General features: G+C 41.8%; 4 protein-coding genes across 6 annotated transcripts; 1 reads left to right on the forward strand and 3 right to left on the reverse strand.

The window, feature by feature from the left end:
• Positions 1-59301: 59301 nt before the first annotated feature.
• On the reverse strand, positions 59302-83164 carry arhgef37 (Rho guanine nucleotide exchange factor (GEF) 37). Of its 2 annotated transcripts, none has more exons than XM_084010147.1 (16): positions 83050-83164; positions 79432-79630; positions 78978-79069; positions 76121-76641; positions 74209-74338; positions 73573-73720; positions 73230-73429; positions 72944-73074; positions 72076-72180; positions 71126-71239; positions 70734-70903; positions 70420-70567; positions 70197-70325; positions 68508-68703; positions 67474-67643; positions 59302-63473 (listed from the first exon to the last, which is right to left on the reverse strand). In XM_084010147.1, the coding sequence occupies exons 4-16, from the start codon at positions 76628-76630 to the stop codon at positions 63270-63272; spliced, it is 2355 nt and encodes a 784-aa protein (XP_083866273.1). In that variant the 5' UTR covers positions 76631-76641; positions 78978-79069; positions 79432-79630; positions 83050-83164; the 3' UTR covers positions 59302-63269. The 2 variants fall into 2 exon arrangements, with proteins under 2 accessions (XP_083866273.1, XP_083866272.1); XM_084010146.1 differs by having other exon boundaries at positions 78978-79072.
• Positions 83165-84200: 1036 nt separating this feature from the next.
• On the forward strand, positions 84201-97251 carry elp1 (elongator acetyltransferase complex subunit 1). Of its 2 annotated transcripts, none has more exons than XM_084010144.1 (36): positions 84201-84287; positions 85204-85410; positions 85650-85802; positions 85974-86055; positions 86484-86564; positions 86725-86810; positions 86921-87111; positions 87308-87431; positions 87532-87625; positions 88239-88469; positions 88559-88729; positions 88963-89041; positions 89300-89455; positions 89602-89708; positions 90012-90115; positions 90215-90268; positions 90361-90466; positions 90629-90744; positions 90892-90965; positions 91622-91700; positions 91855-91934; positions 92027-92164; positions 92297-92382; positions 93033-93181; positions 93567-93690; positions 93927-94024; positions 94387-94588; positions 94715-94776; positions 94879-94941; positions 95027-95087; positions 95280-95393; positions 95663-95762; positions 95894-96021; positions 96284-96435; positions 96776-96857; positions 97108-97251. In XM_084010144.1, exons 2-36 carry the CDS (start codon positions 85261-85263, stop codon positions 97173-97175), a joined length of 3945 nt encoding a protein of 1314 aa, XP_083866270.1. In that variant the 5' UTR covers positions 84201-84287; positions 85204-85260; the 3' UTR covers positions 97176-97251. The 2 variants fall into 2 exon arrangements, with proteins under 2 accessions (XP_083866270.1, XP_083866271.1); XM_084010145.1 differs by having other exon boundaries at positions 84243-84258.
• On the reverse strand, positions 97246-112851 carry LOC311013874 (putative carboxypeptidase X1). Its single transcript, XM_084010148.1, has 14 exons — positions 112476-112851; positions 106082-106191; positions 105855-105994; positions 105381-105465; positions 104243-104402; positions 104076-104167; positions 103296-103419; positions 100951-101147; positions 100676-100855; positions 99946-100143; positions 99760-99856; positions 99240-99379; positions 98994-99096; positions 97246-98450 (listed from the first exon to the last, which is right to left on the reverse strand). The coding sequence occupies exons 1-14, from the start codon at positions 112807-112809 to the stop codon at positions 98140-98142; spliced, it is 2271 nt and encodes a 756-aa protein (XP_083866274.1). The 5' UTR covers positions 112810-112851; the 3' UTR covers positions 97246-98139.
• Positions 112852-113933: 1082 nt separating this feature from the next.
• On the reverse strand, positions 113934-121038 carry smu1a (SMU1 DNA replication regulator and spliceosomal factor a). Its single transcript, XM_084010380.1, has 12 exons — positions 120933-121038; positions 120153-120363; positions 119610-119762; positions 119374-119484; positions 119078-119206; positions 118785-118904; positions 118561-118677; positions 117189-117316; positions 116962-117088; positions 116694-116861; positions 116265-116417; positions 113934-115386 (listed from the first exon to the last, which is right to left on the reverse strand). The coding sequence occupies exons 1-12, from the start codon at positions 120956-120958 to the stop codon at positions 115288-115290; spliced, it is 1542 nt and encodes a 513-aa protein (XP_083866506.1). The 5' UTR covers positions 120959-121038; the 3' UTR covers positions 113934-115287.
• Between the last annotated feature and the right edge of the window lie 23141 nt (positions 121039-144179).

Here is a 144179-nt window from a genome sequence, read left to right on the forward strand (position 1 = left end):
TGGGCATAAATACTTTTTCTACAGTGGTTTGAAGTAAAAGTAATGTTGAGCACTTTAAAGTGAAAATTCTATTAGTTTACAACTCTGGTTTTATTGTTCAATATTTTATTGTTGTAGACAGTAGTCAATGATTCATGTAGTTTTGTTTTAAATTTGATTGATTTATGACTGCATCTACTGCAGCAAAGAATCATAAGCATCAGATAAACCAGTATCAACGTAATATGTACTGTAATTGTGTAGTAAAATATAGTGTTTATTGCATGGCAGGGCTAATTGCTGGTTCCACTTTGAATTCCTGTGCGAATATACATGCAGAGCTTCAGTGTGTGATCCTGCAATCACATGGCCTACTTCCTGTCTCAGATTTATACAGAAACGGATTGATCCTGAACACTCACCATGTTTTTTACAGATTAATTGGATAGGAAGACCGATGAGAGCCATAAGGTAAATGATGTGTTTGAAAGAGCTGTCCAATATCAACTCTACAGCTACCTCAAATTATTATTATTATTATAGTCTCAAGCTGACTCTATGACCTCACCTTACCTCAATTGAAAATAATGGGGCTAATGTCGGTCAACCACAATTACCTTAAACTTCAGTCTTAATAATTTATTTCACTATCTGGCAGATTATTATCAGCATATACTGGACAACTTATTTTTTACAACAAACTGAGAGAACCACTAGGCATCATAATGCATATTTCTGTCTGTGTTATGTATTTCTTTCTTTAATCACTGTAAAACAGTATGAAGTTTGCTTCTTCACAACCTTTAATGTAAAGTGGGTCAGCGGTTTCTGGGGATGAGGAAATACATTCGCAATTTTCATAAACCAGTTGCAAATAATTTACATGTTTTAAAGGGCTCAAAGACACCATCATCACTAAAGTATATATCATGCAAGAGAGCCAAAAAAGGTAAAAAAAGAAAAAAGAAAAAAGGAAAGTAGTACGGTCAAAGTTGACATGATTCACAATGTCAACTATTGCACTGAGTAATATGCATGAAAAAATTCCTCCTCATTTCTTACCGCGCTGCAACTTTTCCTCAGAATTAATGTTTCGAGAGTGACTTCATCTGCTCAGCCCACCAAGCACCTCTCCTATATGCAGATGATGTGGTACTGTAAGAGTGTGAAGCGGTTGTGTTGAGAGTCAGTACCTCCACAGCTGACTACATGGTTCCCTGCCACCAACCTGGGATTACACTCTCCACTTATATTACTTAGTGCCACACTAATTACACCCTACTACATCCTTGGTATCACCCAGTGCTACTAAACTAGATGTCTGGCTGACTGCCGCATTCTATTCTAAACATCTTGAAATTATTCATGAAGTCCACATTTGATCATGTGGTCAGTTATAGTTGACTACTGTGCTTTGCAATCCTGACCTAAAAAAGTTGACTTCCTTTCATAATATCTCAATTTTGACCTCCTCACTGAAAGAGTTACATTGACAGTGACTAAATTTGTGACATCAAATCTTCAACTGTGACTTATCTGGTTCCAGAAAATAAAAGTAGTGCAGTGTTTTTCTGTTTGAATTTCATTCTCGTCAGTATGGAAAAATCCTGTGAAGCAACATTTAGTCTTTCCCAGTACAACTCTCCCCTGAAACCCAGAATGATGAAATACTTCTAGGTGGTTGTCTGCTCCTTGCAGAAGGGTGAGGCACGTTTCATCACAGGTTTTACAAAATGACTCCCCTGAAGCAGTGAAGTTAAATCTTCCCACACCAGAGTGATTTCTCTGTTATGCTAGGAGATCAGAGAGAAAAGTTTGTCGCATCACCTTACTGCTGGTGGAACAGAATCACCAACACAATGCTCTTCCTCCTAACAATTATCGTAATCGGGGTCTAACATTTTGTATCCCTCTTCTGGAGATTGTTGGTGGATAAGAGCCACATCATTCATCAAGTCTTGCTGCTGTTTTGCTTTTACATTCTTGCCGTACTACACAATTACACTGACTTGTGACCATGTCTGGCTATCTTGTCCTTCACCAACTTGCACCTGGAATGGGATGCTCTTTTGTGATGCTTCCCCTGATATATTTTATTCAATACCATCAGAGCTTATTTTTCTTGCCAGCTTGAGGACTGTTTCCTTCTTCCATAGGGGTCAGTACATTTCAAACAAAGGTCTAGTCAAATTAATGCCCAGCGTCCACCCCATACCTTTCCATGGCTCCACACTGCATTCATACGCCGGTTACAGGTGACTATCGATTCCCCTTTAGGTAAACACTGTTAAGCTCTGTGCTGTTAGCTGCAAGCCATTGGCTCAGCTGTTGCCATGTTGAGGGCCATTGAGAGGCAATAGGATTTCCCTATCTCTTATATGGCACCTTTAGAAATACTTTTGCCAATAGATATGGTCAAATACATTTGAAAAACTAAACTAGTACATTTTTATTATACGCCAGCCTAAAAGCTGTTCAATGACGTATCCAGTCATGGCTTTGCTTGGCACAGAGAAGGGCTCTAGCAACTGCAATGCACAAGGTCATCTAGCATCACAGTCCTCTGACCAGTTAACAATGTCCAAGCCTGTAAATAATGTGGAATACCTTGTCATATGGGATGCTATTTCTACTGTTAACTGCTTTTCAAAGTGACAACTTTCAGGAGTTGTAAAATCTTATCTCAAAGGAGTACCCTGCAACATTTCTCATTGAAGCATTAGCCTAATATCAGCTTAATATTTTGCACTCTCCATATTATCTCGGGTGTGTATTTTTTTCTTGTCAAAACCTGACAGCAAGACAATTTCCGTGTCTAATCTTCCTCCTACTTACAGCGGTGGTCTTGGCGTTTAGGCCTGTGTGTGGTTTAGCTCTTGAGACGGACACATTGTCACCTCACAAATGTTAAGCAAAGTTGTTTTTTGTCGCCATATACCCTGTTTACATTATCAGAGCACCTTCAGCTGACATGTCAGACCTTGGCCTCTGATAAGCTATCAGTCTGTCATCTCACTGCTCAGTGAATTACAACAGGCTCAAGAAGCGCCCTTCGGCAAGGCATTCAACATAAGAAGCTGACGTATCCCTCTCCCTTTGCTGTGTGCAGGCTATAAAAGGTAAAACAAACTTTGGTGTGGAGTAGTAAATGAGTCCATACTGAATTAGAGTGTGTTTACTCTACCTTCATGTTATCTGGAAATGAATGACCCAAGGAGGGACACACACGACAAAAGTTGGTCATATTTCGATTTGAATACTTCCAGTCCAGGCCAGTTGGTGTAAGCAGGAGTTAAATTCATACAGCTGATGCTGTCAAGTTGTTTTCCTCCTGGTAAATTTATTTTTTTAATCGACAAGGCTGAGGTCACATGTTTCAATGGAACAAATAGTTAAATAAATAGCTATAAGCCAAATGTAAATGGAAAAAAATGTGTGGTGTGCCATGGTTGTGGGTATATAGCCTACTTTGATAATGAATACATTTTTGTCTGAAGTTTGCTTTCCTCTTAACACAGTTACAACATGAGCTCACAGAAAGGACCACAGCCTCTTAACAGATGGTGGCACATGGTACCACTTTTTATCAGACTACAAATATTTGAATTTCAATACTTACCGAGTACTGCTACTTAATAATACCATTAGGCTACAGTTCTAACAATAACTTTGAAAACATTTAACTTTGTGTTTTCTTGATATAAACAGAGCAGTGTTTGCAGTGGAGATAGTAACAATTAACTGTTTAACCTACTCTCAGTTACACAGTGTATTGATAGTTCCATCTCTTTTTTTGCGTTAATGCGTTAAAAAAAATGAGACATGCATTATCGCGTTAATTTTGACAGCCCGAGTAAAATTAAGTGCTGCAACCATGGAACCAATTTACATTTTGGCAACAAAAACACATTAAATGCCACAATCACGTAATAGTTGTTAAGAGGTCGAGGCTGTTTTTTTCTTCTCTCTCCTGCATTTCTTCTCTCAGTTAACATTGTGTTGCCCCCGTCCTCTTGCTCTCATTAACAGCATTAATTAGGAGCAGGGTAGGTTGTTTGTTGATGGTGATGTGCTTTTCTGGTCAATCACATTTAATGGTGCACTTTGGCATTGCTTTATTACAGCAACACTGACTTGTGTTGATGCAGCCAAACAAGCAATGCAATTTAAGTTGTAATAATCAACTTATGCAAACTCACCTTACAATTTATTGCAAAATGTGTTCACCCATGTCTTTGTATCAACTTTACTTGCAATCAAGCAGCCTCAAAAATGTATGCGATGTTTGTTTTCGCAGGATTTGGGTGGTTGCCAAGTGGCAGGATTCTAATCAATGGACAAGTGTCTATCCGACACTCTCACAGACACAAACACCACCATATCCTCAAACAACGCTTTGTATGATATGTTACTCAACTTTTTTTGTGCATTTTCCTACAAATGTACCAGCAACACAAGTGATTATTGAAACTGCCCAGGCTCCTGTGGTGTTTAGGCAAATTAGGCATCATTCGGGTTAAAATAACTACAGAAGTGGTGCTCCTTAAAAACGGAACTTACATGACCAAAGTTAACGCTGCGATCTAGTTTTACTCAGGACACAGCCCAGTCTCATGGCAGGTCATGAAATAGTCACGGATGTATTGTATGTATGTATTGGTTTCATACAGGGACACAAATTGCCCATTTCCTCCTGTTGGTCAGCACTAAAACAATACTGGAAAGTTAATAAGGATGTTGTTTTGTAGTCCAGAGCTGGTGATATAGTAGTAAATATTGAGAAAGACTAGTTATGGTAGGCAGGTAGGGAGGTGGATGGGTCCAACAACACAGGACTTTCAACTGGAGTGTACCTTTGTTACCCGGGTCCTATGTTCCCCGCTTTGTATGTGACCGGGAAACATAGGACCCTTTTAAAAAAAAACTAAGTAACTAAGTGGTTTTGTTACCTAAACCGATCCGTCAGTTGTTATTTTAAGACCAATGATGTTTTTCTTAAACCTAACTAATGTATTTTTGTAGATGTCCCTGCTGTGGGACTAAGACAGGACTCTCTTATTTTCAGTAATTTGTTGGCAAAATGTAAATTTCATTTGTAGTGTGTATCATTCTGACTTCAATTGATTAAGTTTCACAAACTACTGTGAGACTGTGTTGGAACAGTGGTCTCCTGGGTGAAGGTCTGGGGTTTTGAACCAACCCTTGCACTACAGCCTCTTACCTTTGTCGACTTTATGACCCTTCGTACTACATCACATGTCTTGACTCATAGTAATATGAATTCAATTCAAATTGAATTCATGGGTTATTAATGAATTAAAGTGCATTACTTCCTGCAAACAAATGTAGAAAACCTGTCTGTAGTTGAAAGAGCTTGTAAAGCTATAAAACGTTATTTATTTATGTCTATTATCATTCAACTGCTGCAAACCAAAGGTCCTGTTCAGAGGAAATTACAACAGTAAGCACACAGATAAGAGAGAGAGAGAGAGAGAGAGAGAGAGAGAGAGAGGGGAGAGAGAGTCCTGTGTTGTAAATTGTATTGATTTGTGAGCCTCTTGTGAATTTACATGGAGCTAATTAACATTGTAAGTAAAACTGAAAGTACACAGGGTTTAGAGCCCATAAACGAACAGGAAGCAACACACACACACACACACACACACACACACACACACACACACACACACACACACACACTCTGACGTTAGTTTGGATCTGCCCCATTGACTCGGTTCATTAGATTGGATCCACTCCATGTTAACTAAACCTGATTGGTGATTTTATTCCAATACATTTGATTTTATTCTATGTGGACGAGACAAAGGAGGTTAGACTTGTCAATAAAGAGCAGGACCGGTGTCAAAAGAAGGAAAGAGGAGGAGAGGAGATGGAGAAAGAGGGGTGGAGGAAGGAATTACCATAGGAGGAGGGAGAAGGAGGAGGGGTAGAGTGGGGAAAGAGATGGGAAAGGAAGGCGAAGGGGATGATGAAGGATGAAGTGGAGGAGGGGGAGATTGGAGATGGAGTGTTTAAGAAGAGAGGCAGGGGTAGAAAGGGCTGTTCAAGGGAGAGAAAAAAATGAGATGGGGTGAAAAGAGGTAAAGCGGAGATTAATAGTGGTGGAGGAAGGACAAGCTGGAGATGATGTCGAAGGGAAAGGCAGAGGAAGGACTCTATCTCGTCCATCCCTCCATGAAGCTTTAATCTCTCTGGGCTGAGGGGATCAGAGGTCAACCAGAGGACTTTTAGTGAACGGTGGGAAAAGGATCTGTCAGCGCACACACATAGAGAGAGAGCCCACACTTACCATTCACTCCCAATCACCAGGTACACACCCGTGTTCATACAACCCCCACTCACATACACACACATGCTGGAAGTGGCAGGGAAACACACGGAGCCTGCAACAATATAGAGTTCATCATAATTAAAAACCGCTAACATCAGCCTTTCATCTACATTTACCATCAACTGGCATGAAAACAGGGAGGAAGTGGTAAAGTAGTAAGCCTCTCGCTCGATTTGATTGGCTGCAACGACACGCCTGGTGCTGAAAAGTTGGGAATATTTTAACTTTTATGTAAAAATGAGACTTCATAAAAAAACAGCTATTTACACACACACACACACACACACACAGTTAAGGGAACTTACATGACGGACAATATATATAGACACTTGTTCATTACGTTATATATTATATATTATATTTGCAGCATGGCAATGCAGGGCAGTTATGCATTCACACATGCACTTGCACACACACACATCCACACGCACAAACACACACACACACAGAGCAGCGTGTACCCCCTCTCATGTGACTCAAGGACAAGTATCAGTGGCCGAAGGTCAGCTGGTTCCACATGAGTGGCCGACATTCCAGTGGTGTCACACTCAGCTGTGTGTGTGTGTGTGTGTGTGTGTTTTAACACAGCAGGATCATGATTGTGACTTTGAAGATGCCACGCTCTTTCACTCTCACTCTTCAGTTACATTGCATTCAAAAGTGTGTGTGTGCGTGTGTGTGTGTGTGTGTGTGTGTGTGTGTTTTGGTTCGGGTCCTGTGGCTTGTTGCAAGTTCCCATTAGGGTTGCTATTGATCAGTGGTCGGTATTACACGTGACTGTGTGCGTGTGTGTGTGTGTGTGCGTGTGTGCGTGTGTGTGTGTGTGTGTGACAGTGTACTTCAGTACATAGTTGTGTGTTTATATGTCTGTGTAGCTGATTGTGAGCCTGCTTAGGTTTCATTGTCCATTGGTATGCATGTTGGACGGCCCGAGTGTGTGTGTGAGTGTGTGTGTGTGTGTGTGTGTGTGTGTGTGAGAGAGAAAGGTGATGATAATAAGCCTCCATCTAATTCTGCCAAGGCCATCTCAAGGCCACATCAGCTTCCTGCGGAGTGTTTTCTTCTGGATCGATGCTCTCACACAGAGGAGGAGTATCAGGCTGTGGTCACAGTGACAGAGGAGAGCTCCGGTTAGCGTTGTTCACTTTCATGTCGTTCGCTTTAATGTCGTTCAGTGACGTTTTGCTTAAAGTGGGGGAGATCAATTGAGTTATTGCCTTCTTTTAAGATCGAGATTTCTGTTTCTAAATTGGCTATTCAGATAGAACACTGTAGGTCCATGAAAGAAGGACCTTGACACAACTCACATTACATTGAGCTTTTAGGCTCTCTGTTTCTGGCTCCTGCTGCACCAATAAAGAGAGGATTTACTCGTACTCACCACACTCTGATATGAAACATAACTGGCCGTTAAGCTAACTGGTCTGGATATCCTTTAACACGCAACCAGTGGATAGATGTTAATAACATTTTGTCGAAGACGAGCCAAAACAAGTCTATGGAGGATGGTCTCGGCTTGGCTCGCCTGCACTTGACCTCCGGAGGTTTGTTTGCAGTCTGATCACAAGCAACTCTACAGTCCCAAACAATTAGCTTATTAAGATAATCTAACCTTGAAGAAGACTTATCTAGACTTTTTAAATCCTTTTATGCAACGTGGCTACAAGTGTGTGACTATTTTCCTTCACACATCCATCAAAGCAAATTCTACACAGTAAAAGTCCCCATTATTGCTGCTGTTTACTCCACCTCCCTGCAGTATTATTAGTCTTGTTTTATTGAAGAATTGCTGCTCACAAAGCTCGACTGATTCAGTGATAAAGGTTTTTTCACACAAAAGCTTGACACTAAAAGCTATATAAAAGCTTTTATTTTGAAGCAGCAACATCGGTTAATTTTGTTGCATCAGCAGTAACTTAACAGACTCAGACAGCAGGTCTCGGCTGGGCTCTAGTCCCACTTCCCTTTGCTCTCCTCAGGTGTGGAACTCCCTAGTCGGGGGGGAGATGACGAATTCCCTACTTCTGATAAATCGTCTGGATTGTGTCCACATGCTGTACACGCCTCATTGAGATCACAACTCAATGCAATAAAGAGCCGATCTAGTGTCATACAAACTTGACAGTTAATGGCCTGATCGGATGACGAAAGAGAACAGGACTCAAAGGATGGAAATGCAAGTCACTCATTGAGTTCACATTAGTTTATTTGAGTGTGAGGAGCGTTACTGCCTTTAGGTGCTGCTAGCAGGGTTCTTCCATTATTGGTTTTGACCTTTTGACCTCAAGTTTATTTTAATTAATTTTCTTCTTTGTGATGTTGCATAAAGCCTTTATGGTGCAGCTGTCTTGTCAGATCAAAATGAAAACTCACACGTTATGCGCAGCCACGATGCGTAATGAATACAAATGATTCTGATTTCATAGCTCCCAGTGTTGCACAAGCTGTCGGCCCTCCAACGCTGTGGCCTGACTCATGAAACCACCGCTGACCTCCCTCCAAATAGCAGAAACACCTCGGTTTACTTCTCGTTGACCTTTCACAACCTCATCACATGTGATTTCGTCTGAACTGATGCAGGGGTTCTTGTTTTTACCACATTGTGCCTAATGAGGGTCAGTGGGGGGCCGCTGCCACCCTCCGAGGCTTCCTCTGATGAGTTAATATGCATATCCACAGTCAGGAGGGTGTTTACTGATGGGAAAAATAATAATGGATAATATTCAGCATGTCATTTTGGAGGGCAGGACAGGGAGCGTGAGTATCATTCCCTATCGCCGTCGTGTTCATTTCTGCAGCATTAGGTGATCCATACATCTAATAATACATCGACTCTTATCTGCCGAGTGATTTTTAAGGGCATGAAGATGACTGCAAATGATCAGACAGATCTACTTCGTATCATGCAAGAGAGAAAGTAAAACAAATATGGAAGTGCATAAGCATTCATAATGTATTTTCCAGAGGCTTTTCTGTCTGACATTAAACCATGTAGACCCCCAGATTAATGGGTGGTACTGTCGATCTAAACTCCTGGGATTTCTGCCTCAAGAAGGTTGTTTTCATTCATCAACATCAAACTAAAATAGGTAATTTCTGATGTAAATGTAAACATTACAGATGTGTCCCAAGTTTATTTCCTTAAGGCAACAAAACTACTTAATTATAGTAAACATTGTTGTAGATTGTTTGGCTTGTAATCTGTAAACTATAAACATAATGGCATGTGACTAATTGGCTCAGTGTCACTTTATAAAATGTTGACACTCAATTTTGGTTTCACTAAAGTCAATATAGGGTTCATCTTCTGGGGAGCATGAATGTCCATTTCACAACAATTCACACAGTCAACTCTTTTTATTGGTCCTTTCTGCTGAAGGATTAGGATGTATTGCCTTTGACAATGGGGACTCTTTTTCTCTGAAAGAAAAGTAAACACCTAAACTATTTGCACTTGAGATTCACAAGAACATTTATTTTCTTTGTTTCTTTTCGAATTTAGGTGAACTGCACCTTTAATAACATGTCTATTTCACAGTATAAGGGTAACATAAATCATTTCCAAATCCACGGACATGAGGAGGTTGTCATGTCGGCCCGGTAGTTTTCCTCTCGTCCTTTCTCAGACTAGACGAGTATTGCTCCCATACAACTCTATTGTGACAGTTGGCTTGGAGGAATTCAAAACAAGCAGGCCTCCAGTCTTCCCCATGGGCAGGCAACCTCCATAACACACACACACACACACACACACACACACACGTAACGGTCACACAGACATGCAAAATAATTGACACACACACTGCTCTCTACAGCCCCCACCTCTTGTGTTATCACAACGCGGTGTAAAGGTTGAGGTTGGCTTTGCTTGTTTAACGTGCACACACATGGCGGCAGCAGTGAAGAAAAACAAAAAGTCCTAACGCCTCCCTTAACCTCTGGCAGGTGTAGGGGCGGGGCTGTGGGTGGATGTATGGATGTAGGGGCCGATAGGCTGCACAGCAGGCTGGAGCCCTCAGGCGAGGGGCTGACATACAGAGGGCCGGGGGAACATTAAGGGTATGAAAGTTAAACAGTGCCTTCAATCAAAAATATGTAAAAGAAACACACAAAAAAACATTCATGGGTACGTACGTTTGGAGATCGTCTGCTGGAAAGGCTTTTGCCGCTGCATACAGTGGAGGTGAATGGTGTTGGGGGTGCTCAAAGCATTTCAAACTTTCATCTGAAAGAGTCAACAGTAATGTGATTTTTCAAGAGAGTTTAAAGGAGAAATCCGATCATTTTTGACCCCATTTTCATTGTCCCCAGGGTCATCGCGACTTATTCGAAGCAAAAAATCCGACAAAAATAATTAGCATATGAATAGCAGCGAAACCGCGCCTGGCCAGAGATGGCTTGAATATCCTCACTCAGGATTGGATGAAACCACTAGTTTTAAACAAGTATAATCGCTCGTGATTGGTTGGCAGATCTGGTCATTATAAATGTAAAGCCAACCCACGTTGGCAGATCTGTCACTATTGGTCAACCTGATGAGTCATTATAAATGTAAACCCCACCCCCGTTGGCAGATGTGTTACTATTGGTCACACTGGGTCTTTTAAACAAGAATAATCACTAGTGATTGGTTAGCAGATCTATCACTATATATATATATATATACACACATATATATATATATACATATATATATATATATTTATACATATATATACACACACATATATTTATTTTTATTTATTTATATATTTATAAATATAAATATGAATGAATTTATTGAGGAAAGGAAAAATTGCCAGGAGGAAGTATTCAAAGAAAGATCTTTATTGACAACACAACACACAACTGTACAAATTTGCCCACACAACAAACAAATGAACTGGCGACATTCTGTCCGAATTTGGTCAATTTTACAGCCGCCTGCGGTGCGTGGCCCTGTACTTGGGAGTCTTCTCTAATCGCGACTGTAGAGTCGCACAGAGCTCGGTGAGCTCCTGGCTACGAGAGGATGGAGGTCGCACAATCCATCCAGACACCCCGCCAACGACGCCGTCCTCCTCATCAGACATCATGTCTGTGGTGGCGCACTTCCACTATCAGCGTCATAGAAATCCGGACTTGCGGACAAAGCTCCGAGCAAGTAAGAGATCACAGCTTCGTTATGAGGCGAGGTTCATCTGTGAAAACAAAATGAACAGTTAAGATCGGTATCTACTGTTAACGCATCTATTTCCTTATACAGCAGAATGAAAGCATATTCTTTAAATCTTACCCTTGCTCCGGTTCGTAGCGCCTACAATTCGTCTCCGAGTTGTGAAGACGGCGTACTGCTTCCTGTAAAAGACCAACAACATACACTTAACAAAGCAACTTAACGTTACACTGGTTCCTCTCTCTTGTTCTTTTACAAGGCTACTATGCTACTTTTAGCTTGGACTATTAGCTTTTAAGCTACTTTTAGCTTGGGCTTGCTTTGCTAATTTTAGCTTAGCTAGCAGTCACCGAACATATTCTTACCGCAATCTTGGGATTGTTCACCCGTCTTGTCTTCTTCGAGTTAACGTTAGTCTCTTTAAGGAAGGACTTCTGTCTTTCAAGGCGTTCCACGGAGAACCTCGTCCACTGCTTACTAACAGAACAGATGGGTTCCATGTCCATAGTTCCACAGTGGTGATGGGGGTGACAGCGACGAAGCCCAGCCACTCCAGCAGTCCTGGGACATCCTCAGAGGGCAACAGCAGTCCTGGATATAAGAATTATAACATTTAAACCACATTTTCTTAAGTGAAGCTTCTCAGAGCAGCATTCCTCCTGCCGGTGAACTTCTCCTCATCGTTCCCTCCCCTTAATGAGGCGCCCGGTGTCTGCATCCGTCCCTTTAACGGACAACGGTGCACGGCGTTATTAATCACCGTTAGTAAATATATAACCACGGTTTAACATAAGCACTATATTATTAGTTAACGTCGGTAAAAACGGCACATTTTCCGCTTTGCTTGCGCTCGCTAACCCCTATGGTAAATTACCGTCAGTAGGCTAGCCGGCTAGCAGGACCTTCGATTCGTAACGTTAACGTACAATGCCAACAACAATAAAGTAACGTTCATTATCAATACGATTTAAAAGTCAGCTGGAAACATAAAAGTCATGTTACATTATACTTACATGTGTTCGCGGTTTGTGTCGGGCTGTCGCCAGAATCACCGCAGTCGTCCGCCATTATCCAAAACTTTTCAGAAGTCAGACGAGCCGCAATGCATTTTGGGGAAGTTGAGTAGATTTAGCAAGGTCCGCTGTATACTTTCTGTATAATTCTTGCCAATGCAGTATACATCCGGGCATTTCTCGCGTACACAAATTCACATACTATTGTATGTGAACACACTACGTACTCAAATTTACGTCACAATTAAGTATGAGTAGGACGTTAGTATGGCATTTCGAACACAGCCGAGATCTATGATCTATGAACCCATCCTTGACCCTCTAGCAGAATTACGACCAGCCATTATAAAGCAGTTTATAGTTGTTAATGTTGTGTCAAAAGGTACTGCATTTAAACATGTTATTGCGCAAGTTTCCTGGCTTCATCCCCATCCGGACAGACATTTTTATGGAAAGCCAATAGAAGTTTGGAGCTTGCAGGGAACAGACACGTCATACCCAGCATCATTTCTGCCTGTTGAGTGCATTGCTGGGAGATGTGTGGTTAACACATCCACTGTGCATTTAAGCAAGACCAAAGAAAGGGTCACTGTAGTCATGCCACTATGCACAGGGGTTGAGCTCTAGGAGACTGTGATGTTGTTTGCATGAATGTACATTTTACCTTTGTGGCAAAGCCTGATTAAAAGTAATTGTTGAAGCAAATTGTTTTGTGTATCTTTGAATGAAGATGAAATGAAGTTATATCTTTGAATGAAGATGAAATGAAGTTAACACCTTTCAGAAAAATGTCACCTGGGGTAAAACTCCCCCTGCTACCCTGATTTGCATTTGTATAGCTCACAGCATTTTCATTTACATGTTAAAGCCTCCCCTAGGATTACGGGGAGGGGGGTCATGGGGGGACAACTGCCAAGCAAGGCCCACGTCAATTCCCGGCAATTCACGTCAGTTTTCGGTGTTTCCTGCAAATTGCCGTGTGCAGTCGTAAACCTGAACTTCCACGGCAATTTACAGGGCCGCTAACTGACGAAAATCCCACTTTTCATGCAGTGAGACTCGCTCCAATGCTAACCTATTGGGGCACGTGGGCCTCAGAAAACAATTACAAGACCTATGCAACACAGGTTGGGTCCGTACGAGACACCACGGCGCTCGTTTAGCTCAAATAGTGTTGCAAAACGACATAAATATGTGTGTTTTTGCATGGAGTTACTCACCTCAAATCACCCTGTAGACATTAGCAGTAGATAGCCGAGCGCCTGTCGTCCCTCCCAGTCACCGCAGAAACGAAAACGTTTTCCACGTAGTTTTGATTTTGTATCCATAAAGAAACGATCGAGCTGAGCAGTCGTCATGTCCCTAATAAATCCATGAAGCTGTTATGTCCATATGTATAAACATAGCAACGATAGCTTCAGCTAGTAACGTGCCGGGCACTCGTCCATCCCAGTCACCGCAGAAACGAAAACGTTTTCCTCGTAGATTTTGTATCCATAAAGAAACGACCGAGCTGTGCAGTCGTCATGTCCGTAATAAATCCATGAAGCCGTTATGTCCATATGTATGACTATGTTACAACATAGCAACGACTGCTTACAGCTAAACAGTAGCCGGGAGCCAAAACAATGCAAGTCTCGCGCAAGTTCCCGTCTGCCGTCCTCACTCTGGAGCTGTTTTCAAGCCAGTACAGTGAAAAATCTTGGACAGTCGCGCGAGGGTCACTTTGATCTCACTCTGTTGATGAGAGACTGCAGTCTGCACACGCGACACGCGACTCCAACTCGTGCTGTCAACACAACTAGCCTACTGAGACTGCGCGAGGTTTGTTGTCTTTGTAGCAGGTTCAACTGTCACACAGGCTAAGCAATCTTACTATGTAGGCTAGCGCTAGTTACACTGTCATATGGACATGACGGCACTGCTCGATGGAAAGAAGTTTGTCACTGAATTGGCTTGAAAACAGCTCCAGAGTGAGGACGTCGGGAGACGGGAACTTGCGCGAGACTTGCATTGTTTTGGCTCCCGGCTACTGTTTAGCTGTAAGCAGTCGTTGCTATGTTGTAACATAGTCATACATATGGACATAACGGCTTCATGGATTTATTACGGACATGACGACTGCACACCTCGGTCGTTTCTTTATGGATACAAAATCAAAACTACGAGGAAAACGTTTTCGTTTCTGCAGTGACTGGGACGGACGAGCGCCCGGCACGTTACTAGCTGAAGCTATCGTTGCTATGTTGTAAAATAGTCATACATATGGACATAACAGCTTCATGGATTTATTACGGACATAACGACTGCACAGCTCGGTCGTTTCTTTATGGATACAAAATCAATACTACGAGGAAAACGTTTCGTTTCTGAGGTGACTGGGAGGGACGACAGGCGCTCGGCTATCTACTGCTAATGTCTACGGGGTGATTTGAGGTGAGTAACTTCATGCTAAAACACACATATTTATGTCGTTTTGCCACACTATTTGAGCTAAACGAGCGCCGTGGTGTCTCGTACGGACCCAACCTGTGTTGCATAGGTCTTGGAATTGTTTTCTGAGGCCCAGGAAAGCAGATAAAACGTGCCCCAATGGGTTAGCATTGGAGCGAGTCTGGAAGGCTGCCAGGCAGGTACAGATCTCGGGCTAGGCAACGTCAATTTTTGTCGGGTTTTTTGCTTCGAATAGTTGGGATGACCCTGGGGACGATGAAAATGGGGTAAAAAATGACCGGATTTCTCCTTTAAGGTATTATGGTAAAAAAGAAAGAAAGAAGAAAGTAATAGATATCCCACTGAAACTTCCCCTGTTGATATACTTACATTAAGACAATAGTTTTGTTGTCTAAATATGCAAATGAGGCATTATTTAATGGTAACTTTTGGTGAATTTGGGAGAAATCTACGGACGAATATTCACAAAGTAGAACAACAAACAGCTTAATGTGTATTTGGGATGTTTTCTATCCATTGGTCTGAACAGTCATGTTATAGAAGTGAAATAGCCCGACACGGGTGTCCCTCAAGGCTCAGTATTAGGACCGCTTCTGTTCTCACTATACACCAGATCACTAGGTTCTGTTATCACATCGCATGGATTCTCCTACCATTGCTACGCTGATGACACCCAGCTGTTCCTCTCTTTTCCCCCGTCCTCTGACGCTCACATTGCAACTCGCATCTCGGACTGTCTGGCTGACATCTCTGTCTGGACAACTGCACATCACCTCAAGCTTAACCTGAATAAAACCGAACTCCTCTTCATCCCAGGGAAAGACTGCCCTCGCATGGACCTGTCGGTCACTGTTGAGGGCATCACAGTATTTCCTTGATACTGAAGGTACTGAATCCTCGATGACCAACTATCCTGCACCCCCAACATCACTGCTGTGGCCCGATCCTGCAGATTTGCCCTCTACAATATCCGCAGGATTCGGACCTTCCTCACAAAGGATGCAACGCAGCTCTTGGTCCAAGCACTGGTCATCTCCCGCCTTGACTACTGCAACTCTCTCCTGGCCGGACTCCCGGCCTCTGCGATTAAACCATTGCAGCGTATCCAGAAAGCTGCAGCACGCCTTATCTTCAATCTACCCAAATTCTCCCACGTGACCCCCCTCCTCCGTGACCTCCACTGGCTCCCTGTTGCAGCACGCATCCAATTCAAGACGATGACACTGGCCTTCAGGGCCATCAATGGAACGGCACCCATCTACCTTCAAACACTGGTCAAACCTCATGCCCCGAAGCGAGCACTCCGCTCCTCTACTTCAGCTGGCCGGCTGGTACCACCATCGCTGAAATCAAACAAATGTCGCTCAGCAAAGTCCAGACTCTTCTCTGTTCTGGTGCCTCAGTGGTGGAACGAACTCCCGACTAATGTCAGGACAGCAGAGTCATTTGCCATCTTCCGAAAAATGTAAATGTAAATGTAAATTGACCAGTGCATGAAATCCTTACTGGGTACATTACTGCAGTACATATCACGTTTATTGACATATTACTAAAGAATAGTAGCTATAATAATAGATTAGAGAAAATGATCCTCGTGGTGATGATCACCCAAATCTAAATAAATCTGTAGTAAATCTGGCTTTTCCTTTGACATTCTGCGTGCTTGGAACGAGACGCCGAGCTTATTAAACTTGAAATATTTACCTTCCCCTGACATGTTTTATACCTTAAAAGAGGCATTATTTACCAGCATTCTTTTAGCCTCTGTCTTTGTTGCACCTGTTAATGTGTTTTTAGTGTGTGGTGTTTGAACAGAACACCCTAGCAGAGCAGATATTGTACAAGGTTTTTGTCTCTCACAGCATGTGTTTAGGACAGCTGTCGTCCCTTCAGAGGAAGGCCTGAAGCCAACTCTAGGTAACACACTCACACCTGTAGACCCAGACAGAGCGACTGCAGCCATCAAGGAGCCTGGAGATGAGTCACGAGTGTGAGAGCACTTTAATATGCACCACTACTAGACTGCAATGCACACATACTGTATTCGGTGTAAAAAAAGATTTGCACATCATCATACAGTGCAACATTAATGTGTGTCACACACACACACACACACACACACACACACACACACACACACACACACACACACACACACTGACATTGAGGTACCTCAGATAAGGTCACAAGAACAGATGGGTGGAGAGATTTACGTTCCAGGTTCACTCCCTGAAAACCAGTTCTCAATGTAATCAATGATGTAGTCAATGTATGGAACTAAACGCATTATCACAAAGTTATTTTTTGCTTTGTCTTTGATGTAAATTTTGTGAAAATGTCAGAGAAATAGAATAGAATAGAATAGAATGAGTGGGTCCCACAGGAGAAGCGGCTGTATTGCATGATGGTGGCATTTCTTTATGCTTTAAACAGCAGCACCCTGTGTGTGCGTGTGTATGTGTGCATGTGTGTGTGTGTGTGTTACCAAAGGAGAATTGTGAGAGTATGCATGTGTGTGAAGGTCACTGTGTGAGTGTGTGTGTGTGTGTGTTTGTCATTGTGCTCATATGATACACTCTGCAAATAGCAGTGGGCCACGAAAGAGAGCGGCTGCTCCCTGTGGTATGAGAGAATTACAACACACACAGTTATTCCCTGGCTGAGAATGATAATGCTCTGCCAGACGAAGGGAGCTGACAAGTGAGTGAAGATAGTGATGGTGATCCAACAAAAAGGTAGGAGAATAAAAGATGAGGAACAAAATGAGAAAGAAGGGAAAAAAAAGAAATATTCTGTTGTAGCTTGAGGAGTATCAGTGATACATAGGTTTTTTGTTTTAACGTAATGCATATGTTTGCAAGCCAAGTAATCAGTAATTCAGTTATACTTTGAAATAAGCAATCTTATATTAGTATCTGTCAGCTGTGAGGAGCTCTACTTCCAATTGGAAGAAGCACCTACATATGTACCGCTCCACAACGCTGCATCGAGGAGGAGAACCACGGCTACAGCTTGGAAACTGTAACAGCTTTCACCTGTCACTCCAAGGGAAATCAACAAGCTTTCCTTGAGATCATTAATAATATATAATAATAAAACATGTTCTAGCTACCTAGTATAATAAAGAGCTCTCTGTCATTCCTGCCTGCAGAATTAAGGCCTTTACATTGTGGACATTCTCTCATGCAATCAATCTGACATGTTGTTTTTGTCATGAATAGTATAGTTTTGCACACAACATGAAAAACCAACATGTTTTTTCCAAGGTTGTTGGACACTCTTGTGTCCAATGTGAGGACACAAGAGTGTCCAAGGACACGGAGGCTCCATCGTGCCAAACGATTCGGCAAACTTAAAATACCAGATCCACTCCTTCCATTCTTACCTTCACTAGAGGAAACTCAAATTCACTCAGACCATTCTGATAAAATGAAATGCAATACAATAGCTTTAAGTGGCTTAGACAATACAACGATTTACCTCAGGCAGACTGGGGGTTTAACCACAATCAAGTTCAGTCAACCAAACCTTAACCATAGCGTTGCCACATCATTGATTGATTCACACACCCATTCATACACTGATGGCAGAGGAGCTGCCTTGAGCTGCACATTCACTTTGGAAAGAGCAGGTGCCAACAAGGTGATGGTGGGGATTGGCCGTTATAAATGCCGGTGTGACCAGGCCCTGCTAACAATCCTAAATTGATTCCACGTTCAGCTGTGTCTGCGTTTCTGTGCTCTATTATATAGTATGCTAATTGCTCTACCCTGACCATGATCCCTGCTAGCTGCAAACTTCTGCTAACTGGCTGCTGGTCTACCTGTGTGCAGGCTCTGAATGGTGTATATGAACTCATTTCTCGACTTGTATACTTGCAGTGTTTTCATTGTTTCAGAGGTTGCCTATTGACGCACTAGCTTGAGTGTTTAGCAGAGGGTAACAATGCACATTGACTTCAGGGTCATTAATAAAACTCTTGTCTTGCACTCAGCCCATTCACATTCTGCATTTCCCTTCATGGGAAACCCAACACGGCATAAAAGCAGGAAGTCACATTCGCTGTCATCTAGTTTCTTGTAGCCTTTAGAATCAGCGTTAACGTTTTACTGCTCGCCTTGGCTCCCTCCAACACTTCTGACCTTCTCCTTCCTGACATTCCTGTCACACTGAGGTCTGCTGTCCAGTTGTTGCTGACTGTTCACAGGGCCTGGCTGGACACAGATAGCAGGAGGCCTCCAAAGATCTGGAATAGCCTCTCAAGGCCTCTCTCAAATCTCTATTAAAGACTTTTCAATTGGCTTTGAACTTGTGCTGTGTGTGTATGTGCTAGCAGGTGGCACAGCCTGAAAGGTCAGACACTCCAGCGATCTTAAAAATGAAACACACCATGTGCTTCGCTAGTTGTGACAGTACTTTTAGCACCTTGTCACGCACACACACACACACACACGCGTGCGCGCACGCGCACACGCACACGCACACGCACACGCACACGCACACGCAAACTTGCCCACCCAAGTTCCTTTTCGACCACTGGAACTTTCCTCAGGTTCTAGGAACCTTTTTGAAGACTGCGAGCACAAAGAACAGGGTCTAAATGAAGTGTAACGGACCCCCTCCCCCCCCTCAGTAAGTACTTTCTGAAAGTACAGGAACTTTCTGGGTGGAGTTGACCGTTGCTGATTGATCAAGAACACACAGCGCCGCTTCTTCAACTCGTGTACTGCGTCATCCATAAAACATGGAAGTACTCTAGTATTGATTTATGATGAGGAGGGAACATTTCTCCTTGATTGATAACTTTAAAATAAAGTGGGAGAGAAAAAGAGGGAGATGGCGTGGTAGAGGAGGCTGCTGTTAATGAGAGAGAAAGTTATTTTGGGATTGTTTCGTTCTAAAGCACAAATCATCAAACACTGAGATGATTTACAGCAGAGACGGATGCTTTTAGTTGAATTTCCTTCCTCTGCATTTCATTCATTACATCCAACATGCCCCAGTAAATAACATGCTGCAGTCTTTTCACGGGCACATTGCTGGTTGCAGAGTGTGTTTGTGCAACCACCAGCAGTGCTTGTCAGTCTTCAGGTCTTAAGGTTGCTATAGAAACACAGACAACAACGGGTTGAAGCAACCTTTTAATTCCTTTAAACCCGGAACTAAAATGAGCAGGAACTTCTTGGAGGAACTCTCGTGAACAAACTATGAATCCACATCACACCTGCAAGCTCATCGCACATCGGATCATGGCTCTGATTGGCTGTTTCCTACACACCTGTGAATCCAGGCAACAGCATCAGCCAATCAGGATGAGCCAGATTTCACAGATTTCATTTGTCAGTTATCAGTTTAACTTTAAGTAAAAATAGCAAATTTAAATAAAAACATTTGGTTGGCATAATAAACAATCCTGAGCCCAAAAATGTTTCTGTATGTGTGCATGTGTGTGTGTGTGTGTAGACTCTTGCTATAGTATGACTCACCAGAGTTTGCTGCAGTATGACTGCATGCATGCACGCACACACACACACACACACACACGCACGCACAGTGCTCTGAGTCCTCTCCCATCACTGTTACTGAAAAACAGTGTGAGTTCATATTTCAGGCACGAACGGCACGAAGATACCTGACCTGTGTTTGAACAGTGAATCTCTCTCTCTCTCTCACACACACACACACACACCTTCTCCCTGCCATTTACCAAGCGTATGTTGTTTTTCTCATCAGTCATTTGTTTTTGGAACCTGATGCTCAAGCTAAACACAGCACTGTCACCGCTTGAACCCAAAGTCAGAAGTCCTCCTTAAATTGTTTTTGAGAAAGTATTTTTTATCAGCTAGTTCCAGAGCTCCATAGAATGAATGTTAACGTTCCTTATCTGCCATACGCAACAGCAATATGTGATTACACTACACGACTTCAATACTGATTTTCCACTCACTGACAGTTTTTGGAGCTCGCTGACAAAAGCCCCAGATCAGTGACGAATCAGCGCTCAAGCACGTTGTGTTAACTGTTCAAAGATGCATCACATTCCAGATATGCTAAATATCTGGACTGGTTGGGGAGCTAAAGCCAACGAGTGCCAGACACAGGGTTGAGGGGAAGCTTGGCTAAGGGGTCAGCTGTACCTGTGAGCGTGCCATGCGTTGTATTTGCAACACGGACCAAAGTTGGGTTTGTACCTGATGGTGTTGAATGTGAATAAACACAATCAGTAAATGGCATTTACATGACATGACAATTTGTAAATAGCTTAGCATGCAATTCTTTCTTCTTCATATCGTTTTACGCCATGTAGTCTATACTGACTGAAAAATAGAGCTTAGAACAAGTAAAAAGTATCAAAGATAGACTACATAGTGCAGGTGGGTCAAACAAACACAGGACTTTCAACCAGGAGACCGGTGTCCGTGTCCCAAAGACTTATTTTGTTAGATATGTTTGTAATGTGTGTCAATTTAGTTCATGAACTAATGTTAAGCCCAACCATGTGTTGTTTCAGTTCATGAACTAATGTTAAGCCCAACCATGTGTTGTTTCAAGTAACAATGGGACGTGAAATTATACACAGTAGCCTAAAACGCGTCATCACAACACACGTGGAAGGTCCTTAAAATGTTGTGCTTTTTATATGTCATGACATCAGGTTGACATAACAGATAAAACAGTGACTGATCTACATGAGGAGAACACTACTTACATTACTAGTATGTTAACAGGTGTGCCAACAACAACATACATGAGTCTGTCACTTCCTGCATGTGTTTTCATGCCAAACATAGTTTGGAGACCTCGTGGAGGAGTCCTCTTAGTGAAACAGCTTGGAGTGTGTGACCCCCCTTGGAGTGTGTGACCCCCCTTGGAGCGTGAAAACCGCAATGACTTCAAGACTCCCAACTACAAGTCAGCTCGGTGTGTGGTGTGAACGATCTGATACTTTGAGAGAAATGTAGTGTGAACTTAACTTAATCAGTCAGTCAAAGTAGGATGATTGGATAACAGTTATGATAAATCAATAATCATGTAAGTAAAGTCAGTAAAACTACCAAACATTCGCTGGTACCAGCTTCTCAAATGTAATAATTTAAGTTGCTTTTGTCAGTGTAAATTGTTTTTTCGTGGTCAGTCAGGCGTTTGTTTTTCAGACTTCTTTGGGTTCTGATTATTTGAGTTGGCACTCTGTCACTATTTGTGATATTTTATAGACTAAATGATGACTTTTTGAAAGCTATTTCATTGCTTGATAGATTAGAGGAGTCTTGTGCTTCGTTTTGTGCACATATTTGTCATTTCTGGGAACGCCTTGGAACTAAACTGGAATTTAATATAGATTTCTTTGGGTTTGAAAATGCCTCACCACACATTTGTTATCATGGACCCGATGATGGGTCTGTTAGGATGTGATATACTGGCTTTCAACTGTGTTTACATGTGCGTGAGGGCTACGCAGCACCGCCTGCATCTGAGCCTCTCCCTGAGTTCCTTTCCATTTTCGCTGAACTTTATTACACTAAATATTTCATCTCTCTCTCTTCATCTGTCTTTCACGTACTCTTTAGAGGCTGCTACTGCTCATCCATCCATCTCCGTCTTCTCCCTGGTGGAGCAGTGACTCACACAGTAAAAGCAGGACTTCACTGGGAATCTCAGATAACTGATAATGCATTGACGGCAGCTCTACTTTTCCTCTTCACGTCGTCCTCCTTGTCTTTTCCTCACCTCAGCTCCCCATCGCCTGCTCTTACCCACCCGCTCCTCCTACAACCAATTCAGAGCGACGGCGACAAGCGGAGATGAACACTGGCACAACATTCAGTTCACTTCCTGTGTTGAGAAAGCTTTGCCTCAAAACGGATGACTTTCAGCAAATATCATGCAGAGAAGTGAGAATCTCAACTCTCAATCCCAATGAATAAAAATAGTCCCCAATTCTACACATTCTAACAGTCGATTACCTAAAAATGAAAAATGCTCCTGGATGAACCCAGAAACTCGAAGAAAGAAACTGATTTTGTTGTTTGTAAGCTGATATATTGTAGTCAAATAAATACCACCAGGACATTTTATTGTTCAACCTTTGTAGTATTCTTATAATTGTCTCCTATCTAACTGTTGGTCATGCCTAATGTCAATGGACTCTGACAACATACCGTATATCACAGAAAGCAGCGTGAGTGTCCTTTACTTTCTAATCAAATTTAATTTTGGCATAATTCGATTTGTACACTGTCCAAACAGTAAAAACTAAACTTAACCTCCTGGGTGAGCTATTGTAACTAACTGGATTTCAGAAAATCATGTAGGCATTGTATGTTTCTGCAAAACATGGAATACATTGAATGTCGACATTTCTAAAACCCAGAAAAAGTCTCATTTGCAGAAACTTACAATGCCACGTGGTTAATGTTGTGAAATGTTTAGGTTTAGGAAACAAAACTAATGTAACAATTTAATGTAACAACATAACTAGCCTAAATAGATAACAGCTGCCCTTTTAACGTAACACTAAATAATGTCAATGTTTACTTTCAGTTCCACACGGGAAACCAACAAGGACCTCCTGGGTCAAAGTCCTATGATTGTGATCCTTGTCCTCAAGGATCCAAGTCAAACGCCCTCGCATATTAAACGTGTTGGTAGGATGAGGGTTAAATAAAGGTAGCCTATTAATTAATAGAAAAGTCACTACATAGTTAAACTGTATCCATTTCCAGTTTGCCTCATTGAGAATTTAAGTTTTGCGATTCAGGATTGTCTTTATAAAGTTTGAACCGTCCCCCATCACTCCTACCTACCCCTTATTGAATTTCTCCTTCTTAATTTATATCACGTTAACTGTCAACATATACATAGTTTGCAGAAACATCCAATACCAGCATGTTTTCCTGGTGACTGGCTTTCATCTGCACATGGCAGTTTGTTTACCTCTGACAGTGTGGGTCGCTCAGGGATGAGCAGCAACCGGGCTGTGACTGCTGGTCCATGGAGTGCTACCATTCACTAATCACTGATATTGATCACATCTAATACCACGGGCATCTCTACTCTTCCCCGCCGCCACTCCCTCCCTGTGTGACCGAGAAGTGAATCCCCTACTTCTCTTCCCAATTACCCACCTCTGCTCCGCCACAAAAACAACACTTCTGAATAGACCACGAGACAAACGTTCTGTGAAAAATGGTTGCTATGACATATATTTGAGGCTCAAGTTTTTTATTTAAATGGTGAGTTATGTTTTTTATACTATAGAATCAGGCAGCGATAGCCTCCCTCCCCTGCTGTCCATGGTTCTGACTCCCCATGCATCTCCCTGCCTCTTCAGTTTCCTGTGGACAGACAAATATGCAGCACATGTACCGCAGCTATGAACTCTCCCATCCCCATAAGAGCAGACTAATCCATTATTGAGAGGACCGCCGTCATTTCAGGGCCTGAAGGTCACCGGCATCGATAACGCCGCTGCTAGCCGCTAGACGAACCAACTATCCACACACATGCTCACTATCATCTGGTCACATCACCAAAACTGTCCGTGAAAGCAGATCCTGGTTCAACAGAAATGCAACGCAGGAAACGAGGCTTCAACATCTGCTATGAAACTTTTACTCTTAAATTAAAGGTATTTTGGACTTAAGACATATTTAAATCTGTTGAGTTTTTTGACTTACTTTTCCTAGTAATGATGCTGCATCATAAATAAACATGGGGATAAAATGAATGAATGAAAAGGGATGGAGCGCAATCCAGCCTCCTTTTTTGTGTGACTTTGATCCTTATTTAAAGGCGACTCAGGTCGATTCACAGCTCCTTATCAAGACCACACTTGTTCTTCTGACAAAGTCATCCGTGTGTGTGTGTGTGTGTGTGTGTGTGTGTGTGTGTGTGTGTGTGTGTGTGTGCGTGCGTTGGGGCTTTAAGGAGGTGTAGTTTGGTTATCAAGCAAACACCGTGTCATGCTGCTGTGTCGCTGTTAATGGTTTGCCTTTGAGGAAGTAGAGTGCTGCAGTAAGCATATCAGCAGCACGATGGGTGACAGACACAGCGGCAGCAAAGGCATGAAGGGCGAGCAGGAGAACGGGAGTCACAGAGGTCAATGGGGTGGTTGTGTGTGTGTGTGTGTGTGTGTGTGTGTGTGTGTGTGTGTGTGTGTGTGTGTGTGTGTGTGTGTGCGCGCATGCATGCATGCGTGCGTGTTCAGTGTGCAAGTAAAATAGTCATTCTCATGCCTACATTTCTTTCCACAATTTGTTGTGCATGTTTTTAAAGCAAATAATCAATAGATTTATAGATACTGAAGAATAGTATTGCAGAAGACATTTGCAATGAATATTTAAAGATTGCTTTACTCATTGAAACCATGATATGCAGCTAAATATGAAATTGAGAATACAGTTTATCTGTTGACAGCTAACACAGCTAACAGTGCTAATCACAGCAAACATGCTAACATGGGGATTACAACACACACAGAGGGAAGATGGCTTAATTACTCCACTTTATCTTTCCATAGCAAATTGCTGTTTGATCACTGCTCTCAGTATCATATAGAACATTTAAAGTGTTTTACCTAAACTTTTTTTCTTTTTAAATTACATTTCTGTGAACATAGATTTTGTTGTGCTTGTTTTGTGTTATATTTAGTGGGATGTTTATTGTTGTGTATACTCATATATTCAGCTGAATTTATCATCTCAACACAGTATGAATGTACAAATGTAACGGAGTAATGTAATGTGTTAAATTATACCTGCAATAAGCGCAACACTGCCATCTAGTGGCCCGGCGGTGGCGAGGGAAATTTCAGTATGACGAAGCATTTCAATGCGGTAAGATGGCTAATTCTGTGTAGTCCGGGAAAATGTAGTTTTGAATGTTCACACGTAATATCCTTGTAATGATACATGCTAACTGCTTTGAGCACAATATATTATTTGTTAGTTTCCAAAAATATTCAGTGATTAAGTTAACCTTATATTAAGCTAAACTAGCTTAATTGTACTCATTCATAGTGTGTATCCCATGACTGAAGATTCCCTCGTCATTCCCCACTGGAAACGCTGTGTTGCAGGTAATATATTTTGTTGTCATATGTTCATGATGTTATAAATTGTATGATTTGTTTTGGTGTGAGTTGCCTTTTTACCCGTTGGTTTAAAAGGCCCACGTTATCCTGGCTAGCTTAAGATTTGGACTGGTAGCCTGTTAACTGTGAATGCTGTTATGTTTTTTATATTCACCTTCATTGTAATGTGATGTAGTTTGCACACAATATATCCACTATACGATCACAGCAAGGTTTAATAATGCTGCTTGTGTTGAAACACTTGATTTGTATTCTTTTTAGAAATTCCGTATGACGAAGCATTTCAATGCGTGTGTATCCCATGACTGAAGATTCCCTCGTCATTCCCCACTGGAAACGCTGTGTTGCAGGCTCAGAATAAAAGTCCTGTAATCCACCTGGTCGTCGTCTGTGGTTTGTGGAGCAACTGATAAGCGAAGTTTCAACACGAGCCACATCCGTTACACAAACTTATTTGTAGGTTTTCTAAAGTTTGTGTGACTATGATCCTGCTAGAGGGTTATTAGAGTGGAGAGGCAGAGGGAGACCGTCTATGCATTTAATACGGCATATAATGACTACATGTCAAAGGCTATCTGGATTTAGTGAAATGAGTTATGGCTTTTTGTGTGTGTGCTTGTGTGGCATGTGTGTGTGTGTGTGTGTGTGTGTGTGTGTGTGTGTGTGTGTGTGTTCAGATTTCAGATATGGGATTACAGCATCATCATCCAGCTAAAGAGGACAGAGGTTCAACATCTGGTCACTGCAGGAACAAAATATTGACTGATAGACTGCCACCACTATTACTACCACTACTACTATTTCTACCACTGTTACTCCTCCAGTGCTACTGCTACTACTATTACAACTTTTACTACTACTACTACTACTACTACTATTACCACTACAACTAATATTTCTACTTCCACTACTCCTTCAGTGTTACCTCTAATATTACCACTTCTCCTACAGCTATTTGTGTAGTACTATTTCTAGTTCCGCTACTTCAAGTACTATAATGACTACTACTACTATTTATTCTTTTAACTCTTTCAATATGACCACTGCTACTACTATTACTATAAGGATATCCATACTGCTCCTGTACTAGTATTGTAACACTGCTACTTGCTCTATTACTGCTCCTACTGCTGATAATAATACCACTACCATTGGGCTTACTATTAGTATTGCTAACACTACTGCCATTACCAAAACTACTGCTACAAGGACTACTCCTTTTAGTGTACTGCTATTTATACTTACAGATCTCCTTTCACTACTAGTCTTTAACTACTGATACTGATACTTACACTACTACTATTGCTTCTGCTACTGTACTAGTATTGTAACACTCCAGTAAATATTTTACTACTCCTACTTCTGATACTACAACCATTATTCTTACTACTATGATTACTACTATTGCACTATTACTACCAAGTAATATGACTAGTGCTATGACTTACTACATACCCTATTAGGGTTTCAAAATTCCGGGAATTTTCAAAAGTGGAAACTTTCCATGGGAATTTATGGGAAATAAACTGGGAATTTTTAAAATTGATGGTTGGCTCTTCAAACGGGACTTAAATATAGCTGAGGAAAGTTATTTTGTAGCATAATCTTGACTAAAACAAACAGATGCCATTCACATACACTTGAATATCCATGCCATTCCTCAACCACATGCACAGAGCACACTGCTTAGTGCATGGCTATTGAGACCACACCCCCTACTGGCTCTGTGCATGCCTCCATCACATGTACAGAAGATCACTAGAAGACTGGACCACACTTTTAAGCCTGAACCACAAAGACTATTGAAGGCACACATTTGAGCTTCTGAACTAAACAAAGTGAAGTAAGTTTTGATGTTATTATGGGGAAATATATTTATTAAAGCTCTAGTCTACGATTTGAAAGGTTTGAAAAAAGCACGCCCCCCCCCCCCCCCCCCCCCCCCCCCGCCACACACACACACACCCCCTCTGTGCTTATCGTTCTCCCCTCCCTCTTATTTTATGAAAATAATTAAACGAAATATGTTTCTGAAAACATTTTAGGCGCGAAATAAGCTATGCAGTTGCTGAATCTGTCTTTATTTTAGATTGACAACAGTCAGTTTGAAAGATTTTCGAGAGCTTGCGGGCGGCGGCCCTCCGTCTCTCGAAATTCGCCGCTCCGTGACGGCATTGCACGGCTTCTTACATAGACAATGAACGGGAACATTCCATTCCATTTTTGAATGAGTGGGGTTGGCAGTATTGAACCTAACATTCCTGTTTTTGACTTCACCCATGAAACAACTAATTAAAACATGTTCTGTTCTACTTTCAAATAAATCTGTTGGAATATCTGTTGAAAACATTTTGTATGGATGTTTTCTTATGACTTCTGTTCATATTTATGCTTGGGTTATATATTCCCAGTTCTCCTAAATTCCCATTAATTCCCATAATTCCCATTATTCCCATGGAGAGTTTCCAAATATGGAATATTTCCAAAATTCCCAAGCTTAAGTTCCTGTGGAAATTTACCGGAAACTTTCCAGAAATTTACCGTGAATTTTCCACCCCTTTGCATCCCTATACCCTATTATCATTTACTCTACCATTAACATTGCTACTTCCACCATTATTATTACTATTACAGCTGTAGCTGCAATGCAGCTTGTATGAGTCTACTACCTGTACATGAACTACAACAGGCAGCAACTACTCCCTCCTACTAAAAAAAAAATGTGCCTCGACAAAGAAAAAGCAACATACAAATCCTCATCATTATTGTGATCGTCACCATCAGCATCACCATCAGCATCACCATCATCATCATCATCATCATCCTCAGCCTCCCCACCATCCTCACTGCAACAGAACTGGTCCATACTGTAGACCAACACCTCCAGTTCCAGTCTTCGATCGTGACATCCAGCCTCGTCTCTCCACCTCGTCTGTCATGGCTGTCAGGCCGGAGGCTGTGCACATGCCTTGCCTGAGCTGTCAGTCACTGTAACCTCTGACCTTGAATATGTCACCCATCATCAGCATCGCTGTGCACTTGTCAACAAGAAACACAACAAGACATGAGCTTTCACACCCTCTCTTTTACTTCCTCTCCTTTGTCATTCCAGGACTTTTCCAGCATGACATGACATTCAGTCAATGACATTTGACTCTTTTTCTGATGCCACTGTGCTGAAACTGTGACTTCAGGGCTCTTTCTTTAGCCCGAGATTATAAGTGAGGACACACTACCCTTTCCATAGTCTGTCATCAATTCTTTGTATAATCTCCATTTGGATTATTTAGACCATATAACCACAGTTGTTATAACTGCTTGCTCTACTGCTGACCCATAGCGGCTGCAGAAAGTTATGCGTCACCTCCTCGGTGACACCAACCTACGCACAGGGGATTCTCTCTCCTACAGCTCAGAGACGTATTAAGTTATTGCTTTAAAAATAAATGACTGCCAATGCCAACACAGCATTTCCTACTGCTGCTATTTCACATTCAAATCATTCTCCTGGATAAGAGTCTCTTTAATTGGAAAGCAGTAACAGGAAACGCAGTGCATTTCTTTTACTAAGGTTATCACTGACTATCACTGTGATTGATACCATTTTCTGCCCCTTTTCAATTATTATTGACTCATTCTCATCTTCTTAATACATAAAATACAGTTAAAATAGAGACAATCAGACAAGCAATAGACAAACACACGGCATTAGTCGCACATTAAAAGCAGATGTAAAAAGATGGGTTTTAAGTCTGTGCAGTCTCTGATGTGATTTTGGAGGGTTCCCCAGGGTGCAATAGTCAGTAGTCCTCCCATATTAAACATGTTGGGGATAAGGGGTTACATAAAGTTCTTTGCTTACAGAAAAATCATTACACAGTTCAATTTAATCCATTTACCAGACCGCCTCCCTGAGAATCTCGGTTTTTGCTTCATCACTATCATCTTTTGATGTAAGAATCCTTAAGATTTCCATCCTGGTTTATACACATTCATCCTTGATTATCCAGTGATCTACATTAACAGTTCTAAAGGTCCTGGATTGTTTTTTTTTCTTCATTTCATTTGCAGTGTGTGACAGCCTTCTGTGACTGGTATATACCACGGCGTGCTCTCATACGGTCTATGTTTATACACTTGAATAAAAATGTTAAAAAGTGATAATTATTATATATTTCGGTGATAAAGGTGGTAACAGAACGTGTTTTATACTACAGCCACCACTCCTTGAGCAGCTACTTCATACTGAAATACAGAGGAGAAGGTATATCTCCTTTCAGTGAAGCCAAAAAAACCTCATGTTGCTATAACACGTAATGGATATATGGATCATTAACACACACACGCATGCACATACACACCAAAGCACACACATTCAAACACTAAAAGACACTTGCCTAAACTGTACATAGAGATGCAGACTTGTGGAAACACACATTACAGTAGATGCATATTGAACCAGGGTCACGTCCCCTTTCAGCCCTCAAGTCTAATTTATGACAATATTGATATTCTTGGAAGTAGGGCAACACACACACACACACACACACACAACATCAATATCCAACATCCACTCACTAATCCGTTCTCTTACACACAGGCATGTGTGATGTCACCAGAAACATGCATGTTTATGGTGATGTATGTTTGTAAGTCGATGGTCATGTGTGTACAGAAACCACAACCCCAGTCTGTCCAGCCAATCACCATCAGCCTGTTTACAACTGGGTCAAACTGAGCAGGAACTTACATCCTCTGAAAAAAAGCCTATTTATATCAGTGAGAGTAGTGGTGGAAAGTAAATAAACATATTTGCACCTGTCTGAAACCAAACCAAAATCATTATTATTTTACCATAATTTAATTATGCTACTTCCATACTTTACTAATGTATGTAACATTTTTAACCCAAACAATGATCTTTTGCTAAACCTAACCAGGTACTGTTCTTGCCTAAACCTAACCATGTGGTTTTGTTGCATAAGTAAACTAATGATGCAAATCTAGAGTATATATTGAAAAGAGACTTCATGCATTTGACAGGCGTCCATAACCAATGCTAGAGGGGTACCTATAGAGCATTACAGTTGGAAGCATAGGTCTACTGACCAATCTGTGGTATTTGACGAGTTAGGAGTGAGAATGTGTTGCCCTGGAGTGTGTTTACAGTGTGCATTTACCCATATGGCTTTTTTTAAGCAAAGATGTCCTATATTCTCAAATCATGGCAATTAGCTTGGGGAGTAGGATGTCATCATTCCCTCTATGAATGAAGCTCTAAACTACAAAAATATGACTCAAAAATTGAGTAAATCTAAATAAAAATGCTTTAAGTAATAAATAACATGTGGAGTTGTGCTCAACTCTTTTAGCTTTCAAAAAGGCAATGTAGATCTAGTCTAGATATTTTGATAAATCTTGAAATTTTCACTCCTCTGAACTCTGAATCACCTCATCACCAAACACGGCGTGGCTGCAACTGGCAGCAGCTGGCCAGCCAGACTCTGATGTGCATGTTTAATAGACGACTAGAGAGGAGCAGCTTTAAGTCAGTCTGAGTGATGAGAAAGATGTAAGCACGCACAAACACACTCAGAAAAAATAAATGTGTGTTTGGGATTGCAGTGTATTGGCTTTGGTATAAATCTTATCATATCACAGGTTGTCCACATGTTCAGGCTTGATGTATGGGTGGACATGCACAAGCATACATCAGACTCATAAATAGCCGAAACACGTGATAGATGGGATGGATGGTGTTTATCAGGGGCAAACATGTTTGGCACAGATGAAATATAGGAAACAGCAAGAATACGTGTGTGAAGAAATGAGAAGATGACTAAAAGCTAGGTAGACAGGAGAAGAGTCAACACAAGGAGATCTGAAACGAAAGAGCAGTTAAGACGAGAGGAAACAATTCAGACAGAGGTGAAGAAAGAAACAATATGGACAAAATGAATACAAGGAATTTACTATAGGCAGGTGCCAGTGTATCCAGTCCACACCTGACGTCATCCAATCTGGGTTGAGCTTCTTAATGAAAGGTTTATCTCATGGACTGCCTGTACCCATCTCTACCAAAGCCTTGTGCCTGAGAAAGTAATCTGGCCAAATGTCCTTGGGGGACAAAAACATTTATAGTCTGTTGCCTCGACCATCTAACACTCACATTCCCATGTGGAGGCTACACAGTTATTGTTTAACATCACAGTTTTAGACCAAAGCAGTATTGTTTAAACCTGCAATAACATGCAATAACAGATTTTGTTGACTGATGCTAATAGAACCCAGGTGTCAGAAGCCAATAATACTATTAACAGTTTCTAATATCTCATTAGAAACTGTATGTGTATATGTAGTTAGAGTAGTATATAGTGTATATTCTTATATATAAGTAGTTTTGTGACTCAAATCAGGATGAAATTCCTGAGTTTGATCTATTCAACCACATACTTTGTCTATACTTATACTAATACTCTTACAATTACTACTACTATGACTACCACTACTACTAAATATTTGGCCAGAAATACACAGCAGCATGAATAATAACCCACTCACCACCACCTTTTACATTGAAATGTTAGACTGAGTCCAATATTCCCTCTCTTTTAGCTCTGTTTTTCGTGGCTCTTTAGCTTGTAAATGCTGCTCTATGTTTACCATCCTTCTGTCCATTATTGGTCTGGGATGCAGGTGGGCATGAGCCGATCCCAGCTGACATTGGCTAGGGTACACCTACACAGGTAACTATCACAGACTGACACACATAGAGACCGACAACCAGTCACACTCACATTCACACTCACAAGGCAATTTAGAGTCATCAATTAACCTGCATGTCTTTGGACTGTGGGAAAGAACCCAACATGGGGAGGACATGCAAACTCGGATTGCTGCTACTTTATTTACCAGCTAGTCCCCAATTGTTTCTGGTTGCTATGTTGTGCTGAGCAGGTATAGTGTAGGAGTCCAGTTGCCAGGGAAAATTGTGGCATTGTAGGTTTAAATGTGGACATGTTTTAACCCTAACTAGAGCCCCTTGTACAATGGTCAGAGGTGGGTAGAGTAGCCAAAAATTGTACTCAAGTAAGAGTACTGTTACTTTAGAATAATATGACTCAAGTAAAAGTAAAAAGTATTGTCACCCTGTGTTACTTGAGTAAGAGTAAAAAGTAATGGGTGAAAAAACTACTCAAGTACAGAGTAACTGCTGAGTAACCTCCTTTATTAATCAGGTCAAATAATGTCAAATAATGCACGGAGAATTCCCTGACAACTGAAACAGTTTATAATAAACAATAATAAATAAATAACTCCACTTGTTTCGGGAGACACAAATGGCAACGCATAATGTAGCTGTTTTTTTTTGTGTGAACATTTCTTTTATGTGGGGCCAGGGGTGTTGTGCCTCCTCCTCTTCGGCTTCTTCGGAATCGCATGCCGTCTCCACCGTTTTGTTTCTGCGCTCTTTTCCGCCTGTTTGCCGCGGGGAATGTGTGTGCGGTCATGTGATGGCTTAGGCTCTGCCTGATTGGTGAAACGGAGTTAGACGTCGCTAGTGGCTACATTTGATTGGTGAGATGCAGTCATGTGATAGTCACAGAGCCTCTGGGAAGTCCCGACCTTAAATCATTGCTGTGGTCCCCACATAAACAAAACAGACCATGCAGCAGACGGATCGATAAAAAAAAAAAGTAGCGAGCAGAATCAGCCCAATGTAACGGAGTAAAAGTACCGCTCCTTCTTCACAAATTTACTTAAGTAAAAGTAAAAAGTATGCTGCTTTGAAACTACTCATAGAAGTACAATTTTTCCAAAAAGTTACTCAAGTAAATGTAACGGAGTAAATGTAGCGCGTTACTACCCACCTCTGACAATGGGGGCTACCCATTGGTGTATTTTTATAATTTTTTTGATATACACAACGTCTACAAGTCTAGCATTATGATTGGTCCATATCCTTTCATCGCATACTGTAGTTCTTGTTGCCAGCTTCTTGAAGCTGTATTGCCTGATGGCCAGGAACTATTGAACAAACACTACAGCACCCAGCTAAACATAAGCAGCCATACCACGTTTATTTTTGTTGAGCTCAGCAACATAGCAACAGTAACTGGGGGGGGGGGGGGGGGGGGGAGAAGCTTGTCATCTTCACCCACGACAGGATCTCTCACTCCTTCCATCACTCTCAATTTTAAGTTCAGAAATATTCATTGTAGTGTCCACGGTATGATTGGGACCTTTGCTCTTTTTAAATAATATATATTTTGTGCAATGAGCCATCTACATTTGTATGTAGCCCATTGTATGTTTATCCATAACAAAATTAGATCAAGGCTCCAAAGTCAGGGAAGCTCTGCTCTGCAGTAGGGTACAGTCAATCAAATTACTTCTGGTTGCCTATATTGACGTACTGACCGACTTATGATACAAGTTATGAATGTTGATCAACCTAGTGTATATGTTTGTTTCTCTCTTCAATCGACTTCATCAACACATTCACTACACAAAAGATCTTGTCACCTTCTCGAGATGTAAAATTCAAACAGGATTTTCCACATTCACTTCACTTCACTGGTACATTATGTTTATTTTCCTACTGTACATTGTGTGCATGTGTGTGTGCTTTTTATAGCCCATCACTAATACGAAGTCTATGTAGGCGACTTAAACTTTAAATGAAGCCTTGGTGTCTCACATTAGGGGAAAGACAGACAGACCGGAAGTACATCGTCTACTGGCACTCATCGGCCTGTTGAAGGCAGGAATTTAAAACTCCCCACAGCCCCCTAATGGTGACGGGTAGACACAGCAAGTGAGGAGCCAGAGGGAGGACAGCAACAGATAGACATAAATAGATAAATATCATGTCTAACTTTTTTGTTTTAGCAACTTTAACTCAAGTCGGACTGGTCCTGAACAACTCATCTATCACGGTTGAAACTCTGCAAACACACACACTTGCACCCAAAGACAGAGAACAGAAGTGTACCAGTCAGCCTGAGTTGAAGGCCTACGAAGCAAGGAAATGTTTGTCTTGCCTGGTGTCTGCTGATTTGTGGAAAAACATGCTATTGGAAACACCCAAAATATACCTGGTATGATGTTTCCACAGCAACTGTTCTCTGCTGGAAAACAAAACTATAGATATTAGGAGTACCTGACATTAACCTGACAAATACTTGCTGTGCATCTGTGAGCCAGTTGAGACGAAACACTCTCAGTGCACTTTCTGCCATATGTATTATGTGCCAAATTCATTCAGGATGGTTGTCACATTAATGGCCATTATATATACATTGTATTTAACCTTTGAAAGCAGCATACCCTTTTGGACAAATATTATGGCCTCACAAGTGTTCTTTATGATAATGTGTAGTTGAGCTGCCAAAGACCTTCCACAGTAGGGTAAACGTTGATTAACTGTATGATAATATGATAAAAAAAAGTTGTCAGAGTTGTGGAAGGTCTTTGGCAGCTCAACTACACCAACTTATCCAGATTTCAGAGAGTAGAAAGCTCCAGAAAAAGTTGGTCAATGGTTAAGATTTTTTTTCCATCATGGTTTGTAGATGTAAATCAGGGTCTATGATGTCTTTGCTTAACACTTGTAAACATAAGGGCTGCACCGTGGTGTAGTGCTTAGCACTGTCACCTCACAGCAAGGGTTCCTTCTGTGTGGAGTAGCATGTTCTCACGTGATAGTTCGGGTTCCCTTGAGCTTCTCCGGCTTCCTCCCACAGTCTGTCTCTATGTGTCAATTCTGTGATAGTCTGGTGACCTGCCCAAGGTGAACCCTCCCTTCGCCCAATGTCAGCTGGAATCAGCTCCAGCCCACCATGACCCTGAACAGGACAAGCAGTGATTGATTGATATAAATGATGAATAAATATACATTAAACATACTCATTATTTCATTAATTAATTGTCCAATTATTTTCTCCGACTCAACTTTTTAATTGGACGTGGTTTTTACAGTCCTGCCACGGCCAAAGATAAAAATAAAAAAATTCACGTCAGAGCATTTCATGTAGCCTAGTCATTGCTATCGGTATGTTACGAGGATTTCAAGTAATATAACAGAAAGTGTTTCTGAATAAATCACCTACTCAACCTTTAATTGTAACATTTTGGTTGACTGCAAATGTCTTCAGCAGCATCCGGGGGGTACTTAGCTCAACCTTCTCGTGTCACTTAGGGTTGTAAAATACAAGATGGTGACGGCCGAAATGTTGAATTCAAGGCCTCAGTACAGTGGTCCACCTACGGGTGACCTCATGGTGACTACACCCACTTCTGATCTACAGTCTATGGTTATTGCCAAACATCTTTTGTTTCAAATTGCTTCCTTTGTAAGAAAACACTTAAGCTCATAGCAATGAAAATATGTTAACTTAAGTTAGCTAGCGTGAAAACATTAGAAGGTAAGTTTGGTATTGTTGTCCCACACATACTCAACACAGCAGACCCACTGTACTACAATACAACAACCTATAATAGCATAACAGCATACACAACACTGTACAAGTACTTAATGACGACCTTAGCGGACATACAGCATTAAGTGCTAGTGAGTCAGCAGCTCACCGTCTCACACAAAGGTAATAACATGCAAAACATATACTATCCACAACAACCCCATTACATCAGCATTACAAAATGATACGTTCCCATCAGCATGCTCCAGTTCCAGCCTGTTTGCCAGACACATAATTAGCAGGCTTGAAGAACACATGAAAGAATCGGAACAGGAACAGGAACAGGTGTGGTGAGAGGTATTCTGCATAAACGAGGTAGCTGCATCAACGTTAACCTTAAATGCTCACTATCATGCTGCAGGATAAGGTCAAATAGCCTAATTCTGTATTATTGGAGCCATTGATTCATATTCAAACTGACTCTTCTTTACTATACAAACTAATCTTTGCTCCCTTCAGACCACGGAGGCATTTGGATCCATTTCAGTGGAGGTTGGCAGTGCGTGCAGCAACACGTGGCTAGTTTCCAAAGGTCATGTTTACATTTTTGTGGTTTTGCTGACACTAATATACTGTACAGTGTGACTTAAAGTGAGAGCAACTGTAAAATTAGCTATTCAACCTCGATGGCAAGCCAATTATGTAGAGTTAATACTGTAGGTCTGAGGTCACCGGACCTTGGACGACTATAAAACAAATCCAGTTTCATTATGCTGGGTGGTCAGAGAGAAAATAATAGCAAATAAAAAAGGATTTCTACAAAGGATAGAATAAGTTAAAAGACCAGCTACAATAAATCAGGTCCTTTTCCCCACTTAAAACACAGCAACCTAACAGTAGCAGGTGCCATCGTGTGATATGTCCTTGTTTTTCCATCGATTTAGCAGAGAAAAAAAATACAGTAAACTGTTGAGTCAATATTGTAGTCCTCGTTCCCATGGACTCTGATAAGATCACCAACTCCCCTATCGGGCTCAGCACTGTTTGGGCTTTGGTGGAAATCCTTTATGTTGGCTGCTTACACTGTAAACAGTTTTGTTGTTTAGTGACAGAGTGTAAGTCTGCGCCACTGTTGACATGTAAGCCTTATTATAACAGACCCTGGAACAGCAGCCATGTATGCATGTCTTCACATCTACAGATTTAGAGGAAATATGTTCTCCAGAAAGCAGAAGTGTTTGAGCATGTTCTTTGTTTATCTTTACCTGTAAGCACATTATGAATGTATCTTCACATTAATAATGTAAATATGTGATTAATCAAAGGCCCTGCAGACATATTTTTTAAATGTACTAGGAGTGACAGTTTCCTACACGTGACATATTACCACCTTTTTTATATGCATTTTCAATCTCCACATAAAATAACTCAGCGGAAACACTGAATTCTAAAGATTATCACGAAAAAGGTTTAACGCTTAGCCGAGGTGGAGTTGAGGAAATATCAATAAAAGCACCAAGCGACAAAGTGAAATGGAAACAGAATAGATGAATAAATTATGCCGTACACAAAGCATCCTACTTCAACGGCCAAGAGATGAAAATAGGGGCAGAATAAAATGGTCGCCTCATCAGTCCACACAGATCTGATGTAACCTTCCACATATTAATAAAACAAACAAACAATCAGAACAGTTTACATTGTTTTCAGTGTTTGACTGGCACGCTTATAATTATGTCATGTCGTCACGTCACCTCTTCCTCTGCAACAGTATAATGATATACTGACTGGAGAATTGGCGCCCCCATCGTTTTTTAACCAACTTTTAATAGTTGCATTACAGGAGTGAATGGAAACAAGCATTCAATCATAATTTGTTTTGTAGATTTTCTGCAATTCGGTTAAAATTTGGACAGAAAATTGACTTAAAAAAATAAAAAATAAAAAACAAAAGCACTCAAATTACACTGGACATGAACAGCTGTCCCCTGGGTGAAAGTTGTGTTTTTGACTCATTTGAAACTAATTTTTAATATATCAAATACATTTCACTAATTCACAATGTTGTTTGGGTATGTGGAAATGTCAGGGGACCGGGCTGTGACCTATTTTCTCTCCAAACTGGTCAAATATCGCCGCTTGGTCAGCCTCTTATATTGTTGCATTAAGGCACTCTTTACCATCTGTATGCAACGCAACCTAAATCAAATGTAAACACACCCACACACACACACACACAAAATGATCAGCCGCTTCAGTGATACACGTTGGGGGAGGGGTTAACTGATGGGGCAAACAAACAAAGGACTTTCAACCAGGAGACCGCTGTTTGTGTCCCGTGTGAAATTAAAGCCCCTTTCAGACAGATGATTCCGCCGTAATGGCGTGAAGGCGAGTCAAAATATGTCGCGAACCGGAGCGTTTAGATAGAACTTTGTTTGTGGCGTAACGCCGCAACGGTGTCTGTGTTTAGACTGCAGAACGAGTGAGACGTCCCGCGGCGCGGCCATAGTCTCGTCTATGGATTCGTTGGCCGTGTGACGTATTCAATGAGCGCCCGAAATCTGATTAGCTCGATGCATCAAAACAACTGTGAAAGGTGAACTTTTGCTCCTCTCACATATTTACACGAAAGTGAAGTTGCTGTGCATCATAAACATGTTGATGCGTATAACGGCGCCCTCGTACGAGCACCTACCAGTGTTTTATCTGCTTCGGATCTGCGCTTTTAGCTGGTTAAATCTGCCAGCGGCGTGTCGCCCTGGTAACGCGTCTTCACTACGTCTTTTCCTCCTCGGGTGCTCCGAGCGTTGAGATAGAATGCCGTCTCGCCTCTGATGCGGCTCTGTGACGACCTCTGTTGCCGTCTCAGAGGCGTAATATTCTGTTAGACCTTTCCGCCTCGGCGAGCGTTTAGACTGACGATGGTGCGGAATAACGGCGGAATACTCCCGCAACGAAAAGGCTGTCTAAAAGGGTCTTAAAACTCAACGTTGACTTATTCTGTCACATCAGTCGTTCGTCACAAGATGTTAGTGTTGTTAGTCAAGTGAGTTGCTGGTCGTGTGAGTCTTTGTCACTCGTTAATCAAGTTAGTCGAAGCTAACGTTAACCACAATATTTTCCTTACCCCAACTAACACTTGACACGCCAACTTCTCAATATACTCAACATAAAGCATTTTGAATCCTCTTCATGTATAAAGAGTGCCGTGTTCATAGATTTGTTAAGAGAGAAGTGTCGTTGCATTTCTCATTTTGGCGGAAGCCCTAAAAAGATATGAATGGTATGACTTCTGTGTTTATATTCATAAAACTCTGTATCTGCCAGTGTGTGTGCTTATATCTATTTCCATCTGTGTGAGGTCGCATACCTACACGTGTTGATGTGTGCGTGCGTCCAGTGTGGCCGGCATCCAGCTGAAGCATGTGGTGCAGACTCGTTCCAAAAAGCCCACTGTAAGGATCCAGCTCAGGGATTACAGTCACGCTCTAACAGGAGTTTACAGCTCCATCTCCATCGCAGCCAACAAAACAAATTCCTCACTGTACGACTTCAGAGTGGGGGGGGGGGACTAACTGTTCCTTGGGACATTATAAAAGAACCTTTGCAACTATCTGGGGGGAAAACGTGAGCTGAAAGGTAAACTATTATGTTCCTCTCATCAAGAAAAGTGATGAAAATTACAATATTTTTAGCCACGATGTTTTGCTGAGTAGCGCTTATGGGAAAAGTGTGACATATGCTGCTGAATCTAGGTGGTAAGCAGACAGAATATGCTGACAGGCGGTCTGCACTCAGTGGCGTCAATCTGATAACATTTCTTTAAAAGGGTGCAATGAGTCTAAAGATTTGATGTAAAAGTGCACTAGGTGCTGGAAACCACCTGCCTCATCAAGATCAGCCCTCACTGGAACGTTTGCCATCTGTGTATTCTAATTATTTTGTGTGGTCACTTTTCATTTTTATTCTGTGTCCGCGGCATCTGTCAGGTGTGCCCAAAAAATGTATCTATTATTTTTATTTTGTGCTAACTGTACTTGCCTGTTTTAAACTGCAAGGTGACCCTGAGTGTTCAGAAAGGCACCCTTAATTAAAAATGCATTGTTATTATTATTATTATTATTATTATTATTATTATTATTATTATTATTATAATTAAAAATCTTAAAATCCCTATAACTTCCTGTAAAATCTTAACATATTTGTATGACTCATCCTGTTCCAAGCTAAATAAAGAAATTGATAATTGATAGAGAATGATACACACATGTCTGAGAAACAAGCTCAGATGAATCACATCTCCAAACCCAAACACCCACAAGTATCAGAGAATAAAGGAACTGAGAATAAACCGCAGAGCACTCTCTGGTAGTACAACAAGTCCAAATGATTCAATGCTTTTTGTGTGTATACAGTACAGGAACCATTTAATCCAGTCAAACCGGAGCCCGACATGGTGGACCAGAACACTTTTGTTGGCAGTACATTAGTTTCTATGTGCAGCACACTGTCTAGTTAACTTGTGTACAGTCACACTTAACGTTGTCTTTACATACGTTTTGAGTTACCGGTGCTGATGGGTGCTGATGGGTGCTGATAGGTGCTGCTGCTGCTCCTGGGGAGACATCTTGTCAGGTCAGAGCAAAGGCTGCACCCCCTAAAGCAGAGCTGTCAAATACAGGAAGTGGCCAATCCGAATGTACCATCATGGGGGGGCATTGTGATTTTGTGATTCCTAGTTTTGATATTTTTTTTATTTCTTAAGACTATATGAGGGTTTTTTGTGTGTTGCATCTCATCAATTAAAATATTTGTACGTAAAGAATTGTCCTATTTCCTTTCATTTGCAGTTAGTTAGTAATGTTTCTGTTTCTGTCATCCCCTTTGGTTTAAGAATGGTCCGATCCGCCATTAAACATGTTCAGTCTTTATCAGAAGTCAGTCTGCCCCAGAACTTGTTGTTTTCTAAAGCATCTGCTTTATTTATTTTTTGGTAAATGAAAGCCTCTTTTTGAAAATCTACCTGTGAGTCCTCATATCTGCCAGCTTGGCCCCTCACAAGGTGCTCCAGTGTGTGTTTGTGTCTATCTCATCAGGGTCATTATTCATTGCATGTGATTGAGTTGCATTCCTGACTAATAATGATCAGAATCAGTTATGTCTTGGTGGGCTATTTTCATTATATATAGATCCATTTCATTGGGCTTTCAATATAAACCACTGCAGAGCTCCCTGCTTGAAGAACGTATCTTGTGGCCTGAATTTCTGGGTATTTCATTTTTATTTACTTGTTTTGCCAGTTGGAGCAGCTAAAGTGCAGCAATTCTTTATGTAGCTTTAAAAGTCCCATGTTTCCGTGGTTTAATGTGTTGATAAATAAAACACAATGACAGTGTGGCTTCTGAGGATTCAGAATGAGACATAATTAATGAAGTTGCCTGGATCCTGACCAGAACAAGTTTAATTTTCTTAACAGAGATGTTATTCTCTGTGTCCTGCAGATGTTACTTAGTTTAAAACTAAGTCTGGTACAGCTTACAAGCTGTGCACTAAATTTAAATACATGAATAAATAAATATAAAGCATACTCACATTTCTGTTATTAGGAAGAGAAATAAACAAGGAATTACTTTTATGTACATGGGCTGCAATGCAAATCCACAGTCTGCAAATGCTTGATTTGATATTTGATTTGATTTTAAATAGGTATCATGACCCAACAGCACCAGGAGCTGTTTTACAGTAATTGTTACAGTCTGTCATACATTTCAAGGAGCTTTATGGGGAAGGGACACCTGGTACTGACTTACTTATACTTATTTAGTTTCTTTTGATAAGCAATTTCTCTTTTGGTTATCTTTGCTTCATCCCCTCCTGTAAGTCCCACAGAAGTAACGCTGCTTGTAAAGAACCTTCAGCTGCTTTCTTGGTATGAAATGTGCGATAAAAATAAAGTTTTATTACTACCCAGTGGTCCAGGACAGTACGCCGGGCACTTAACGGCTGTGCCGAAGCAGTCTGGGATTCTGTGTCCTGTTCAAGGGCAACTCAACAATAGCCGAGGGAGGAAGTGTTGCTGACCTTAGTTCTCCGCCCAGTAATCTCACAGTCATAAAACAATTTTCTCAACTCAAGCCTGCTGTTGTTTACTGATAAAATACGATGTATACAAGGCATTTTAAGCAACAAAAAATCACAAGCAATCACCGGAGGTCCAGTACGTTAGGGTATTATCAGGGTGTTGTGGCCCCCTTTATAAACACCACCTAAGGTAGGAGGTGAGTAGTGGCCATGAACAACAGCGGCGGCCTCCTAAAATGGCATGAATGCAGCTACTGTAGCTCAGCTCCCTCAACACCTCATATCTGCACGTCTACATGCACACATAAGCATCCCCGTGTTCAGGCCCGCAGAGAGATAAACGCACCGCACACATGTGCACAAAGTGCCCGTGACCCCGTGATCTTTACACATGACATCTTTTTCATGACAGCAGCATTCCTCACATGTCAGGCCTCTTAAGGACTCGACCTTCGGCTGTTTATCGACCTTGAATTACCAGTTTACCAGTTGGCAGCCTGAGTATATGTTGGCTTTTTGTCCGTCAGGCCGGGTGACGCTCCGAGGGTCTGCTCCAGAGATACGTTGGAAGATGCCTGTGTCCTCAGGCGTCCACCTGCACATCCTGTGCAGACGACCATCCAGACTTCGACCCGGACACTGTACATGTCTACAAACGAACCGACTGCACACACCTGTATTTGCAGAACTGAAGAACCTATGTATGCACTGCTGTGTGTGTCCATTTTGGCTGCCCTCACTAGCTGGTTGCTGATTTGGCTGGTTGAGTGGCATGTTGGGAACTGGTTTAACTGTCTGTTAAAGCTCTTGGTAATCATTAAAATCATTATTTATTGAAATTCTCCCCAGACAGCAATAAATAAATCACATGCTCTCATAAAAAGGAAGGAAAAAAAAGTTGTTGACAGGCTATGCACTGGAGGACATCAGCTCACATCAACCCAATACTCTCTCCATTGGCTCTGTGTGCATTTTAGATTTTCAGATTATGCTGATCGCCCCCTGATGGTAGTAGAGAGAATGCAAGTTAAAGGCACTCTAGGGACGGGCTGTCAGTGTTGGTGACTTTCTCGCTAAATGTAGACACTTTTTGAGCAACTGCTATCTACTTTATTGGAAAACAGTTGGAAACATTGGGCTGTGGTTTTCAGTGGGATACTTTTTAATATATCGTAGCCTACTCTTGTTTCTCAAGATTAGCAACCCTAGATTTAACTGTATTTAAAGTCGAAATGAATTCCAATGTTATCTATCTTCCATATGGTGACGTATTTCCGAGTGAAAGAAGGATTGACAGGCAGGACATAATGTTGGGAGGGACTTGATTTGAACGTTGAAAAGATTAGCTCACGACCTTCTCTAGCTCTGTGCATGGCCGTAGTTGTAGGTTGATGGATGGATGTCATGTCATTGTTGGTTGGAATTGGTTGGTACTAGCATGTGGCATATTTGGGTAGAAAACAATATTGGATTTTGATATAAAAATATGAAAAAATTATTTTTTGGGCTAATTTTTTTCTGCATATTGTGTTAAAAAGGCATTTGCCATTTCAAACTTTCATAATCCTACTGGAAGTGAGGCTAGTCGGTTTAGTGACTGGTTGCCTTCTTTGCCGGCTAATGTCATGGTGCATCAGCATGCTGGGGCGGCTGGCCCGTCGTTAGTGTGTGAGTGTGGGTGGTCGTTTGGCCGTCAGCCTGAAGTTTGCTGGGTGACCGACTGGTAGACTAGATGGCTGGACGGTTGGACAGCTGGCTGTGGTGGTGGAAGTAATCAGAGAGAGAGATGCCTGAAATGTTCGTGATTGCAGTGATGCAGTTCGACATGTGGAACACTAAGTGTATTAACTCGGCGTGCTGCAGCCCTGTCACCATGCATCTGTCCACTCCGCTGATACCGGCTGTGTGTGTCAGTGCATGCGTGGAAAGCACTTACAAGGGTGTGCAGTTTTTGTGTCTGTCTGTCTGTGTGTGTGTGTGAGAGAGAGAGAGAGAGAGAGAGAGAGAGAGAGAGAGAGAGAGAGAGAGAGAGAGAGAATGAATTCTAAAGAGGTACCATCACAGATACTGAGTTTGTAATGTACACCATGTACTGGGCAATCTCAGACTCAATCTTCAATCTCAGATCATTGTCAGTGTCCCGGTGTGTGTTGCATGCATTGCACAAGTCATAAATAAAAAGAATGCAAACATAAAGAATATGCGACCAAGCTGCTGAAACTCTCAACATAATCTTTCAGCGATACAGTTGGCCTAGTTTATGTTAGCCATCTGTGTGGCTGTGCCACAAATAGTGCTTTACGATCCATGTACATTTTGATAGTTTGTTTATTGGAGTAAATCCAAGGTGACAAATGAGAAAACAAACTGCACCTTCTGCGTCTCGTCCTTCCCATCCACCAGGAGACCATCCCGCCGGGAGACAGACACACCGTCAGCAGCCGCAGCAACTCGAATCTAATCAGCACTTAAACCCCAGCGCTGGGAGTCACAGCAGGCTGCTGGTCTACTGGTCTAACCTGGGTAACAGCAGCAACGGAAAGTCTGCTGATCCAGCAGGCAGTCAGAGCAGTCCCCCAGGATCACACCCCGGTGCTGGCCTTTGAATTCAAGCTAACCGCCAACTGGGGGTAGCAACGTCTCCTGGAGCTGCTGCACGCTCTACTGGCAGCCGAGCAGCCGCGGCAGGGAGGGCAAGGCGAGGGCTTTCTGCTTTTCTTTAGGTTTGTCCCAGTATCACTTTGTTTTGTGTTAGAGTTGCTCAGTGAACTCCATCTCTCGTCTCACGCCATGTACGTACCAACATGGCCGTTAGCTTGGCTCGCTAGTTAACTAGCTAACTTAGCTGTGTAATATTATCTTACCTGATGTGTTTTATCCAGCGAAACTTTTTCTTAGCTGGGAAGCAAAGCAAGACCTGTTGTTAGTGTGAGTGATGTTACATCCTGGTAGAAACCCACAGGCTTAGCTTCAGAGAGAGATGTCACTTAACGCGATGTGTTGCCTGAGTCATTTCTTATTTCCTGTCCTACACTTACAAAATGCAGCTTTCTTGATTTTCAAAAATATATTTTCAATTGACAAACATCATGTTTGTAATTCAACAGGATAAAACAATTATTTGTCTTTTGCCGTTGACTACATGTCTTTTACAAAACAAGGTCCCATAAGGAACACTGCAAGGGGTGGGACTTCGCCTCAAATCCTCACAGACTGGACGCTATAGTGACTCACTCTCGCCTCTCCAAGTACAAGTGGTATTACAAGGCAGGACGGGCCGGAGCTAGCTTGCTAGCATGCTCGTTTCAGTAGAGATCTCTGCATACATAGACGCCTCTGACATAACGCCAACACTGTAACCTCTTCACACTCTGCTGATAAGGTTTAGTACAGTTTTGTTTGTGAATTGTTACGTGACCTAGTCAGGCAGCCACATTTGCCGTGCCCACTGCAGAGACATGGCCATAACAGGGCAGTCACTGCTTTTATATCTCTGCAGTTAAATGGCTGGTGAAACGTGTCATTTATCTGCTGCTTGTTAAGGGATAAAAAACGACCTGAGAGGTCACCGGAGGAGCAGCTGTGAGTCAAGGATCTTATTGACCAAAATCACTTAAGCTCTCTCCCCCTCCCTCGATCTTTCATATCGATATACTGGAATCCTATACTGAGCTCCTCCCTACTTTCTTCTTGCCCTCCAATCTGCTGCCTTTCATTTTTTCCCTCTCTTGCCCTCCACCCACCCCCGTCTTTACATTGACAGGGTCTTTATGGGTTTAGTAATAATGTGACCTCCTCTTTCTCCTTTTCTTCCTCCTTTATCTCCTGCCTCCCTGTCATTTCTCCTCTTTCTGCCACATTTTGCACTTTCTCCCTCTTGTGACCACATAGTCCTTCACCTCCCCTTACCCCACTCCTGTTTCCTCAATTCATCCTCTTCCTCACGCCCCTCCTTCTTTTTTCCACTCCACCGTTCCTCTCCTACCCCTATTAATTCTGTCACCTTCTTCTTTTGCCTCCTCCTCCTCCTAATGTTCCTCTCGCCCTTTCACCTCCTCATGCTTTCAAAATATATTTTCTTCTCTGCCCAGTTCTTCCATCTCCTTTACTGTACCTTCCCATCTTCATTTTCTCCCTCTTAACACAGAAAGCCACTTATCCATTTTTATTTCAGTTTATTTTTACAGCTCAGCGAGGTGGAGCTTAGAGGTGAATCGAGCAGGGCAAGGTCACAGTGGGATTTACCTCTTTCTAGGAAATAATGGGAAGGCAGATCGAAATGAAGGCAGGTCTCAACCTCTTGTTATTGCCATGTTGTGTGTTTGCAGCCTCACGTGTCACTGGCAACAAATCATTTGAAACTGCCCTCACTGTAAAAATAAAATTGGTTTGATTAAGTGTATTTTCCTAAAAAAAAAAGCAACATTTTGTGGTTGTGAAAATATTAACTGACTAAAAGGAAGGCAGTGGGATTGGATGGTTGGGTGATTTATAATTTTCAATTGGCAGACACATTAGTCTATAATGTACAGAGAAAAAAGAAGCATCTTAGATCAGCTGCTTTAAATAATGCACAACAGGGCGTTTGATGCTTGTAACTACATCAGCTTCCGTGAACTTGTTTGAAAATAATTTACGATATGTCAAGAGCAAGCGTAATGCACGACAGAACAAGTTTTCCTCAAAACCTAATTCACTATTCAGTTTTGTGTGGGATCATAATTTTCAGGAGACCAGGCTGAGCTCCTCAAAACGCTGACTGTGATTGTTAAAAAAATAAGGCCAGATGAAAAGAGGTAAATTGCAATGAGATAAAGTAAACCACAAATCTGTTTCATTTGGACTTAACGGATCATAATCGGACGTCGGATCAGAACAAAAAGGGAAGTTGAATCGAGGCCAATTACAAAACAGATCTGATGTGAGTTCAAAGTAAACAGTGTGTGACCACAGTGGGTAAAAATAAAGTGACCCACAGTTATTTTTGAATATTCATATAGTAATATCAAATAACATAACAGCATTAAGCTCAGACTGTATTCAGTTTCCTTCATATTTAAATTGAGCTGCACTCTGTGTATCGTAACAAAGTAAGGCAGCTAACGAAGAGTGACAGGTCGGGCTGGAAGATGAGCTGATAAGGGTGTGTGTGTGTGTGTGTGTGTGTGTGTGTGTGTGTGTGTGTGTGTGTGTGTTCGTAGATGGATAATCCGTATTTGTGTGTCCCACTATGTCTGTGTGTCAAATTTAAAAGACAACCATCATGTGATATGTGCGAGGGCACGAGGGTCTCTGCCTAAATATAAACTGCACCACATCATCTGGCACTTTTCTGTTAAGGTTATGAAGCACTGTGGTTCAGCTTACCGAGGGTGTGTTATTATTTTCCAACCTTTATTTATCCCGTGGGAGTCTGCGGCAGCACCGTATTTTATATTTACACAGCCATAAAGAAATGACACACTGCCCTTCCTTTGACGTCCTCCGGTCTCCCCAACGCCTCCCCAATGCCTCCACAACTCCTCCCCAACGCCTCCCCAACGCCTCCACGACTCCAGCGTGAAACGGACTGCTGGGGCTGCTGAGTTACGAGGTGACAAGGCCGGCGGGTCCCCCCCCCCCCCAGTTGTGAATTAACATTTGAATGTTTTCTTTTAATGTCATGTTTATCATTTTGATTGTTTGATTGGTTGCCAAACTAATATAAACTGGTCCGATGACGGATTCTTGATCCCCTAAAAGATATGTTCCCTAATAATGAAACTGTGTTATTTTGTTTCGATGGACAATTTCTCCCGACTTACATTTATTTTGAATTATCACAAATAAGTTTTCAATCAAAGTCAGCAGAAGTCCAACAAACATGGGTCGAACAAACACAGGACTTTCACACAGGAGACTGTGTCCCGTGTCCTGTGTGAGATGAAAGTTGAATTACTTTAGCGTTACTTTAAGTGTTTAATGTTGCAGCCATATAGCAAACATAGTCATTTGAAACCAAATCATGATCTTTTGTTGTTGTTCTGTTTTAATTAACAATGTTAACCACATGTTTGAAACTGTTTAAAGCTGAAATTTCCCCCAAAATGTAATCAGGAATGCAGTTTATTCATATGGTCATTTTTTCGGGGACAGGGTTGCATCATGGTTAAGGCGGATGGGTCTAAATCCCATGAGCCTCAGCTGCTGTTGCTATGCAAAATTAGCCGGTCAGAGGCTTGAATAAGAATTCATCTTACATTGAACCAGAATTTTAACATGAATTGACTCAAATTGTTTAATGTTCTATCCGGTTTCCAGAAAGTGGTGATTGCATAGTCTTATCAAAATGCACCTTGTAGTTTACTTCTCTTATTTCTGATGCCTTTTAATAGCACCAGAGAGTTCACCAGAGCCTTGGAGGTGATCCAAGGACGTTGGGAGGATGGGCAGATCAATACTAGACATATCAATACCTATTTTTAAAAATCATTAGTTATCATAGAGCAGGGATTCAGCATAGCTATAAACAATGCTCTTCCTTCCTCCGCATGTTATGCAAATACATCCTTTCTCCTCCACCTGCTGATAAATGACACAACACCATGTTGCAGTGGTACACTTGCCAAAAAAGTTGTTGGTGTAAAAAGTTACACCAAATATCTTCAGACAGCACCAGCAGCAAAATGTTGGCAAGACCAGTAGAATTTCATGACAGCTGCATTATAATTTCCAAAAAAAGCTTCGGCTTTCAAAGATGCCTTATAATTTTGACCCAACAAAAAAAGGCTGATAAATAATGTTACATATGTCTACCACGGGACTGAAGCACACACACACACACACACACACACACACACACACACAAGGTCATGTTTAAAATGAGTTGGCGTCTCTGTGCCACATGTCGGAGATGGCGAGAGAGGAAGATGTTGGTAGAGCAACATTTACTTATAGCACAGAGGAGACAGATGACAGCGAAGCTCCAGAGACAAATATATATGTGAGTGTGTTTAAACCAGTTTCTGTTTTTGGTTGCGTACTGCACACACACACACACACACACACACACACACACACACACACACACACACACACACACACACACACACACACACAAACAGAAGAAACACTGTACAGGAACACAGTGTAGCTGGAGCCATGGACCTAATTTAACTCAGACTTGGAATGTGTTGATGTCACCTTTTAACGCGACACCACCTCATCTGACTGCAACAAATGGGGAAACAAATGCACAGCAGCTGCAGTGAAGGTGTAGAGCCGTGATGTCTTGACAATGCTGAGGTCGTTAAAGAGGTTTATGGCGCTACAGTGCGTGTGGATGAATCTGCTTTGGATGTCCCGCCATCTAGCTGCGTCTTTGCTTCGACTCATGCTCGCCGTGTTAACTGGAGGTTTTAAGGCAAATGCATCTGTGGCTGCTCACAGTAACTCACGTAAATGGTGAATACTTAATACGAATTGTAGTGTGGTTAAAATTGTGTTAAGTGAAATAGAAGACACAGCTGCTGTCGCTACGAGCAACCACAAGGGTTTGGCCAAGGGTCACGGGTTAACACGGCTAGCAGACACAGAGTGTTTTGTGTTTCACAATATCATAATTGATTCTGTGGGACTGCAACACCCACAGCGGTATAACCTTTGTCAGTATATATAAACCAATGGCACAGTAGCAATAAATGTGCAAAAGTTGAAATGTTAACGTGCCCTCTGATTCTCATGCCAAACTAACTTTCAGCAGTTGCTTTCTTCCCCCCACACAGACTCAGCCTTCTCTGCTTCTGATTGGCTCGGACTCGTTGTCTTCTCTGCACGACTTGAATTCAGATGTGAAAGTTTTCATTAGGATGGCAGCCTTCTTGTGTACGTTATCTGATATGATTATAATGTCCTGATTATGGGAGAAATGTTGTTTTTTTTTAAAGATCCATTAGAGATTTCAATCTTGATGCAGTGTTATGATTATTCTCAATGTTAACCTTAAAGTTGATATGGCGCACTGATGAGCAAGAACATTTACAAATGGCACTTCATATCAAAAAGCTTCTTTCTCAGCTGCAGACATCTTTACATGAGATGGTAAAAGAAGAAACGTGTGAGGACAGCTTGCACTGCGACGTGCATGTGTTGTCGGGAGATACCACTACTGCGGTCTTATAGACCATTTTCACAGCACAAATGTGATCAATAATGTTTAAGATTGAAGTGATCAAGTAAAGCCACTGAGCAAGTATATGAAACACCAGACCTCGGTACATGAGTAATGGTATTAATGTAGGGTCTGGTATGTAACTGAGCTTCTATTATTAAACCTGAGGCAAACAATCATAAAGCATTTGGTAAACAATCACCTAAAAGACAACAAAAGTTTGTTTTCCTGTATGAAAATAACATATACATACTGTTCTGCATGTAAATGTATGTAAAATATGTCAGCGTGTTATACGGTTGCTGGTTACGGGAAACATCCTCTGAATCTATCTTCTGTGCACAAAAATGATTTGAGGAAATGTTAATCAATGTCCCCCAAAATGTGGAGGCAATCAGTTGTATACACTTGCCAAAGAAACATCCGTGTCTCACGGTCAGCTGTGGTATTCATGTTCGTGGCTGCGCACCTGGAACGCTTGAAGGTCGTTGAGATTTCAACAGATTTAAACTCCGAGTTGTTTGGAAGGCGTTGTGCATACTGGCTCACTGGTAGAACGGAGCCATCATTAATGTTATTTGTTACACCTGCACATTTCCTGCTATGGCAAGATAACATATCTGCTGTGGGAAAGGAGGTAAAGGAAAAGCAAAGTGACGAATCCAGAAAGGAGCTGTGAAATTAAACTAGCGGGTGACTCACAGAGCTGTCAACACATCACAGCAACAGCCTTGAAAAATTAAAGTCAGCCAGTCTGCTGTGTGTGTGTGTGTGTGTGTGTGTGTGTGTGTGTGTGTGTGTGTGTGTCCAATGATTTAAACTGAGTCACTGCTGAGTTTGAGTGATGTGCATAAGAAAATGCGAAGGTGCGGGTGCTCAGTTGGAAATATGGAGGCTGCATTTGGGCTGAAAGGGAGTTTGAAATCAAAATCACATTTCTTGGCACATTTGGAGGATTCTTTGAAAGCGAATAATGACATGTTCAGCTTTTACAGGATCCGGCCTCTGACATCCGTTATTTATCATTTCTGCAAAGCCATAAAAACACACACACAAACACACACACACACACACACACACACACACACACACACACACACACACACACGCACATCTCATCACAGTGTCAGCGTGTGAAACCTCAAACTGATTTATCTTGAAAATACGTAGAATAACAAACAAAATAAACAGGCAAAACATCATCATCATCATCATCATCATCATCATGTCATAGTGTGTATTATTGTGTGTGTGTGTGTGTGTGTGTGTGTGTGTGTGTGTGTGTGTGTGTGTGTGTGTGTGTGTGTGCGTGTGTGCGTATGTGTCATATCAGCTCAGCCCAGCACCTCTCCATCTCCTCAGGGGGTTTGACTTTGGCTGCTCCTAATTTCAGACATCAGCTGTCACCCCAAACACACACACACACACACACACACACACACACATGTATGCAAGCATGCACGTGCACACACTGACGTGCACGCACATTTATACCTCACTCTCACAAATGTGTTGTGATGTTGTGATGAAGTTGGCTGCACCAATCCAGAGAGGGAGTGTGTGTGTGTGTGTGTGTGTGTGTGTGTGTGTGTAGTCTGCCTTGCTTTCATCTTTGACTACATATGATAACATTCAGGATCAGCTGTAAATAAGGTGACTGTGCAAAACAAACATCTCTCTCTCTCTCTCTCTCACACACACACACACACATACTCTCTCTCTCTCTGTCTCTCTCTCACGCATACACACACTTCTTGCATGCAGAGGCACAGATGGCTTGCTCTCAACCTGAGGCTGCCATTAGCTACATGAACAGTTTGGTTAAGTGAGGACTACAGACGGGTTTGCTGGCTGATCTGCATCACGTCTCCTCACTTAAACAAGTTTCAAACACGCCATGCACCGCTGTCCAGATAATGACATGATGAGCCTTTCTTTGCTTGTTTTTCCAGTATTACCGCCCCTCCACAAACACATAGTGTCACTAAGAAAACCCCTTAAACCTGGGGTGTCCCAGTAGCTGGAAGGTTTCTGGTGTATGTCCATCCACATCTCTCTCTGTTCACTCATTTCATCTCATTTTTAAAGGCTTAGGATTTGCAAGAAAAGGAGCGATTTGAACTGAAATTCAGAATTTGCCATTTTTATGACGGCGATGGTCAAACCTTACATGCATTTCTGTATCTGTTCTAAAGGTCATGAAAGGTTTCTAGAACAAAGTTGCCATCAAAATACAAAAGTACACAATAACAGTACATGTGTAAACATGTAAACATGTGTAGCAGTCCCTAAGTCATTGGTCGTTGCTGTCCTTTCTCTTTTACCAGTTCATTTCAGTAGAATGTCATTCCTCCAAATGGATTGGATCCCAGCTAATGACCATGGTGTGCAGCCCGTTCTCATTCCCAGGTCAAGCAGACACAGAGAGAGCAGGCAGGCCACAGTAGGATAAAGCGTGCCTTGGGACTGCTCATTGAAAATCCGGTACATTCCCACAGATCTATGAGCAGGTGTGGATGTTTTTAATTTGTGCTTTAGAATCTAACCGCCACAAAAAAAATTAGAAAACAAGTTTTATTCTTCCGATTCAAGCCTTTGTTCTCACTCTCTCTACTCCCCCTCCCTTCATTCACTCTCTAGCTTGCTCAGCCATCACAGCACTCTCCCTCTCTCTCTAGTCAAACACAAATCAACAATGCAGCTTATACCTTTAAAGAACCTTCATCAGGGCCGATCTTATGCTATTCATGCCTCCCCAACGCCTGCAGGCATTATTTGGTTTATTGCTTTATTCCTGTGGAAAACCGCTTCATACACATTGTCCTATTATTGAAGAGGCATTTTATCATAACTGGAGAGGCTTTTGTTTTTATTGTGAAAGCACTTATGAGATTTGTTTCTCCAAGTTAATATCTCATGTCATGTGGTTGGGAGCTGCTTCTTAGGCTTCTTCCCGATCAGCAACTTCTTTTTAGGGACAAATTGCATGTCCCAGTAATCTAAATATTTACTTTAGGGTGAAGACTTGATTTAAGGTGAGGATTAGGAAAGTAAGGGTTCAGTTAAATCTCCCGGAAATGAATACAAATCCTCACCAAGGATTATTATGTTCTTTGGAATCTGAAATTGGAGAGTTGAACTTGTCAAATGAAATCATCCTTATTTAAATCAATGTCTTACATTGTAGGACAAAGTGCATTTCTGTCTCAGCTGTTTTCTTTGAGGGGCCGGGATTTTTTTGTGTCGTCCTATTTTGATTGGCAGCTTGTGGCCGGTGAGCCTGTACTTGGTCATCATCTGTCTCTGCTCTATCTCTGACAGACAGAAGAGAGATATTGTGCCAATTCATAATCTCTTCTGAGGGCCAGACAGCATTTTAACCTACTTTGGCTTTCATTTTTTTCATCAGCATTCACCTACATATTGATTTCGGCATTTATTTGCAGCTCAGCCAATCCTAGTCTCTTCAATCTTGATTTGTTTTTGGGTGGAATTACTCTTCAAATCCCAGTTGACTGTATTATCCCAAACAAACAGACACTGGAACCTCTAATTTATGACGATAACCAATAGAAATGAAACAACTGTGGTGGCTGGATGCAGTTCTCCTGTTGTCCTTTTGGCAGCAGTGTGAACCGTGTCTATTTTTAGCTCGGCGTCACTTAGCGGACAAGATATTTATAGCCTGAGATCTGTTCACTGTTACGCTGCTGAGGCTCAGCTACACACACACACACACACACACACACACACACACACACACACACACACACACACATCCTCCCACGCACACTGGAAGGCATATGCTTGCACACAATGAGAATGAAACCAAGACCAATTTAAAACACACACTCACACTCATACACGTAGTCATTCAGAGGGCATAAAAAAGGTTAGCTGATGTAAGCATTAATGAGCACCCACCACCACCCTACACACACACACACACACACACACGATCATGCCACACTGAAGGGTCAACGGAGGAAATGTTGCAAAAGTGTACCGAACATCAGCTATTCATGCGTGCACACGTTCTTGTTTCGACACAAAGTTCAGCATCCCGGCCTCCACGCTCATGCATGTGTGCTGGCAGCCCGCCTTGCATGCGTCCACACAAATACAGAGGCGGCGTTTGTTCACTAAGTGCAACTCTAAAAGCCCCTAAACCGGCTCTCCGCTTCACACTCCAGTGGCCGCTGAGGCCGACTAATGCTCACTGTGGAGACGCTCGGCACAAACACTCATCTGCTCCCATTCCACGGAGGCTGCAGCCTGAAACATACAGCTGTGGTTAGCATGCAGCAAGGTAAGCTACGCGCACGGAGGTCATAGACATTAAGACATTTGTTTGGCCAAAACAAGAATAGGAATATTTATTGATTGGATATTTCATTGATGTGTAAGATTGAAAATAGTTGATAGGACGTGAGCGAGCTCAGCTGGCATGCTCACCTCGTTTTCATTGTATTGCTGTGTTGACCCTTTTATAGTTTGTAAACTATGATGATGTATGCCAGCGTGCGCATGCAGTTTGGCCACATAAGTCATTAACTGCCAAAGATCGGAAATACATCCAAAACAAATTGACTTCTCAGATCATTGTGCCATTAGTGAGTGGGCAGAGTATATTAGCAATATATATATATATATATGGCCACTTGCATCTGTTTAGTACTGTATTAGATCGACACAACAACCAGTGCAGAAGTCAAGCTAGTAACAAGTTAAATCAACAGACATCATCTTCTTCCACTCTCTTCTGTTGAACAAGAGTGACTGTCATGTTTTTAGACACATTAAAGCAGCATGCTTAGAACCTGATTATGTAAATGTGTCTTAAACTGATAACATATCTTATTCCTCTCTTCATTATTATTCATTCAAACTGCAGGTCTAAAGACTGTCATTTAATTACACCAATTACTGGACTGTAGATTGGTTCAATCAGTGTGTGATTTTGCTCAGTAAGTTTTCTGTCATAAAGTATACAGTAGAATAAACCAAGATTTAAAGGTCACAGTGAAATCTGACAACATCAATATGAATATACCCAAATAACTGAATGTTGTATGTATTTATTCTGTATTTATTCCAGCAAAATGAGGACAACCATTCAGCTGAAGGCCACCAATTAACACGATCACTCGATAAAATGGAACACCTGTTTTTTTATGATACAATTCTGACAACCGAACAGGCAACAAGCAGATATTTTGAACAGTTTTAATTCAATGTTCATAGCTTGCTAACTTGTCTGGATATGGGCGCTAAACGCCACTAATTAATTATTATTAGGAGAAGCTTTGTTCTTACTGGTCGATCAGCCCCATTAGCAACCTGATGGAAATAAACAGATCTGCATATGAATGGCTCTTATCTATATGGCTACCCTAAACTCACTGTCTGTTAACCGATCCTAAACATAACCATCTCAAGTTTTGGAAATTGATTTGCCATCTAGACACGACCGTATGAATGCAGTTACAGTTTTATCATCATTACAATTCTAAATATTTTCAGAAGATTCTGTGATCCCATTTTGACCCAAATGTTCTGCGTTCTCTTTACCTGCATGCAACCAAAGCCCGATGAATCGTGATCGCACTGCAAACAGAAACCAGAATGCTGCCGCCACCAAACTCTTCTGTCCTGTTTCCTACAGAGTCTGCATTTATATGCAGATATTTCTTTCTCGAAATGAATCATTTGAAGCTTTTCAAAAGTCCCCGCATTGTCTGGGAGTCGGGGCAAAAAAAAAAACACTCTGAAGCCAGCTACTGAAGCAATTACAGAAGATGAAAGAGTATCTGAATCGACGTGGCTTGGTTAAGAAAAGGTCAGAAGAACCCTCACTGAAAACGTGAAAAACAATTGAGTGTGTCTGTCTGTGAAAACTTCTTCCTGCAGATATCCAAACTCCTAAAAGTCATGTTGTTTCCAAAAGAAAAGAAGCCCGTGAAGCAGCTCACAGAGGGAAGCAGGGCCCGTTTCATCGCCTCCTTGTTTGTGTTTTCATGTCATTAATATTTGTCATCTTGTGTTTTTGTCTCTGTCAGTTTGAATCAATACCAGGCGTTCTCTGTCTCACTTTCCCCATTTAGCATTTTCTTTACTCGTCTCTTCATCAATAAACTCAAATAAAGTCGGCCTAAAAGCAAAGAGACACGACGCTAATGACAAACCCAAAAAAACAAGCCATTAGGCCACCTGTGGCTGGATGTGGGCTGGGAGAAGAAAACAAGTAAAAGCAGACCTCGCTAACAGCGCCTGACAGGCTGAGGAAAACATTAACTAGGTGTTACGGTTTGCCTCTGCAACAAAACACATCGTATGTGGGGAATATACAAATACAAAAAACTACTGTCACAGCATTTTTATTTATCTGGGAAACATTTGCTGCCAAGCTGCTTTACATTCACGCGGCAGGTGATCGGTGCACCGAAGGCGACGTGGAAACTGACCCCAAACAGAAACAAAGCTAAACACAGCGCGGCATATAAATGTGTGTGTTCTCGTCGTTGCTTTCTGTTGTGCATTTATTTTGCACTGACGGTGTACGAAGATGAAAGAGGTCCCCGCTGCGAGGCGGTTCACGCTCACATCTGCTGCTCCAGAGGAAAACAACATGACTAACGTGGCTCCGGGAACATCGGAAGTTAAGAGTTGTTTCTATTATACGCCGTGGTGAGATATGAAGGAAAGAGTGCCAGAGGAGTTGAACTGCTGAAGCAATCCCAGCAATAAAATGAAGAGTAGAGGGATGACAGGATGTGAACAGAAAGCCAACAGACAGGAACAGAGGAGACACTTAAGTAAAGAGGAGATTTTAGATCAGCTGCAGACGGCGAGGTGACAGCTGCTGTGTAAAGAGTCCGACCAGTTTGGGCGGCAGGCCTGTAAGGAGACCTGCGTGCAGCGAGGAGACGTGTTTACTCTGCAAACATGTTCAGTCTGCAGGAATCTGACAGAACTGCTAAACCGCTCGGGTTCTGTGTTTTAGAGTCGAGCTGAAGCAGCATTTCAGGGTCCGCCTTAACCGGATAAGCGAGTGAAACAGGACGGCACGCAACGTTGGGCGGAATCGGATTTGAGCGTGATAAGATTAGCTCACTGCGTCTGGCTCTAAAAGTTGCAGATTGATAGATGGATGGATGTCGTGATATGATTGGTTGGAATTGGTTGGAATTGGTTGGTGCTAGCTGATGCATGCGTCATTTTGGGGAAGAATCAAATATTATATTTTGACATAAAAATATGAAGAAATTGAGTTTATAGGATTTTTTTTAGCATATACTGTTACATACGTGCACAATATGAGGGATGTGATCGAAAAGAGTTCAAAAAAGGCATTTCTTATTACAGCTCCACTGTTGTCAACGTCAGTGTCCAGATTATTTCAGCTAGTCTGGGATTCAAACTAGCGACCTGGGAGGGAAATAGATGAAGAATATGTTGGAATTCTATCCTAAAGTGATTGTTACAAAAACAGCGTGAACATCAGTAAGCGCTGTATAAGGAGAGTGCAGAGCGGCCATGATTAGCCAGTGGGCTACTAGACACTGGAGCCGTTTCTCAATCTGCGTTCTTATCTGTACTTGTGTACTGGTGGACTCATCAGTCACAGCCCAAGTACTGTTCCAATTCAAAAGTCTGCATCAGCCGAGTACAGCCCAAATGCCCGGATGTGACTTGCTCAGCCCATTTTGTCGGGGACGCATGGGAGGTGACTTGTGAGGACTTCTGACAGCCAGATATCCCAGAATGCATTTCACATTAACAAAAATGGCACAGGGCAATAGACACAACTTTCAGTTATAATCTTGAAATCCTACTGTTGCTGATTCACATGCACTAAAAGGCTCTCACAGTCAAACCACCTATGTAGACAGAGCACAGAGGCTCTGAAAACAACACACACAGAGGGAGAGTGACTTCATGCTCTGCTCGGGTAGACATTTCTCCTCTCCATCTTTACACAGCTGAGAGTGTTTTGCTATGTCAGTGCCCTGAATTTGGAATTTAGCACCTTTAAGTCATTTATCAAGCAAAAGCACCGTCCTGTGAAAACCATGAATCTTCCAAACTGCTAAATTCCCAGATCTGTGACAGTGCTTCTTGAGAAAACTAATTTGTTATTAAAATCAGTAATCACTGAATTTGGAGTTACATGGGTTCATTGGACAGCGATGGTCTCGGCTTGTTAAATGTGTAAAATTAAATATTTTTTAGTTTCATCATTGTTTGTGTCTTTGGGATTTTGGATAAAATCATCACATTGGACTTGTTGGATGTCCAAAGACATGCGGGGTACCTTCATTAGTGAGGAAGTCATGATGGGTAAGTCAGCCCTATAATTAACTGGCAACATGCAAATAAGCAAAATATGCAAAAATGTTATTGAAATATTTGGAACCGGTTTTTGATCCAATGCCAGAAAGTTAATGATTTCCCATTTTCACTGCGTACATCAACCTGATCTAATCTTCAAACAATAATCCCAGTCCCTCCTTTACGCTGGTCTTGCAGGCTGTCGTTAACGTCTAAATATTTTTGAGGATTTAGTATTAATGGAAGGCGACACAAGGACATTAAACAGGTTTCTTTTTCATTTTATTGAAGCCACACAGTCAGTTCACAGCTGCCCTGACACATACTGCTGCTGCACTGCAGACACTCCCATCTGCTGTGTGTGTGTGTGTGTGTGTGTGTGTGTGTATGTCTGTATGCGTGTGTTCAATATCATAACTTTGGCAACACTTCAAAGACTTCATTATTCATGGTTGGCAGACTTGCAGCACCAAATAAGTTAAAACAACTCCGTTATAAAACAACACATTATAAACAGAAATATTGTACAGAATGTAAAACCAGGTGATCAGCAGGTTAAACATGTTACTCTTTACATGTCGGCAGCAGGTTAATACAAATAAAAAAGGCAGGCGAACAGTATGAACAGAATGTACAGGGTTATGTTCAGGCTCTGCTGTCAGGCAGCTCTAATACTGACGAAGGTAAGGAGGTCTCTCACACACACACACACACACACTCACACACACACACACACATTCCTGTTACACAGTGAAATAGACAGATTCTCCCATCAAACACAACTACCTTAAGTCTCTTACGCCCTCTAGTGGTGGAGTCTTTTTTGAGGCACACACACCTTATCTGTAGAACATCACCACACCTGAAAGCACAACGTTTGTGTGTGAAATTAAATAAAATGTATCCAGTATTCTGATCAAAGTGGACAATAATGTAATGGAAAAACCCACCAGAACTCCTCTACATGGATATATTGCATGGCTCTCGCTGTTTTCCAGGAGGGTATGGTTTCGTTTTTACAGTATCTACATTTTTGGTCAAGTACGAAAAAAACTAAACATAATCACACTGAACGCTAGTGTGCCCTTAGCTTAATGGTGATCATGTGGTTCGTTTATAGCTAAAGGTTAGCTTTTTACTTCTGGCGATTGCATTCACGCTTCAAAATCATAATAGTAGCGTTCCACCAAAGCCAATGGAAAAATCCCATTGGCTTACAAAAATACCGCCATGCAGCACTACAAATGCCAAAATGCAAGGTTTAATGCTATTTGTATTACATCGCTTAATGGGTGAATTTCCCCTTTCACCTAAACTGGCCTTTAAAGAGCTGCAAGCAGGTAAAATGTGGTCAGGTTGGGGGTTTCTTTACTCATCCTCCCTCCTAATAACCTTGAGGACATTTGGTATTTTGATATTGGTGACATCTCACACACACTCTCTGCCTGTCCCTCCTGCTGCTGTGCTGTGTCCTGACATTCAGACGAAGGGGAACAGCTAAGCTCCCGCTGAGCAGCTCGCTCCCTTCACGTCCACAGCAGCTGATGCAGCACTATCTAGTGGGAGGAAGGGGCTCCATTTTATGCAAAACATGCCATTTTCTGGAAACTTGCATGCAGTCACCGTCAAGTAGATGACGCCACGTTTGACAAATAGAAAATACGGATGTAAATGTTGCTTCTTCCTTCCGCAGGGAAATGTAATATCTTTGACACTGTCTGGCAACTTCTTACAACAAACACTAATTGATGATGTCTTTACTGTCATTTACAAGTCGGAGTCTCGTCATTTTTCCCGATACGACATAAAAGGGCTATCGAGCTTACTATAACTCGAGGGAAGTTGCACAAATTCTTGCTCAGCTACAATGGGGGCATTGGGTAAAAGGGGCGGGGCTTAATTGCAACAACAAAAAACCAACAGAGAATGCTTTTTAATGCATCCACACCAGCCACAGCTGTGGTCGGAGACACTATGTTTTCGGATTGTCCGTCCACGGCATTCTAGTGTACGTGCCTGAAGGTAAGTTCTTCAAATATGACAAACATCCGCTTGGACTGAACCATTACATAATATTGTTTGGTGTAAATACATGCAACAAGCATAACTAACTGAGATGAAAGCATTACACCCAATCCAAAGGTTGCAGCATCAGAAAACCATTTAACTTAAAGATATGTCCTGATGTTGGAGAGTAGCCTATCTGGCAAAAACGCACTTTAAAACTGAACAGAAATCTATTGTATATCCATAGATAATGGAAGTACTTTTCTCCTTGTCATGCAGGTCTGTGTGCTCTGTGACAAGCATTTGCTTAACCAACAAAAACAACTTAAATTCTGCTGGAGCTAAATGTTTTCAGTCCATCCAACTTGAAGAAATGCCACAGGGAGACGCGACCTGCATTCATTGAACAGTATCCATAGCAACAAGCATCATCAGGTGTCTATGAATACAGAAGTAAGCTTCAGTCCTCGTCTTTACTGTTTTTATATCCATGATGAAAACGTAGCAATTTAGTCTGACTGTAAAAGGAGCTGAGAGAATGAAATCAACTTTACAGATACGGGAGTGGATGTGGGAAGAGAAGAATCCATTTGAGCTCATAGAGTGGTTAAAGGGCAGAGAGGCTGAGGCATCCAGACTGCTATTGCTCCTCACATCCCTTTCCCTTCATCCCAACTCTTTCACTTCTTCCCCCTGTATGGATTCCTTCCTGTGTCTTTACATCTTCACCTCCCCTCTACTCGGCCCGGAGACATGGTGCATTTACATCACATTACACAGGCTGAGATGATGAGAGCTGTGTAGCTGTCAGTGTCGATACAGTACAGCTCCTAGCTCCAGGTGAGGAGGAGGAGGAGACTCAACGCACACTCTCACCTGTCAGTCCAATTTCATATCTCTCTCACACACACCACACACACCACACACACCACACACACCACACACACCACACACACCACACACACACACACACACACACACACACACACACACACACACACACACACACACACACACACACACACACACACACACACACACACACACACACAGTGTGCTTGTTAGCTCGCTAACACACAGACACTCTAATGAGGACATGCTATCCCCTTCAATTCAAGTGTCCTTTTGTCCTGCTGAGGATCATGGGACATCTCATCACAGGTCAGCCGACACCCATATGCCTTCAAAACTATACTCCTCATCATCTGAGGTGTTGTAATAATGAAGATACAAGATATGCAGTGCAACTTGAAGATCGTCCTTCCGCCTTAAGATGCACAGTTAAATTCATCTCAGATTCCTTCATTTTTTCCAGTGTTTCGCTCTATGAATATGTATATAATGCATATATAGACAATATATACAACGTTGTCCTTGCCCTCTTGCATTCTTCCCCCCATTGAAATGTCACAACAACAGTGCAAATGTGTAAATGCCTTCTGTTGCACATATACTCGCCAGCAGCTTGGAGCGTTTTCTGCCAAGTGGTTTTCTGGCGTTTTCACACTGATGCACCGTCAAGTCATTTTTGATGTTCAGCTAGACTTTGGATGATATTACAGTCAGATGTCAGCGCTTTTAGGTTTGTGTGTCCACACCATGAAGCAAGAAGTATTTAAATGAGTTAATGCAGCAATGGCTTAATTGTGTGTTCACACCAAATGCGAAGCGACTGCTACAATATCTTTTCAGTTATCAGTGACAACAGGAGAATCTTAACACTGTGTGGCTTTCTTGCTTCAGCAAATTTGTACATTATTGGCCTCTTTGCATAGCCTTCTAAGTAATCACGCCATGTGAACGGTTCGCTTCCCGTTTAGTGAAGCCTTTACTTGGAAAGAGTTACAACATTACTTATCAATCGAGAATCTAAGGACAGTCAGGTTGTGTAAAGCACTTTTTGGCAAATTTATAATTCTGGGCTATATTGTGAATGACTTGAAATCACTTTTACTTTCCTTGTCTTTTTGAAAATTTGCAAAGGAAGGAAGAGTAGCCATGACGATAATTGGGGAAAAGAAATCAGCTGTACCAGCTGAACAGAATCTGGCTTCAGTTTAAAAAAAAAAAAGAAAACACTGTGGCCATCATATGTTTAAAAAAAATAGCGATGGCCACTGTGTAGAATCACGCTATTGTTTGAGGAGCATGTGCACCTTCATCACAAAAATACTGATATAAGCCTTCTGAAGACAGTATGGTGAATCCCTTGTCATACTGTACATGCTGCTCCTAGCAGTAGGGTTGGTACGACCCCATAGGCATGATTGTGAGGTAGTTGGAGGGCACGTAGCCCCTCTTCCCACCTCTGCCCTCCACTAGGCTCCATTCAGGGTTCCCTCGCTTGTCGTGGGCCTCCAGGACACGGACTGGCTCGCCGCTTCGAAGAGAAAGTTCATGGTTTCCTCTCGCTGTGAAGTCATACGCTGCCAACACCTGGAAGAGAGAGTAAAAAAAAAAAAGTAAAAAAAGTAAAAGTCAGCCATGCCAGATACCGCGTGAGGCTGTAATGCTCATTCCATAGCAGAGAAAGATCTGATGGGATAAGAGACCAATGTAGGCAGAAATGTGTAAAACCACGACCTTACCAGTAATAGAGGGTACAAAACATTTACATTTGGCAGGGCGGTATCACAGGAAAGGTTTATGTTCTGTAAAGTGACCATTTAAGACATCTGGAACTCAATTTGCCAGTCTTATCTCTACACTGCCACACTTTACTCTATACACTCACACAAAGTTAGGGATATTCAGCTCCCGTTCACTTCACGTTTTATCTTCAGTACTGTATTATTACAGTCTAATCGGGTCCTTATTGGCTCAGCTCTGATTTGGGTGAATGCAAATGCTAGCTTGTTAGCATGCATCAAGTTGTCATTTTATCATGGATGGTCACTATGGGATGTTAATATGCTGCATGTTAATACACTCACAGTTAGTGATGTAAGTGTAGATATATATTATGTAGGATCATATTGCGATATGATCTTGTTATGTTATCATTCTATGAATTTCTGTTGTCCAAATGACTAATTTGGAGGAAAGCATAATTACAATTAGGACTTGGAAGTTTTTCTTACGCACATATAAGGAGAAGTTTAGTCTCGATGCATAATAACAGCATCACAGTTAATTGTGTTACAGAAAACAACTTACAGATCTTAGTTACATCAGCTTGCATGCATAACTGTGCATGCTGATATCAGAAAATATACGTAATGGTACCATTAATGATAATAATGAATGAAAAAATCACCCAGCCTGATTAGTGATAACAAGCAAACGTTTTGCTTTGGTTCAGACCAGTGCAGTTCCTGTTCAGAGCGGGTTGATTGCTTGGCCTTTCGAGTTGCTGCTTGCAGCCTTTTGGAGAACCACTCATCCAAACAACTTCACACTTCACACCGCGCTTCCTCGGGTCCCGAGCAATACACCATGAGATAGCTGCAAACACTAGCAATGCTGTACACCAGTAAATGCTTCATCTGAATGCAAAAGCTCACAGACACACAGACAGACAGAGAGGACGAAGGCTTCCTAATGAGCCCTGTGTTGGTATGACAGAGTGCTGCAGCAGTGCTAATAGCACAGAGTTTAGCTGACTGCTCGGTGTCATTAACAAACCCTTCACCTCCGCTCACCTTTCAGCTACGACATTAGCTCTGCCCTGACAGTCTACGCCAATTAGCATTTAATTAGCATTTTGCCGGGCAGAGACAAGGAGGGGAAACATTTTTTAGAAGTGACCGCGGCTATCATCTGCAGGGCGATTCATGTTGCAGGTGCTGGGCGGCAGCTGTGTTTCCGATGGATGGATGGATGTTACGGATGGAAATGAAAGAGTTGAGAGAAGTGCGGCGTAGCTAAACGGCGCCTCTTTGTGTTGATATATGGGCATGACAACACGCTAGGGCCACAAATGTGAGAAAAAGAGAGAATAAAATGACATGGCACCTTAATGTTGCTGCTGCTGCTCTTTAAAGGTTGACAGTGAAACATCATCTCTATTTTTCTCAGCCGCTAACAAAAGAACAGAATAGTGGATGAAAGAACAGAAAGAGAGGAAAAGATGCTTTCTGAATCTGAAGAGGGAACGTGTGGTTGTGTATGTTTGGTATGTGGGCAGACTCAGGGTCATGAGGGATTGATGTTGGGTGGAGGGGGAGTGAATATCGCCTCTACAAAGGTCATTGGAGCAATCACTCACTTTAACAGGCAGTGTGGAGGCAACACACACACACACACACACACACACACACACACACACACACACACACACACACACACACACACACACACACACACACACACACACACACACACACACACACACACACACACACACACACACACACACACACACACACACACACACACACACACACACACTCTGTACTGTATTCTCCAGAGAAATGGGACATTTGAGCGGTGTACTGTGACAAGAGGGATATACGATGGATGACACATTATTGGTTGACATTATTTGGTACTTGTTTACGTAAGCACACTTCACATTTTGTCTTCCAGGAAGAAAGATGATTGGATTTTGATATAAAAATACAAAAGGGGTGAATGTTTTTGCATATATTGTTAAATAGGTGCACAATATGACCGGGGATGTGATCTCAAAGGGTTAAAAAAGGGCGTTTTTTCATTTCATCTCGACTTTAAAAGGGTGTAATGTCTAAGATGAGGCCAGAATCTAGATTAAACATTATCAACAGAATGTGAAGAGGTAACAGTGACGTCTATATATTGTGTTGCAGAAATACAACTTAAATGGCCCTGGTCCACTCTGCCCTATTCAGTCTTGTAATACAACTTGTACCTCGAGAGGCAATCGTGGATCACTGTAGAATCACAGTATGTCCTCAGTCCAACATAAGAGGACAAAATTTTGTCGATAAAACATCAATGGTCTGTGCACGTTTTGATATTTTATTGGAAATTAAATCCAAAGCGTCAGAATAGAGAAAACGACTCACAACCTTGCCTTGTCCTCCCCACCACCGGGAGGCTGCTTTGCCAGGGCTACAGTTAGCTCAAATTCAGCCAGTACAGATTCCAGCACAGAGGCTAACACACAGATGGCTAACGTAAACTATAGGACGACTACATAGCCGATAACAGTTATTTTGACCAGCTCTGGGATTCAACAGTTGACTGTAAATTTAGATTACATGGATTCAGTAGAAGATGTGAAATGCTGACCCATATTTCTGAAGAAGATGGCCAGGCATTACACATCAAACCTTTAAACCATCACAACTAAATGCCTAACCCCAACCCTAACCTGAACCTTAAAGCCAAGTCTGAACCTAAAATGCTAAAATGTCTACACTTTCCAAAATACACTCAGACGGTCTAAAACTCAGATTGGTCCTCACAAAGATAGACGTACAAGCACACGAACACACTACGCCTAATACATTTCTGCTTTCTCATCCACTCACCTAAATCTCTGCTCTCACACACCCACATAAACCATCACCAGATTTACAAGCCATGACACTCCCTCTCACACGTGCTGCAAATCTAAATTAATCTCACACACACACACACACACACACACACACACACACACACACACACACACACACACACACACACACACACAATCTCAGCCTGCAGCACGGCATAAATTAACTCTCAACCCTTCACCCAGTAACCCACTTACAAGGTTAAACAGCCAATTATGGACCTTAATAACACGCGCACATACAAACACATCTACATGTGTGCACACACAAGCTGCAGTGTGCCCTCTTCCAGATATGGGAACACACATCCTCATACTTCCACATGGCTGGACGTGTGCACATAAACACCCAGTCTGATGTGACAGATTGATGTTTCCGCAACCGAACGCTGTCACATCAATCAGTTAGAGCTACAGACACACATACAGTCTGTAATGTGTAATTAAGGAAATGAAAACGGCACGACATCCAGACTGGCCAACACTGTGGTAGAGACCTGTCAATAACAAGGTAGCCCCGCCCTAAAGTATCCTCTGCTTTCTGATCTGTTTGACTCTAAATGGACCACAATTAACTTAACGGACATCATGCTGGATTGAAGAAGAATTGAAACTAGAGATTGAGACCATATACTCATGTTTACAATGTTCACTGAGATAATAAATCAAGCGAGAAGTAGGGTCATTTTCTCATAGACTTCTATACAGTCAGACTTCTTTTGCAACCTAAGGAGTCGCCCCCTGATGGCCAGTAGAGAGACTGCAGGCTTAAGACCAAACCAGAGGTTGCCACTTGTCTAGAGCCAAGCTAATTCAATATATTGCCATTCAAGTTTATATATCTATTTCACTAAACGACGCCAAAGCATGGATTCTTGCATTAGTTTAGAAAATATTAATGTAAAGTATGTCATTTCACATTTCATTCTTGAACATTTCAATCAATCAATCAATCACCTGGAAGCATGGCTGACTCATAACGGTCAGTGGCCGGCTCTCTGGAGTGTAGGAGTGTCTTCTGGTTCCTGTCACGCTCTCAGACAGGGTCAGGTGTGGCGAAGGTGGAGGATCTTCTGTTGGCTGGTGATAGCGAATCAGCTTCGAGGAAGGAGCATACCCTCGCCGGCCTGCATGTAACATACACAGATAAAAGGTTATTATATATGAGGACTGCAACTGTAAGTCAGTCAATTAATTGCTTGTTTTATTTACAAAATGTCATAAAATAGTGATAAAATGACCATGAATGTCATGTTTCAAAAGCCTGTTGACCTCTTCAAATGGGTAGAAAAGGGGTAAAATGTACTATCAATGGAGGACTATGAAAAAAAACACTTTAAAAGCTGGAATCAGTGATTTTTTATGTTTTCTTAAAAGCAAATAAGACTTTAATTATTAATCAATTATTAAAAATGCTGTTTTCATTATGTACTTTTGTGGCATTTAGTCAGTAACAGCAGAGCACCCTCAGTGATCTTAATATAAAGTATCCTAACTTATATGTAATCTTTTTGATATGTTTAATTCAACATCAAACAAAGACAAAACCCTGGAATCTCACTTTGTATTTACACTGACAACAACATCGGATACCGTCTAAAATCACACTTTAACTGCTTTTAAAGCCAGTTCTATTTTCATATTATGTATGTATTTTTTCCAAAGTGCCTGACTAACCATTACTTCTACTACTTCTACTTCTACTACTACTACACCTATGTTTGAGTGCTGGTTAATTGTAATAACACAGAAGACCCAAAAGATGGTGCTAAAGAGCTGCATTTAAGAGAAGCTACACTGACTACTTCTATAGCAGTATCTGGAGCATCCGTCATTCCTGGGTTTCATTTTCAGATGTGTAGGCAGGGGTTCGTACTCTCCAAGTTAAACATCACAGTACAGCCAACACACTCAGTGATTATCCACAACAGTTAAGACAAAACTAAGACAAAAAGGTATTAATCAGTTAGTACCAGTAAGTTGGTTCTTACCTCCTGCGTCGACCAGCCATCTTCGTTTGTCTCCGCGGGTGTCGGCCTCACTGATAATGGCCACCAGCTCACCTCTGGTCAGGTTCAGGTCCAGGTCCCGGCTGCCCACCACCGTTCCCATCACCTGGTAGATCTTTCCAGAACCGTGCTTATCCATTAGCTGCTTCAGACGGTGCCGAGAGGGTGGACTCAGAGGCTGACAGAAGAAAATGTTCATTAAATGTTACTTTGGTATCACAGATGAAACTGCAGTTTGAACTCTTAAAAGGACTCTTTTAAAATATAATTAAATTGAACAGATCCTGCTGTTGACCAATCAAAATCCAGTATTTTGAGGACAGCGCCTTCACACCTTAAATCCTCTTTTAAATGAGCTTTTCCTGGAAATAATGAATAATATGGTTGTTATCCGAGTCATAGTACACATGTCAAAATGAGCCATATGGCAGCAGCTCCTACTTGGAAAGACAGCTAAGAAAAACCATTAAACCTTTCCTGTCACTGAGTATGAACATACTGGGAAGTGATTAGGAAAGTTGCAGAACAAGAAGAATATTCATCATATTCTCTGATCGGAAATGCTGGAATGACTAGGCAGATCTGCTCCGACGTCGTTTTTATCTTATCCTAAATGAAAACATGACATGACTTTGCAACCTACGGTTTGGGAAAGTACTATTACTTAAGCAGGCTGCCTGGCAGGTTTTTGGAATGTGACCCAGTTATGACAGGTAGTCGAGCAGGACATACGGGAAGCAGGGCCATGTGTTAAACAAGAGTTATTTGTTTAGCATAATGACTACAAGAACCAAAGGAGTCATTATGACATCATAATCACATTCAAAAACCTTATGTCAATCATCAACAACTTGTTTCTTGTTTAAGCCTGGTATTTTTGCTACTTTACACTACACAAATGCTATTAGATAAATCATATTTGTAGAGTTAGATTCCGGTGATGGCTGCATATAGTACCTACTATACATATCCTACCTATACTGATGTGTAAAAGGTCTATTTTTAAATAGAGAATTACTGTGGTTGGACTGGAAGACCAAATTATACAAAGAGCTTCCAAAAAGGAGAGGATATTTTTAAATAACCTCTGCGTTCTCGATGAACCGACACCTGTGGTGACTGGTTCTACTGGGGCAATGGCAGCCACTTCACTGGTCTGAAGTAAACATCACCATTAATGTCATACATACACATTCTAGTCATTTTACTCCAGGATTCAATGTGTACTATAAAGTATATGGCCACTTTATGAAGCTATCAGTCCTTTTGTTTGCATGTTATAATGGCTAAAACATAAAAGGTCCATAAAGTAATGATAGCACGTCTTATGTTGAGTAACAGGACGCTGGTGTCGTTTTGTCCTTCACCTTCATCTTTTCTATTTTCTAAGTGTTGTGTAAACAGTATGTACCGAACATATCGATGCCAATTAAGCAGCTCAAGTTTTGTGTGCACCTGTTGCAGTTGTGAAAATCGGAGGTCAGGTGTCCGATGACAGTTTGTTCTTTTACAATATGTTGACCACCATGTCGGTCTCTCTTTGCTTTATAAAACTAGACCTGGCTTGATGAAGTAAACTATGCATGAAGACACAAACTGTCCTCCAGGATTTTTGGTCAACGACCCGAGAAAATACAGCGTGACGACTGTTTCAGCCCCATCTGTACCCACCTGGACGACAGGTGCGTTGAGCGTGTCCTCTACACTTCGACACAAAGTCTCCAGCCTCCTCGCATCTTCCAGCACTGCAGACTCCGCCCACTCCCAGAATGCCCTGGGGCTGAGGGCGCTGTGAGGGAGCTGTATGAGACGAAAATCAAACCGCACGTTCCAATAAAACATTCACTTTTACAATCTCATCTGTGTGGAGAACACTGCATGCATATGAGATGACCTGTTGTGCAAAGCTCTGGAACAGTTGCTCCATGTCCGAGGCGAGGTCTTTATGCAGACAGCTGAACGTTCCCAGCATGCTCCAGATCATCTGCAGAGCCAAACCATTAAACTGGGGAAGCTCATTGAGGAGCAACGTGTTGATTGTCCTGTGAGGAGAGGTTTGTGTTGAAATTCAAGTGAGTGATGCCCAACATTTGGGATTTAGTTTACATTTAATCCTTTTATTAGACGGCTTCATCCTCATCTTAACACCAGTACAGACTCCATACATGAGTCCAGTCTGTGATTTTAAAACGCTCCCTCTCTCCCTACCTGTACGTGTTGGCCACAGACTGCTCCTCGTAGCTCAGACTGGATTTGGCTTCGATCACTTCGTAGTCGAGCAGCTTGTCCAGCCTTTTCCTGATCAGGTTCCTCGGGCCCACCAGGAGGTCACGGAGCGCACACAGTGGCTTGTGGATTAATGTCCTCATCCTCTTCTCCTGCATGGAAGTGAACATGATGGCCATTGTCAGACGAACACTGTGCTGGTTTATGCATCAATCGTTTCAGACCGGCAGAGTCACATGATGATCATTTGGTTTCCTACTTAAGTGTAATAATTAATGTAGCAAAGTGTAGTATTTGTTTTACTGTGGTCTAAGTCAAAACAGGAAAGTTAAGTAAAGAATAAGATTAGTCCTGAGCACGTCCGGCAGACTCACAAATGTAGGAAGAACCCACTGCCTGAGAGCGGTGGTGATCTCCTTGTAGCAGATAGGTGCCTTCTCTCCATCCATATCTAAATCAAACTCTTCAGTTTTGCAGGCCAGGAACCCCTGCAAACCAACAAAGAAGAAGGAGCAGTCAAACCCTGCTCAGGTCTCTGATGTCTGTTAGGCTCATTTCTAATAGTGAAAATATGGGGGGTTTACAGAATGACAGATTGTTGCTAAGTTTTCATGGTATAAATTGGTTGCCATGTCCAAGTTAGATGTTGTTAAGAGATGTTACTCAGTGGATATACAAAAAAAGAGGAAAACTCAAATGGCCAGTCAGAAAAACAAACCTGGCCTTACACGAGTAGGGGAATATGGAAATGAGGGAGGATACAATGCTGATCCTTGTTGGTTGGGAATAGAAAGAGGGAAGAAAACTATTTCAACCAGAGGTAATTTTAGAGTGGAAATGCACACAGAACTCACGTGTTTGGACCCTTTTGGCCTCTGAGTTTACAGTGTGACTCATAAACACATGGCGACGTGTTCAAGAATAAACATCCAGTTATGTTCCACATTTCTCCGTCGGCCGTAAGTGACCAGAACGTCACCTGTTTGTCTTTGAAAATACACTATACAATCTCTTCACCCTTCATTCAAGGGACAGATCAGATGTTGTGTGTGGACAGTGGGTTTTGTGAGGTACCTGGGGCTAGGTCATAATTTCCTCTCATTCATTTGTTGCTGTGAAAACATCTCCTTCAAATTGTATTTATTCATGTTTCTCGCCAAAAAATTTGAACATCATGAATCCCAAAGAAATAAGAATGTCTAAAATCCTTATTTTACCCGAGACAGTTTTAAAATAAGGATTATAAACAATCGTAGATCATACGTTCTGTGTCAGGTGAGAGGCCTCAGTCGAGTATTATCCAGGTAGAACAAAGGCAGCCTACCTGTAGGTGGTGCAGGTAGATCTCCACGTTCTCAAGCAGCTGCAGGATCCCATGCTCCAGAACGTAAAAGAAACCTTCCAGGGCATCAAACTCCTCGTCCACCAGCTGGAGCACATCACACAGGGAGGCAGGCATACAAGTCATGGCTTTATCTTATTAGTTATTATTAGAATCCATTTAGGACAGTATGTCTCTGGCCTTTCTGGCTTTTAATGTTTCAGGAAACATATTTTATAGATGCATTAAATCCCTCACCAGTAAATAATGTGGTTCGAAATTATTCTACATATGCTTTTTGTTTGCTTTGGTTGCAAGATGTCAGATACTACACAACTGATAGCATATACCTCAAAAAAGGACTGCATGAATACACAGAACATTGTGTTATGCTGAGTTTCAAAGTGTGAAGCATATTCTACTTGAGTGCCATGCAGCTGCAACCTGCATAATTGTCTGATGAATGTAAAAAGGATGAAAAGGGAAGGTAAGAAATGTATTCCTGTGAGCAACTTTTAAAAAACAAGCCACAGGAGACGTGTGAGGAGGCTTGGTCAGAGCTGAAAACCCTTATTGCTCAGTGTAGCAGGACTAAGCAAACAGCAGGTTCAATAAAAGGCCATATAATACATTTTCTCTGCAGGTAAACACAGATTAATCATTAACTGCATTACAGCTCAGCTGATGGGAGAGTGTCTGTTGGAAGAGAGGCCTGCAAGAGTAACCTTCCAGCTTAGTGACCCTGAAATGTAACTGTAGCCTGTCACTTATTTGATTTCTAATGCCCGACTTCAAACGGGGTCAGTTAAAGAGCAGCATCCTGGAGTAGGCAGGGATTATTTAAATTAGGGCCATTAAATTGATATCCTACCTTAGGTGCTATTCCAGTCCCGTGTTTGATGTGCTGGCTGAGTCTCGCGGTCTTCTTTGCGATGCTGTGGGTGTTGAGGCGGTTGATCTTGTCCTTTATGGTCAGGGTTTCTGTCTTCTTGTATTTGTCAGCTGTAAACACAGCATGTTGCACATTTAATGTGGAGCACAGTACAAGTCCTCTCATTAAACTGTGACCCTGAACATATATTGTGCGCTTTTCAACCCACATAGCTCGACCGAGGCACTACTGCCTTTATTATATTTTGTGTGGACACCCGTCTCACCAACTTCTCTGAAGCGTTTGTACTCGTTGATGCGACAGTTCAAGGCGATGGAGGTGTGAGCGGTCTCCTCCAGAAGTGCATACGCTGGGTGAGTTCTCTCCGTGTGTTTCTGGATGGTCTGCAGGAGGAGAGGGTAGCGGGCGATCCGCTGCACCGGCATCACCAAGAAGAAACTCAGAGAGGTGGCGTTCACTTCAGGCCTGAAGGGATGAACGAGTCACAACTTCAAGATCGAACGCATATCAATGTTGTGAACATATTACATGTTGTGATGTCAGGTTTTAATAAGTATTAAAGGTATTAGGTTTACAGTGAGAAGCATCAGATCGTGATAGAAACCTACGCTGAGGTCTTGATGACTCTGACAATGTCGTCCCAGAGCCCCTCCTTCTGTTTGTAGCTGTTCTCCAGCACTGTAACTTGGTTATAGTTGGCCAGGTATTCCTTATAGGAGGCCTCGATGTCTGACGACAGGTCGAGGAATGAATTACCTGTAATGGAGGAAAAACATATATATGATATATTGACAAAATCACATTCATGAGCAAAAAAGTGTAATTCAGTTTTGTTTTTTAAGGACATCCAACCAGGTAAGAAGTAAAACTTTAAAATGCTAAGACATACTTAAAATAAATATAATAATAAAGCTTTTTTTTTTTTATCAAATAAGATGTACTCTCTTTTTAATGAAATAAGCTATTCAGATAAGAATGATAGGTCATCATGTGAAACACAATGTTTTCAACAATGTTACTAGAGTTCTGATTGAAAAAATGTTCGTCTGCATTATTAATATCCTCCATGCTGAGAAAGTCTAAAATGTTAAGGGGACCTGGAATAATAATAATAACAAAAACAGCAACAGTCTTACCGCCTCCTTTTGGAAGGCTGAACAAGCTCATGTTGTCACGTAATAAAGACATTTGGAGTTAATAGTGATGAAGAGAAAAATGAAAGGAAGTTCAGATGTATCTCTTACACAGTGTCTGCAGGAAGTGAGGATCTCCAGGGTCAACCTGCTTCTGGTCCAGCAGACTGAGGAGTCGACTCGACACGTCAATCACATCCTCTATGTAGAGGAACATGCTGTCCAGGTTGGCTGGAGGAGGCTGTGGTGGGCAGGAAGACAGACACCGATTAATTCCTGGACTTATAATATGTAATGTGTGTTCATTCATAGCTTTTATTTTGCCCTCCATGAAGCCTGATTCCATGGTGTTTGATGGTGTTTTAATACCAGAGCAACTAAGAAGACATTTGATCCATTTCTTTCATTTTGCCCAAGGCATATTTCTGCTATGTGATGTATTGTGGGAAAAACAACACTTATGTAGTTTAAAAGTAAGATGTGTTCACATATGAAATGTGCAACATATGTGTGTCTGCTCCCTCACAAGAAACATGCTGATGCACAGCTGATAAATAGGCGTTTTGTTTAGCTCCATTCTGTTATAATGAGAGAATAGTGGGCAGTGACGGAACACTGAACAATCTGCACAGAAGACAATCCAGCAACTTTCCTGGCTCACAATGGCTCCATTCACTCACATATTTATTCTATTTCTCTGTCACTGCGCGCCTTCTCTCAGTCTTTCCCCCAGTGTCCTCCTCCATCCATCATTTTGTGTTACCCATATTTCTAACACTGTTTTCAACTATTTCATTTCCACACATTTGCATTTTGTCTCCCAGTTTTATATGGGACAATGCCATATAACACGGACAAACCTCTATCTTAATGTCGATCTCATCAGCTGTTCCTCTATTGGCCAGTTAGTCTCCCCTAACAGGTCATCAGCTCATAATTTAGCCCTCACACTCTTCCTTTCCATTTTCATTTTATTCTCATTCCCTTCATCTACCTCTACCTCTGCGTGTTATCATTTTCATGCTCATCCAACGCTCAGTCCCTCCTGCCCATAAAGCCTGATTCCATTATATTTTACGAGGCCTCATTTCATTACCGCCGCGATAATAAATGATTATTTGGCAGTAATAAGCAATACCTCAGATGAAATGAAAAGCTAATGGCAATAAACCACAGAGCGGCCTCCACATTACAGTTCCTCTAGAAGCCGCAGTACCAATTCAACATGCGGTGATTACTTTTTAATTAAAAGCCTTTTCCAAAATGGGTTTTCCACAATAAAAATTGAAAACATAACTAAACATGCACTAAAATTGGTCGACAGATCTTTTAATACAGATACAGATACTGGCAGCCTCTCACATAGCAAAGTCATCCTTCACATTTTTTCGGTATAGTTTCGTGTACAGTATTTGCCCTTAGTGTCTGTACAGTCTGTACAAGCAGCACTAGGCACCAACACACATTCTTAAGGTCATGTAGATGATAGGGAGAGCTTCCTTTGTGTGACAAATATAAGTATTCACTCTGCTCTTCCAAAAGCTCTGGCAAAGCTAAGTATGCGCATTTAGAATATTTAAAGGAGCTCGATATGGATTTCAGAACATATCTATAATGATGAGTGTCAGCTGGGATTGCCTCCACACGGCTCTCAACATGGAGATAGCAGAATCGGCAGATAGCAGCTAACAGTGCAAACAGTGCAAACAGAGCAAACAATGGCATGACCCGAGCTAACAGTGTTAACCTGACACCGGAGCAGTAGTTGCTTGCTGCTGCATTAATGCTCTGAATAGCATATATAGAACCTAACACCAGTTATCAATAATAATGATAACATTACAATAGTTAATAAGAAAAAAATAATTATTAATACTGTAAAAAGTCATGGAAATATGTGTCATTGTGAGGAAAGTGGGAAAAATAATGAGATAATACTAAAAGAAATTACTTATCTGCAGCCCCTATCAGTAATATGTTACCATAACAATACTACTGAACGCTACAAGGACTTTGTTCATACCTGTAGTTTCTGCAGGTTGCTCCTGATGGTCACAGTGCTCACTTGCAGCAGTCGTAGGTAGTTCCTCTCAGACTGGACCAGCTCCTCGAGGGCCAGAATCTGTCTCTGGGCTGCCCTCTGCTTAGCTGCTGCTTCCTCCTCTTCACACTTCTTTTTGGCCTCTTCTGCCTCCTCAGCCAACCTCTCCTCCGACACTAAGCTCTCCTCTGAGAAACTATCCTGTGAGGAAAGTTTTACAATTCTGTTCGCAGTGGAAGTATTTGTATCCACAGGTTCTGGGGTCTCGCCTGGTGCCTCTATAAACACGGACACATCCGACTCCCCCTCTGTGCTGAAAGTGTCTTCTTCAAACGGATGCCTCTCCGAGGTTCCATCCTCCTGGAAATCCTCTTTCATTGGATCTTTCTTTGTCACCTTCTCTACGGCTCCGAGGGGAGACAGAGCAGACGAGGCCGGTTTAGGGAGAGCCAGAGTGAAGGAGGAGGGCTGAGGCCTTCTGGGGACCTCCATGTTGGAGGTTGCTGTCAAAGAGACGGAAACACTGTTTAGACAATGTGTTTTTGAGTTCATAAGGGCCGTATGAATCAACCAGTAAAGACTACCAGCTACAGCTACAAGAGCAGGATTTCTGCTGCAGAGGTTAACTTTTTCTAAATCCCCCTGTGTGTTTCCTTAATTAGCACTGCTGTGTTGTCCAAACAGTGCAAGAGACATGTGAAAAGGTGGAAAATACAGCCTGTAAAAGCATGAAACATATTGAACTCATTGCGGACATAAATTAATACATAAACAACCTTTATTTGTTGTAGCAAGTACACAAAGTGAATCTGTTTGAATTTACTTTAACAAGGTGTTGAGGTGTTGATTTGACTATATCAAAGACTGTATTTTTACAGAGATGTGCTTCTTTTGTGCTCAACACCATAACATTTCTTATTTTTTTGTTCTCATTATCTGCATCGCTACACTGGCTGGATTTAATTTGATGTTTTTAGGTGTCCCCCGATGTGTTGTTAATAATAATTAGGTGAAAACACAGACCGTAGCAGCATGGAACATGCTAAACTTGTTGAAGACAACTGCCATGCTTTTGGAGAACTTCACTATGACATAAACAACCTTTTAAGGTCATCATTTTGCCTGTAATCAATGGCTGTTTACAGGGACAACACGAACATGTTGGCATTAAAACTCTATTTCCATATCTCTTTTTCACAGACCACAAAAGTGAAGAAAGATTTGGAGAAAAGGTTTTCCGAACATCTAGTGCTGCGTATATCTTCCACATGAAAGGTCTGAGAATTTCAAGGCAGGATAACACAACATTCCTGACTTTGATTTCATATCAATCACCTCATAATCAAGACGAAGTCCACTAACCAGGAGGCAACAGCAGATGTGGTGGCTTTGTTTATGTAGTGGCTTTGACACAAACACAGAGAGGAGATGTATTGTCATGGACCCTCTGAGCTGGAACACCACATGTTGGCCCACCAGGAGGCTGGCAAGCTGCTTACAGAGCGACTAATGTGTTCACCGCTGTGCCAATTAGTCATTACGTGGTTCGGCAGAACGGACGTCCAAGCTTTAAAGGACAGACTCTAATGGCAGTTTTATTTTTGACGCATTATTAAATGACAGCGTCAGTGTGAGGAGTTACTCACGGCAACATCAGCAACAAGGCTCTGAGTTTCTACCACGCATTGCAGACGTCTGTAGGGTTGGGCATTTTTTAAACAATACCTTCGTGATAGCTTCCATTGAGAATTATGAACGTGTTTTTCTACATAACACTCTTCTCACTCTAAATGTAATGTTCTACATACACGTTTCAGTTGTTGGCAAAATACTAGCCACTCATATCCAACCCAAATGGTTTGACACTGTACAAATCTATCAACATGTTGCACCATCGCTTTACTAAAATCTCACCTTCAGCTGCGTACTGCTGCATGAAAGTTTGTGCACAATAAAGCTGTAATGCTGTATGTTATTGACTGTGTTCGAGTCCTGCAACAATGTCACACAAACAAATCATTTCACCATTGTTGTAGCAAGTGTTGAAAGTGAATCAGTTTGAATCGGATTTAAATGTTAAGAACTATTCACAGGCTTCATAGTGTAGCTCTCTTTATTTGTATTCAGTTATACTGAAAATTGCCAACACCATGAAATTAGTCTTCTTCTTCTGGGTTCATTATCTGCATGAATACAGTGACTGGATTGCATTGTATGTTTCAGGCACTAGTTGATTGTTATTATGATAGTCGTCCTTCATTTTAATCTAATCCTAACTCACAGACTTATCTTTTCCCTCCAACAAAGGGTTTAAGGGTTAGGGGCATATGGTGACCCGGAGTTGGGAACAACCACTAGAGTTGAACCTCAATACTTTTTTTTACCACTGACAGAAATCTGCAGCAATAACAAAAACTTTGCCATCAAATACCCGCTTGCTTTGGTAGTTACTTATTTAAATCTACATTTTGCCTGTTCCAGATATTCTGGAAATGTTTTTGACAGACTGCTTGTTTTACAACAAACTCTTATAACATTTAAGAATGTTTACACCTTTTGTAAAAGTAAAGTACCTTGTAGAAAAACATGTAACAACGAGTATCATTATGGTACAGGAACCAAATCCCAGGTAAATTATTGGCCTTACCTATAAACTTTCTAAACCATCAGCTACAGTTATGGCACACAAACCCTAAAATAAGGGCTCCGGGCTGAGACATCTGCTACCCACTCACAGAACCAAAACCACAGCAAACCCTCCACCAGCCTGACGTCAGCGGTGTGCATTAGACTGACACAGTATCATTTAAACATTTACATGAGCTCAGGCTATCATTACCTTGTGCAGAATCCTTGATTCAGCTGTGGTGCACCTCGAACTCCCCTCGCTCTCTGTCCCAACTGAAGTAGAAATCTGCTGCAGAGGAGACGCTGCTGCATTGAAAACACACACACACACACAAACTGGTGTAACTTTCTCCAGTGACTCACACACAGCAGGCTGCTGCCGGGCCTCATGTGGCAGGAGTGTGTGAGGGGATATTCATGAGTGCATGTGTGTGAGAGAGAAACACAGTGTATAAGTGCGTGAGGACAGGGGGGATGGGAGTGGAAAGGAGGGTGGGCCGGTTATTTTGTAGAGGAAAAAGAGGGGAGGGGGAGGAAAGGGTGGCCACACACACACACACACACACACACACACACACACACACACACACACACACTCACACACACACGCTGCTGAATAAGCTGATTGACTGCAGCAGCCGGTGGGAAGAGGAAGTGGCACTCACCCAGGCAGATACTGATTGGCTGACAAGTCTCCACGTGGAATGAAGGACCAATTGCACGACACCTAGAGAGTTTTCACGAAACGCTGCACGGGCCAATGAGGACGCAGCCTTGAAGTGATTGAAGTTTTCCTCTCACAGGAAACAAAAGCTCGGTGGGATGTCCCATCATTTCCAATTACAATGGGATTGTCTGGATTTTCTGGTGGAAGGTAACAAAATCAGATTTACAGCTCACTGCTTTGGATTTTCTCAGCTGGAAATAAAAGAGTTATGGTAGTTTCTTTCAGGTCAATTAAACAGATAATTTAAGAAGATGCGTGGCCGCAAGTCTGAAGCACAACCATTCATTTTTAAAACTCCAAAAGTGAGTCAATGCCCACAGACCCCCATGTCATTTTTATAGGACTCACCTGTTTTAATTGTATTAAGGTTTTAATATAATTACATTGAGCCAGTGCTTAAATCTGCATTAACCTTCATTTAGCAGGTTAGCATGCTAACAGTTACTAGTCCTTGATCAAAAGTACAACTGGGCTGATGGGAATGTCATTACTTCGGGTAACATTGTGTTACCCGAGAGCAATCTGACAAACACATTAAAAAAAACACACTCTGCAACATCCGTTTGAAGAGGACTGCCTTAGTCAGTGGTTTTGTTTCCTCACCACAAGATCAATCTGTCATCTCACGATAAACCTCCCTTCAACATACAAAATGTGTTTGTTAATAGTGCAGACAGGAAATGCTGCTGCAAATCCAAAAAGTAACAGGGTGGAGATGTTCTACTGACAGAGCAGGGTGGATACAGGGGGGGCCGAAGGCAGGGTTCATCCTGGACAGGTAACCAGTCAATCACAGGGCTGACTCATAGAGTCAATCCACACACCCACACTCACATTCATAGCTTTGGGCAATTAATGGGCCATCAATTAACCTATCCCCAGCCTGTCTTTGGACTGTGGGAGGAAGCCGGAGAACCCAGAGAGAACCCGCGCTAACACGGGGAGAACATGCAAACTCCACACAGAAGGAGGTTTTTATAGGTAACATTTATAAATATTTAGTGATTTTAACGACAAGTGATTCAACAGAATGTTGCAAACAATGATGACAATGAACCAAACACAGATTAAAATGACCATTTTAGTATGTGCCCATGAGCCCTGAGAATAATTTAAATAAGATGTAAGCATGAACCCTCCAACAATGAAGGGATTCAGTGCAGTCAGGCTTGATGAGTCTGGCATGAGGGAAGCAGAACTGCAGCAGCTAATCTTCATCAGATGGCTGTCATGGAGGAATGCTGCGGGACGGGATTCTTCTATCAGCTGACTTGTGTTGTTCTGACGACAACTGAAGGTGTGCTTTTAACAATAAACTACATGGCATGTATCCAACTCTCTACAGTGACCTATGAGAGGAAACATCTCTTTCTCAGAGCCAAAAACTGCATTTCCTAAAAATGCTCCATTCCTAGAAAGCAGTCAGTGTACTCCTGACCCCGTTATACCTTTTGTTATTGACAATTGAACAAGACGGATACATTCTTGCTTAACACATGTGGCGTCTTAAGATAGTGACTGATCTCATGACTGGAGTGGGAAGGTGATTCAAGATGAGTAAGGTGAACGCAGAGTCAAATTTGGGTGGAGTGATTACTTGGTAAAAAGGCTAAATGTGGAACCGTGTCTATGGTTGTGTAATTGCAGGGTTGGTCTACTTCCTGGCTAATGTGTATGAATGTTTTCACATAAAGATATAGCTCGACTTTGGCAGTGTTAATAGGGAAACTGGTATATCAGTCCGATTTCATCAAAAGTATATTCCCACACAACTTAATTGCATTGTAAATTGCATTTCAAGGGAATCATATTTTGTCATGGATTAGTTTTGCTCTTAATGTATAATGAATTAGTTCACATAATTGTGGAAGTCTAGATAAGGAAGAGATCAGGGTGGTTGCTTGTTTTGTTTGTTAGCCACATGTTTCAAACTGTGACTGTTGGTGTGGAAAAAATAGGTTCCCCTGGAAACATAATTGAGAATCCAGTTTACTTCTCTTCTTTTTCTTTTTCACAATCTTTTGGCTATGTAACTGCCCAGCCAGCTTTAGTCCTTTTCTTAATGAGCTGTTTGTGTCTGCTCGCCTTCACAACTCCATGCTTGACTCCAGAAATACCACTCTGCATTTTAGTGGTTCGGGGAAATAGTAGAGTATGTGTGCATGATTAAGGGGGTGCACACAAATGGTGTAGACTTCTTGTAGGTGGTGTCCAACCGAATGATAGTGGGCTGGTCTGGGCCGATTATGTTTTGTCCGAGTCCACCCCTGCCAACTTGTAAAGTAAGGGATACAAAATGGTGAGGATGCCTATGTTTTCAGGTTCATAATCAATATGACCAGCAGCAGGTTGAGTCAGATAACTGCTGTGACCTGCTCCTGTTGGACAAAGCCACAAGATCTGTTAATAACCCATATTCCTGCAGGCTATGTGACAAACAGCTGAGGAAAGATGGCGTGTCTAGCAATGAAAACAGTGATGATCACACCCTGCCGGCTCAGTCAGCAGTAAACACTGTCAGATTCTCAAGTTTACACACAATGAGTGAAGGACTATTTTAGGAAAGCCTGTGCGTGACAAAAGATTAAGGGTGCAATCACAACATCACCTCACTTTCCCAGGTGGTTTCTATGGTGGCTTACGTTTTGTGACTGGCTTGGTTTCCACACAGTACTATGCATCATGGACTGAGTGAGTATTGCTTTGGTGACCTGTGAATGAAAATATCTAAAGGCAGATGTTGCAGAAAAAAATAATAATAAAGAAACATCTCTCTGACAACTCACTATACATAAGTTGAGTATGCAAAATATAGCATACAAAAAAATGTCAACATAACTCATGTGTCCACACATTTTCTTCCAATTAGAGTTCTAAACTGTGACATGAGGTGATGAAGAAGGAATGACTACATCTAGCAGGATGGTGCCCAGAATGATGATAGTGACCAATTCTTCTGCTGCTCTACTTTCACTCCGGACACTTGAAGCAGCGGAAGGACAAGGCAGCATCGTGGTAACCTTGGCTTCCTAATCTATGAAAACTAAACATCATTGTTCATATCAGTACACTCTGTATCTGGTCTGGATAACAACCAGCTCTCTCTCAGGAGGCTATACAGCTGGCCTTCCTCTGTCACGTTTGCTTCGCATCACAAACTTAAGTTAATGGCTCTACTCTCACTGAGTATGTAATGTCATATGCTATACACACAGGTTGACAGTGCATTCAAAGAGATTTGATTTCATTATTAGTGAGAGAAGATGTGGGCGGGAACCAATCAAGACGACGCTTCGATTATTTTGATGCGTTCAAGTATTGTGTTCGATCACGCTTTTGTTAGACGTGTCTGTGGTGCGTTACACGGTGCTTCACACCAGCAAAATGTCGTTAACGAACTGCCGCAGAGCGGGATAAAACGGCAAAACGCTCGTTTGGGGAATAACGCCGTCTGTCTCCTGCCTTGTGTTTTACGAACCTTTATTTCAGACTCACAAAGGCTGCGCAGGTATATTTAAATACAACAACCGCAAAGAAATGTGATAAAAACGTTTACCTTTCTGTCACCGTCCTGTCAACACTTCAGTAAATTCCGCCGCGATGTCTCGAGCTCCCTCTCAACGTGTCTGACGTTGAACTCTCGTTCACCTGTTGTCATGTCAGCAGCCTGCCTGTCTGCCTCGCGACAACAACGTCCGGTCACTGCTTTTTAAAATAAAAGCCCTATGAAAGCGGCAACATCCATATTTATTTCAGAGTAAAAGCCGTTCAACACATTTTTTACTTAATAATACAAAAATACCCGCGACCCTGAATACAGGATAAGCGGTAGACAATGGATGGATGGATAATACAAAATTAATAACTGTGGGGGAAATAAAATAAAAATAAAATGTATTGATTTAATTTGTATGCATGTATATATTTTATTAGGTTTTATTTAAGTATAGTAAGTATAAAATAGATTTAAAATGACATAAATTCAAAATAAGAAAGGTTTTTACAGCACATTACCCTGAAAAAATGTCTGTACAAATCGTGCAGTTTTCTAATTTCCCAAATCAAGTATACAGTATAGTACCGTATATTACTACATGCATAACATAATAATAAAATACAATGTGAAAAATAATATAATTAAACTAAAGGTTTCCATTTAGTAAATGTTTTTGTCTTCATTGGAAGCAACCCTGGACAAAATATAGGGGTACAAATATGCGAAAGAAAACGAAAACAGGGTAGAAGGGAAACAATATAAATACACAATGTACAAGCACTGTTCACATCCCATAGAAATATAGTTTATGATGCTCAATATTATAACTTTTCTAACTTTGGGTCGCTGGGGATCGGCTCCAGCCTGCGACCCTGAATACAGAATAAGCGGTAGACGATGGATGGATGGAACTTTGGGTCCTGAACTGAAGATTTTCTTGCTGACACATTTTCATTTTAATTCATTAAATTGTGGAATTTGCCTATACAAATATCATACACATATATTTTTATATATTTATTTTTATATGTTTCTTTCTTTCTATCTTATTTATTATTATTATTTTATTAAATAAATGTAAACTTATTTGTACAATTCTTGTGTACAAAACTTCTTGATAGACTAGCAGAGTGACATGTGTAACGTTCCTCCGAGACGCTAGATGGCGCAACCCCCACTACCTCCCTTAGCTGCGTCAGAGGTGAAAGGTAAGGAGCCTGACAGCACCACACGCATGTTGTTGTGTTGTTGATGCTGGCCATTTAAAAGGTTACATTACCTCAAGTCGTTTCCTCTCGGTGGGTTTTTACACTTTCCTTGTGACTTTCTTAAGTTTAGCTTTTATTTTTGTTTCTGTTTATTGAGTTATTTCAGCTGAATAACGTGTCGCTCCTTCTAGTTAAAGCTAAGCTAGTACATCCATCTTCGGACACTGTAGTTTATGTTCCTTCTACAGCCATTGGTTTGGTCTGTTAAACTTCTAAAAATACATTTGTACACTGTCAACGTACTTCTAAATCTACACCGTTGATATCGGTTTGTCTCACATGCCTGCCCTTTTAAAAACACTGCTACTAGGAGACCGGCTAGCAGATCACGTCAACGTTTGAAGAACACATCTGTCTTGATTGAATATGGAAAAGTGCCAATAGGGCTGTGTCCGATGATGTTTCACTTAATGATAACGAACAGCCTGTGATTGCAACTGAAGTTTGTTTCAAATCCACTGGTGTCTTGTAACTGCTCAGCCTTACTCTCATAGTACAGCAGTAATGACAATCTCATGAAACACAAAAAAAAACACATTTTTGTCTCGACATTTGTGAATTTGAAGTAAAAAAATGATTGTATAATGTATAAATTACTGAAACATTCATGTTAGATGTATTACATTTCTCACAACAGTTGCCGGGCTGTGCAGGTGAGACCTTAATCCCCAATGCTCCAAATTAGAAACCATGAACTTTATATCAATGGAGCTGTGCCCAAGGCCAGCGTCCTTATTATTTTTGACTCATTATCTCAACATTGCTAATTATATGATATATGAGGAGATTGTCTTGTTGCTTATGGAATATTTTACTTACGAGGAAATACCAAAAGCAACCGTTTTATATATGGTTGGCTAATTAGGTCAGACAGTATTGATATTGTTCTGATCCATCACCCAGATACATCTAGGGTCTCAATACCAAACGTTTTTGTTTGTTTCAGGTGTTTAGCCCCCTTGGGTCCAGGCTGTGTGTGTCGTCAGTCTGTCCTGAGGACAAAATGCGGAACTTGAAGCTGCTGAAGAGCCTACGGAGCTCGGAGCTGCAGGGTCCAGGCTCCCCACAGTGTTTATCTGTGCGGGCTGACACCGGCTCGCTGCTGGTCGCTTCTTCTTATTCCATTACAGAGTACGACCCACGAACTGGCCAGGTGAGCTACCGGTGACATACCTTACTAATCTAGACACGGTTTCTCAACACAGGCTGATCAGTGCAAGTGAATTGTTGTCGATTCTCCAGACATTGAACGTATATTTATTCCATTAAAAGAGAATACTAGCTTTGTTTAATTTTAGTCTTATGTGTTTGAAGATGTCATTTTAAAGAAGTAATAAATGAAAGGTGCAGCGTTTCAGTTAGGAATCAGCTTTCCTCTACTCTGTCATACAGGTGGTCAGTGAGGCCTCGCTGACAGCGGACCGTTTCCTCCCAGAGGACGGCAGCGGAACGGTGGTTGGCCTGCAGGACCTGGCTGAACTGGAGTCAGCCTGTTTGGCCACAGCTAACGGCGATGTCGTCCTCTTCAACTTCAACACCTGTCAGGTTAGCGACAGAGTTTAACTTTTCCTTTGGCCCACAGTTCAAAAAGCTAAGTAAAGAGTTGGCACGAGGGCTAAGGTTAGAGTTGGTTTTGAGCTAAGATTAGAATAGGGGGCATGTGGATGCATTGTGTTTATGAGGCTCCTCATGAATGCCTGTGATCGTGTTCAACAGTTGGAGTGCGTTGGCAGCGTGGACAGCGGTCTGACCTCGATGAGTTGGAGTCCTGATGAAGAGCTCGTCGTTCTCACTACTGGTCAGTGTGTTATATCTAAAAATATGGATTCACTGTTTTAAATCTTAAATGTAATGCTTTGAATCAGTCAAGTGGAATTATCAGTCTCTGCACACTAAACAAAGCACCAAAACACTCAGATGAGTCCATTCTTAAAGGCTACTATTAAAGATGAGCTGAGAAGCTGGTTCATAGCGATGTGGGTTATTATAACGTGGTGGAAGTAATTGGTTTTTGAGAAATCATAATGTAGCACCATTTCTTTGTTGGAACAAAAGTTTCTGTTTTTTTTTTTTTTTATAAGATGAGTGTGGTCAAGATACCCTGTGGCTCTAGCTATAAAGAGATGACCTGAATTACAGGTCAATGCTTAGTTAGTTCAGTGATAATTAAACATATTGAGCAGTGTTACAAATGAATACATCTCTAATTGTGTTTTTGGCTCACAGGTCAGGAAACAATCATTATGATGACCAAAGAGTTTGAGCCGATCACTGAGGTTGGAATCCACCAGGATGACTTTGGTGAAGGTATGGTGTCTCCAGATAGACTCCGTTTAGATCAGTGGTGCCCAACCCGAGGATCAGGACCCACAAAGGGTCTCAAGATCATTCATGGAATGGAGAAATGCATTTAAATATGGCTAAATAGCAAAACTGAATCATCTACTGCATGCTGTGTGTTTTTCAGGGAAGTTCATCACAGTGGGTTGGGGAAAGAAGGAGACTCAGTTCCACGGCTCAGAGGGGAAACAAGCAGCACAGAGGAAGATCCAGGTCAGAGTTCAACCTCAGAAACATCAAAGTTAGGAAGAAACAACTAAAATGTATTAAAACAATGGTTACCTCTATGAAAACTTGTGAATGATGTGAACATGCCACCACAGGAGGTGCAGCCGGCTGCAGCCTGGGACGACCGCACGCCACGGGTGACATGGCGAGGCGACGGCCAGCTGTTTGCCGTCAGTGCCATCTGTATTCAGACCGGAGCCAGGAAGGTCCGGGTCTGGAACAGAGAGGGCGTCCTGCAGGCCACCAGCGAGACCATCAACGGCCTGGAGCAGGCGCTCTGCTGGAAGTACGAGTGCTGCCGAAGCTCATTCAATTCAGTTTTTAACTTTAGATTTAGAACTGTCTAAATGTGTGAATGATTATGGTGTTCTTCCCCGAGTAAATAATAGTTTACATTAAGGCATACAAGAAAGAATATTAGTATAGTGGATAGTGGAATATAGTGGTGAGATTTCATGGTAGCTCCTCTCCTGCTGTTTCAGACCCTCAGGCAGCCTGATAGCGAGCACTCAGCGTCATCCCAACAAACACAGTGTGGTTTTCATGGAGAAGAATGGACTGCTGCACGGAGACTTCACCCTCCCATTCAGCAAAGACCAGGCCAAGGTAAACCTGCCTTGCAAGCAATTTAAGAAATATGGAATTTCAGTAAGTGATTTTTTTATTTTTATTTTACAAAAAAACACTTTGATTGTGTGTTTTTCAGGTGAAGGATTTGCTCTGGAACAATGACTCCACTGTTTTAGCTGTTTGGTTGGAGGACTTGACTGCTGGAGAGGACGGACAAGTCAACACTTCCAGTGAGTTCAGCCAAAGGTGTAGCCCCTCCTTCAGGCCAGTCAGGGTCATGTTGATCATGTTTGATCACAACAGTGACATAAAGAGGAAGAGTTGTCATGATCCAACCACACGAGGCAGTTTACATGTCAGACAGACAAATTATCCACTTATGTTTACATGAACTGCTGTAAACTGGATCAACAGTATTTGGATAAAGCATGTTTCCATTGCTCTGTAGAAGTTTATAACAACAAAAAAACGGATTAATAGCTAATGTTGACATTTATTTATGAATTAATTGAAGCTTGAGTGGGTTATGTATTTAAGAACCATTTGTTGAAATTCTCTTCACATCCTAAAAGTAATCAAAAAACCAAATGCTCTGCCGACTTATTGTGTGTCACCAGAGTCTGCCAGAATTGGGGGAGTGGCTTTGAAAGGAGGCCTAGAGGGACGGGCTGTCAGTGTTATCGACGTTCTTGCTAGATTTAGCCACTTTTACAGCGAGTGCTAAATCAAACTCGGTCTTGCTGGTTTCTCCAACGTTGCCTATCCATGCCGTAAATATGAAATAAGTAAATGACTATATAGATATGAATGAGCCACCTTCATTTGTCCGTGCTCCCTCTGCAGTCCAGCTGTGGGTGGTGGGGAACTACCACTGGTATCTGAAGCAGAGCCTGAACTTTGGCACAGACTCACAGAAGGCTCCGGTCTGTGTCTGCTGGGACCCTGAGCGCCCCCTAAGGCTCCACGTGGTGACCCACAGCTGGACCAGCGTCACCTACGACTGGGGCTGGACGACTGAGAGGAGCCCCGGGCTGGACTCCACCGACAACGCCAACGTGGCTGTGATTGATGGAGGTGAGGGGCGTTGAGATGAGAGGTGACAGAGCTGATGGATGATTCCAACATGATGGTGATAGTGATACTTATCTAACCCCCCACCTCAGATAAAATCCTGGTGACAAACTTCAGGCAGTGTGTGGTTCCTCCTCCCATGTGTTCGTTTGAGCTTCAGCTGACCTCACCAGTCAACCAGGTGACCTTCCTCTGCCAACCTCAGAGGACCAATCAGCTAGCAGCGTTGACTTCTTCCGGACAGATCTCCGTCTACAGCCCGGGTGGGTGATACTATGTTTTGCATAAAGACAGTGATCATGACAATGAACGTGACTTTGCTGATTGTTCTTAAATTCACCTGATTTTAAAGCTTGAGAAATGAGAATATGAGTGGGGAGAGCAAAACACAAGGGATCTTGGGTAGAAGGAGACGGCCTGGGCTGATGCTTGCATAGAGCAGTTTTTTATCACTTGTTTTAAATGCATATAACATATCATTCTCTAATCCGTCCAGATTCAGGAGAACAGGTTGATAAAACAGCAGATGGGTTCCGGATGATATCTCGTCCCCTGGTCCTCCAGAAAACCTTCAGGTACCCGCAGTGCTGCTGTTTCTGTAGACCGACTGTCTGGACTTCAGTTAAATCATTTGAACAATCTGTTCTAAAGTCAAAATTAGCCATATGTTACTGTTAAACCGACAAGCACTACATGCAGTTTGATGCTGGTATTCAGCTTGGTAGCCAAAGATGCTACCAGTCTGATTAATGTCCCATGTTTTTAATGGTTTTATTAATGGTTTTCAATGTTCCCTCATTGGTTTCTCTCCGGTTCCTCTGCCTTTCCTGCAGAGTGACGGTTCTCCAGGAAGAGCCTCTGGCCCTGCGGCAGCTGCTGTGGTTGGAGGACCAGCTGTTTGTGGGTGTCACCTCCAGTCTGCTACCAACCTCCTCCACCCTGCTGATGCTCCGCCCCGCTGATGACGCTGATGACACACTAACTGTCAGGTCAGCAGGGCTGAACACACTGGGATTGGCAGCACTTTTAGTCGAGTTATAGTCCTGTTCATCTTAATAATCCAATCCATTTAAGTTAATGATTCCACAGCTGTGTTGTGAAAGTCAGGACTCAGCGAGGTGTTTTCATGTTTCAGGTCTGAGATCGAAGTGGACGGTGTTGTGGTCAGTTTGGTTCACTGCTCCCAGACTGGCACTGTGGCACTACAGCTGGAGGACGGACAGATCAGGAAGCTGCGTTGGGGTGAGTCACTAACACATCTGATTTTCACCCTGATAAATAAGATGTATTCTTCCAGTTGAAGTACCATTTTTAGTCCTTTTTTTGTTAGCAGGAAAATGTGGATTGAATCTTTAAAAAACAAAGTTAAAATGCTTCTCATCAAATGTATATGCTTTCTTTCTTGTCTTCTTTTCCTGGAGATTTTTTTCTTTCCATTTTTCCCAGTTCCTTTTTCCTGCTATATAATGAAGCTTGCTCTTACCATAGAAGCATTTTAAATGCAAATGTTTACAGGAAAAACCTTTCTTTATTTTTTCTGTGAAGATCTTGCTGAGCCTTCAGTGGAGGAATGGTGTGACTCCAGCAGATGTAGCATCAACTTCCCTGTTCCCTGCGTTCAGACAGCCCTCTGCAGCATCAGTGGAGAGGTAGAAACCTATTTAGAATAACATGAATGAATGTAAGTGTACTCTTCTGTACAGGCCTAAACGCATTATGTTTCTGTTTACTATTCTTTATGTCTTCAGGAATATCTACTCGGCCTGACGGACAGATCCCACCTGTACGCTGGAGACACAGAGGTACGCTTACTTTATTGTTCCAGCTCTGAATATGTTTATTGTGAGGGAGGGCAAATGGGAAATGTGTTAATAAATGTCTGCTTCTTTCTCAGCTGGCCTCCAATATTTCATCCTTCGCCATTTGCAATGACTTCCTCCTCATAACCACACACTCCCACACCTGCCGCTGTCTCCAACTGACCACACTCAGTGTCAAAGGTAGTGTTCCTTTTATTTCTGCTTATTTCTTTATTGACATTTAAAAAAAAAAGTAAAATATTCAAGTTACTATACTATGACTTTTTTGTGACATACTATCACTTAAGTACTGTACTGTGAATCATTGACCAAAGCTGAGTTGAATGACCTTTGACCCTGCAGGGCTGCAGGCAGCCTTGGCCTCTGATGGAGGTCAGAATGACGAGTCGCTGCGGAGGGTGGAGAGGGGATCCAGGATAGTCACTGTGGTACCAAAAGACACCAGAGTGATTCTGCAGGTCAGTTGAATACACACACACACACACACACACACACACACACACACACACACACACACACACACACACACACACACGTATGTTGCTACCTTTCCTGTGTAACAAACACAGCATGCAGCTGATTTATTTTGCTGTGTTTGTGTCCAGATGCCTCGTGGGAACCTGGAGACCGTGCATCATCGAGCGTTGGTGTTGGCTCAGCTCAGGAAGTGGTTGGACAAGTGAGTTTGATATTCTTCCATCATCTTACATCCTGGTCTTTATAAGATGTTTTGAGGGTCACCCATATTTAAAAAAAAAAGTTGTTTTTTTACTCAAGGTCTTTGGTAAATATCCAATCTTACATGTACGTAAAAATAAATTCAGTGTGAAAAGATTGTGAAACCTTGAAATATATAAGAAAAAAAAAATTAGAAAAAAGAAAACAGTAAACATAAATTAGTGGTCAGAAAAACATGCAAAAATAAAATCCAAAAGTGACATGAATAAACATAGTATATAATATATATAATTAAATAGAAATATGGTATATAATATGGGTGTATATATATATATCAGTTGCCTCCATTTCTGCTATATCATTTGAGGCTACCATATACTGTATCATAACATTTCTAAGCATAGCCTCTTCTAGAATAGCAAATGATGTATAAGGTAATAACGTATAATCCATAGCTTAATGATTGGAGGATTAATTTACTTCAATTTAAGCAGCGTTAATCATTTGGCAAGAGATGCAAAAGCTATGTTATCTTTAACAAAGTGTAACCCTTTAAAAAGTTTAACATAACCTTCTTGATGTTATGTACGTAGCGAGTGAGCAAAGTGTTAAAATTGCATATGTTAGAGTTAAACGAGTCATGTTTGTTTCTTTCAGTTTGATGTTCAGAGATTCCTTTGAGTGTATGAGGAAGCTGAGGATCAACATGAACCTCATTTATGACCACAACCCAAAGGTACATCAAAAATCAATAAGCAGTTTTCTCATATCACGTCTTCTACTGTGTCCACAGCTTGCATTTTATGTTCATAGTTTTTTAAGGATTAAAGCATAAAACCACACACGGACACAATGACTGGTCTTGTTTCAATGTCCGTCTCTTCCTGCAGGTTTTCCTGGAGAACATGGAGACTTTCATCACACAACTCGACTCTCTCAGCCACATTAACCTCTTCCTCACTGAGCTCAAGTAAGATACTTCAGGAGATTTTAGTTTCAGTTCAGGAAAAACAAGTCCTTTACCCATATATGGTGCTATGTTCTTCTTTCCTTTGTATCCAGGGAGGAGGATACAACCAGCACCATGTACCCCCGCCCTGACAGCAGCCCCGTCCAGACCCAGCCTGTTTCTGGCCAGAAGAAAGTGGATGTCGTCTGTGATGCTTTGCGGAGCGCCATGGAGTCAATGGATCCAAACAAGTCAGTGGTCCATAAGACTTGAGTTCCAAAGGCTTAAAAGCAGCTCTGCAGTGATGGGGCAACACATGTCAGTCTAACAGTAGATGGAGCAGTAATGGGATATAAAATGATAAAGATGTTGTCAACCTGCAGGTTCTTTCTGTCCATACTGACGACTCACGTGAAGAAGACCGTTCCAGAGCTGGAGATCGCTCTGCAGAAAGTCCACGAGCTTCGAGGTGAGCACACTGATGACGTGTCACTGATGAACTACTAAACTACTACACCAAGCTCGATTACAATCTGCAGGGCTAGGAACTAACTTTTAATCCCTGGCTTCACTAGAGTGACGTCTTAATGGTCTATGGTCTATAATCCTTCACTTAGATCATCGTTAATCCTCCTGCAGCATGAGAATGCATTGTGGGAATTTTCCTATTTGCAACAACGGCACAGATACCTATCAAATTATCTTGGCCATTGACCAATCAGTGTACTTTATGTTAGCTAGTATGTAACGATATCTGCCTCTGAAATCATTCTCCATGAATTCTTCTTCCTGGGTTTGTTTTTTTCAAATATTATAATGCATTTCTTTGCCATTTTTGAAAGATGCTGTGAAAGAAAAGAACATAATGTCATCAATAACAAACAAACATCATGCGTTGTCTGATTACACTTCTGCCTCTAATGGCAATATTTCAATATCACTAATGCAACAACTCTATGCTGTTTTTTTAAATGTTAAATAGGCCAATAATTAGTTGCCAATTTCTTAAAATGGTTGCTAATAGCAACCTTTCCTGTGGAGCCCTGCTCAGTTCCACACGTACAGGAGCAGATGATGTTTTTAGTTGCTCATCATGTGCTGCGTTTGTGTATTTGACAGTGAACCCTCCTGATGCTCCCGGTGCTGTGAGTGCTGAAGAGGCGTTGAAGTACCTCCTCTTCCTCGTCAACGTCAACGACCTGTACGAACACTCTCTGGGGACGTACGACTTTGATCTCGTGCTCATGGTGGCCGAGAAATCCCAGAAGGTACCAGACGGCGGCGGAGGAGGAGGAAACATCTTCTTCATCATCATGTTTTACTTATCCAAAGTAGCCTGACTTTGTATATGAAACACAGTCAGTTATGTTTATGAGATATTAAGCGAAGCCCCTGTATTTACATACCACCTGTGATGTTTATGACCTCTGTCTTACACCACAAGTTGCTCCAAAATCTAGTTAGATGATCTTCTCTGATATGGGAAAATGTTCCTGTAAATTAGTCATGATTTGGGGGGAAAAAAGACAGAGGATATGAAGAGCACAAAGACGTAACTAGTTCAGATTACCAAGAGAGACCATCATAACCTTTTTAAATGTTTTTTGCATTTATCAGTGTGCATAAGTTAATTTTTGTCTCCAACTCCTACAGGACCCCAAAGAGTACCTTCCCTTCTTGAACATGCTGAAGAGCCTGGAGCCAAACTACCAGCGCTACACCATCGACAAGCACCTGAAACGCTACAGGAAGGCCCTGCATCACCTCAGCAAGTGTGGTCAGTCTCCGCCCCTTTTACTGCTCTTCATCTTCATCAGGAAGCCTTGTAGCCTTGGCTCTTTGCCACACGAATGTCCCTTATGATGATAACTTTCACAAAATAATCTCTCGATATGTGAAACTATTTATGCTGTGCCGAAAGATTATAGGCTGGATGATGTGTTTAATCTAAAATAAAGTGGAACAGAAGGCTGTAAACGATGTAATGTCTTGCTAACCTGATCTTGTGTTCAGGAGAGGAACATTTCCCTGAAGCTTTGCAGCTCGTGAAGGAGCAGAAACTTTACAGTGAAGCTCTGCGACTGTACACAGCAGACGGTGCTCACTACAAGGTACACACAAACAGGGCTCAGCATATTGTTACTCTACATGGCAGTCAGACGATATGAATGCTAAACACTGTCTAAAGCTGTCAGTTCTTGTGATGGGCAATTGGCATTATTATTTTTTGGCATTTTAATAGTGTTATTAATAGGACGGAACCAGATAGTTTGAAGACATTCAATGCTGTGTGTTTTTTTCTGTTTGCATGTCTATTTGTTGTGCTGAAGCTGGTATTTCTGCACAGTTGCAGACAAAGATCAGGCGATACTATCCATCCACCATAGTCTCATATAATCTCGTAGGAAACACTGAGAGACATTGCATTCCAGCAATAATCTCTTAAGTAAAAGGTTGACCCCTTGACCTCTAGGCTCTGAGCTGTGTGTACGCCGAGCACCTGATGGAGCAGCAGCAGGCGGAGCAGGCCGGCCTGTTGCTATGGCGATGCAGAGAGCCAGCCAGCGCCCTGCAGGCGTTCGCCAGCAGCTCCAGTTGGAGAAACGCCATCTGTGCGGCGCAGCAAATCCCACTACCACCCGACCAGTTAGCTCTGCTGGCCCGGGACCTGGCAGGTAACCATAACAACAGGCAGATGGACTTACACATAGGAAAGCAAATGAGACAGACAGACAGGTAGCCGGTTAGCTGCTCAGACATGGAACAATACCAACATGTAGTTTGTTTCCTTCCTTTTCTAGAGAAGCTGACTGAACAGCGACGGTACTCAGAAGCTGCTGTGCTGTTGGATCAGTACGCAAAAGTAAGATCCTCCACAAAATCGCTTCTAATGAAGTTAAAGTCGTAGTTTTTATATTATATGAATTTATATGAATTGTGTGAAAAACCCCTGTCTTTCCAACAGGACTGCGAGGAGGCCATCTTGGCTCTGATCACAGGTTCAGTCTGGGAGGAGGCGCTCAGATTGGTAATTTCCTTATTTTTTCAGCCAGGCTTTTACTTATGTATATATATATTTTACATAACTATGAGTTTGTCTTTGTCTGCTTCAGATTTACATGCACAACAGACAGGATATCACTGAAACCAACCTCAAACCTGCCCTGTTGGAAGGTACATATCATTCACACCTGTTCAGCCATGTAACTATAGCTTCTCATGCTAACTACCCAGTTGTTCTTCCACTGTTTAACTCTTAAACAGGTCAAGAATAAAAGAGGGGGTTGGACTTGGGCTAAAAATCAAACCTTTGTCTTGTGATAACGTCTGGTTGTCTTGTCATAATGCTGTGTTGTCTGGTGTCAGCTGTCGGCACCCAGACTGCATTCCTGGAGGCCCAAGTAGCGACGTTCACGCGGCACAAGACCCGGCTGGCTGTGGTCCGAGAGCAGAAAGAGAAGGCCAGACTGGACATGCTGGGTGAGAATAAGTCAGGATCTACAGGACATACACTATCTGAGCTCACATGTTGGATTTGAACATGCTTTTGATGATTTCCGTCAGCTCTGTCTGTCGAGGTCATACCACAATGTGTTTTTAACACTATCAAACGTTCCTGTAGACCCAATGAAGGTAAAAGCTGAAAGAATTCCACTAGTGTGATTGTTTTTTTCAAGACGAAAAAGGTCCATAACAATTCCTCAGAACAGTCATACAGTAGCATCTGTGTCCTCTGTCTTGCTCATCAGACGAGGACGGTCCAGACTGCCCCGATGCTGAGCTTTACTCTGAAGCCAGCAGTGTGATGACCGGCTCCAAATACTCCCATAGTAACTCCCGCATCTCCTCGTAAGACAAACACACACACACACACACACTTCATGAGTTAGATTCTGGTGATTTCCACATGGTAAAATGTAACCCGTGTGATACATGTTTACATTTTGGTTACTGGTGTAATGTTCATGCTCCGCCTGCAGGAGATCGTCAAAGAACCGGCGGAAAGCGGAGAGGAAGAAGCTGAGTCTGAAGGAAGGAAGCCCGATGGAGGACCGAGCGCTGATGTACGCTCTTGGTGAGATCCTCACCACCGTGGACAAGATGAGAGGTACGAACACTTAAAGGCTCTTCATCATTTAGATTCATGTTTTTAATAATGTTCACTCTTTTTGATTTGGAAGTTTAAGATCACGTTGTGTCTGCTTGTTGAAATACCACCATTCTGTCTTGAACAGTAGAGTTAGCAGTGAAACAGTAGGGGGCAGGGATGCTGGGAAATGTAGTCTTATTCTGGAGAAGCATTTAATAGGCATTTTCAACACATGCTCTCAACAAGTGAAATGATGCTGCATCCTTGAATTGTCCTGCAGAGGAAGTGCACGGCCTGCTGAAGGCCCTGGTGCTGTTCCAGTTTGACAAGCAGGCGGAGAAGCTGCAGCCGGCCTACGAGGAGGCTCTGCAGATGATGGAGGCAGCAGTTCCTGAGGTGTGGCCTGAGGCCCCGATCGGCAGTCAGGCTACGGTAACTATAATAACATATTATCATGCTTTATACTCTCGTTTCTCACTTGTTTTAACCTGATTTTAGGTCTGTTGTTGTGATTGGTTAACACTGACTGATTTCTTCGGGCAAGAAATTCGAATAAAAAACAAATATAGCAGGAAAGTACCCATATGCAGGATGAAACTTTTCCTATAAGTAATTAGGAATACGATATGAAAAAATCTAAAAATAAAACATGAAGCAAGCAAATAAAATGGCAGATAAGAGTCAGGACACTTTGTGTACGAGAGCAAGAGAATAGAGTGTTGTTTTCTTTTAGTACTTGTAATGTAACTGTGGTCTCATTCTTGTGTTTCAGCTCACTGGACCAAACTCAACTGCAAACAGCATCATGGCTTCTTTCCAGCAGCAGCAGCAGAGACCTGCAGCCTCACAACCAGGTCAGCAGAATTTGTAGTTTTTTGGTTGTTAAGTAGACTCATTATCTAGCAAGTCACTAGCTGTGTCCCAATCCAGCTGAGGATGCGGCTGCTGAACTGGAACACAGCGCCTGTTTGCACTACTTCATTTTATTTTACGTATATCTGATCAATGGAAAATAATTTCCAGGCACTGCAGATGAAGTTACACACTTTCTATGTTTCCAGTAATTCTTCTGCTTTCAACATCGTTTCTCATCTTGTTTTTTAGCTGCCGAGGTCATGATGCCACCAAAGATGAGAAACGGTGTCAAGTGGAAGCTCGCTATGCTCATGTAAACTACTTGTGTTTGTGTGTTTTTTTTATCTGTAAAGTAAAACGGTAATTATGTGATGAATAAAGATTCAATTATTATCTCTCCAAATGTTTTAATGATTAAGGTCAACAGGTTTTGTACAACTTCCATTCTGCACCATCAATCAATAATCATACAGGTATTAAGACAAAACCCATTAATGGTTGTTTTGGCTCCCCGTCCTCCACAATACTAGACTATACTATGACTTTGTCTGACATATGTAGGAGAAACAGCCTCCGCTGTCCTCAAAAACCTCAGGGTGATTTTTAATGGACTGAAGGCGAGTAAGGCCAACACAGACAGTTACTGGCCTTAAAGGAGGTTCTTTCCTTCTCTGAATAAACTCATGAACTGCTTCCTACAGACACCCTGACAACAGATCCCCTTGGGAGAGACTAAACCTGGGAAGACCCTGTGTTATGACACTAACACACTAATGATTACAGTGAAGAGGTGTTGGTACGGATCCAAAGAGCCCCATCATTCAACGACTGCAGGTATAAAGACGATGACACGTGTATTGTTGTTTTGCCTCTGTATTCTGGCACAATGCATGTGAAATGAAACAGTGACTATGAGCGTGGGTGTTTACATTGAGATTATATTATATAACACTGTGGAGACTGCAGCCCTGTCATGTTCCTGCTGTGTATAAACTCCTACACTGAGTGTCAACACCTTGACGGCTCAAAGTGACACTTTACCCTCATAGTCATTCATTTCAAACCCAGTGAGCCACCGCAGCACTGTTGTGTCAATGTGGCCCTCGGCAAGGAACTGTCCCTCAGTCCCCCCGCTGCTCCACAGCAGAAGATGGAATGTAACAGCACGGCTGGTTTGTCTTTGATAACGGCATTAAAAAGAGAGAAAAGGTGACAGAAATCCAGCAAAAATGGGGGCGTCTCTCTGAACCAAGTCCAGCTTTGTTCTCACGTTGTCTCCCATCATCTCCGTGTCCTCTTGGCCCGTTTGGCTGCAGCGGTGCGCCTCTGGTTGATGGCCTTGGTGGTGACGCGGAGCTTACGCAGGCGCAGCTGTCGCAGCCGGAGCTGCAGGTCCTTGGGGAGTTTACCCCCCTTCGCCAAAATGTCTTGTAGCCTCTGTTTGGGCATCTTGGTGAGGCGGAAGTCGCAGATTGTGGGGTAGTGGTCGTACATGACGCGGCAGCTGCGGGAGGATGGGAAGTAGCCCTCGGCGCTGACCGTCACCCGGTACTCGCCAGGGTTCAGCAGCCGCCAGTAGTCACCATCAGTCACTGGAGAGGACAGCAGGAGTTGGAAGTGAGTAGAGATGTGGGGCAGTGACCTCAAGTAACACTGAACAAACTTCCACCGTTACATGTTCGAGGTGGGAGTGCATCCCCAAATCCATTTACCTTTTACTGGTAACGGTGTTTCCTTTAAGTGATATTATTCATTTACATTCAAATGTCTTACATCAGACTTTAGAAAGTCAAATGTTAAGACGTGAGAAGGTGGATTTTATCAGTTGGGTTTTTTTTGTGACATTGCAATTTAAAATCGTAAACTAATCGGTAAAAAAATGCTATTTTTTTTAAATAATCTCACATGAACCTCAAACAGATCAGGATAGCAGAACCTCGAGCCAAGAAATGACATATTAGACTGTGACATGTTTTAGAACGTACTATGTGATAGTTTTTTTGAGATTCATGATGACTATATTTAGACTATATTTTATAATATATTATGACCTTTTGTGACATTTTTATGTCATATATTTTTGCTTGGATTGGAAGTCTGAATCTGACCAACAAGAACAGACTGTAAGACTTTACCTGATCTAATATGATGATCGATATCCTCAACTTTAATGATGGCATCTGCTATACCAGCCTCTGTGTCTTTGTCCCGGACCACCCCCTTTATTCCACGGTGGACCTAAGAAGAGACGAGTCCACATTCATTGGTGCTGTAGATACAAACTAGCAGTGCTCTGTACAAGATGTTCCTTCAGGGACTGAAGATGAAAAGAAATGTGCCAAATCAGACATCTTAGCAGAACGCAACCAAAGCAGACCGACCTGCTCCATGTAAACCAGCAGAGACTCTCTGTTGTTCTCCCACTCGATGGGCAGCTCACTGGCGTGAGGGAATTTATCACAGGACAACTCCACCGTCACCTCGAAACAGTTGGTGTGCAGGTAGCTGAAATCATTCATACCTGAAGGAGAGACCAGATATGAGGAGTTATTCTTATTCGTTGATGGATTCTGCTGCACTTGTGTTCAACTTCCTCTCATGGTTTAAAACATCTGAACTTCTCAGAAAAGTGCTGGTGAAAAATTCTCTATGTGGACTCAGGCCTTTAGACTGTAATCTGACACTTTCTGCACGTCGACAACATCGAATGCCATTTTGTAAAGTTGCCTCACTTAATTGCTGTTGATCTGTGGTGACATATGAGCAGGTGATATAATTAGGATGAGAGTTTTACATGCAGACCCAAATCTCACGTGATTATGGACAGAAAACAAAACTACCTGAAATTAATTTAAATAGTTTATGTACAGTATTTCAGCTTTGAGAAACACACGTTCTTACTTCCTGGTACGTTGTGCCAGTCGGCTCCATTGATGATGTTGTTGTATCTGATGAAGTCCTTGTTGTGGCAGTGCCGTCGGTCTGGGTTGGACATCGCCTGGTTTTATACGATACAGGAACATGTTAAATACATAGCAGTGCTTTAAACATGAGAGCAGGAAGTGAACGCAGCACAGGGGGATTCACCTGATTGGTGCTGGCGTACACGGTGGCCAACCAGCGGAAGAAGCTCTCATCGGCAGTGGGCGTGTGCTCGCGTGGGGCCCAGTCCTTCGTCATGTCAAACGGGTAGGTGACCACCAGCTCTCCCCCGTGGAGGTTGGCACTGAGAACAAATGGGATGTTCTGCATCCAGTTGATGACGGCTCGGGTCTCCGACGCCACCTGATGTCGGAGTTGAGGATTCGGTCAGAGGAGGGAGGATGGATGGTTTTTCATTTATGGTTTTTAAGTAATTCATCTGACCCTTTTCATCACACCAAACCAGTAAAGAACCCTCATAGAGATTATTTTATTGGTCACACACGTTCCTGTTTTTTTTTTTTTTCATATTCTAGCAATCTATTCTAAATAAGTATTTATTGCTGGGCTTTGGAGTTTAAGTGGAGCATCTAATCATTTAAAAAAAGATGAAATTATTTTCCATTCATAGTCAAAAACAGCATCACCAGTGATCCACAGAGGTGCTGTCAAAGCCTCGTGAAATAGCTGACTGGCATATTATACTTCATATATATAATATACTTCATTATTATGAGGTATTGTGTGTAGAATTTTGAGTAAAAAAAATTAAATCCATTTTGGAATAAGGCTGTAACATAACAAAATGTGGAAAAAGTGTGTGTGTGTGTGTGTGTGTGTGTGTGTGTGTGTGTGTGTGTGTGTGTGTGTGTGTGTGTGTGTGTGTGACACTTACGAAGGCTTCCTCTGAGGTGTACATCTCAGGGATGGGGAAGTAGTGGTTGATGAGTTTGGACCGGTCTGTCTCCAGCTCGATGGCTCTCCACATCTCTGAGTTGAGGTCAGCAAAATTGTGGTTCATGTCGATACCTTCATAGCTGTATCGGCCCCAGGCCCAACCCGCCAGTTCTGAGCCCTGCAGAGTGGATAAGTGTGTTATGTCCAGAGTCACTGAGCACTCAAGTCTGGAGCCACCATGGGGACTACAACACAATCCTGGACTAAGTGCACCTTTTTAAAGGCCATCTCGTATCCGTCGGGGTTCATGGAGGGCAGGAGGTGGATGCGAGTCTCTTTGACGAGGCGGACGATGCGCTGGTCGCCCCGCTTGTACTCTTGGCACATGTACTCCATTAGATTGAGCAGAATCTCTCGGCCCAGCACCTCGTTCCCATGCATCCCTGCAACGTAGCGGAACTCTGGCTCTCCTGCAGGGGGCGACAAAATACACACAAGGGAACAAAGTTGAAGTCGAGCTGGAAGAGCATTTCCAGAGTATGTATCTGAAGCAGGCGGGACATAATGTTGGGAGGAATTTCATTGGTTGACAAGATAAGCTCACGACCTCCCAGATTGATGGATGGAGATCGTGATATCATTGGTTGAAATTGGTTGGTTCCAGCTGATTTTAGCATGCATCATATTTGGTTTTCCAAGAAGAAAAGAACATTGAACTTTGATTTAAATATATGAAAGAATTATGCTTCCGTAATTCTTCTTCTTGTGTGATCTAAAAGAGTTGGAAAGGCATTTTTCATTTCAGTTAAACTATAAGAGCACTGCTTCTGATATATATTTCCATGTTTAATACATTTACTTATCTTTTCCAAAGTGAAATTTTGTTCATACAGATAGAACAATTATAATTACAATCAAAACCAAGACAGAGCAAGAACCCAACGGTCTAATTAAATATATTTTTGAGGAGGCAGTGTGCTACATCATCCTCAAAAACATAAATAAGCCCACATGATTCAAGGATCATTATTTCTCATTATGCAACACAGGGATGCACAACATTTATGCTGCACAAGAAAACATAACAAATAAAACAGTATTGCATTCTTTGAATTTGCATCAGGAGGAATTCAAACAGCAGCAACAAAATCAACTCTCTGTGCAGACAACAAGGCCGGCATCATATCATCAAACATTCCACGTCAGGGAGACATTGTCCATCAACAACAGTCCATCTGTGGCTCCTGCACAGATCCAGCTCTTACCCTGACCCTGCTGGAAGACCTGGATCTGGTTCCTGTTTGGTCTGCATGGTTTGACAGCCGGCTATGAAATCTCACACATCCTCCTCACGCTGTTTATGAGGAGGAGTTTCAGCTCTCACACATATTTCTCTTGACTTGACAACGATATGGCTTCACTTCAATACCTGGAGCTGAAAACACAACTGAGGTTCTTGAGTTGATGTTTTGGTGTAAACGTATATGTCAAAACATTACCAAAATAAAGGGCTTCCCTTATAAAGTGAGTTTAGCGTTTTTCCTGCTTTTTGCTATAACTTTAAGAATCTAACCCTTTAATAGCTACATGTGCAACACATGATTGTTGTGTTTTTGATTTATCTCATCTAAATGTAGACATATTGAGCAAGTATCAGTGGCCCGGCCAATGCAGCAGCATCCATACATAAAAGTTTCAGCTAAACAAAACACAAATACCACAGAAAGCTCACATAAACGTGACAAGGGAAGGGGCAGAGGGGAAAACTTGTAACTACTCTGAAGCCTGTTTTCCTGTTTCAACTGTTCAGAAAAACTCATGGCATCAGATTGTTCCAACACATGGAACATATGAGCAAAATAGCAACACTGGTCCCTGGAAAAAAGAAGGGCTCGGGGTGGATCAAAAAATCAGGTCACGGACTGAGCAGATCTATTCCTTTGTAAAGGCTACCAATCATCTGCTGTCCTGATATAAAAGACATGAGACAGGAAGTCCACGTCAGTTTTGATGGTTTCTGTATTTTTACCTAAGTTTGACTTTGTCCCATTTAGAAAAATTGTATTCAAACAAGCTGAAATATCAGCTGGCATAGTTCTTCAGTTAGCATTCAGTTTATAGCTGAAGACAAATTTGAATGATCCTTCACTATGTGCTGCCTTCACTGCCATGTGTGTTGGTGGGAAAACCTCACCACTCTGCTGCCATGCGGGCAGAGCTGTGGAGGCCAAGGAAAACATCTGTAAACCTCTGGTCCGTTCAGGTTTTGGAATCTCACAGTGCTGGACTGTGTAGTCTTGCAGGGCTGGGTTATGGTGGCAGCCATAACAGAAGTCCCTTCTGACCCCTCAGATTACTATGTAATCGCAAAGCATCAGTCCCTCTTTACTATAAATGACTCTTCTCATTAAAGCATTAAAGTATGGCAGCATGCAGAAAACTGCAACTTAAGTTAAAGAAGCTCTCAAGTTTAACTGATAAAACATCACAACTTATTTTGAAAGAGGACTAAATTATGAAACTTTACCAACAGGCTCTTTGAGGCTACATGTTAGATACAAACCAAAAGAAACCCTTTTTCCTTTCACATCTCCCCATGTGTCTCCAGCGTGTCTCACCCAGCTCATGTTTTCCAGGGTTGTCGGAGATCTCCATGACGTAGAGCTTCAGACCCGTGTAGCTCTTCCCGATGCTGTAGATACGGGTGATGTCAGGACACGCCTCGTTCACCGACTTCATCAACTGGGAAACAAAAACAAAGTTCCACATTTTGTCTTTTACCAACATGTTTGGGACTCAAGGTTTGCATGACGTTGGGACTCCTCAACTCATTGAATGGTTTCTTCTGTACGATCGAGGATTTTCTGCAGATCACTCTTTTTTCTGACATAACCTCTTTGTTTGTTGTTGGTGTTCATTACTGATGAAGTCAGTCTGTGAGAAAATACACTGTAGAAGAACAAGGAGTCATGGATGGATGGATGACTCAGGCCCAGGGGCTGTAATATGAGGACCCAAGGGCCTACAAAATAACACTCACATAGACGTACCAATCAGGAAGATACTCAAAATGTAAATAAAGACTACATAGAGACACAGAACCAGTAAAAACAGACACATGACAAGTACGAAGAGACACTAAGAGAGAGTGTTTGTTTCTGTGGGCTGTTTTCTGACCATCAGATGCAGGACGGCGTCTCCAAACAGACCGCTGGCGGTAGCAGCACATTGAGGACACTGCCACGGAGGAGTAAAGCCTCCCATAATATTTGCTTTTTGGTCAGACTGAGACCAGACCACACACACTGCGGGAGCCTCCAACACTCACAAAAAAACCCAAACTTTTTTACAGGAATGCCCTAGCTAGATCAGAGAGCTGATCGAAGAGCTTGTCTTACCTTTCTCATCTCCTTGTAGTTGTGGTGTCTGAAGTTCAGTTTGTCTTTAGACTCCGTCGGCTCCGTCTGCCACCCGTACACGTGATTTGGATCTGTGATAATAGATAAGATTGCAGTGACCATGGATCAAATGAAATGTACATATGTAGATACAAAGCTTCCCGTACCTGGGAGCTGGCAGCCCAACACCTCGGCCCTCAGGCAGATGTCACCCTGTGTGAAGTTCTGGTACCAGGTCTGTGGGTTGATCCGGATGTAACGGGCCACCGTGGAAGTGTTGAATAGGGCGAGGACGGATGTCTCCAGGTACTGGCATCCTTCAAATATCTGCAGCCCAAGGAGATCAGGTAAAACAAGGACTCTTTACATTCAAGACATACCAATGTCGTCCCTTCTCCCCTCCATGCACAGCTTAAATTGCTTGATTTAAAAAAAAACAACTACTGACAACACTCAAAAATAACTTTTATATCATTGCAAAGATGCATCCATTGTGAACATTTAAACCAGTCTGATGCTTCATGGAAAACAGCTTTGGCTGTGGCACACATGCCTTACAGACCACTGGGTTACACAAACCTCACCAGGGCTGCAAAGTTTCCAAACCGCGCTGGCATCGTGAATAACCACATTACTGAGGTTATGGGTGCATTATTATTATTATTATTATTATTATTATTATTATTATTGCCTGCTAACATCATTCTCCCTTTTGCTGTTAAAGAAGAAATAATTGTAATTTGTATTTTCATGTCCTTTAATGAACACATTGTGACCATACTATGATGACTTTCCTTTTCTTATTTTCCTCCATAAACTAACAATTAGGCATCAGGTACAAATCTACTATGTGATTTAGAGGAAAACAGAGTGTTCAGTTAGTATATGTTAGGTACTCACTCATCATATTTAGCGTTTTTAGAGATGTAGATGCGAGATTCAGTCAGCCTTGCAAAAATACAGCCAGTAGAAAAGTCCTTCAAAGTGATACTTTTGACTTACATTATATTACAGAGTAATGTAAAGTAAGTACTTTTTCAATTTTAGTTGAGTAAAGAAGTTGAATCAGTACTTCTACTTCTACCAGAGTCTTTTTGAACACAAGTGTGTGTATTTCGAGTATAGAATGTCTTTACTTTTGATTCCTCTGATATATAATAATAAGCCAAGAAAGGGAATGGCATAACAGTGTTATTCATCCACAACTCTTACCAGCATTATAGCAAAGAGCTTGAGTGAATTCCAGACCAGCTTGGAAAGTGAAATGTGACGGTAGGAAACATGTAATAAGAGAGTGACACTCACGGCCTCCTCGGTCCCGTTCATACACGGCTTCCAGACCAGCGAGTCGTTACTGAACTGCACCTTGTAGGTATGAACCACATTCCAACTGTGTGTGGACAAGACACATTGTTCAGGAGCACATATAGCGCATGATACACAGAGGAACCCTGCAGGTGAGCTCAGGTCCACAATAAGACCCCATATGCACCATTAGAGGAAGAACATTATGCATTTTACCTATACATTTAAATCATAGGATTAATCAGAAGATATTAACTGGGGTTCAGAAGGGAGACAAAGAGAAGCCTCGTATTTCTGTCTTCAAATACACCAATAAAATGATTTTTAGCTTTAATTGAAGGCTAATGCATAAAAATGATAAAGGCAGAGTTGACTACAAAATATCACTTTAAAGAAGTCCTTTGAAAGTGAACTTCTCGACAGAACTACATTTCCCAGCGTTCACTCTGACACCATACAAGCTTCCGTGCTGACCTCCAGATGGAGCTGCGACCCTGCAGGATGACACCGGTGAAGCGAGTCAGCCGCCGGGCGTCGACCTGCAGCCACTGGTTCTTGTCCCGGTACTTTGCACACCAGCCTCCGTCGTAGATGTCTCCGTCCTCTATCCCAGACTGCATGACACACAGGAAGCACACACTCATAGTGTTACTGTAGGCAGCACGTGGGAGGTCAGGTCTCTGGTTTTACTGGGCTGTTACCTGGATGTTGAGTCGGCCACGGTGAGGGCCGAGGCCTCTGCGTTTGGAGGAAGACGCTGTCAGCTGGTCGTCTTTGACCCTCAGGGACTCCAGACCCAACGGAGGACATTCTGACACAAGCAACAAGGAGTCACTTATTTAATATCATTATACCAGGCAGAAGTAGAGAGAAGAAGCCAGCGTTCCAGGGGTTAAATTCTGTCTATTCAAGTCACACTCACACAAAGTCAAGGTTACAAGATTGTGTTCACAGAGAGAGAAGCCGACTGCAGACATCCAATTCCTGTTCCTCTTGGATGGCAGAGTGAAATGTCAAATACAATTAGCTTGAGTCATTTTCTCTTTGGAACAAAGTAGGATCAACTCTGGTGCAGTGTTTGTTTTCTGATCACAGCAACAAAGCCTTCTGAATATGCCAAAAGATTGTGTTGAATGATATTGAGTTTATTGTTACCGTGGCAATCCTTAATTAAAGAAGACATACCACACTCATCTCCAGGTTCATGCTTCTACTTTGGGTTACGACTAGAAGAAAAGTTCCAAGCTGTAATGCTTAAAAACTTTATTTTTCTCATGCTGTCTGTCTGAATAAACCTGTATTCACCTGTGTCTGACGCTCTGTGACATTACAACTGTACGGAAGCCCTGATGGCTCCTTTAAAGGCTCGGTTCCTGAATAAAGGATGTATTATTTCTCCATGGATTGAGCTCTTCGATACCTTTACAGTATTTAAATGGCAATTAGACCTACGTTATAATAAAAAAGACATGGGAATCTCACATTTTACAATATGGGACATTTAAGATTTCAGTCAATGTCTCTGAAAAATAGAAATAGGGAGGAAAATCAGGTGAACACTCACTGGAGTGTGAATATTGCCTCGGCAGACGTTGGTCACTCTACTGCATTCATGCATGCTTGGCAGACTCCCAGTTTGCAATAGACAAATGTAAATCTATAAATATTGCAATACTTTCATCCGTGGGCCATAGGCTCGGCCACCATTGTTGTCCCTCTTACGTCAATACAAAGCGACTTTACACATCGCCACTTTAAGTAAACTTAATAATATAATTAATATGTATATATATAGATAATATGTACACACACTTGACCTTGTGAGACCATTAGCCATGGTTTCATACTGAGATGTTGCAACTTTTACTTTGCTGTTTTAAATAAAGCCAGAGAAGCATCCTGAAGGAGATGTAAAGCAGAGAGCAGTAAATAAGAGAAAGCTCAGCTCTCCTGTGGAGGTGAAACATCTGTTAACCTGGCCAGCGTCCTCAGCGGCCGTCTTAAAGCCTCAGACAGACTCTCATTGTCTACACGGTTCAGCTCGGTTCACACGAGCCTCTTCCTGCCAGGAAGCTTTACTGGCTGCTAAAAAGTCTCAAGGCGAGGTATAGAAGCAGTTTAAATGAATACTGAATGTGACATATCTGACAAAAACCCTTTTGCCCCTTTGCCTTGTAGTCCAGCTGGATCGCCGTTGAGCTGACTCAAAATGTTGCTGAGATCTTGAAAAGTCATGTCTCTTTGTTGCTGTTGACTGGTGGACTCCTGCCAAACCACACACCACCGAAGCTGAGCCAGAGAGGCAAACTAATAACGAAGACATTCAGCTTATTGTTAAGCATTACACAACCTAGATGATTATCTGGGTACATAAACTCCACAAGGAGAGACAATAAATGAAGATTGTTAGCTAGTTTAAGCAAACAATCCTGAAAGGCAAACAGAGAAAATTAGGTTTTGAAGAGGAGAAGAGCTTTATTCACTCTCCTGAAACTGAGAACATTTACACTGTGTGTTTTGATGGGAGGTGCTCTGGTCCTCCCTGAGCCTGTCAACTCCCAGGATGAGGAAAACAAGTGACTCCTGCATGGTCTCTGCAGCCCACCCACTGGTACAACGGTGCTCCTACAGGCTGTTCACATTCAGCTCCTGTCGTTACATAACGAAGGGAGTCATTTGCATAGGCCGAACTCCTCTGATGATAGGAGATATCCGAGAGGAGGCGTTCATCACCAAGGTGAAGTTCGGTGTGTTCTGCGGTGAGATAATGTCGTTGTTGAGAGCTAGACACACAAATTGCTCTGTTGTTGGTTGTACAAATCAACGTAAGTGCTTATATTCTGTCCCAGCTACAGAAGAACAGAAGAGACGGTGGTTGCATTTCATTTTTAATGACAATGTGCCGGCTATGGTCCGTGTTAGCTTGTATGTGTGTGCTAACTACTTCACATCGGACTGCTTCAGTAACGAGGGTCAGTACAAAGCTGACTTTGCCTCGACACTGACCCTCGTAAAAGGATCTGTCCCAACCATACGGGACCCAGCAACTTCACCTGAGACACATAGGCGTGCCGTAGCGATACATCCACGTAAACGCATGCTGCTGCGCAGCACAAGCAACAGTTTCCGTCTCTCTCCAAGTAGGCGTTGACAGACGGAGCTCATTAGTATTTAAAGGTGCAGACACAGAAACAGCCTGTTCTCAGCAGAGCTCATTTGAGCAACTTTTAGACAGCTGAAATTCAGGACCATGGATGGGTTTGGGGCAATGCATATCAAATACAGTGTTGTTGGACCTCTGACAGCTGTGTGGAATTGATGAAAATCAGTATAATAGGGGACCTTTAAATTTGTAAATCATTGTTAAAATACTTCTTAATAAGACAACGTTTGAACAACATACAGTTGGACTGAAAGCTGAAAACAGTATCACATTCATCTTTTATAAATAGACAATTATGAAAGTGATATTTCTTACCTACGTCATGGGTTGACCCCAGCACTGGGGCCGCTCGTTGGGCAATATTTAGGCTTTAACGAAATATGAATTGTGCAAAATGCAAGTGAGTCATGATGACTAAGCGATGTCTGTGTAGGCATGTAGGCAAAACGCCATCAAATGACAGATTTAAAAACAAACAAAAAAATTTAATTGGTGGCCAATCCCGATAATTATGTTGAAAAAATCTAACAATTCTGGGGTTTTTTTTCCAAAACATAAAGTGCTTCTACATGGCTACATGCTGCTGCTACACGTTAAATCTCAAAGTTTGCTGAGACCTTCTGGACGTAGGAAGTAAACTTCTCCAGAATCTGCAAGAGAACAGCAGCATCTCTTAATGGGGTTTATTCTATTGAACAGCAAACAATATCAGCTCATCTATATCCAAGCTGCTGGCACAATGCAACACTTCTCATCCTGTGACATCAATCAGCTTTTCTTCTTTTCATGCTGACAGGATTTGAAACTTCTGGCTCAGGACGTGTGCAATACGTGACGACCAATCACATCTCATTTTCAAATTTTGCTGTTTTTTCCCTCAAATATTGACCTCGGAGCGAGCCACACGACAGGAGGAGAAAGGCCCTGTATGTATAAGAACACCGCACAAACATTAAAACTCACTTCACTTAATCAGAATATGATCCATTTGTATTTTCACGCTTACTTTCCAAACATGATAACTTTTCAGACGTAACACTCCGTACCTCTGACTCCAGCCCTGTCTGACAGGCCTGAAGGGATTTTAACCACCAGCTCTCATTTGACATGACAAGTTGCTGACTTAGCAACTATTTCTAGCCGACGACCACAAGCTAATCGCTGCTTCAACTTTTCCCCACATCATATGTAGAGGCGCTCTTTGTACACACACTTCAGTCGGCTCAATCCTCAGTCCAGTACACACACACACACACACACACACACACACACACACACACACACACACACACACTCACACACACACACACATATGCATGCATGTTCTTACAGTATACACACACATTTACAAGGACATATACACAAAGCAGCTGGTAGAACAATTGCAGCTCTCTGGAAGCTGAAACAGAGACGCGATCCAAAGATACTGCACAGACTCTAACTACACCAGTGCACCAGACTTCAACACCACGACAGGCTGGAGAGAAGCAAGGCAGGGAAAAGACAAAGGGGGACACAAAAAATCAAAGATGGGAAAGGACAGGAGACAGTGATGAAAGTGGCCAGTGAGCTATCTGATCACATTTCTATTGTGCATCAAGAAGACTGGCAGCTGTTTTATCTGTCTGGGATACATTTTCAGCAGCAACAACGTAAAACCTGAATTTTGAAATATAAAGTACACTGTACTTTGGGCTTTTGTAACAAAACTTTTACAAACCTAACATTTAAAAACATATCCAGAGCATTTCTTCAAAATAGCAGGGTAAAAATAATATTTTCAGAAAGATCCACCCATTTACCCTTTGACATTAATATATTCACAACAATATTCACAGCTCCCAGTCTTCTTCTCATCATCACAGAGTTGTTTGTTTAAGGCAGTGGTGAAACATTCATTTCTTTACACTATACTAGTTTAGATATACAGTATGAATAAAAGAATCAGATCCGGGTCTGAACGTTTGATGGCTTTCCTGTGTGGGTTTTTGCCTCAACTGACAATTCAGTGTGTACCGGTGAGCTTCAAGTTCATCATTTTTGAAGATCGTGTTGAAATTATTTATGCATCGACACAAAAAATCACCAAAGACCAACTGAATTGTCCTGAAGTGGTAAACCCCACAAAGTTAGTGAAAGCTCTTCAAACTATTTGCCACTAGTATGCGACCCTTGTCTGATTGACATACTGTATACATCGGGGCCAACCCCATACATACGTGGGACTGTATCCGTGGCCGCTGATTGGCTCACACTGTGTTTGACATGAGGTCTGGATTTCTTAACAACCTTCGGCTTCTTGGTGATGAGTTTGGCCTTCTTCAGTATTGTTTTGGGCTTCTTTGCTACCTTAATGCTCCTGGTGGACCTCCTTTCTACAAAAATGCAAACCGTTTTATGCATCATAACAAGCATAGGCTACTTTAAAGAACATGACTTCAGACTTAGTCATGTGAACAGAACACCAGGAGAAGAACCATTTGATTCACTTTGAGTAATTTAAAAAAAGAAAAAGAAAAAGAAAAAGAAAAAGAAAAGATTAACTGTTAAAGGTTGAGTAGATCATTTGGAAAAATCAGAGACTTTGAACGCTGAACCAAAAAAGCCCCGCCCTCTTCGTTCAGACCTCTGTTCAAAGCCACTCCCTCAGAATGGCAAATGAGTGCTCGAGCTTGGCTAATGAGTCCAACCAGGAAGTAAGCATCGACTGACAGGCAGGCCGTCCAATTATATTCTCCGGCAGACTTTTTTGATTCGACAGAGTTTTTACAGTCCTGCCATGGCCACAGATGACATTTTTTAAATGTTTTTATGTCAGGGCATTTAATGTATCATTGCTATCGGTATGTTATGAAGACTTCAAGTACTATAACAGAAATTGTTTCTGAATAGAATCACCCACTCAACCTTTAAATGATGAGCTTTAGGTTTGCTGCTATGGTGGATTTTACAGCTTTGGACAGTCATGTGTCCCCATTTCCAGATTTGATGTATACAAAGCTAACCGTATTAGCTTAGCTCAATTAATTAAATCCAAGCATCAATATTCATATCTAATTCTTGGAAATAAGATGAAAAAAATGCTGACCTGCTCCTTTAACAATGATTGATTAGCTTAATTTACCATCAACAGAGGAAGAACATGGAGAGCATCATCCAGCAGCACAAACCAGCTTTCAAGTCTGAGGCTGGATTCATGTCCCGTTTCTGGATGTTTGTTGTGGCCATTTGGCTGCAGTCCCAGTGCACAGTGAGTGCACAGATAAGTTGATAACTGCATGGAGAACATCACATTGGCTGGTTTTAAGGAGTGTGAGGGATCTTGTTATTGATCTTGTTTTTGGGTCTGAGGCATCACACAGCCCATCTGGTTTTCATCAGCAGGAAACACAGCTCAAAAGCCTAGAATGTGGAACATCCTCCCCCAACCCTCGGACATCGGCTTTCTGACCGCAGATATGCAAAGACCAGAGCTGAGCTATGAAGTTTTATGGAAACCTGAAAAGATTCTGGGAATTGTTATTTAAATCCTGACTAACTACAACATAACTAATGGGTCATGGAGCGTTGGAGGCTCTGACACACTTGGGGGTTTTGGTCTGTGGAAGATTAGTAATACCCAGAAACCCACAAGAGTTTGTTACGTATTATCTATTTTATAAAGATGCAAACTAAACAACACATTTACTTCTTAAATTAAAGTTCTGGTTATGGGTTTGCAACTTTCACCATGGCTGTTTCTGTTTATGGGAAAGTAATGTGACACATAAAACCAGTGAACAGTAGTCTTGTAAAACACAACTGCCCTTATAAATGTCTCTTATAAAGTCAAAAGTAATAGCATATCAAGAATATTTGAGAGATTCAGCATCCAAGTTTTCATAAAACAATCCATTCAAATTCCAACATAAAAAATAACAACACCCTCTCACCAAGTTCCAAAGGACCTTCTTCTTCTTCTGTGTCTTTACTGGATGCTGCTCCCTCAGCTGTTTTACCAGCGTCTCCAGTCCCATGTTGAGTAATTGTGGTGGTTTTGGGAGGTTTAGCTGTTGACTTGATATAACTGGTTGTGAATCCAGTGGTGGGGACCTCAGTGGCGTTGGTTTTCCCTTCAGGAACAAGGCTCTCAGTTGTAGGAAAAGTTGCATCTGGGTCCAGAGTGGATCTCACTGTAGTTGTGTCATCAGCAGCTGTGACTGAAACGAGGAGAAATGATCCACAATGCAGAAATAACAGCAGAATCAAGTGCACAAGTCCTGCCATGGTAACTCGTCCCTGCAGAGAGCCCTGGACCACTAAACACTCATTGAAACTCCCTGACCTTCAGATGTGTACGGCATCAAGTCAGAATCAGTGCAAAGACAACTTCCAGTCACAGGCTGAAGAAATAAAAGCTGACACATGCAGTATGCCTTCTGGTAATACATATCAGTATGTTTACGTAGGAATTAAGTCATGTTGAAACAGTCAACCAACACAACATTAATTTGCTAATATTAATATTGCTAATATTTGGATCATCAATTGATCCGTTAAATCGTTTTTCAAGCATTAAATCTGAATCCAGTTTATCAAGTGTGAAAGTGCTGCTTCTCTTTGTCAGATTTGATGCAAAACTGAATATACAGGTTTTAGATAGACAGTTTGAAGGGGCCCCCGTCGGCTCTGGGAACATTCACTAAAAACAATTACTACTAAGAGAATAGTCAGTAGATTAATCAGTAATGAAAATGCTAGCAAGGTGCAGGACCAATAAAATGTAGATTCTTTTCGACCATAAAGTACAAAGCAGAAAACCACGTCAGGCATGCAAGCCTGAAATGTGGCTTACTATTTATTTTTGCTTGCAAAAAAAGGTAAACAAATAAAATACTATAAACCAGTCTTTTAAGACAGAGGTCTTCAACGTTTTTCAGGCCAAGGACCTCTATTGGCTGAACTCTGGAGGGCCCCCCTATTACATATCATATACAATTGTGTTGCTTATTAGACTGGGCCAATAATAATGTGTAGTGCAGCTTATAGTGCCATGTATAAAAGTGCTTTGTTATCATGCATGTTTACAATGCTAGGCCATTAAAATAACAATTGTTGACAGATTAATATATTATACAACATATTTTAATTCTATATTGGCATTTCTACATCTCATTTTCACAACATTTAACAAATAGGAATATTTCTATTTCTATTTATTATAGGTTGTATTCATATTAATGTGGAGTTTTGGACATATTTGAATTTTTGAAAGAAAGACAGTCTGGGATTTAAAGGACCCCCTGCAGCAACTAGGGGTCCCAGACCCTCTGTTGAAGACCTCTGTTTATCCCATCAGATGATTATCCAACAACCATCCATGCTGAAAACGTATATTGATATGCATGCTCTTATTTTGAAGGCAAAGTCAAAACCCTGCTATTCCTCTCGCTAACAGACTTGACAGTCGTCTCCACAGTGCTGCTGTATTACCAACCATCCGACCAGCGTTTATTCAGGGATCAAACTCTGTCAACTCTTCGTCTCGCCCTCTTCCTATCACACAGAGGCAGCATGCATAGCTGGAAATGCAGTTATTCAGGGTTTTTTAATCCTAAAGTCCGCATACACAGATGTTTGGTGATGACTATACAGTGACATCTAGTGTCCTTCTGAAAACCTTCTAAAACTGCTTTAATTTAATTTTCCCATGAGAAACTATTTTGTCCACATTGCAGTTCACCAACACAACAGGTAAACATTTTAAAAGGTGCTCACTTCTCTTCACTGTGCTGGTTAAATAGCTTTAATGGCACACATGAGGTATATTAATAGGATATTTGCACAACCAGCAAGTTATAGAACCTTGAAATGTTAAGTCCCATTACGAATGCAAGAACTCAATGTGGGGAAATGCCTATCATGACTTGTTATTAAACTGAATGTATTATTTGGTTCTCTATGTTCAAATAATGACATTATTTCAGAATACAAAATACATATGAAAGAAATGTTGGAGTGATACCATTCAATTTGTGTTGAAACTTTAAAATAGGAAAAAAGGACACAATCAACAAAACACATTTCATCCAGGTCTTCTTTGAAAAGATTAAAAAAAACATATTTACAAAAAAGTGTAATTTTCAAAACAAAACTGAGTCTAGTATCTACATCCCTCACCCCGAGCAGCTGACGAGCCCCCTCCGCTCTCTGAAGTTGAAGCCTCCGAAAAAGAAGCTACTGAATGTCTGTAAAGCTCAGTGTTGAACAGCAGAACCTTATTTATTTTACCTGCAACTAAAACAACATCATGGCTGAATTTATTTACTTTCAAAAACCTGGACAAGTAGTGGGAACACCTTTCGGTGCAAGGAACAGTTAACATTATTTGTAATAATTGCATGTCTGGTTCACATTGTGAAGAGTTTCCTTCTAAAATCTTGTCCACCACTGAACATTACATATACAGCAAATGCTTTGTACGATATCATCAAACGGTTTCTGTGTTGGACCAACAGGTTCAGGTAAATAAGGCTCTACCGTGTAACAAACCAAAACCCTAAACTGCCACTAGCTGCTAATCAGCTGTGTGGCTTCAATGGCTTAAAAAACGAACATAACAAAACATGTATACCAAAACTTTGAGTTCACAGTGATCTGAAAGAGACCGATTCCCTCAGTGCTGTAAAAAGACAGAAACAGAAGAAAACGGGCGGTGCAGAGTCCAGAGTGAGAACATCCAGCTTCAGTTTGGGGTGAAAATCCTCAAGGCTTCCAGAGCTTCAGCAGACCGTCCTCGCTGTAGGTGCCGATGAGGTTCTGGTGGGGGTGGTGGGCGATGCCGATCACATCCTTCTCGTGGATCTGAAAGGGACGGAAGGAACTAAATGAACACTGTAATTGGAATACTCGATTACTGTAAGCAAATTATTTGAACTGCATTTGTATAGGAACGATTACTTATTTTTTATGCGGGTGTGTATACATATTTTTTATTCTCCGCTTTCCTTCCTTTTCTTCTTTTTCAATTTAATGATAATGTCACACATACTTATAATAAATAATAAATCATTTATAAATAACAAAGTCTAGATTGGCAGCAGCTGATTACAGGCCCCCCTTCTAGTGGCCAGGAGATGTTGGGTTTACTGGAGAGCTAACCCAGCACAGTGGCATTAGAACAGGAAAGCGATTAAAAACGGGACAAAGTTTGGGATATATAAAAAATAAAAAAAAATTAAGCAACTCAGGGAGACCTTGGTTTCTTCTGGGATAAACGATTAGATTTGTATTATGCTCGTTTGTGAAGTCATTTACTACAAGGAACTTTCATTTTGTGCTGGATCTGGGTCTCCTGTGCCCCCCTTCCCTCCAGCAGGCCTAGCAAGACAGCCCGGGGCTCCGGTAGCATGTCGGTGTTAGCTCCCAGGCAGGACAGGCATGGGGCTCTCCTACTCTCGCAGAAGGCACCGATGACAAGCCTTTAGAATAACTATATAGAAAAGGCAAATCTACTTCCTGAGTTGCCTACTTGCTTACATATAAAGACCATAAATAAACGAGACAGTTTCTCAGCTTGTTAAAAGTTCCTCCAAGTATCTTCAAAAAGCAAGAAAAGGAGCTTCAAGACCTGAATCAAAACTTTAAAATCTGAACTTTTTTTGGAGCAGAAGCAGAGGAGGGATTGTGCCACGATATTTTTGGACATGTTTTGATCTGTGCTCCCGAGAGCAGGAACGTACCGTCAGCGTTCTCTCCAGCTTGCCGGTGACGGTGCTGAAGCAGTAGAGCACAAAGTCTTCACCCACGCAGTAGATCCACTCGCCGCGGGGCGACAGAGTGCAGCACACAAAGTCACCACCTTCCCTTTTACCGGAGCTGAAACTCCTCACGATCTGCACGGGGAGACACACGAGGGCATTAGACAAACACATCAACAGACACATGTAGGCAGGTTTAGTTTCATAAGCAAACAAGGAAACAATACATCAGGTATTCTGTTTATTGCTCAGTATTTAAGTTAAAACACTATGCATTAAAAATGACTTGTGGATAATGTGATCAGTAATTCCTTTTTCATCAAACTATGAAGGTCTATAACACACTTATGGAGCAACGCTGCTGTGATCGCCTGCTGGAATGGTTAAGTGCAACACAGAGGTCGGACTGACCTGTCCCTGCATGTTCATGATGACCACCGTGTTGGAGCGGTTACACACTACAAAGTGCTCCGGGTTCTTGGGCAGCTGGATGACGTTATTGACTGTGATGTCGGTGCCGGCTGACGTGCCCAGAGGCTTGAAGGTGTTGGAGCACTCGGTGGTCTTCATGTTCCACATCTGAAGCAGAACACAGGGAGAGGAGACACAAGTCAGACTCACGTGACTAAAGATACGAGGACATTTACTGCGTAGTTATTTTTGCAGCCGCTTGTCTCACCTTGACTGTGCCGTCCGAGGAAGCGCTGATGATGTGGTGGCCGTCTGGAGTGAAGGTGGCCTCGTTCACAAATGAGGAGTGGCCGCGGAACTCCTTGAGAGTTTTACCCGACTTCAGTCCGTGAATTCTTAAGCAAAAAGAAATTGAAAGCACGTTCACAAATTATCCTTAAAAAAAGAGAAGATGTTCTGTAAAGAGAATAAAAGGTGAAGGTGTTTGGAGTTTACCTGATTGTCTGGTCGAAGGAGGCACTGAGGAGCTGACTGCTGTCTTTACAGAAACTGACACATGTTACTCCTTTACTGTGGGCGCGCTCAAACCTCCTCAGACACTGACCGCTCTGGATCTTCCACACCTACACACACACACACACACACACACACTTTCATTTGGTTCTGCAACAGGACACCATGCTTGTATGCAACTAGTGTTGTCACGATACCAACATTTTGGTACCGGTACCAACATGTGTTTCGGTACTTTTCGATACTTTTTCAAATAAAAAGTGAACGCAAAAAATGTCATTACTGACTTTATTTTAATAGAAAATCTTAGAACAATAACATATTAATCAGCAAATAAAATAAAATACCACAAAGACAAGCTTTTCTAATGCACACAATTTTAAAAATATTAAAATATAAATACAATAATATAATATAAAATATAATAATATAAATAAACCAGCTCTTTTTTTTTTCTTCCAGAGCTACTTTTGTTAAGAGTGAAGGGCGGTGGCGCTTGCTTTTAGCACTGAATGTGACTTTTCTTCCTGAGTAAATGACCTGTCGTTCCCTGAGCTCAGTGTGCAGGTCTGGGTGCTTGTCCTTTAAGTGTTTGTCTAGTCGGAGGTGTTTCCGCCGTTAGCCATGCATGTTTTAAACACCGTTTACACAGTGGTGCGTCGGCGTTAACTGCCTCGCTTTGCGCATTTGTTTTAAGCTAAAGTACGGCCATATCGCACTTCGCGACGCTGGTTTGTCCGCAAGTTGCGGCGTGGTGACGGTGGCAGCAGCCATTCTCCTCTCCGTGCTTCGCTCTCTCGCGCGCGCTCTCTCGCTCTCTCTCTCTCTCTCTCCAAGCTTTCCTCCTGCTCCGTTTGTTGTTCCAGTCTACGCTGCTCGCTAACTTGCTAGCGGTTTCCTCCGGCTTGCCTTTTATCTCCCCAAGCTGCGGCTCGCTCCTCGTCCTCTCAGCTGTAGTTACAACGCGGTGACGTCACGTGGCGAGTTCGCCGCTGTTGCGGGCGCTGCCGGCGGCGCTGCAAGTACCGGTCCCGTCCAAATGCAATATGGTACCGTTTTAAATGCCTCAGTACCCCGGTACCAAATTAATACCGGTATACCGTGCAACCCTAATTTGGTTATAGCATAAATTGTGATTTACAGGGTTTCGATGTTAAGGTTTACCTGCCTAGAAAAAGTTTAATTAATCTCTGACTTTAGAGCTTTCCACACCTCATCAAAAAAACATTATGCATTGTTTAGAGCCCGACTACGAGGCTGTTTTCACCAAACATAAACACGCCCCTTGGAAGAACCTGCTAATCAAACTTGTCTTGTATTGAGCTGTAATGTAAAAGCAATGTTTCTCGTCTACCTTGATCTTTCCATCTTGGGCCCCGGTGGCCAACATCTCTGTGTCTCGACTGAAGCCCATACACAACACTGCATCGTCCATCATCATGAAGTTATCCTGAGCCTGGTACTTCAGATCCTGGAGCACGCAATGCATTAAATAATGTTATGTCATCAGAAACCATTAAAGTAAATGTAATGTAATATCCAACCATATCAGGTTTATGTTCATTCAGCAGAAGCTACCTTTCTGATTTTGCCAGTGGTGAAGTTCCAGACCTCGATGAAGCCGTCCACAGAGCCGGTGACCAGGTACTGACCATCAGGGGAGAAGCGGGAACACTCCACGTGAGATTTCTGTCCAAACTGTGCACGGAATAAAAACAAGTCACGTCAGAACACATAAAGCATTTAGTAGAGAAATGTAAGTCCCTGAAGTAAAAAATCAAAAAGACAGCATGTTTAACTGGATGCAGTATGAAACAGGGGAGCAGCCTATTAAGGATGATTTCTCCCGTCCATAGTTTATGTGTGAGTACCTTGACATGTCTGCTGAGCTGGGTGGGGAAGCGCTCCTCTTCCACATCTTTAACAGCAGCTTTACCCCTGAACAAATCAATAGTCATACCAGGAGGCAGGAGACCCTGATGCTGCTGCCACTTCAGAGACTGAAAGAGAAGAATAGACAAAATCATCATCAGCACTTTATTTGGATGCTAGAATAACTTGTATCCATGTCAAAATATTTCAGGTCTAAGACCCAATCATTTAATTAATGGCGAGGCTCTTAAAGTGCATGTCACTCATCACAGCTGAAGGTTTCTGGATCACCTACCTGTCCGAGCAGAGCCATGAGACGAGAGGGCGGCACCACGCTGACCTCCCCTGCCAGGGCCTGGGCGATGGCGGCCCGGCGCTTCTCCTTACTGCTGCCGTCTGGGTACGCCTGGACATCAAGAAGTGAAAACATCAGCAGCAATCTTACAGATGTTCTCTGACCCAACTGATCCGAAAACAAATGGAAGGATAAAATAAAGATTGCATCTTGTCACACGTTTGGTTTGCACTCACCTCTCTGGGATCGAAGTACGAGCGAGCCAGCAGGTTCTCCAGGTGGATGTATCTCTCCGGCTGGGTCTGTTTCAGCATGATCATGGGGTCGGTCTGCCTAAGGAGGGAACGGGCGGCACCCAACTCTCTCAACTCTATCAGCTCTAACACCACCTAGCCGGGAAACAACACACACATTCGGATTTAGAGGATGTTAGACTTCAGGCATGATCCATCATGTCCGCTTCAATGAAAGATCTGTTGACATGAGCAATGACAAAAGCAGAACAAATGTTGGACCTTTTTTTATTATTATCCAAAAACCAATTAACCAAATCATCTGGATAAAAAAATATAAACAAGAATAATAGATTAAACATTTTCTGCTTCTTTGAGTAAAAAACTTGGGAATCAAGTTTAACGCCCTAGAATATAGTTGAACTATTTCTGTTCAGAAATAAAACAAACAAATCGTGTATAACTCAACAACACTACAGATCAAGGAGACGAGAGGAGATGAGCAGCATTAAGCAACCAAACACTTGGTGAATTCAAAAACCTCACCTGTTCATAAAGGTCTATCAGGGTCTTATCTGGCAGCTTGAGGGACTGGATGGCCTGCAGAACGGTATCCCAGTGGCCGCTGTTTATGTCAGCCACAAAGCTCTCTATACTGTCCACCGTGTTCAGGGACACGGTGGTCTCCTCCTGCAGGGCGACTAGAGTCCGCTGCAGATTATTTTCTTTCAAGTACTGCATAATCAGACGGATCACGCTGTGGAAAACACAAATGATGCCAGACATTAAAAAAAACACATATTACAAAGCAGTAGTAATTCAAATTGCAATGGGTTGAATAATTGAACAAACAGCCATAGTTAATGTGAGCTCTTAGTGGATAATAACGGTAGTAATGTAAATGTCAAACACTTGACTTTTGCTGCTTGAATTTGAATAATTAACTTCCATGACAGACCATACTCAGTGGCAACTGGCAGCGTAACGTTAGCTAATGCTAACTTGTTCCAACTTCCCTATCAATTCCGTTAACTAAATAGATGAGTATTAAAATACAAAGGAAGGCCAATGTAATGCACTATGTAATAGAGCAACACGTCGGACTGAAATCTCCGTCACTTCGGTAGAAAAAGAGCGAATAATTTCCATGAGGGGTGACTGTAAACTCGCTTGTTAGCTTTAGCTAGCTCCAGGCGCTAATGCTAGTGGAGCAGCAAAGGATGAGACAGGCCTCGTTGTAAGAACATATGATCAATGAGTTATCAGCAGAAATAAAACTATTCTAGAAATGACTCTGCTTTACGATAAATTATCGAGACTACTTACTCTGCGGATTCCACCTCCAAAGACATGATTTTTTAGTAAAACAGTAGCACTAAGACGCTCTTGAGTCTGCAGGAGAGGCAAAAAGACACGCAGGACAAACGCAAACACGGAAGTACTGCGAGGAGTCAGGGACCTTCAAAGTAAAACCCTCATAGAGGGGAAGCGGGAGAGTACCTCTGAATTTGGGATAGTAAAGAGGAAGAGCTGTAAATATACTATGATTTATTAGTTGAATATAAACGAATGTGTCTATATATGTTCTTTGTGTGTATATGTTTCACTCGAGGCCGTTTAATTACATTCCAGTCATTCATTCCTCCACAATAATAGACCCGTTATGGTGGTTGTCAGAGTAGATTTAAGTAATGCACATGAAATCAGGTATTCTTGAAATCGAGCCAAAAGGGTCCTTGAATAGCGTCCAGAGGACGCCAGCAGCATTGCTGCTAGAACGAGTCGAACAAGAGAACACATCAGAATTGTCGATAGTGGTTTCATTGCACTGGTTTTCTTCCAAGTCCTTAGAAATCAAAGTTTAGATTTAGGTTGTGTGTGTGTTGTGTTTGTATGAAGCTTTATTCTGTAAAGCTTTCCCAATCTGCTTTGTTGATATTATTTTTATTATTTTGTTGATCAACAGGGGGCGCTATCTGCACAGCTATGACTCAGAGGACTCTTCTCTCCACCAGTGAAGGTCTTTCAAGGTTATGATGGTGATGATGATGATGATGATGATGATGATGATGATGATGATGATGATGATGATCAGTCCGGCACCACTTCAGTCTGCCGCCCCACGTCCTGGATTTGATTGTTTTGGGCAATCACGACATAATCCCACCGTGAGCTCTATCCACATTGGAAATTTGGCACCAAGAACATACCAGACCTCCTTTGTTTGATTTGTCTCTGCAGATGGAGAAATATATTGGAAAGCAATGACGAGAATGGAAAGGGAAGAAGCGGTGTTTTCACACAATACCAAAACACCACAGTGATTCTGAATATATCAACATTAAAGCAGGAGGATGACATCAATATAATTTTGCCATCTCCTGGCATGACAAAGCCGAGGCTGTTTGGGGAATGCTTACTAATGAGTGAGACGCCACCACGCTGGATGAATGACAGCAGCACAAAAGACTGTAATGTAATCACTTCATCCTTTTTGAGACAAACAATGACTATTCTAAATTTATGTGAGGTGCCATTCTCCTTGTGCAATAAAGTCACCCATTTCCATCATAATTAGATCATATTACCACCACCAAGAAATGTAGTCTCTCTTTATTCTGTCAGGACGGAAACTAACGTATTGTGAGAATGAAAACACATAAATTCCACCTGCTGAGTGGACAGTGAATGAATGTCTGGCATCGACAGCTTCGATTCCCATATTTTCAAGCCAAAAGAGCAAAAGAAAAGAAGTCTTTTAGTTCTATGTTTACACTCTGGACAACATGACCATATCTTGATATTCATGAACTAAACCCTGGCTCTGCGAAAACATAAGCATTTATTCACAGTTCACTGCTGAATCCCCATTTTCCAAAATGCTACAGACAATTCTCCATTTCTGGCAGAATCCTCACAATCCCAATCTCTTGTGTTCTCATGGAAACCATTTAAAATGCTCATCTGAAATGACCACACTGCATACTCAAAGCTCTTACAATAACAACAAAGCAGGGCAGAGAGTCATTGGCAACGAGTTAAAGAGATGAATCAATCAATCAGTGACAAAGCTGCAGAGTGAGGCAGAGAATGATGAGGGCGAGGAAGATGTGCAGGGATCCGTGCAGGGCTGGATCTGTCGAGACAAGCTATTTTTCCAGAAAGGGAGACGTATGTGTGTGATCTGGATAGGATCATTACAACTTTAATGGTGACACCACACAGATGGCCAACTTTCTAAAATGTCCCTCCAGTCTGGATTTATAGTATGTATATGTGTCAGTGTACACAGTTGTTACATCACTTTATTTGTGTAAAATAAAACGACACCCTGGAAGACATCATGAAAGTAACCAGTTCATTGTAAACACAAATTAATTAAAATAGAAATATGGTGGGATAGTGGTTTCATTTAAATAAAAAAGTCAGTGGCGACATGACAAGGATGTGAATGTAATGATTAGGCCTACTTTTCTTATGTTTTATGTACACAGCCTCATTATCTCCACCAAGAGATAACGAGGAGTGTCTGTCCACGGCCAAACTCGTGTTCTGCTGCAGGAAACAGCCTCATAAATATTACTTTCTCAAAACGCCTTGTATTGTCTGTTTTTACACTGCCAGTGACTGCCTGCTGCCTCCTCACTCACTATTCTTAACCGGCCTGTAGGGGCCGCTAGTGATCACACAGCTGAGTGCTACTCCGATTCTCAGCCACTGACCGCGAACAGTTGACAGAACTGTGCACACAGCTAACTGCATTGCCGCCACTTCAAATGGACTTGAATATATAAACTCTTCAAGTAGTCGGTTATGGCCAGCTGCTGCAGACATCTGTACAGATTACAATGAGAGTGTATCTATTATGTGAGACGAGTGAAAAACACATCCGATACACATGCATTCTAGATGGGGAGTTAGCCAATATTCATTCAATTAAACATTACAGCGGTGGTAGTTGCAGACACTCCGGGTGGAGGTCTGCACTCCACTGAGTGCACCTCTCCAAGCTGTGTTTTGAGAGAAGGAAGTGCTTTCTCTCTGAGATTGCCAATTATGACTCAACAAATGCACATAAAACTCTAATGAGAAATAGGAATGCATGCTGTATGTCATAGCTGGGATTCAGTCACATTACCTTTAAATCTGGATCAAACCAGATAAGCATATGTTTCAAAGAATAGTAAATCCTCACAATTTTTGTCAGCTAAAGAAGGGATTACAGGTGTGCTGTTGTTTTTTTTAGTTTTTTTTTTAGATTTGAACAGCAAAGCCGCTTTGCACACATGTTGCTTTTCAGGTAAGCACTGCTTATTACCAAACACTGTGACGCAGACGCCAAAAAATATTAATGGTTTGACTCAGGTTTACATGTTGGATGTTAGATTCATGTTGCACATCATTGATGCAGCTTGTCCAGTTCACACTAATTGTGGGATTATAGGGATTCACTTACATGATGGCAAGGCAAGTTTATTAAGCACATTTAGCAACAAGGCAATTCAAAGCACTTTACATTCAATTTAAAAAAACAAAAGACTAAGTGCAAAATAAACGTGTTATAAAGGGACATTTGACTGATTTAATTAACATAGCCATAAAAATACATATAAATTATATGTATGTAATTATAAGTATAAATTATTCAAGAATTAAAAACATGATTTGAAAGAAGCAGCGTTGTAGTCTGACATTAGTCAAGTCTACTGAAGATAGAAGATTAGATTAAGTGAGCTGAATTTAACAAAAACATGTTGCTGCAATAGATCCTTTGAGATCATTTTTTTAATAGGCTATGGCAAACAAATGGGGTTATAGCTGTTCTGTGGCCCTATTTCATAATAGTGATTTATTGGTTATTGATTTGGACTTCCTAGATGAGTTAAATACCTAGCAATGAGTCCTCATACTGAAACAGCAAAATGGGATATTTTTTAGTGCCTTACAAAGCAACTCCATATCTATGATGACTTAAATGACTGGTTTAAGGTTAGGGGCAGATTAAAAGAAAGCATGGTTGACTGTTGGCAAATAAGACAATTTGTATGCTCTTTCGTCTCCTCCTCTCTCCTTTCTTAAGAACCTTTGTGGTTTAATGTCGTGCTACGTCTGCCTTTGCTACTGAGAGCGAGGACTCATTACTACCAACATTTACTACATGGATGGAAAGAGAAAATGGAGAACTCTGATGAGCTTTGAGAATTATCCAGGCATCCATCACACTATTCCTATAAATATATTCCTTTTTTTGTGAAATTACACAGAGAATGAAAGTTAAAAGGTAATTCGCATTTTCATACACTGCACATTTCCCAACATTTCCAGTAACCTGTCGACAAAGTATTGTTGCTTTGTTCGGTTCCATTCATGTCTCTTTAAGAGCGATACCCTTGAGTGCCCAGTGGCAAACGCAATGAACAAAGGTCTATTAATTTGCTTCCAAGGAGCTACTCACAACTCCTTGCTAATTGTTGATTTATCCACCAGTCAGTTAGCCATCGGGTAACAAGTGGAAGTGAGTGAAAGGTGTGGGTGTGTGTGTGTGTGTGTGGTAATGGTGATGGGGGTGGTGGCATTAGTAAATCTTGATGGATCTGCCCCAGCAGCTTGGGTCTGAGCGTCAGTCCTATTGGCATGTCCATTACTCTCCACGGACGCATTAGAAAGCCAAAGGGGACTCATTGAGAAAACCCTATTGAAATTCTCAATCTTCTTGACACACAATCAAGACCACGGAACAACAGTGCAGCTGCAGAACTGTTATTCAGGTTGCTGGAGAAGGAAGGTGCACAAACCCACACAGAGACGAAGAATTGTGTGCGTTCATGCCGTAGCAGCTTGCATCGGAGCGTGATGAATTGCGGGTCATCAAGTTGATAAAAGCACCGAGCTGGAAATGGGATCGTGCCTGAAAGGCAGCGTACCAGGCAGCACACATGTGAACTGATATATGTTAGTGCCTGAGCCGTTCGGCTAAGAAAGCTACGCAGCGGGGCACGTTTCTACCCGTGACAATGCAAATAGAGACTATCAACTCACCGGGTGAATGCAGCTGCCTCTCTTCATCTGAAAAGCTCCCGGGGGCCACGTAGTATTCACAGGGAGAAAAATAGCACCCACAAAGTGCTGACACAAATGGATGGTTTTGAGTATGGTATAGCTCTCTCTTTTCAATTACCGGTCTATCTCAGCTTGTTCGGGCGCCTGTATTCTTGTTAGTCTGACATCCACATTTTGAGGCGTCTTTTTTTTTGTGAGGCTGTTTTGTAATTCACTGGAGGGCTTGATGGACGGTCATGCAACATCTTTTCAGCTGGAGTGGGGATCAAAGGCAAGATTTGAGAGACTGTTGAAGGCTTTTTTGAAGACGGCAGCAGTGAGGAGCTGTGAGGTGTAATAATACCTGCATAATGGGGTGTACATGTGTCGCCATGGGTGTTGGAGGTATAATAGGAAGCCTATAGGATGACTTAGGTTTGTGTTACTTCTGGTTCACACACAAGCAACACTCACTGTTGAACAGAGGCTCAAAGATTGGTATGACATCATGTTATGTAGAATATTAACTAGAGTTTAAATAGGAAAACAGTATCTGTGGTTTGGAAACAAAGGTACAGGAAGTCTATCTGTAACTTTACAGAAAAACACCAGAACTGGAGGATGTGCAGATTTGTAGACAATCGTTCAGGAGACGAGTTACATATTTTGCCTGAATGTAAATGGCCTCATTGATATAGCGCTTTTATTCAAAGCGCTTTACAGTAATGACTGACATTCACCCATTCACGCACACATTCACACACCGACGGCGGAGTCAACCACGCAGGGTGACAGCCAGCTCGTCAGGAGCAATTAGGGTGAGGTGTCTTGCTCAGGGACACCAGGCACTCAGCTAGGAGGAGCCGGGGATCTACCTCCTGAGCTCATGAGCTAATCCTGAGCTAGAAGCATAATGAATAATAGAGTAATTCAGAAATTAATTGTATCATTTAAACCACAAATCTATATTTAAATTACTTTTGTTATTACAAACAGATAAGACAAGTTATCTGTAAATTATGGTGCATTTTTTAGATATGTCCTTCATTCGTTTATATAAATAAAATAAAGGAAACTTCATGTTTTCATCAAATGCCATCCAATTCTCAGTTGTTGAAGGCAGAATAAAAGCTTGCATAAGTCTGCAGTTACAGGTATTATTGGTTAGTAACAGAGATTAGCTTCCCATAAAGTCATACAACGTGTCATCTGATTAAGTCTTAAGACTTCATACATGTTTTGAATGTCCACGCACAACAGTCTCCTCTGACTGAATCCCACTGCCTCCCCGATCGTCCTCAAAAGAAGTGTTTCTGAACTTTGTGTCTTTGTAGTTGTGATGTAACGACAGGACATTCTCTTTTTCTTTGAAACACACTGAAGTTTTTCGTTTCTAGTTTGAATCTAGTGAGTGTTTTACACCAAACGTACAACTCCTCTGATCTTACCAAGGAAAAAAAATCTCAAGCAAGGAAATGGATGGGGGTACCAGGATAGAAGATCATAGTCCAGAATTTGACATTTTCTGACGTCGCCCTTAGCATGTTGGTCAACTCCGCCAAGGAAGTTACGGTTTGTGGTGTCGGTCTGTTTTGAAGCAGGATTATATAAAAATACTGGTCCGATTTCCATGAAAGTTGATGGAAAGTTGTAGCATGGGCACAGGAGGCACCCATTGATGCATTGCGTGTATCGGCCCCATGATTCAGACCTGCTAATCGATGTAAAGGGGGAGTGTAATGGGTCGTCCTTGGTCCATGCTATAAAGAAATCTGGCCAGTAGTTTAGCCATAAAACAAATAAATCAACCACTGAAAACATAACATCTGAGGCATAGTTACGTGGATGTACTGCACTTAATGCTATGCTCTACCTCACATTAACTATGTGCACTTTTATGTTTGGTATGAAGATAGGTAAGTATTCTCATGAGAAAATACTAAGCACTCGCTAGGCAGCAGCGATGTTAAATCTTCAGAACTCGTCTGAAGAATAAAACTGACGACCTTCTCTAACCTTTAGAGAAGCACATCTCTTGTATCATACTATAAAACCCTCCGAGGTGCAGAGTCACAAAAAGCTTGGAGCATTCTATTGAGGCTCACAATTAAAACCTAATTGTGTTCAGAATCCCATTCAACAGAGCTCACAGTGGGGAGATTCAGCAGGTTTAAATGAGGTTATTATGCAAAACATAGAAGACAAAGGGAGGCTATTTGCAGTTAATTAACGTGGTAATTTTCTTAGGAACTGTCTAATAATTTATACAGCAGAAGGAATGCGGATACTTAGGGTCTCTCTTCATGCATTTACTGGGGAGATTGGCTGGTTTGCGACCTGGCTGGATTGTGCATTTGTATGGCCCTCACACTCTTCCCAAGGAGTTATTGATTCCCTGTGTCTCGCTCATCGGCATGCACAGGCACGATAATAAATAAATCCATCTTCCGTCAGCCCCTGGTGAAGGGAAAGCAGTCCTAGGGGGAGGAGGGCAATGTATTCAAGTCCAATTTTCCAGTCTTTTGCTAAGGATTACCATCGTATTGTTTTCTCCTGCAGAGTCCCAAAACGTTGCACTGAGCTGCACCAAAGCATGAAGTGTGAGGGGGACTCTGGCACATTTGGGATACTCACCAGCATTGAAAATCCAATAATAGAATAAATTAATCTGTGGTGGTTTAATTAACATGTTCTGCTGGAGTGGAACAAAGCTAGTTGATGAGATATAAACTCTCGAACAAAGACGTATGTGCACTTCATGGTAAAGATACGCTAACGTACAGGGGAGATTCTTTTGTATTCTGTCCCTCTTAAACATGCACAAATCATGACAAACAACAAAATCCAGACACAGAGGTGTTTCAGTATAAATTCTGCCTTATTCTTCAATACCGTTGTAGCATGTTAGCATATATCTCACCTGTCCACTTAGCCTCTGGGACCCTGTTGGTTTTGAAAGGAAGTTCTTGACATTTGGGTCCTTGCAGATTGAGGCTATTTTCCACTATTCCACAGTGGTACATCCCAGCAGGGAGCCGGTTTGAAGCTGAAATAATGGGCCGTGGATTGTCACCGTACCCCATGGCAGTTGTCATTTACGGAGACAGCACTGGTATGCGTGGGTCCTTTTCAAATATTGGATCGGGCTGTAAATCACTGGTGGGTTCTCCAGTTGGGGGGCGACTGCAGAAATGGAACAAGAAATCTGAAATGTCACTGCCTCTCCTCATCTAGCACCACTCTGTTATATATAGTTTTTTTCAATGGCATTTGGTCTCTATAGGAATGAATCCAGCTGTCACTGTTGAATGAAAGGAAGGGAATAACCCATTTGCAAAGGTCACAGCCGGATAATGAAAGCCCAATGGCCTTTTTATCATATTTACATTTTGAATTTATGATTTATGATGCACGATATTATCATTACTGTCTGTCAAGATGAAATGATTTTAAGCCTTAGAACCAGAGAAGTACACTAAAATGCATTCACTGTTGTGTGTTTGGTGAAAAAGTACTGTTTTTATAGCAATAAAACAATCTAAAATTCATAGGATATAAAAAACACAAACTCTGATCATTGATTAAACATCATCTCGACACCATGATCAAAGAACATGGGCATTCATACAAGTTCTTGCACTCTATTTTGGCTAAATTACATTTCAGTGTGCAAAGAAAAGGAAAACCGATCCTGGAAGCAGTTCATCATCACAATGGAAACACAGTTACTCACAGTAAAGCTTTTATTTTTGACAAGAACAATCTTTCAACCACATCTCGTGGTGTTTGCTCAGTGTATGGTGTCAGTAAGCAACAGTAAGCTGTGGTGATGCAACAATGTTGTCCAGGGTAACACAACTCAACTACTAGTCAGATTCCAGTGGAATTTTCCATAAGGGATGAATCCTAACATTTCCTATCTTCATGTGTCATTTGCTCAGTTGCAGGTAGCTGGAACTTCCCAATTGCAGCAGGGGGGCACTCGGACCAAGCCAGGATTTAAGAGAGCACCCAGTTGTAAAGAGGCTCGTGGAGCACAGGGCTGCAGTCAAATAGTCTAGTTTGCTTAGGAAGGTAGGATGGAGCTGTTTATAAAACCAACATGGGACGAAGTGGACGATGTGCTTTTTGTAGTTCATTATTGTAGTTTCTCCACTGCATACCCACGTCAATCACCGGTGTTGATCATCAGCTGTCAATCATCAGCGAGCGCATTATAATGACTTAGCTTCATGAAAGTCCGGTCAGATTCTCTAAGCACTGCGGTCAAGGTCAAGGAAAAGGCATTAGGAATGGGCATTAGGACTACATTTTTGTTTTAAATTAAGATTGTTTGATTGTTAGGGTAATATAGGGGTGCAAATGAACCCTGAGCAGCAGCGGCCAGCCTATAGAGAGTGCTAGGGCTCTGCATCATTAAATATTTCATTTATTTATTAATTTGATTTATTAATACATTCATTACATTACTAAAAATGTGCGGTCAATACACTTGCAATTCATCAATAAGCATCTTGCAATGTAATTGGATAACTTTGTTTGTGGAAGCTGCAACAGAGCTGCAGAGCCTCAAGGCTTCCGGTCTCACAAATTAACAGGGATCGATGAGACTGGACTTTTTCTCAACCTTGGAAATGATGATCTTAAGGATGTTCCAGTAAAGTGTCCGATTAGCTCAGAGGATGGAGTTGATCAAATACATAGAAGGATATATCATATGAAACTGTACAGTTGTGTAATACTATTTTACTTTGCCTAGGATTAACAGTTAAGATTTGCTTGAGTTTAATTCGCTGTATAAGACTTTAGGATATTATCACAGGTTTTCAAAATGAGAGCTTTGATTGGGTGCAAATACAATATTACAAGCACATTATCATGGCGTCAGTCAGATTATTCTGCCAAATCTCTCAAATGATTTCCATTTCTGTTTTCATTCTGAGAGAAGATCTGCAAAACTTGGACCAGACCAGCGTGGGGTTGAAGTGTTGATGAGAACCAAATAGGTTATGAGTTGTTCTATGAGTACTCATTGTACATTATATTCACTCATATTATAGCTTAAAAAGTATTTTTTTTTATAAAATATTTATATTAATTATATATTAGAAGCAGCAGCAAATCATGGTGGATTTTTGGCATAGTGCTGGTTGCCGTATATATTCCTGCCGTATAAGTTCACCTGTTGATTTGTGGTGATATAATTTAAGGCTTGTTGTGGCACTTGTAGTATTTTGGGTGTTTTTCTGTTTGGAACGAAGGCTTTATTTTGTGTGTAGTTTCGGTTATTCACTGATGGCATACTTCAAGTGCCTTGGCCAGCTGATTGCTGGGCTGCATCCCTTCATCAGGACACTTCAATTTTTAAACCTCTTTTGCATGATATATTTTAGTGACCCTTATAATAAATCAGCCTGTACGGCACTTACCCACGCTGAAGTTCACCTGTAGATATATCAAAGACTTACAGAGGTCACACAATGTCCCACAGCACGTTCAGTGAGAGCTGGAGAGTCAGTCTATCACATGACATTTCTGGGAAATTTTAATGTGATTCCAATTATATTCATCAAGCACATTATTCGCAAACCATTTTGATTTTGATGGGAAGGTGTAATTGTGTTATGTTTTCTTTTTACTTAAGCTGAACCATGATGTTTTTCCTAATCCTAAGTGGTTTTGTTGCCTAAACTGATTTTGTGGCGTAAAATGATACACGAAAACATAAAAAGTTGTGTGCTCATATATGATGACTTCCCATGAGATCAGGTTGGGCATTCATTCTTTGTTATTCAAAAAAGAAATGAAGTCTCTCTCCACATATTCTTGATAGCAACCAGAAAAAATAAAACTATCCAATTTTCCACAAGAAAAAGGCCAGACATCTTCTAACGGCATATGACTTCATCTGAGGCAAAAGCACTAATGCAAAAAATCCACTGCCGACTGAAGGAGACACTTTTCTTTGCTGTATCTTTGAGGATGAATGCTCACTGATGCAGAGGAAACACCTGCGAACAAAAACACGGACACATTCACACGGATGCAAATTTCTCTCTCTCTCTCTCACACACACACACACACACACACACACACCTACACACCTACACACAAATACTGTAGGAGGACGGGAGTGTGAAGCAGAAGAAGTGGAGTGTGAGCATCCGTCGATCTCTCCCCACACCCTCTCTGGGCTTCAAAGGGGAGCGCCCACGAGCTGGACGTGCTGGGAAAGATAACACGTCGCCTCGCATGGTCTCATCTCCCACAGCTGTCTGATGCACACATCGGTCGGTGTAACGCGATCTCACACAGTAATACCACACTTATTTATTAGATTTCAAGCTGACTGTAAACATTGATTTGTTAATAACTCTGTGAGAGATTATGTTGGACTGAGTCTGCATCGTGCATGGTGGTGTACATTCTGTTTATTTTTAATATATTAGAGCAAGTAATGAGATATATTGAGCTGCGTGCTGCTAATCAAATGAAATCACAGGTGAACTGTTGTTCCCTGTATGATCTGTGAGGGGTGAAATGGGGACCAAGTCTTTAGAAGCTTGAGCATCACTTGAACTAATGTCTTATGCATAAACATTTGGCTCGTGGGCTAATTGAACGGGTGGAACAGTCTGCACTCCATCGTCTTGATCTTTTTGCTGCATGAACCTTAATTACTGATGGAGAGACAGAATTAGCCAGAGGCCTCAGAAATTACCTAGAAAGTTTTGTTGCAAAGTCCTCACATGGATGCTTTATTATTATTATTTAATTAAAGTTCTGCCTTACAGTTCAATTCATACTAGTCCATTAACGAATCAGCCCTCGTTTAAAACTCAAGGACGCGGAGGATTGGAATTTATATAGAATCCTAGTTGACACATAAATACAGGATGATTATCTATATATTCCATATTTCATAACATGTATATAATTTAGGTTTTGTGCAAAGTCCAGGCTTTCAGACATTTGACAAGTCATTGTACTGACCAAACTGTGTTTCCACTGAGCCCATCTGTTGTGGAAACTTCCCAGAAACACCCTTATGCTCATTATACGGAGGAAAGCCACACGTCCTCTGAATGTCCGATAGGTTTCTACTTCGTGGTTGAAAACTTTCATAAGGATGTGATTATTCTAGAGTCAAGTTTCGATGAAAATGACATCATCATACATGAATGAAATCGGACTCCACAGGAGTTCGAGCTTTCCAGACCTAATTAATGTAATTCCAAGACTGTTTAGGCACTCCAGTATACAGAAAGTATTTTTAGAATAGAGGAACATAACACATTTATACTGCATGGGGAAAATAATGCATGTTTCTTTTTTGCCCCAAACTGGATAGCATTAGTATAAAGCTGGTATATTTGTAAAAAGAGGACTTGTGGGCACCCAAAGGACAAATTAAAATGCACATATCTTGAAGCAAGAGGTTCAGGGACCCCTTTCAAAATCACCACGCTAGTTTTCCCTTAATTTTGCCTAAATTTGGAGCATTCAACCGCCTTCCCAACAAGCTAGCATGATACAGTCGGTGCCTTGGTTTTTCTAGTTTCTTTTGATACCAGATACCAGTACCAGTATCTTCAGTCTAGCTCGTCACAGCATCTTAGAGACAGTAATGACTTGGGTCTCAGAGGAAGACACATGTAGGAATTGAATTCAGCCATTTTTGAACCCCTATGGAAGGACATTTCTGCCACTGCGATGAAAAAAAGATCATGTTAGTCATTATAATGTCAACTATCTCACTAGTAAATAATGACTCAAAACCACGTGGGAGTATCTCAACATACAGTTTTTCCAATTGCTAACACACTAAAATGACATGCATAGCACAACGATTTAAACTGACACACAGAGAGCAAAACCTCTTCTAAGTCTCACACACACATGTTCTGCTTTACACACATTTTGCGATTCAAAACGACACTTTTTAAATGCACTGAACACGGTTAAGACACAACCATCTGACATATAGTCACATGTTTGCCATTTCAAAACACTGCCATTCAAAATGACAGTACATGAGCTAATTGACCACTATATGTGCCACCTGCTGGGTTAGTGTCTCAAAATGATGGAAAAACTCAAATCTCTCTCTCAAATATCTCATTATTACCTCATAATTTGGAGATACTTCATCAAAATATCTATTACTGTGAGATAGTAATTTACTACTTTTAGATGCTTACTCGTTATTTTGATATAGCAAGTCATTATTATGTGAGTCATTACCAGTGTTGGGTGTAACGCGTTACTTTGTAACGCGTTACTGTAATCAGATTACTTTTTCAAGTAACTAGTAGTGTAAGGCATTACTCTACTGAAAATAGTAATAATATTACAATTTTCCGGGCTCGTTACTTGCGTTACATTTGTGGGCACAAGTGGGCCGAGTTCGGCCGTGTTCAGCAGTCTGTTTCCCGGCTGGTTTGCGTGCTGCGCGTGTGTGCGTTTCGCGTTCGACCGAGAGTCCGCCTGTGTGGACTCGCGTGGGGCTGGGCTGGGCTGGCCGCTGTTTGACCGATGTCCGAGGGCTTTTCACCATGGTCTGGTGGCATCAGGGCCGCGAGTTCGGCTGGGTTCTTGTGTCTATTTAACGTCCGGATTCCCCGCAACGCGTCCGAGGGTCTACGGGTCTTTGGCGGAGCCGAAGCCCGGCTTCGCGGAGGTCAATTGTGTCTTTGCGCGGACCTGGAGCGGCCGGAGCTGGACTGAGCTGCGCGGGCTTCTCACACAGCCTTGTGGGCACAAGTGGGCCGAGTTCGGCCGTGTTCAGCAGTCTGTTTCCCGGCTGGTTTGCGTGCTGCGCGTGTGTGCGTTTCGCGTTCGACCGAGAGTCCGCCTGTGTGGACTCGCGTGGGGCTGGGCTGGCCGCTGTTTGACCGATGTCCGAGGGCTTTTCACCATGGTCTGGTGGCATCAGGGCCGCGAGTTCGGCTGGGTTCTTGTGTCTATTTAACGTCTGGATTCCCCGCGACGCGTCCGAGGGTCTACGGGTCTACGGCGGAGCCGAAGCCCGGCTTCGCGGAGGTCAATTGTGTCTTTGCGCGGACCTGGAGCGGCCGGAGCTGGACTGAGCTGCACGGACTTTTCGCCCGGGTCTGAGGGCACGGGTCCCGACATTCCGGCCCGGTTCGATTGCCTGTATAGGGGCAGGATACTAGTTAAAAAAGTAACTAGTAATATAACTAGTTACTTTCTCCAGGGAGTAATATAGTAGTGTAAGGCATTACTATTTTTGAGAGTAATATGTAATCTGTAATATATTACTTTTTAAAGTAACTAGCCCCAACACTGGTCATTACTGTGTTTACCATTCTAATGACTTGCAGGGTCTTTTTTCATCACAGGGGTGGAAATGGGCTTCCATATATTTCAGACTGAACTCAAAACACATTTTCATCCCAATTTATTTGTGTGAATTCAACCTGTCGAATAGTTTTGCAGCCTGTGTGTGTGTGTGTGTGTGTGTGTGTGTGTGTGTGTGTGTGTGTGTGTGTGTGTGAGACTCACCAGCAATGCAGGTTGTATCCCTTATCTTACTCCAGACCTACTGATGTCTTCCTGTGAATGCAGCCTCCAAAATGTCCTTACCGATGTAAACACATCTTTAGGAATCTGTGATTTATATCCTTTCCATTGACATGCTAATCCTGTTCACCTTTTTTCCCTGTTTGACTATATGTCGGGTGCTAAGCACACATGTTCTGGGATGTCTCTCTGCACTGCCTTTCTTCAGTCAGTCAAATAGTGTGGTTGGTATTTTCATTTGTTTTGTGGTAGTTAATGAAGTCTGAATTTCTGTAGATGGCAAAAACATGTTGACAGCTCAGCAATGACTACTTTACTTCTATTTAGTTCAAAGCGAATTGAAAACAAGAAAGACATCACTTACTGCAGAACATACAAGAAAAATATCTTTGAGACACTGAATGTACAGTGCAGCAAATAATCAGCTACACACACATTTTAAATATTTATTTATGCCCACATATAAAGAAGTACAAGGGTTCTTGCACAAGGGACATAAACACTGCCAGTGCAGTTGACAATGGAAGACGGTCAGACACAAAACGCCTGGGCAGCTGAACGCAGTTACATACAAAATGACCTACAGGTCAGATAGAAAACAGACATTTAAGGATACAAAAAACAACGTCTCCTCCAGATTGAACGGCTACCAATAATAACTGAGACTGAGCAGTACCTGGCCAACTGTTTAGCTCTTCTTTTAGGGAGGCCGGCCATCTGAAGGCCCCTCACAACCAACTTATGCGCATGCCCCAGACTACCAAATATAAAGACTAGAAGTTTACACCTGTAGCCTAGCTGAGAGATGGTCTGCTTCAGCTGCTGATATTTCAGCACTTTGGTCAGAAAGGCCTCCTCTAGGCTGTAATCAAAGGTACAGCCGACCTCCAGAATGAGCACCTCTCTATGATTTTCATTAACAACAACAACATCAGGAGTATTAGCTGTTACATGAGAGAACGTTGAGACATCATTACACAGGCTGAACATACTCGGCTTCACAGTAGTCTTTTCTTCTTGGAAAACCAAATATGATGCATGCTAAAATCAGCTGGAACCAACCAATTTCAACCAATGATATCACGATCTCCATCCATCAATCTGGGAGGTTGTGAGCTTATCTTGTCAACCAATGAAATTCCTCCCAACATTATGTCCCGCCTGCCATACTCTGGAAATGCTCTTCCAGCTCGACTTCAACTTTGTTCCCTTGTGTGTATTTTGTCGCCCCCTGCAGGAGAGCCAGAGTTCCGCTACGTTGCAGGGATGCATGGGAACGAGGTGCTGGGCCGAGAGATTCTGCTCAATCTAATGGAGTACATGTGCCAAGAGTACAAGCGGGGCGACCAGCGCATCGTCCGCCTCGTCAAAGAGACTCGCATCCACCTCCTGCCCTCCATGAACCCCGACGGATACGAGATGGCCTTTAAAAAGGTGCACTTAGTCCAGGATTGTGTTGTAGTCCCCATGGTGGCTCCAGACTTGAGTGCTCAGTGACTCTGGACATAACACACTTATCCACTCTGCAGGGCTCAGAACTGGCGGGTTGGGCCTGGGGCCGATACAGCTATGAAGGTATCGACATGAACCACAATTTTGCTGACCTCAACTCAGAGATGTGGAGAGCCATCGAGCTGGAGACAGACCGGTCCAAACTCATCAACCACTACTTCCCCATCCCTGAGATGTACACCTCAGAGGAAGCCTTCGTAAGTTTCACACACACACACACACACACACACACACACACACACACACACACACACACACACACACACACACACACATACATATATATATGTACATGTGTGTGTGTGTATATATATATATATATATATATATATATATACACACACTATATTGCCAAAGGTATTCGCTCACCTGCCTTGACTCGCATATGAATTTAAGTGACATCCCATTCTTAATCCATAGGGTTTAATATGACGTCGGTCCATCTTCAACTCTTCTGGAAGGCTTTCCACAAGGTTTAGGAGTGTGTTTATGGGACTTTTGGACCATTCTTCCAGAAGTGTATTTGTGAGGTCACACACTGATGTTGGAGGGAAGGCCTGGCTCTCAGTCTCAGTCTAACTCTAATTCATCCCAAAGGTGTTCTATCGGGTTGAGGTCAGGACTCTGTGCAGGCCAGTCAAGTTCATCCACACCAACCCATTCCATGAAGCTCTCTACACTGTTCTTAAGATAATCTGAAGGCCACATGAAGTTTGGAGGTCTGTAGCGATTAACTTTGCAGAAAGTTGGCGACCTCTGTGCACTATACGCCTCAGCATCCACTTCCACTTTATTATAATCCCACTGACAGTTGACTGTGGAATATTTAGGAGCGAGGAAGGTGGCATCCTATCACAGTACCACGCTGGAATTCACTGAGCTCCTGAGAGCGACCCATTCTTTCACACATGTTTGTAGAAACAGTCTACATATATATATATATATATTCAATCATTACTATACTGTATGTACCATACACTTGTTGATTGGATGTTGTCCTCGTCAGTACTGCCTTTGAAGTGAGCCATACATGAATGCACAAGCAACTGCTCCAGGCGACTCTATGTTCCTTTTAGTCAATATTTATTCTGAAAATCATTACCAATCCCCTTTTTCTGATTTACTTCTGAAAGAGTAAAAAAATCCCTGGGCTTCTTGTGTTGGAGAGGGAGATTATGTAACAATAAATGTCTTTTGTGGCCGAGGAGAATGGGGAAAATGAATGATGTCAGAGAGCAGAGGTGTTTCCAAACCTCCATTCAGTGGAGTAAAAAGCGTATACAACACTAAAGCCCACGCAACCCAACACTGGAGAACTGATAAGACTCAAACGCATATCCAGGATAATGGGCCACCAGTGCTAGTTTCTCACTGCAGAGTCAACAATTACAATTACGGAGGATTGGGTTATCGGCCTGAAGCTGGTGAAGCCATCCGAATACAGATAATGGACATCTGCAACAAGACTTCCTTTTCCAGCACCCCCGTTAAATAGAAGCCTGTAGGGGGGGCAAAGGGAGAGTGGGCCCTACACCAATATGTTGAGCTGCAGTTAAAGACAATTCACATTAACTTTAAATCCTCTCTGAAAGGCAAACCCCTCTCCATCATGGTTTCCTTTTGGGGGGGTTAAAATGGTAAGTTTAGGTGCAAGCTCAGCACAACAATCCAAGTGAACAGTCGTGCCTTTCACGCTGATAATCACAGGACTCAAAAGCACAAAAAATATGTCGCAAACAAAGTCAAACATGGGTAAGGCAAAAACAGTTCAGAGGAAACAGACAAACATCTGAAATCACATGCAATCACAAGAGAAAATGGTGGAACACAAAAGTATTTCTATGAACTGGCAACAGAAAACAAAGTTCCGGGTTTCTGTACACAGGTGGAAAGGGGTCATCCATATGTCCCCTCATTTCTATGTTGCCACAGCCCTACATACCCACAGACAGCAATGGTCCTTCCCTAATGCACATAGCATGTTGAATCAGAATCTCATTTATATGCAGAAATCTGTTTGTAGAGATTACAATTGCTAAGACTTGAGAGACAAATTTGTGACTTTAAAGGTTTAGGAGGTCATTCTTTTCAGAAACACTTTCTGTAATATTACTTGAAATCCCTGTAACATACCATCAACAAATGAAATGCTCTGACATAATAAAATCAAAAAAGTAATCTGTGGCCATGGCAGGACTGTAAAAACCCTGTCTAATCAAAAAAGTCAGGCTGGAGAAAATAATAGGACGGTCTGCCTGTCTGTCAATGCTTACTTCCTGATTGTGCGCACTCACTCTGAGGGAGCTGAACGAAGGGGGCGGGACTTTGTCAGTTCGGTGATGTGTTCATAGTCGCTGTGGTTTTTCCAAATAACCTACTCTGCCTTTAAAGTCCAACTGAAATCACACTAAGTCATTCATTTTTAGTCTTGAAAATTCTCCTGTTTTTATGAGCTGGCCTACCAGCTGTTAGTAGGGATTGAAAAGAGTGTTTTGAAACCTCCATGTAATTGGCAGCTGCATTAACATGTTGAACATATATTTCATTCTCTTTCAACTGTGTTTCATCTACAACCTTTATAAGTCAAAATTAAGTGCTGTGTATGTCCTGAGGTTCTTAGTGGTCCATAGAATACACCCAGCCAGGGGGAAAAAATGGGGACATATCTTTTGCTCATATAAAATCCTGTTCTGGCACTGAGGGAAAATAAGTAGAAGCCAGTGCCTCAGGGCTAAATCATGTGTCCTGAAAAAAGAAAAAAATGTTGTAACCTCCATGTAATGAGCAGCTACGTTTACATGCTGTTTGACTGTTTAATCGATCATCTAGACTGCAAGCAGATGCTAGCAGGGCACTTTTACACTTGTGTTTGCTGGCTCATTCAATAAGCTAACCTGTGGGACAAGAAAGGTTCATGTTTGCAAATTAGATAAGAAAGAGACTTTAACGGGAAATGCTCTCTCTTGAGTCGTGCAGCTTGGCCCAGTGTGACTGTCTGCTCTGCACATAATGAACACTGACGGTATATGACTGGCTGAATCTAAATAATGTCTCCATCTAATGCAAATTCTGAAACCAAAAATTATTAAATAATTCACTTTTTGTTTCTGCTTCTTTCTCAATGGAGAACACAAAGGAGGTATCGTATGCTAGATGCTCAGTTGGTTCATATCTCTGGATCTCAGTGGAAATGTTTTATTGGTGGAAGCTTTAAATTTGGAGTTGTTAAACCCACGTTTTATTAAATTAGTTTCCAAATTAGACCAGTGTGACATTCTTTCAAATGCTGAGAAAACCCACTTGTGGGTTCTCAACATGCCGACTGCAGCGACTGAGAGGAAATCTGAAATGTCACTGGTACTTTTCTGTGTCCAGTGGCTCTGCTGTTGCAGCTGTTGCAAATGAACATGACATTTTGTCTGCAGAAAAAGAAACTAGTCTGCTTAATGTCTTTGCTGTAGTCATATAACTGCAGAATTAAGTATATATTTTATTTTTTACTCAATAATCCCCACTGAGGGTCCACTTACTTACTTTCTGGGGCTTACCGTTTTGCTGGATTTTGCTCCGTTGTCATGGAGCTTGATCTGTTGGTAACACGAGCTCAGTAGCTGTTATGATTTAATTTGTAGCACCTTCAGTCTTCTAGTCATAGACTATATATAAGAAGTGGACACAGTCACCATGATGGTTTGTAGAGAGCACTTTCGAAGTCTCGAGTCAACATCTTTTTTTTTTGCAAACCATTGAAGGAAGTGACCATATTTGGACCGTGGCTGAGCGACAACCTTACTGGATCTGGATCCATCTGGATTCTGGTGTGAAGCTGTTAACAAATTAAGCTTCATAATTCAAGGTCAATTTTACAGCCAAGTGTAGCTGTACAAGGTAGCCACACCCTTAAGCATATTGCTTAGTACTAGAGACTGGGATCATAAACTCATGATTATAATTTTTACTGAGATAATACAACAAGTTAGAAGTAGGGTCATTTTCTCAAAGACTTCCATGCAATCAGACTTATCCGATAAAATGCATCAATTCGAAAAAAATCTTGAGATTGTATTTCTAGGCCATATCTTCCAGTTCTACCCAGGGATTACGTATTAGCATTCTTTTCTGGGTTTTGAGGTTGACAGCAGGTCATGATGGAGAGAAATATTTTGGATCCATTACCATCACTGGGTTTCAATGATGATTTCAACAGGAGTGTTCTGCTTTGAATGAACTACAATAGATTTTACATGCTATGTTTGATGACGGCTTAAGCCTGGTGATTACATAGCATTTATCTCCATTGTTGCGTATTCTATATTTTTGTATATATTGTGTATACAGTGTACATTCAATGTGCTGCTTAGTGCTTCTGCTGACTTTAAATCCCCCCGATGTTTAGATACAGGTTCAACTACACAATTCTTCAAGTATTGTTCCTTTTACACTGCTGCATTCACATGCTACTGTTGCAATGAAGAAAGTCCCTGAACGAAAACTTGCTTCATAAAAAAAAGATTATTGCACAGATTAGAGTGTGCAGATGCTTTTTTTCATTATGTTGGATAACAGTGAGTAACAAAGCTTGGCTCGTCGCGTAAAGACGCTTAAGGGTGCCTTGTGCCTCAGTATCAGACAGGGAGGGGTGTCACAAATCATCTGTATGTGATGCCCTGGGAATGATGGTATGGGGTGTACTATCTGCGGTGAACACGACATAGAGAAAAGGACCTGGTACTAAAAGTGCTGGAGTCAAGTTGAGCAAACACAGCTTTATCCTAGGGCTGCTTTAGATCCCTTCCCATGTTGCACTGATCCCTTACATCTTAGCTTCAACACACTCCATGTCAGACTACAGAGGAAAAACTGTCACTGTGACTTTTAGGAGACGTGAATACAGTGGTGAAAATATATTTTATTCTCTTTCCACTGCGTTTCATCTACATCCTTTATAAGTCATAATTAAGTGCTGTGTAAGTCCTGAGCTTCTTAGTGGTCCATCTAGAGAAAAAACACCCAGCCAGGAGAAAAAATGGGCAAATATATTTTGCTCATATAAAATCCTGTTCTTAGGGCACTGAGGGAATATAAGCAGAAGCCGGTGCCTCAGGCCTAAATGATGTGTCCTGTTGACTAGTGTCAGAAAATCCTGACTCAGTATCAGCAGGGAAAAGCAGTGTTGAGTTAAAGTCTCTCTCCATTTCTCTCTGTCCTCTGTCTCCTCATGTGAACCTGCCCTGTTTGGCTTCATAGTCACACGGTTACTTTAAGCCATTTCCTAGCCGTTATTAAAGATCCTGCTGATCTTTAATATTGTCCTATTTTGTTGCATTCTTTATTTGAATCCTTCATTGCCTTTTCATTCTTATTTCTATCTTCACTTTCCTGAATATCTATTCTTCACTGCTGCAGTGAGCCTCTTCCCCCTTGGGGATCAATGAAGTTTATTTTATCTAGTTTCTCCAGGGAGGGTTGACTGAGCATGACTCCTCTTTATCGTTAATGGGATCAGACTCAGTTACAGTTAAATTAATTCATGCCACAGTGAAGCCTGTTACATCCACAGTCTGTTGGACAATGAGGGAACTGCTCCACCGGAGAAGTCCAGTGTTTCTCTGACTTGCTCAAGGGCACTCTGGCGGTGTAGTTCCTGAGGGTGGTGTATTTCATCCAAGTTTTAATTTTTGTCTTTTGTAAGTTAGATTTTAATAAGATTTAAATTGCTTTTGTTATAGTACTGAGGAGAGGCTTATCTGCAGGGTAGCTGGTTGTGGTCCTTTAAGCCAAGATCTCAGCATTTTATCATATTTGGCTGCAGCTACGGCACCAAAGAATAACGATTTATATTTCTGTGTCACACTGGACAACAAGCCTGCTATAAATGTTTCTCACACATGAAGTGATTTATACCAACCTGTATCCTACAAAACTGAAACGAAAACCAAAGGTATTGAGTGTCTATGGTCCTCGCCTCTGGAACAGCCTGCCAGAAGAGCTGAGGGCGTCTCAATCTGTAAATACCTTTAAAAAAAACCTTTAAACTTACCTTTTCAGTTTAACATTCTTTTATCATCATTTTGTTTTGATTGTATTGCTGTATTTTCCTTGTATTGTTGTGTTTTCATTGTATTGTTAAGCACCTTGTATTGCAATTTTGTACGAAATGTGCTATATAAGGAAATAAATGTTCATTAAAACTACATCACTGCAGGAAGGTGAGAAGTCGAGGAGGTCAGCAAAAACAAGACTCCCTGCTGCTCATTTGCTCTTTAAAGTGTTATAATTTGTGAGCATTTTAAACTTGGTCGGGGTCCTCAGTGCAGTTCTGTCTTGCTGTGTTAATCTCTTTCTGAGCCCTGAGACCCACAGAGATCTTAAAGGACACATCCAGAATAGACACAGTCTGGTCTCCCTGGTGTTTAAGTGCACTTATACGTGATTACAGTCCTATGGTAAGCAAGTATAGCACAGAGCCATGTGCCAACCTGCTTGACAATCCAAACCCTTAATATCCATGCTTAGATAGAGGAAATGCACATCAAGACACTGGTGTTTGAAGCTGAAAATGCTGATGCAGCCTCACCACTCTGCAGAGCAAAAGTGATTTTAAAGAAAGTTTAGGGTCGACTCTAAATCCGAAGAATAACACATCATATTGTTCTGTCTATGGACAGTAGTCCTTTTGATATTTTGACTTCCACTGAAACTGTGCAAGAGAAACACACAAATGAGATCGAGCCCCGATGCACTCTACTTGGCTTCAGTCTGACCTCCACAGCATGACATTTCTCCAGACACTCAAAAGGGACTTTCTCATTAACACCGATGACATTTAGGCTTTTTTTCTTTTTCAATGGCTGTATCAATAATTTATAAGCGGAGATGAGTTTTGCATCTGGGGCCAGATTTAGCGAAATGATCTTCAACTCAGGATGTAGCAGCATGTGAACCTGAAGTCAGATGAAGCTCTTTAATATAGACATTTTGTGAAATGGCTCTTTTTATTTTTATAACCAGAATAGGTTACCTACCATTTTACTCATTGAATAGTTTATCACTAATTTAGTGAAATCATTGAACAGTCTGATGTTACTTTAGTTTGTTAGGTGCAAAAGGTTTCAACAGCTACTTCTTACAGCCGATTCCACATTGGTAATTGAGCTCAGAATTGGAATTGCTTTCTTATTGAATCTTATATTCTTTTCAGGTCGTCGTTGTGTCAGCAAGCTGATTAAACCTGGAAACAGGCCCAGCAAACCTCTGCAGTTTGGTGACCGTTCTTGACAGTTGTGATGCTGACAACCTTCTCTGGTGGACACAGCTTTACTGGACTACTTTACACCTTGCATTGAAATGTGTTTTGGGTGATCGGATTGGAATCGGCTTGTGTTTGACCACATGAAAGTACGGGTGTAAATGAGCCCACAGCGCTTTGAGGATCAGCCAAACCACATCCAGAGGTGATCAAGGACACGTTGAATGAAC

Source organism: Eutrigla gurnardus (genome assembly GCF_963514095.1).
Source record: "Eutrigla gurnardus genome assembly, chromosome: 5".
NCBI lineage: Eukaryota > Metazoa > Chordata > Actinopteri > Perciformes > Triglidae > Eutrigla > Eutrigla gurnardus.

Coding starts and splice junctions, on each gene's coding strand:
- arhgef37 (XM_084010147.1), bottom strand. CDS start 76,630: ATGGAGGTCCCCAGAAGGCCTCAGCCCTCCTCCTTCACTCTGGCTCTC. Junction 72,181..72,943: donor GGACTGGAATAGCACCTAAG/GTAGGATATCAA, acceptor GATGTGCTCCAG/CTGGTGGACGAGGAGTTTGA. Junction 63,474..67,473: donor TGAGTCAGCCATGCTTCCAG/GTGATTGATTGA, acceptor TCTCTCTTCCAG/GTGTTGGCAGCGTATGACTT.
- elp1 (XM_084010144.1), top strand. CDS start 85,261: ATGCGGAACTTGAAGCTGCTGAAGAGCCTACGGAGCTCGGAGCTGCAG. Junction 86,056..86,483: donor GCTCGTCGTTCTCACTACTG/GTCAGTGTGTTA, acceptor TTTGGCTCACAG/GTCAGGAAACAATCATTATG. Junction 93,691..93,926: donor GCATCACCTCAGCAAGTGTG/GTCAGTCTCCGC, acceptor TCTTGTGTTCAG/GAGAGGAACATTTCCCTGAA.
- LOC311013874 (XM_084010148.1), bottom strand. CDS start 112,809: ATGGCAGGACTTGTGCACTTGATTCTGCTGTTATTTCTGCATTGTGGA. Junction 99,097..99,239: donor TGCTGGTTTACATGGAGCAG/GTCGGTCTGCTT, acceptor GTCTCTTCTTAG/GTCCACCGTGGAATAAAGGG. Junction 98,451..98,993: donor CGATCATCATATTAGATCAG/GTAAAGTCTTAC, acceptor TGTCCTCTCCAG/TGACTGATGGTGACTACTGG.
- smu1a (XM_084010380.1), bottom strand. CDS start 120,958: ATGTCTTTGGAGGTGGAATCCGCAGA. Junction 117,089..117,188: donor TCCTTCGACCAGACAATCAG/GTAAACTCCAAA, acceptor TTTTTGCTTAAG/AATTCACGGACTGAAGTCGG. Junction 116,418..116,693: donor TCATGAACATGCAGGGACAG/GTCAGTCCGACC, acceptor CTCCCCGTGCAG/ATCGTGAGGAGTTTCAGCTC.